Below are 144,179 nucleotides of genomic sequence, written 5' to 3' on the forward strand. Positions count from 1 at the left end.
GATGTCTTAATAGGTTGCAATGGTGACGGTTATGTCATAACGGTTGCCATGGTGATGATGATGTCATAATGGGTATATGGGCTCGGGACTATGGGATGGAGGATGTGTGATGGGTATATGGGCACTGGGCTATGGGATGGAGGATATGTATGATGGGTATATGGGCACGGGACTATAGGATGGAGGATATGTATGATGGGTATATGGGCATGGGACTATGGGATGGAGGATATGTATGACGGGTATATGGGCACTGGACTATGGGATGGAGGATATGTATGATGGGTATATGGGCATGGGACTATGAGATGAAGGATGTGTGATGGGTATATGGGCACTCGACTATGGGATGGCGAATATGTATGATGGGTATATGGGCACGGGACTATGGGATGGAGGATATGTATGATGGGTATATGGGCACTCGACTATGGGATGGAGGATATGTATGATGGGTATATGGGCACTCGACTATGGGATGACGAATATGTATGATGGGTATATGGGCATGGGACTATGGGATGGAGGATGTGTGATGGGTATATGGGCATGGGACTATGGGATGGAGGATGTGTGATGGGTATATGGGGACTCGACTATGGGATGGAGGATATGTATGATGGGTATATGGGCACGGGCCTATGGGATCGTGGATATGTATGATGGGTATATGGGCTCGGGACTATGGGATGGAGGATAATTATAATTTGCAATAACTAACCACAGTTAGTTACTATGCCCGGGCAGCGCCGGGCTCTTCAGCTAATATATATATATCTTATATGTTACATATATATGAGATCTATTATGTGTGTATATATATATATATACTGTATATATATGTGTGTCACTGGAAACAGCTCTCAAATGGAATGGGAGCAGCATGGGGAAGACCCATGGAAGCATCTCTGACTCCCAGGTTGCTGTTGGAAACAATGTTGTCAGAGTATTACGGCACTTTTTTGGACTGACAATAAATCGTACAAAACTGAAGACAAAAAGGATTTTACAGGAAAAAACGTTAGAAATCATTATTTTCTGTATAATGACTCATATATAAGGCAAGATTTAAAAAAGAGAAAAAAAAGGTCTTCTCCACCCCTTAATGGCCAGGCAGACTGTCACCATATTTCCCCATCACATATGACCACAGTAGATGACCTGGTAGAGGGGGAAATAAATCTACACCCACCGGTAGTCACCAATAAATGTAATTCTAACATCTTGCTACCTTATTTGGGCATGTGGTGTGTGTGACAGTCAGACAAATCCTGTTTAATTTATGAAGAAGGGACTCTACAACTCATAAAGCCTAAGCGGGCAATGTAGGACCTACCAAAAATTAGAAGAGGGACTACAGTACACCCTGTATTAGACATAAAGAAGGGCCTCAAACACATTCTTTTAAAATTTTTAGGTTGTGGGACTCCTAGACTGGTAAAGCCTATGTACTAAGTGCACGTGCTGCCAAAAATTAGAAAAAGGGACTGCAAAACACTCTTGAAGACAAAAATTTTGAATGAGTGCCGCATGACGACCTTCTAAAAATTTGAAGACAGTGACTCTCAATGACCTTCTAAAAATTTGGAACCAGGGCTGCATGATAACCCTACTCAGTCTCAAGCTGTCAAGAACTTACAAGTCAACACAAATCTAATAGTCCGACAATAGAATCATAGAATCATAGAATCATAGAATCGTAGAGTTGGAAGGGACCTCCTGGGCCATCTGGTCCAACCCCCTGCTCAAAGCAGGATTCGCTAAATCATCCCAGTCAGATGTCTGTCCAGCCTCTGTTTGAAGACTTCCATTGAAGGAGAACTCACCACTTCTCGTGGCAGCCTGTTCCACTCATTGATCACTCTAACTGTCAAAAAGTTTTTTCTAATATCTAATCTGTGTCTCCTCCCATTCAGTTTCATCCCATTGCTTCTAGTCTTTCCTTGTGCAAATGAGAATAAAGTTGATCCTTCTACAATGTGACAGCTCTTTAGATATTTGTAGACAGCTATTAAGTCTCCTCTCAGTCTTCTCTTTTGCAAACTAAACATTCCCAAATCCTGCAACCTTTCCTCATAAGACAGGGTTTGCAGACCGGTCACCATTCTGGTCGCTCTTTTCTGAACTTGCTCCAGTTTGTTGATGTCTTTTTTAAAATGTGGTGCCCAAAACTGGACACAATATTCCAGATGAGGTCTGACCAAAGAGGAGTAGAGGGAAATAATGACTTCACGTGATCTAGACTGTATGCTTCTGTTAATACATCCTAGAATTGCATTTGCCTTTTTTGCTGCTGCATCACACTGTTGACTCATATTCAGTCTGTGATCTATTAGTATACCCAAGTCTTTTTCACATGTGCTGTCACTTAGCCCTATTCCTCCCATTCTATAGATGCTTTTTCCATTTTTATTGCCCAGATGTAGTACTTTGCATTTCTCCCTGTTAAAAACCATTCTGTTAGTTGCTGCCCACTTCTCCAGTTTATTTAAATCTTTTTGAATCCTCTCTCTCTCTTCTCTAGTATTAGCTATCCCTCCTAGCTTTGTGTCATCAGCAAATTTAATCAGTTTACCCTCAATTCCTTCATCTAAATCGTTGATAAAGATGTTGAACAATACAGGGCCCAGGACAGAGCCCTGTGGTACCCCACTTGAGACATTCTTCCAACTGGATGTGCAGCCATTTACGACCACTCTTTGGGTCCGATCACTAAGCCAGTTATGAATCCACCTAACAGTTGCCTTGTCCATTCCATACTTAATCATTTTTTCAATAAGGATTGTATGAGAGACTTTGTCAAATGCTTTTCTGAAGTCAAGATATACTATATCTACAGCATTTCCTTGATCCAAACAATCAGTGATACCGTCATAGAAGGAAATTAAGTTAGTCTGACATGACTTATTAGTTACAAACCCATGCTGACTCTGTTTAATCACTTCATTCTTATCCAGGTATTGACATACATGTTGTTTAATAATTTGTTCAAAGATCTTTCCTGGTATAGAAGTCAGACTCACCGGCCTATAGTTACCTGGGTCCACCTTCTTCCCCTTTTTGAAGATAGGAACAACATTTGCTCTTCTCCAGTCTTCTGGCACTTCTCCTGTTCTCCAAGAATTTTCAAAGATTATAGAGAGGGGTTCAAAAATTTCTTCTGCTATCTCCTTCAGTACTCTGGGGTGTAATTCATCTGGACCTGGAGACTTGAATTCATTTAGGCTAGCTAAGTGTTTCCTCACTATCTTTCTGTTTATAGATATCCTGGATTCTTCTATTCCCTTAATAGGACAGTGAATAACAGTTGATGTTACATTTCCTTTCTGAGAGAAAACAGATGCAAAATAGGAATTTAAAAGTTCAGCCTTCTCAACATCCTGTCTTACCATTTCATCATTTTCATCCTGTAATAGTCCGAAAATAGTCCGAAAATGCGCTCCCCAAAACCCATAAAGGTATATTTCCCCCTCCTCTACTCTACGCCCTATCATCTCAGGCATAGGTGGTCTTAACGAGAATTTTAGTCAGAGGTTCGATGAGCACCACTTAATTGGCAGGACCCCTGGATATCTTAAAGATACCACTACAGTTCTGCTGTTCTTTCCCACATTTGAATGGAATGATAATTTCTGCTTTGTTACCAGTGATGTCACCAATTTATATTCTACCATCCCTCACCCTTTAGCCCTAATTGCGATTAAACACCACCTGGACGTGTACAGTGCATACTCTGTTCCACTAAAATCATTTATTTTGGCAGCTTTGAATTATTTTCTTCAGCACAATGTTTTCAGCTTCAATGACAAGTTTTATTTGCAGGTATTAGGTGCCCCGATGGTTCTAAATTCTCCCCCTCCGTAGCAATCCTTTACATGTCCTGGTGGGAAGAAAAATATATTTTTCCTGTCAGCAATACCTTTTTACCACATATAAAATGGTTTGTTGGATATGTGGACAATTTGTTGTTAGTTTGGGAAGGCTCCACTAATACATTTGAGGGATTCCTATCAATCATCAACATTAACAGAAATAAACACGTGCAATAGATCGCTCTTTTTGCATTGAAGAACTGAAGTAAATGAACTTTTTGATGATATTCTAATGTTGTGAGAAGCACCTGTACATGGAGGGGATAAAGATCAGTTTTTATTATCTGACGTCTGGAGTGCGGCCATCTCTTACCGTATATAACTATAAATAAATGTATCCATATCAGTCTCTATTCATATGTTACATTTATATGTAAAACAACAAGTGCATACATGTGTCATATATTATACAGACTGGAGCCAATCCATCAGCAGGATCTAGTGTAAGGCTATGTGCACACCTGCAGAAATGCTGTGGAAATGTCCGCAGATCCCGCCGCGGGTAAAACGCATGCGAATTCGCATGCTTTTTTCCCGCGGAAAACAAGCGTTTTGCATGCGGTTTTCGCTTGCAGAATGCTTGCGTATTCCAAGCGATTTTAAGCATCGCTTGGAAATGTGATTGACAGGTTGGTCACACACAAGCATAGTGCTTGACAAGTGCCTATGCAGCATCAATAGTAAAAGATAGGATGTAAAAATAATAAAAAAAAAAATATTGTTATTCTCACATTCCGACGACCCCCGATCTGCTCTGCGGCGCTCCCGCCATCTTCTGGTCCCAGTAATGCTTTGTGTGAAGGACCTGAGATGACGTCACGCTCGCGAGAGCACAATGTCGTCAGCGGTCATTCGCGCAAAGCATTACTGGGACCGGAAGATGCCGGGTGCGTGGTGAGAGGCGGGAAGGACTCCGGGGGCCGTCAGAGGGTAACTATATCACTATTTTTTATTCTTATTCTATTTTTTACAGGAATATGATACCCAGGGCATGGAGGAGAGTCTCCTCTCCTCCAGACTCTGGCTACCATCCACACATTGAGCGCTCAAGTGAGCGTTTCAATGCAGTCCTATGGGTGTGGCATCGCCGCGATTCTGCAAAAAAAATGAGCATGCTGCAGATTTTTCCGCTATGCGATTCCGCAGCGGAAAAATCTGCAGCATTAGCACAGTATTGCGGAATCCCATAGGATTGCATGGGATGGGTTTTTTTGCCTTTTCGGGGCAATTCCGCAGCAGAAAAACGCTGTAAAAACGCAACATGTGCACACACCCTAAAACTTGCTGACTTCTTCAGCCGCTATTCAGACTCCAGCATCTTGGATGCACAGTATGTGGCACTTAAAACAAGGGCGACTATTTCTGACCGGCTGAATAACTTTCCATGACCCTGATCCGATTCCCATGGAGTCCTGTGACTCTGATTATTCAGCTCTACAGTACATCATTACATATGAAGTTGGTTGCGCAGTGATTTTGGCCATAGTGCAGGTCGTGCAGCAGAATCATTGTAAGATGCTGCTACATGACATAACAGCAGAAATAAAGTGAGTAGGGTCACATTACGTCTCCTTATGTACCGCAATAAGCAGAGTAAAAAAACATCAAAACTTGTGACGTCACCGCAGAGGTCGTAATGTGACCCTACACCCCGGCATCATGCTACCATGTAGCAGCGGCACAGAATAGAGTTTGACAGCTTGACCTATGTTGTGACCAAACATCGTGTAGCCCCAGCATAGGTTGGATTGTGTAGGTTAATGTCACTGCCATGCCACGTCTGTCCTTAGCATGCCAACTCAGCTGCTGGCCCCTGATTGGCCAGCGTTGTGTAATACAGTGCAGGGACCCAGTGCATCTCTGCGCCGCAACACACTTCAGCTGATTGTGGGTCCTTCGGTGCACATCCAAGTGAAGTAAGCACTGGCGTCAGCAAGAGCCTAGTCACATTTTCTGACCCCACAAATGTTACTCCCCTGGGTAATGTAGGGGACACGTGATGACTATCACCATTGTGTATGGGTTGTGAGGTGTAGTGATCGGTGCTGTAATGCTACAGATAAAAGCACATGATCACTGGTCTGTCACCTCCAATGCTGGAATGAATGAGGTCAGTGCTGGGGCAGATTACTAACAGCTAATTCTGTGTATTGGGAGACAGAAGGCCGCACTGGACAACAGAGCCTGGTAGTGCTGGCTCTGGAGGTGAGGATTAAAAAAAAGCACTGGGAGTTCTCCAGTCTGGAGAGCAGCATGTGAAGGGGGTAGGAAATGAAGTGAAATCAAAGCAGAACGAAAGGTAAAGATTAAAAACAATTTATTGGGATGTCGTACAAAATTATCATAAAAAAAAATATTGGTTGACAACCTTTTGGAGATGGTAACGGGATCTTTCTGCTGCCGGATGGTAATGGCATGTTTCTGCTGCTGGATGGTAATGGCATGTCTCTGCTGCTGGATGGTAGTGGCATGTCTCTGCTGCTGGATGGTAGTGGCATGTCTCTGCTGCCGAATGGTAGTGGCATGTCTCTGCTGCCGGATGGTAGTGGCATGTCTCTGCTGCTGGATGGTAGCGGCATGTCTCTGCTGCTGGATGGTAGTGGCATGTCTCTGCTGCCGAATGGTAGTGGCATGTCTCTGCTGCTTATGGTAGCGGCATGTCTCAGCTGCCAAACGGTAGCTGCATGTCTCTGTTGCCAGATGGTAGCGGCATGTCTCTTCTGCCGGATGGTAGCGGCATGTCTCAGCTGCCACACGGTAGCTGCATGTCTCTGCTGCCGGATGGTAGCGGCATGTCTCTGCTGCCGGATGGTAGCGGCATGTCTCTGCTGCCGGATGGTAGCGGCATGTCTCTGCTGCCGGATGGTAGCGGCATGTCTCTGCTGCCGAATGGTAGCGGCATGTCTCTGCTGCCTGATGGTAGTTGCACATTTTTGCTAGCAAAAGGTAGCAGTATGGATCTGCTGACTGATAGAAGCGGCAAGTTTCTGCTGCCGGATGGTAGCGGCATGTTTCTGTTGCTGATTGGTAGTGGAATGTCTCTGCTACCGGATGCTTGTGGCATGTCTCTGCTGCTGGATGTTTGCGGCATGTCTCTGCTGCAGGATGGTAGCGGCATGTCTCTGCTGCCAGATGGTAGCGGCATGTCGCTGCTGTCGGATGGTAGTGGCACGTCTCTGGTGCTGGGTGGTAGTGGCTTGTCTCTGCTGCCGGATAGTAGTGGCGTGTCTCTGCTGCCGGACTGTAGCGGGATGTTTCTGCTGCCTGTTGGTACCGGCATGTTTTTGCTGCTAAAAGGTAGCAGTATGGATCTGCTGACGGATAGAAGTGGCAATTTTCTGCTGCCCGATGGTAGTGGCATGTTTCTGGTGACTGATGGTAGCTGCGTGTCTCTGCTGCCGGGTGGTAGTGGCATGTCTCTGCTGCCGGATGGTAGCGGCGTGTCTCTGCTGCCTAATGGTAGCGGCGTGTCTCTGCTGCTGGATGGTAGCGGGGTGTTTCTGCTGCCGGATGGTAGCGGCATGTTTTTGCTGCTGAAAGGTAGCAGTATGGATCTGCTGACGGATAGTAGAGGAAAATTTCTGCTGCTGGATGTTTGCGGCATGTCTCTGCTGCCGGATGGTAGCGGCGTGTCTCTGCTGCTGGATGGTAGCGGCATATTTTTGCTGCTAAAAGGTAGCAGTATTGATTTGCTGATGGATACAAGCGGCAGTTTTCTGCTGCCGGATGGTAGTGGCGTCTCCTTGCTACCTGACGGTAGTGGCATGTCTCTGCTGCCCGATGGTAGTAGCGTGTCTCTGCTACCAGATGGTAGTGTCATATCGCTGCTACCTGACGGTAGTGGTATGTCTCTGCTGCCGGATGGTAGCGGCGTTTTTCTGCTGCCGGATGGTAGTGGCGTGTCTCTGCTGCCGGATGGTAACGGCGTGTCTTTGCTGCCGGATCTTAGCGGCGTGTCTCTGCTGATGGATGGTAGCTGCATATTTTTGCTGCTGAACGGTAGCAGTATGGATCTGCTGATGGATAGAAGCGGCAATTTTCTGCTGCCGGATGTTAGTGGCGTGTCCTTGCTACCTGACAGTAGTGGCATGTCTCTGCTGCCCGATAGTAGTAGCGTGTCTCTGCTACCGGATGGTAGCGTCATATCGCTGCTACCTGACAGTAGTGGCGTGTCTCTGCTTCCTGACGGTAGTGGCATGTCTCTGCTACCTGACGGTAGTGGCATGTCTCTGCTGCCGGATGTCATGTTTCTATATAGAGTGGAGATATAACAAACAATAATGTTAAAGCGGTTTTCAGTCACAATGTATTGATGCGCTATCCTCAGGACCTATATTATTTCACAAAAGTGAGTACACCCCTAAGTCTAAATGGCCGAATTGTGCTCAATTAGGCATTTTCCCTCCCTGTTGTCATGTGGCCCATTAGTATTGCAAGGTTTCAGGTGTGAATGGGGCGCAGATGTGTTACATTTGGTGTTATCGCTCTCACACTCTCTTATTCTAGTCACTGGATGTTCCATATGTCACCTCATGACCAAGAAGTCACTTACTGGGCTGCTTGGCTGTAGGTTCAATAAAATCAGTGTTTTATCAGCAGGAGATTATCACTGGAGGACTAGTAATTCAGCTGCCATGTAGTCCTCCTCACTCATGAGCTTTGTGCAGCTTTGCACCCACCCCTGTTTGGCAGCTATCTGCCTATGCACAGCGCAGACAGAAAGCTGCCAATCAGTGTTGGGAATGGTTTAAACAGAGCTCAGCATTCAGAGAACTGCTAGATCTGCAGCAGAGAAAACAGGGATTTTTTTTTAAAACTGCAGCAAGCAGCCTGGTAAGTGACACATTGGAATCATTGCTTTTGGATGGGGAAGCAAAAATCTGGTGATAGATTCCCTTTAATGCCAGGGTCGCAAGACCAAAGATTCCCTCATCCGAGAGAATCGGGCTGATTATGCTGATCACAGTCTGATTAACCTCTGATCTAAATGTTGGCATAGTGTGTTCCCATTTTCGCATAAGAGAACAGGAGCTCACTGTGAGCAGAAGATGGAGGACAACATTTCTCAATCTCTCTGTTCTGTGAGTCCCCAGAAATCGGACTGCACTCAGCTGTCATCCGAGTGCAGTTCGGTGTTTTCCACACATCCATAGATTTGAATGGGTGAGTGGCATCTGGTATCAGAGTGAATCACAGCAAGCTGGGATTTTTTCACTCACAGATTCTGTCAGAGAAATGAAATCGGTGATCAGCACTGTCACTGTGAATAACATTGGTCTGAGTGCTATCCCATAAAATATCAGATAGAGCTCGTCCGATGTATACAGCGGTGCGAGCAAGCTCCAATGCTAAAGCTCTGTCTGTCAGAAGCTGCCAATAGAGGGCGTTTCTGTATGGGCATACCCAGAGATCTAGAAGATTAATAGCAGGAAAACACCACGTGCTCCATCTTGTCTATTATTTCCCTTTTTACATTTACAATATCACCCCCGTTTTCTCCACGTAACATTAAGAAAAGGGAATAAAAATAAAAAACCCACATATGTGATATCAACATGTTCAGAAAAGTCAGAGCTATGAAAATATAAAATTAATTGACCCAATCTGTAAAAAAAAAGTAAAAATGGCAAAATTGCATTTTTGATCGCTGCAACTCCACAAAAACTGCATTAAGAAGCGATGGAAGCGTCATAACTACCGCACAATGGTATCAATACAAAGATCAGATCACCGCACAGAACACACAAGCCCTCACACAGCTCCATCAGCCAGAAAATAACAATGGTGCGGGCATTCAGAAATGGCGACTCAAGCTTATGTTAGTTTTTTGCTCTTTTTGTCACCACTTAAATAAAGAAACACAAGTTTGATCTCGTTGTAATCGTACCGGCCTGATTGGTCCGGGCATTTGGCCGTGTATAAAGAGCGGACATCAGACCTCAGAAACTCATTATTATCTACGTGTACAGACAGCATTACCGACACTGTTCTGAATTTCAGGATTTTTCTTATTTCGGACTTACAGAAATTGTTCTCGGATTCTCGGTCGATAGTTTTCAGATACAAATAATCGTTAAATCCTGAATGGGAGAAATAGAGAGGTTTCCTTATAAATCACCGGATCTTCAGTAAGAGTGTCATCAGGAGTAAATATCGCCATAGCGATAAATATAAGGTTTTCTCATTAATGATGTATGGGGTATGAGAATTGGGAAGTAGAGGAAGCTTGTCATAAGAAATCAGAAAGTTCTAGAGAGAGGAAATGGGAACTAATAAGGACAGAACAAGAGTAGAAGACGCACATACTCACTCTCAGCTCCTACTATAACCCTCACCGGAGTTCTGGGCAGCAGCTGCTGATATATCCTTCATGATGTCATAATGTCCCAGCAGAGGTGGCCATTGCTGTGACCTCACAACATTCTAGAATGTTCTTAGAACAAGCCCTGCAGCCAATGAGCTCCAATATAATCCTGTGTAATAAAGTCTATGGAGGGTTAATAAATGTGTATAATCTGATACAGTGATAGGACCCCACACATCCATGACTTATGGATATGGGACGGACCCCCACTCCATGTTAAAACCACCATAACTACAGTAAACCTAGGCACTAGAATAAATACACAACACATTATTTTGGTTGTCAAAATGGCCACAGCTTTATTTAAATCACAGGATTAACACAATCACAGTAGGAGTCAGGTGAAGTGCTAGTACATTGGGATTGACAAGTACTGTGATATCCCAGCTGTCTGACATACAGAACCAGGCCAGACAGCCATAAAGGGGCAGCACACACTGGCTTGCCATTCAAGCAGAGCCAGTAAACTTTCAGGGCAGCAATGACCCTATTATCCTCACTCCTGTGCTTAACCACTGTGGCCGCCCCTGATTGACGTTACCATTACAACGTCCTTGAGGCTGGCCACCAAAGCCTAGCCTGTTCACCACCATGAGGTTTTACATCCTCTATTAGTTAAAATGAGTCCACCTTAACTTGCCTGCAACTTCCACCTGACTCCTAAACCGCAAAGCTGTGACGGGTTATAAATTCACATTTGACACCTTTTTTTTTATTTATTTTTTTTTTAATAAATCACTTTAGTAAACTTATAAGCTAGAAGTCCCTGCAAAAGCATTAAGGGGACTAGCTTGGCAAACCTCCGACTCACAAAGAGTCATCCTACAGCACTCAGGAGAGGAAAAACCCCCTGTGGAGGAAACCTCTAGGGAACCATGGCTGAAGGATGGCCCTTCCCTTGGGCTTAGAAGGTTAATGCTGTTAACTCTTTATAGCCATGATAAAATTGAGCCAGGAACAAGATATACATGGTAATTTCAAAAATACAATAAAGCATTCATCATACAAGCAATAATCAAAACGTTTTAGGACAATGATTGTAAACAGGGCGGGTGGGCGGGAAATGCTTCCTCCTGTTCATCCTGTCCAAGAAAGAGGGAAGAGACACAGATTTCCTGCTCTATATAAGCCCCACCCTCCTCACAGTAACTCACCAGGCACAGACATACTGTGCTTCTTACTCTGAAAGCAACATCACTCTAGCTTAAAAATCTACACTATACCAAAAAGCTGCAGGAGTAAAGGTCCACCCATCCCCAAGTCATGTCCTCCTCCGCCTATGGCTCCAGTGGTTTCTTGACTTATGGATATGGGACGGACCCCCACTCCATGTTAAAACCACCATAACTACAGTAAACCTAGGCACTAGAATAAATACACAACACATTATTTTGGTTGTCAAAATGGCCACAGCTTTATTTAAATCACAGGATTAACACAATCACAGTAGGAGTCAGGTGAAGTGCTAGTACATTGGGATTGACAAGTACTGTGATATCCCAGCTGTCTGACATACAGAACCAGGCCAGACAGCCATAAAGGGGCGGCACACACTGGCTTGCCATTCAAGCAGAGCCAGTAAACTTTCAGGGCACCAATGACCCTATTATCCTCACTCCTGTGCTTAACCACTGTGGCCGCCCCTGATTGATGTTACCATTACAACGTCCTTGAGGCTGGCCACCAAAGCCTAGCCTGTTCACCACCATGAGGTTTTACATCCTCTATTAGTTAAAATGAGTCCACCTTAACTTGCCTGCAACTTCCACCTGACTCCTAAACCGCCACCAGAGAGGCCATTTGACACCTTAAATGGACTCGCCCCCACCAACCATGCCTAATAAAGCCATCAACCATTTCTACATGCTATGGAAAGTCTGTGCACACAAGTAATAAAATTAAAATTCCAGAGCTCCGACAGATTAATTTTATCGATGCCATGCTACCAAGTTATAATCGATAATACGGTGACTACAGCAAAATAGCAGTTGTTAAACATCCTGCAATGAGGATCCCATAATGGGGAATGTGGAAAGTAAGCCATAATTAAGGTCATAGCCACAATCTGAATACCTGCATAATGACATCTGTCATGCCTCAAAAAACTATTATACCGCATGTATTGTAGCCAGCTCTAATAATTCACCAAATCACAGATTTTAGTTCTAGAAACCACCATTATTTACAGTAGCTGTGCAGTAAAATGTCTTAAACCCACTTACTATCACTACCCGAAAAGTGATGAACATATCAATAGAAAGATATTATAAATAGGGAGTAATTAAAACTATACACAATATAACATCAACATTATAACCGACCATAAAATAATATTCAGAATATCTGGAAGCAGCAATTTAAATAAACCTAAAGCAGAAAAAAAAAATCTACAAAGGCATTATTAATAACCCGGCCACGCCATTGTTAATTGTTTTTTATGCACTTGATAACATTTACTGTTGACCTCTCCAACTGGGTCAAAGGCATTGGGAATAGGCATATTGCCCTTTTTGTTAATGCACTTGATTACTTTACCCTTAGCGGCTCCCACTGGCTCAAGGGCACCGGGAGTAGGCATACTGCCCTTTGTGTTAATGCACTTGATGATACCCTTAGCCGCTCACACCAGCTCAAGGGCATCGGGAATAGGCATATCGCCCTTCATGTTAATGCACTTGATTACTTTACCCTTAGCGGCTCCCACTGGCTCAAGGGCACCGGGAGTAGGCATACTGCCCTTTGTGTTAATGCACTTGATGATGCCCTTAGCCGCTCACACCAGCTCAAGGGCATCGGGAATAGGCATATCGCCCTTCATGTTAATGCACTTGATTACTTTACCCTTAGTCACTCCCACTGACTCAAGGGCACACAGATCAGGTGCAGTGCTCTTCAGTTTTGTGCACTAGATAACTGCATTGTCCAGACGACAACCTTGTTCTCTTCACCCCTCCAGCCGCCGTCCCTGGCACAGAGGAGCCAATTTCTTCTGTAGGCATGCAAAATATGATTGCCCTGACCCTAGGGACATTACCCTAACAGGGTCCTATAAAATATAAATGCTTCTGGAGACCAGGAGGCCATACCTTGATGGTCACCCCTCCATACCAGGGGGCCATACCCGAGATGGTTACCCCCTCCACACCAGGGGGCCATACACGAGATGGTTACCCTCCACACCAGGGGGCCATACACGAGATGATTACCCCTCAAAACCAGGGTGCCATACCTGAATTGGTTATCCTTCCAAACCCAGGGGGGGGGGTCCGCGGCCAGTTTATTAACAAATAACAAACATTTACAATAAGTATTAAATACACAATCATATACGACATGAGGGGAGGGTTCTTGGAGCCCCAAAAATACTGGCTAAATATTTTGGCAAACACACAAGAACTTAAAAAATCCACGTTACCCACAGCCGTAAACCACCAGCTCGAGGGCACCAAACATCCCATTCCAGGAAGTCCAACCACCGAAAGCTCCCGGGTAACACCCCGTCCAGAGTTACCCGTCCAGAGCCGTAACCAAAAGCCAGATCCAGAATTTTAACTTCCAATTCCTTTTTGCTGATTCAGCATCAACTCCAAGAACCCCACCCAGAGGTCCATACTTAATATGGTTACCCCTACTGACCAATTTATAAATAGCTTCCAGGACCCACTAAAAGGAAAACAAATGTTTGTTTGTTTTTTTTGTTTTTTAAATTCATGTTCTTATTAAAATAAACATAAAATAAACTTTAAAGCATAAATCACATTAATACGCTGGGGGGAGTCCTTAAAGCTCCCAAATCTGGTGATTACCAAACATAAAATGTACCAACAATTACACCCAGCTGTTACCCCCACTAGATCGGGAGCACATAGCCACAAGGGTTCCAACGTTCACTTGAATTTCCTCCACCTTTCACCAGGTCCAGAACCATATTAACTTCCAAAAAGAGGAATCCATATCCCAATGAATCCCCCAGACCAATTTCTAACCAACTTCTAGGACCCCCCTAACCACCAGGCTCCAGGTAATCCACTCAGGCCTGTGCCATCTGCCATCTTAAGTAATATAAAATAAGCACTTGGTGGGTATACACTGATCCCCTTTTTTTTTTTTTTAAGTTATTATTCACACCTTTATTAAAACAAACATACCATAAAACATCAAAACATAAATAATATTAACACGCTGGTAGGAGTCCTTGAAGCTCCCAAAATCCAGTGATTACCAAACATAAAGTGAACATAAAATGTACCAACAATTACTCCCAGCCATTACCCCACCAGCTTGGGAGCACCATAACCACAAGGGTTCCGATGTTCACTTGAATTTCCTGGGGATCCGACAAACCCTTGCCGAAACTCCCCTCCACCTTTCACCAGATCCAGAACCATATTGAATTCCAAAAGGAGGAAACCATATCCCAATGGATCCCCCAGACCATATTTAGCCAACTTCAAGGACCCCTCCAACCGCACAAAATGTGGGATAAGTGAGGGTGAAAAACTCACAGGTTTACAACCAAGGTATACAACAGGTTAATAATGGAAAATATCCCATCGTAACGTCCAGAAATAGACAGAGATGGGCAATGCTGTGTTATATGAGAAGCCGCCTGCTCCTCTACAGAAGATACAGACTCTAATCACCAGCTGCGCATAAATGGGAAGAAATATGTAGGTCTAATATAAGCTGCCTGCAGCCATAGGTGTGTGAGCAGAAAACTGCAAGTTCTGTATCCCAGCCAGTCACTCTACTACATACAATTACAATAGACGAGAGACAGGGCTGAAAAACTGGGCCCATGATGTGTCCTCCAGAGCAATGTGCAGCCTCACACTAGGAGTGCCCCCTCACTGCCCGCCATGTGCTGAGTTATTAGTGCACACTCAAATGTGCCGAGTCACTCACCGATTATTTATTTTACACATGATAAAAACATAAACCATTCAGGCCTGTGCTATCCACCATCTTAGGTAATATAAAATAAGCTCTTGGTGGGTATACTCTGATCATGCAATATATGAGGGGGAGGACTAAAGGCAGCAATCGCTACAGAAATCAAGCGCTAAGCTGGAAGTCATGTCCAGGTTATATGTACAGCCAGGAAAATGACCTGGAGACACAGGATGTCTATACCCAGCATGATCCTTATACAGCACAGTGAGGAGTGATATCATGTATACAGACCTGTGGTACAGGTTAAGTATACAGCACAGGAATACAGCCTTTACACATACACCACATATAGTGAGTAACCTGGTTACACTGGATCTGTACACCCAGCATCACAGTATGTAACAGAGATGAGGCCACATACAGATCATCAGACTCCATAACTGGGAAGGGGGGATAATCAGCACACAGCAGGGTCAGTATACAGTGCACTGACATGAAGTGCAGCCTCTCATCATCATACATATACCATCCCCCGACTGCTCCTCTCACCATCATACATATACCATCCCCCGACTGCTCCTCTCACCAGTGTCTCTAATACATGTGACTGCCCAGCTCCACCATAGTAATGGCAGACACTCTATGTGTCCCTGCCCTGTCCTATCATACATAAACCCAGAACTCATGAAGACTGTGCATAATACAGCAGTAATGTGGTATATCTGAAATGTCTGTAGGGTGGTCACACAAAAACTGCCTCTGCAATAAGTGAGGGAACATGGCAGCTACATGAATTACTGAGGTAATCTTGATCCCAGATATGATGTAGGAGCTGATACTACCCTAGTACACACTACACAATGTCTGAGGTGAATGCAGAGTAGTATATCAAACATGTCTGCAGGGAGGTCACACGGAAGCTCAGTCTGTGAGGAAAATGTAGCATGCACATGAGGGACATGGCAGCTACATGAATTGCTGAGGTAATAGTGATCCCATACATAATGTAGGAGCTGATACTACACTAGTACATGATGTCTGAGGGGAATGTGCTCCTATCATCTGTCGTGTGAGGTGATAACCCCCCTCCTGTTCATCCTGTCCAAGAAAGAGGGAAGAGACACAGATTTCCTGCTCTATATAAGCCCCACCCTCCTCACAGTAACCCACCAGGCACAGACATACTGTGCTTCTTACTCTGAAAGCAACATCACTCTAGCTTAAAAATCTACACTATACCAAAAAGCTGCAGGAGTAAAGGTCCACCCATCCCCAAGTCATGTCCTCCTCCGCCTATGGCTCCAGTGGTTTCTTGACCACATATACACAGAGGCGTCTTACCATCCAATCTTTCTCCTATACATTATACATATATGCCATATGGACAGAAGTCTATGGAGGCAGAGTTTTACAACATCCCATTCTAAATCCATAGGCATTCATTTGGAGCTGGTCCCTTTCTTCAAGTTTGTGGAGGCGTCTGTGGGAATTTGTGCCCCTTCATTCAGTAGAGCATTAGTGACATCAGACGCTGATTCTGGATGGGTGATCCTGACTAGAGATGAGCGAACCTTTCACGGTTCGGTTCGGGACAATTCACTGAAAGTTCAGACGTTTGCCGTACGTGTTCAATGAACGTACCCGAACCCCATGAGATTCAATGGGAAGCCAAACCAAACGAATACACAACACCTTATACCACATGGATGACTATGGGATGTGTATTATATTTATTTATAAAAATGGGCTGTTCATTATACTTTATGTGTGAATATGAGAGTGCATTATACTTTATGGGTGATTATGGGGATTCATTATACTTTGTAGAGGACTATGGGGTGCATTATACTTTATTAATGACTATGAGCCGTGCATTGTACTTTATGGATGACTATCGGTTTTGCATTGAAGTTTGTGGTTGTCTATGAAGGTGAATTATACTTTATGGGTGATTATGTGCTATGCATTATACATTATGGGTGACTATAAGCTGCATTAACTTCATGGGTGTCTGTGTATTATACTTTATGGGTGACTATGGGCTTTTCATGTAATTTATGGATGACTATGGGCAGGGTGGATAAAAATCAATGTTTTTTTTAAAAAAAATCAAAAAAATCGGATTTTTTTGATTTAAATCGGATTTTTTTCAATAAACTGCTTTTTGAGGAAAATATTTTACCATCCAAAGGTTCTTCCATCATGAGATAAAGCTGAGTTGTTTAACTCAGTAGAATAAAGGCTGTATATGTGTAACATTCACAATGCCATGCTCTTCCAGAGGTTTCTGTAGGATTAGTGGGCAGTTTCTCTCCTATATTATCACAGACGCTCGCTTTACTTACGCAGCCTCTTCTTCACGGCAAAAATGTTACAACATGAACAGAGTTGAGAAAAAGACCTTAATCCTATTGTTCTACAAACCAATGAATACAGAATCAACCCCTTCAGTGCCAAGTCCAAGAAGTTAGACAATATGTTTCTGATTGTTTGGAGTGGAATAGATCTGCACAACATAAGAAGAATGTGAATCTAAGTGTGAGGAGGAGGAAGGGCAAGCAGACAAGAAAATGAAAGTGAAACTTTGAGCACAATACTGCAGCATAGCCACAGACAGACAAGTCTGGATCTGTTTGTGTGTACGATCTGAGGTTTATTACATTCTTTCCTTATAATGGCAGCAGGCCGTAAAAGAGACCCAGTTTGGGAATATTTTAATGAAGCTCCTTCGCCTATGGGTAAGGCAGGCATGCGTGCAAAATGCAAACGATGCAACAAAGAGATGCAAGGCCTGGTGGCGCGAATGAGGCAACATCATGAGAAGTGCGGTGATGAAGATAACCAAAGAAACACTTCTGAACAGGCAGGATCTTCAGGTTGGTAAACATTTTTATTGAATCCTATTTCTAAAGACTGAACTGTCATGTGTGAGAAAAATTATGTTTCTTATTATTACTGCATGTTACTGTCATTTGGTACAGTTATGAAGAAAAACAAATATTCCTTTTGGGGCAGGGGCAGTGATGTGTTGTGTACAATAAGCAGAAATTGTATAAACAATAAAATAACAGCATTGACTTTTTTTGTTTAGGGGAATTCATGGATTCTGGAAACTATCCACCTCCAAGATCACCATCATCCTGTTCTACAGTTTCAGAGTTATCCATCCAGGATAGTGCTTCATTAGCAGCAGCAGCATCATCATCAGACACCCACAGCCACATATCACCATCACCCAAAAGGAAGAAAAAACCTTTATCTCCTGGAACCACCATAGATAGGTTTGTGATAAGAACTAGCAGATTAGAAAAAGAGTTGATTGATGAAAAAATTGCCCAGTTTATTTATGCAACGAACTCTTCTTTCCGTCTGACTGAGAACCCACATTTCATTAATATGGTTGAGTCACTGAGACCAGGATACAGTCCACCCAGCAGAGCTGATGTTGCAGGGAAACTGCTGGATCAAGTGTATGACAGAGAAATGGAGCAATGTGCAACAGCTCTGGAGGGTAAAATTGTTAACCTAAGTATTGATGGGTGGAGTAATGTCCACAATGATCCTATTGTATGTGCTTGTATAACAACAGAAGAAGGTAAAGTCTTCCTTGCACAAACAACTGATACGTCAGGAAATGCACACACAGCAGAATACTTACAAGAAGTGGCAGTAAAAGCTATAACGACATGTGAACAAAAATTCAAATGTCTAGTACGCAGTTTGGTCACTGACAATGCTGCAAACGTATCCAAGATGAGAAGAGATTTAGAAGAGCAGGGAGGGAATACAAAGCTGCTAATAACATATGGTTGCAGTGCTCATTTGCTGCACCTCTTAGCCAAAGACTTAAGTGTTCCAGAAATAAAGGCTAATGTTGTTGAAATTGCTAAATACTTCCGTAATAATCATTTTGCTGCAGCAGCTCTGAAAAGGATGGGTGGAACCAAGCTAACGCTCCCACAAGATGTTAGATGGAACTCTGTGGTGGACTGTTTTGAGCAGTATATCAAAAACTGGCCTATTCTGATGACACTGTGAAGAAAATCGAGATAAAATGGATGGCACTGTCACTGCCAAAATCCTCAACATTAGGCTTAAGAGAAATGTTGAACATATGCTGAGTTTCCTGAAACCCATCTCTCAAGCTTTAAACAAAATACAGAAAAATAGCTGTTTTATTGCGGATGCTGTTGAAATTTGGAAGGAACTGAGTGAACACTTAAAAACAGAACTACACATGGACAGAATTAAATTACAAGCAGTAAACAAGCGAATGGGACAAGCACTGACTCCAGCTCATTTTTTGGCAAATATTGTCAATATCCAATATCAGGGTCAAAACCTAAGTGCTGAGGAAGAGGAGTTAGCTGTGACATGGGTATCCAGCAATCATCCATCTTTAATGCCAACTATAATAAACTTCAGAGCTAAGGGGGAACCATTCAAGAAATATATGTTTGCTGAAGATATTTTAAGGAAGGTCACACCAGTAAACTGGTGGAAGTCACTTAAGCGCTTGGATTTAGAGACTGTTCAAGTAATGATTTCACTTTTAACAGCAGTAGCTTCTTCTGCAGGCGTTGAAAGAATATTCTCTTCCTTTTGGACTCATTCATTCTAAATTGAGAAATCGGTTGGGACCCAATAAAGCAGGAAAGCTTGTTTTTCTTTTCCAGATTATGAATAGGAACAAAGAAGAAGATGATGATGAAGATGACGACAAGTGAGCTACAGAGGACAGCAGGGACAGTAGTATTTAAGTTTTTCATGTGTCGGCTGGACTGACAGTCTAAGTTTCTTAAAATATATATATATTTTGTTTAGCCAAATTAGTTAACAAACATGGATGTTTGTTTAAGCAAATAACTTATGCTGTAATGTTGTTATTGTTTCAGTTGAATAAATCTATTTAAATTGTTATTAAGGTCAGGATTATTTTTCTCCTTCCTAAGTACAACAGAACAGTGGTGTCCAAATATGAATGATTAACCCATTAAACTGGGGAGAAAAAAGTAATATAAAAAGCGATTCTAAAAATCTTCATCTACTTGCATGTTAAAGTAGCAAGAACTAGTTTAGGTAGAAACTTTGATTTAAATCACTGATTTAAATCAAGCCTTACTGACTAGTGATTTAAATCGTGATTTAAATCAGTTAGATTTAAATCAAATCCACCCTGACTATGGGCTATGAATTTTTCATGTTAATGCTTAAACTTGACCTAAAACTACATCAGACTTTCACTCCAGTCATATAAGTTGATAAATAAAACCAAATAAAAAAATGAGTAAAAAAATATTACATTTTGTCATTTTTAAATAAGGAAAATGATCAAACATCGATTGTCTGTGAGTGGCAAAAGTATGTAAACCTTTGTTTGACCCACGTGTGCTACATTAACTGCATCTAAATGTTTCCGGTAATTGTTTATTAGTCCTGTACTTCGGCTTAGAAGAATTTGTGTCATCGGCTGATCTGGTGCTGTTGATTCTCTAAGCCATTTGTCAGGGTGAACAACATGGACTAAGTGTTGGCGCTGCAGAGCATGACTTGCCAGAAGGCATGTGGATCAGAGAGGGTAGCGGGATGGAAAGACTGACAAGTGGAGTAGGAATCACCAGAAGACAGAGCCAGAAATGTAGATATACACAGGAACATTTGATGTATCATCAATCCAGGACTTGCAGCAGGCAAATTGCTAATGGCTGAGTTGTATGCTCTAAGAAGACAGGTGGTCAATAGTGATGAGTAAAAGTGTTCGCTACTTGAGTTTGCATCGGATGCTTGGGTACGCACTGAGTATCATGGTGCTCGAGTGACATGCTCGAGTTCCGTCCTGCGGCTGTTAGCCAAAACACATGCGGGGATTACCTGTGCATGGCAAAGGCTTTGGGTATTGATGTCAAACGTGGTTGCCGGATAACCTCAGTAATCCTTTACAGAGTTACACAAAGGGAACCAAGCTCAGACACCTGAACACGGACAGTTGAGGAGCATATAGTTCTTTTCTAGCTTCGAAACAGCTTCAACTCTCTGTCACAATCCATGTTGGAGTGTGGCAGATCTAGCACATATAACATTTTTGTTTCCTTCAAGCCTTTGGCTTAAGGTTAGTTTTGCCCCCAGTGGCCGCTGGCGTTACTACACTGTAGTCGCTTTAGTGTGGGTTTTGCCCCCGGTGGCCGCTGGGGTTACTACAACTGTGGTGGCTTTAGTGCTGGTGTTTCCCCCGGTGGCTGCTGGGCTTATTACACGTAAATTACCCAGCAGGTGTGATTTCTCTGGCTCCTACCTATAAAGGAGTGTTAGGTGTTCTGAATCATTGTTGGTGATAATGTTCATTCCCCAACCAACCTTGGTGGAGAGAGGAGCTATTAAGAGCAGTGCCTTGCAGCTCAGCCAGAGCTTTGGATTAGCAGCTATTCAGGTGGAAGCTGTATCCGGGTGCCTGTCATGAACTCATTTTCTGCTCCACCAGTTGAGAGTTCCCCTTCCGTTCTCCCTCTGGTGGTGACAGGAGGTAGTGTGGTTGCTTTAAGTAGTAGTGATCTGCCACCTGATGAGGAAGATAACGATTGGATCTCTGGAGTATCAGACTGGATATAAGACAGCCGACGCCCTTTCTGGGTGCTGGTGATTCAATCTGCTTCTCAGGTCCTGGACTTCAGCTCTCTTCCAGTCTTCTCAAGTTAAGTTTGTTTTTTGCTAATGTTCACACTTGCGCTTGTTGGCCAATTCAGTTTGTTGTGTAATCAGCCTGCCCCTGCTGGGGCTATGCTGAAATTCCACTCCTAATAATCAGTATTTGCCAATCTGCTTTTTGTCCCTTTTTAGATAGGCCTCTTTTTTGCTCTGTCTCAGAATATTTCAGAGTGTTGATATAGGTTTAGAAGTCTAGTGACTTCAGGATTAATTTTGCTATCAGAAGTGTTGGACAATATTTTTGTAGGTTGTTTTTGGCAGATTGCAGACAGTGTCTTTCCTTTTCTGTCCTTTTCATTTAACCGGGCCCATCGTTTGCTCAGCCTATTTTCCTGCCCTTGTTTGTATTTTCATCTCGTTTTACCGTCAATACATGTGGGGGGCTGTCTTTCCTTTGGGGTCTGCTCTGAGGCAGTTAGTTTTCCTCTTTTTCTGCTTTAGGCTTAAGTAGTTCTCCGGTTGTGACGAGGCGTCTAGGACCAACGTAGGAACACTCCACAACTGTCTAGTTGTGCGATTAAGATCAGGGATCTGCAATCTGCATAGTTACCAGCTTCTCTAGTTTTCTGAGAATTAGCTTGTTGTCTTGTTTTTCCTCCTCGGTTTCCCATTCATAACAGAATCACCAGCCATACCGCAGATTCTAGGGTACTCAAAAGCAGGAAAGAATTGTTAGAAAAAGAAAAAAAAAAGAAGAACATGTCAGAATTTTTTTTTTTTTAATGTATTTTTTCCTCTTTTTTTCTGGGGCCGTAGGAGGATTTTTTTCCTAATGGATATTAAGCAACTGTCTGATCGTGTGGAGCAGCTTGCTGCTGAAGTACAGGGAATTTCCACCTACCTTATTCAGTCACATGCTGCTGAACCCAAGATTCCTACGCTTGATGTGTTTTCTGGGGATCGGTCTAAATTTCTAAATTTTAAGAATAATTGTAAATTATTTCTTGCTTTGAAGCCTAACTCATCGGGGAGCTCTGTGCAGCTGGTTAAAATTGTCATCACCTTGCTGCGCGGCGATCCCCAGGATTGGGCTTTTTCTCTGACACCTGAAAATCCTATTCTGACTAATGTGGATGCATTTTTTCAGGCCTTGGGGTTGTTGTATGATGAACCTAATGCCGTTGATCAAGCTGAGAGAACCCTGTTGGCATTAAACCAGGGTCAGGATCCTGCAGAGTTGTACTGTCAAAAATTCCAAAAGTGGACAGTCCTTACTACATGGAATGATAGTGCATTGGCAGCTCTCTTTCGGAAAGGTTTGTTAGTGACCGTAAAAGATGTTATGGTGGGATTTCCTGTTCCCTCTGGTCTGGATGGCTCTATGTCATTAGCCATTCAAGTTGATCGGCGTTTACGTGAACGTAAAACTACACGGGAGGCGCTGCCACCTTTTGATCAAATGTCTGAACCTATGCAATGTGATGGGGTTTTGTCTAGGGCGCAACGTCGGGAGTTTAGAAGGCGTAATAAGCTGTGTTTTTTCTGTGGAGACGCCTCTCATACTATTTCTGTCTGCCCTAAACGAGAGAAACGTTTTGCACACACATTTGCTGTGGGCAGTATACAACCTAACTTCCTTTTGGCAATTACTCTGATCTGCTCCTTGTCCACATTTTCCACTAAGGCTTTTGTGGATTCAGGAGCAGCTCTGAATCTGATGAATTTGGACTTTGCTAAACGTTGTGGTTTGTCCATGATGCCTCTGCAGACGCCCATTCCTTTGAGGGGTATTGACAGTTTTGGACCCAGGTGATAATGCGAGTTGCCCCAGACCACCAAGAAAATTGTAAAATTTTTGGTGCTGCATAATTTGCATGATACTATTATTCTGGGGTTCCCCTGGTTGCAAACTCATAACCCAGTTTTGGATTGGAAATCTGTGTCTGTGGGGAGTTGGGGTTGTCAGTGTGTTCTTAGGGACGCTCCTGTTTTCTCCACCTCTCCTCAGTCTCATGATATTCATGATTATCTGGCTGATTTCTCTGATGTTTTTAGTGAGAGTAAGTCTGCGTCTTTGCCTCCTCATAGGAGTTATGACTGTGCAATTAAGTTGATGTCTGGGTGTAAATTTCCCAAGGGTCGGCTTTTCAACTTATCTGTACCCGAACATGATGCTATGAGATCCTATATTAAGGAGTCATTGGAGAAGGGTCATATTAGACCATCCTCGTCACCGTTAGGCGCTGTTTTGTTTGTGGCCGAGAAAGATGGTTCATTAAGACCGTGTATTGATTATCGTTCCCTTAACAAGATGACGGTTAAATATCAGTACCCATTACCTCTGATGTCTGATTTATTCTCCAGAGTTAAGAGTGCCTGCTGGTTTACTAAGCTTGACCTCAGGGGCGTATAATCTTATTCGCATCAAGCACGGGGATGAATGGAAGACAGCGTTTAGTACTCCAGAGGGACATTTTGAGTACCTGGTGATGCCTTTTGGGCTTTCCAATGCCCCTTCTGTCTTCCAATCCTTTATGAATGATATTTTCCGAGACTTTGTGGATGTTTTTGATCATCTATCTGGATGATATTTTGATCTTTTCTAGTGATTGGGATTCCCATGTGGAACATGTCCGTACTGTGTTCCGGATTTTGAGGGAGAATTCCCTGTTTGTTAAGGGATCGAAGTGCCTGTTTGGTGTACAGAGGATTTCATTTTTGGGATTTATCTTGTCTCCATCGACTATTGAAATGGACCTGGCCAAGGTACAGGCCATTTATGATTGGGTTCAGCCTACTTCTTTGAAGGCTCTCCAGAAGTTTTTGGGTTTTTCTAATTTCTATCGTAAATTTATTGGTAATTTTTCTAGTATTGTCAAACCACTGACTGATCTGACCACGAAGGGAGCTGATGTGCTGAATTGGTCTCCTGAGGCTGTCTCAGCATTTCAGGAGCTTAAGCGGAGATTTACTTCAGCTCCAGTTTTACGGCAACCTGATGTCTCACTTCCATTTCAAGTGGAGGTGGACGCTTCTGAGATTGGTGCAGGAGCTGTGTTGTCCCAAAAAGACCCTGTGACTTCTAATATGAATCCCTGTGCCTTCTTTTCTCAAAAGTTTTCCCCATCTGAACGCAACTATGACGTGGGGAATCGGGTATTGTTGGCCATAAAATGGGCATTTGAGGAGTGGAGACATTGGTTGGAGGGAGCTAGACATCAATTTGTGGTCCTCACCGATCCCAAGAATCTGATTTATCTGGAGTCAGCCAAGCGCTTGAATCCTAGACAGGCTAGATGGGCCTTGTTTTTCACGCGTTTTAATTTTGTGTTCTCTTTTCTTCCGGGCACTAAGAATGTTAAGGCAGACGCCCTTTCTTGGAATTTCTTTGCTGATTCTCTTAATGTGACCGAGCCTACCACTATCCTAGGTGAGGGGGTAGTTCTTTCTGCCATTTCGCCCGATTTGAGATGTGCCCTGGAGGAACTTCAGGAGGATAAACCTGAGCATTGCCCTATGGGAAGATTGTATGTTCCTGACCAGTGGAGAAAGAGAGTGATGTCTGAAGTCCATTGCTCCGCATTGGCTGGTCATCCGGGTATTTTTGGTACCAGAGATTTGGTGAGTCGGTCGTTTTGGTGGCCTGCCTTATCTCGTGATGTCAGGAATTTCGTACAGTCCTGTGGGACTTGTTCTCGGTCTAAACCCTGTTCTCGTTCTAGTGGGTTGCTGATGCCCCTGCCGGTGCCCAAGAGGCCATGGACCCATATCTCAATGGATTTTATTTCTGATCTTCCTGTCTCTCAGAGAATGACTGTTATCTGGGTGATTTGTGATGGATTTTCGAAGATGGTCCATCTTGTACCACTCCCAAAGTTGCCATCTTCCGCTGAGTTGGTGCCCTTGTTTTTACAACGGGTGGTTCGGTTACACGGGATTCCTGAGAACATTGTGTCCGATAGAGGGGTCCAGTTTGTTTCCATATTCTGGAAAGCCTTTTGTTCCAATCTGGGAATTCAGTTATCCTTCTCCTCCGCGTTTCATCCCCAGACCAATATGCAGACTGAGAGAACAAACCAGACCCTGGAGTCTTATTTAAGATGTTTTATATCTGCTGATCAAGATGATTGGGTCTCATTTTTGCCCTTGGCCGAATTTGCGCTGAACAATAGAGCTAGTTCTGCCACTCTGATGACACCCTTTTTCTGTAATTTTAGGTTTCATCCTCGATTCTCTTCAGGGCAAGTGGAATCTTCGTCCTGCCCTGGTGTGGACACTGTGGTTGTGAGAATGCAGCAGATATGGGACCAAGTGGTGAATAAATTGTCACTCTCTCAGGAAAAGGCCCAGCGTTTTTCCAACCGGCGTAGGACCATTGGTCCCCGGTTTAAAATGGGTGATATGGTTTGGCTGTCATCTAAGAATATTCCTATGAAGTTTGCATCTCCAAAATTTAAGCCAAGATTTATTGGACCTTATAAGATTTTGGAGATTCTTAATCCTGTTTCTTTTCGATTGGCTCTTCCAGTTACGTTCAAAATTCATAACGTATTTCACAAGTCACTGTTGAAGAGGTTTGTTGAGCCAGTAGTTCCTGTGGCGGCACCTCCTGATCCTGTATTGGTTAAAGGCAGTGTGGAATATGAGGTAGAGAAAATATTGGATTCTCGTTTGGTTAGACAGAGACTCCAGTATTTGGTCAAATGGAAGGGTTATGGCCAGTAGGATAATTCTTGGGTCTCTGCCTCTGATATTCATGCCAATAAATTGGATCGTGCTTTTCACCGGGCCCATCCTGATCGGCCTGGTGGCATGGATGAGGGCTCAGTGACCCCTCCTCAAGGGGTCAGTACATGTGGGGGGCTGTCTTTCCTTTGGGGTCTGCTCTGGGGCAGTTAGTTTTCCTCTTTTTCTGCTTTGGGCTTATGTAGTTCTCCGGTTGTGACGAGGCGTCTAGGACCAACGTAGGAACACTCCACGACTGCTGCTAGTTGTGCGGTTAAGATCAGGGATCTGCAATTTGCATAGTTACCAACTTCTCTGGTTTTCTGAGACTTAGCTTGTTGTCTTGTTTTTCCTCCTCGGTTTCCCATTCATAACTGGTGCCGTACTCTGTTGCTTGGAGCATTTGTAGTAGAGCAAAGCTAAGTTGTGTGTTTTCCCTATTTTGTAGTATTTCCCTTTTGTGTATTAGTACAGTGGTGGGACTAGTGTCTGCACCAACCAGCTCCCTAGAAAGGGATAGGTGCAGGGTGAGCTAGGGATTGAGGTATCCTGCTCGGCGACAGGTGAAGTCTGTATAGGGAGCGTTAGGAGTGTTCAGGGACACTGCCTCAGGGGCGTGCAGGAGGTGTCCACGTCTCCGTTCCCTATTACAGGGCTCACCGTTGTAACTGTTTCCCTGGTGTTCCCCTTGTTTGTCCTGTCGTTTTAGTACCGTCCTGCGGGTCGCGTCACATAAGACAAGTCACTCATGACACTCTTTTCCCATTGACTGCTTCATCTTATGGATACATGTCCTGACCTTTTTGCAGACAATTTGCTGGTTTAATTTACAATTCATTGTTCCATCAATAATGGAAAGCCATCCTGGCCCAGATTCAGCAAAACAACGCCAAACCACGCTACTGGCACCACTGTGTTTTGCATATTTTATTTTTCCCAATGTAAAACTTCTCATTGAAACCAAAACATTGTCATCCATCCACAAAAAATTGCTCAAATAGCTGTCTGGCTTATCCAGGTGATCTTTACTAAAGTTGAGATGAGCAGCTATGTCTTTCTCCTTGCAATCCTGCTGTGCATTGCATTGTAGCATAGTATTTAAGGTTGAAGGGAGTCTTTAAGTCCATCTAGTTCAACCCATAGCCTAATATGTTGATCCAGAGGAAGGCAACTAAAACTTGCGGCAAACACTAAGGCTAGTTTCACACTAGCATATGGCAGAGCTGCTGAGGGATGCGGACTTCCGTTAAGCTTCGCCCACTGCCACACCTCCTCCATTCAGCTCCAGCTACGTCGTCATGCGGCCTGCTTACCCTGTCTTTAGCATTGGGTATGCAGGCCATGCCGATGTATGTGGATGCCTCCGCATGCATCGTTTTGACGGTGCAGCGACCGCAACTAAATGCAACACGTTGCGTTCGGCGCAGGTCGCCACACCATCAAAACAATGCCTTCGGTGGCATCCGCATACATTGGCATGCCCTGGGTACCCAATGCTAAAGATTGGCAGACATAGGCAGAGATGAACGAAGAAGATGCGTCAGTGGGTGGAGCTTCTCGGAGGAAGTCCGCATCCCTCCGTAGCTCTGCCATACGCTAGTGTGAAATTAGCCTTAACTCCACATTGGGGAAAAAAATTCCTTCCCAACTCCACAAACAGCAATCAGACTAGATCCCTGGATCAACACCCTATTAAGGAATCTAGTATATATAACGTGTAACATTATACTATTCAAGAAAGGCATCCAGGCCTTTCTTAAATTTTAGTAGGGAATCACTCATTACAACATCATACGGCAGAGAGTTCCATAGTCTCACTGCTCTTACAGTAAAGAAACTGCATCTGTGATTATGCTTAAACCTTCTATTATGCTTAAACCTTCTTTCCTCCAGACGTAGAGGATGCCCCCTTGTCCCCGTCACAGGTCTAAGAATAAAAAGATCATTAGAAAGGTCTTTGTACTGTCCCCTCATGTATTTATACATTGTAATATGATCACCCCTAAGCCTTCGTTTTTCCCAATCGAAATAACCCCAAGTGTAATAACCTGTCTTGGTATTGCAGACCCCCCTGTTCCCTAATCACCTTAGTCGCTATTCTCTGCACCCGCGCCAGTTCAGCTATGTCTTTCTTATACACCAGAGACCAGAACTGTACACAGTATTCTAAGTGTGGTCGCACTAGTGACTTGTATAGAGGTAAAATTATGTTCTCCTCATGAGCATCTATGCCTCTATTAATGCATCCCATTATTTTATTTGCCTTTGCAGCAGCTGCCTGACACTGGCCACTAACTGCGAGTTTGTCGTCTACCCATACACCCAGGTCTTTTTCATTGACGGTTTTGCCCAGTGTTTTACAATTAAGCACATAATTATACATCTTGTTTCTTCTGCCCATGTGCATGACTGAATTCCCTGGCTCGGACTTCTGAGTCGGAGCTTCCTCTGCTCCCTCTGGTGGTTACTTGGAGTAGTGGAGCTGGCCAGGTTGATGGTAGTTCCCCACCTGACGATGATAATTGGGAACTTGGGATTTCTGGCTGGGAGCATATAATTGAGCAGACTGCCCTTGGTGGTTGCTGGTGATTTTTTTCTCCTTGTGCTTTTGGAGTTCCTCTGTCTCCTGCCTAATCTGCATGTTCAGTTAAGAGATTCTTTTGCTAATCCTTTGCATCTAGTTCTGTTGTACTTTTGTTTGCTTTCTGCCTTGCTGGTAGGGTTCAGCGTACTCCATGCTGGGGGCAGAGCTGGGCCCCACTCCATATGTTGCAGCTTGTGTCTCTTTGTTCAGTTCCCTGTTATATTGGTATCTCTTTGCTTTGCTCCCAGTTTACACCAGAGTGCTGATATTGTGGGGGTGAGGTCGTGCGGCCTCAGGTTTTTTGTATATCAGATGTTTTGGATTTTTTGCATGATTGCAGACAGTGTCTTTTCTGTCCTGTCCTATCTAGACAGCTTGGGCCCCACCATTTGCTCAGCCTATTTTTCTGTGTGTCTGTGCTTCATCTTGTCTCACCGACAATATGTTTGGGGGCTATCTATTCCTTTGGGGATCTGCTCTGGGACAGTTTAGATTTCACCTTTCTGGCTTTAGGTTTAGTTAGTTCTCCGGCTGTGATGAAGCGTCTAGGGCATTGTAGGAAAGCTCCACGGCTACTGCTAGTTGTGTTGATAGGATCAGGGGTCTGCAATCCGCTCAGTTACCAACCCCTCTGGTTTCCTGGTGGCTTAGCCTGTTCCTGCCATTCTCCTCGGTGACCCATTCGTAACACATGACCTTACGTTTATCCCCATTAAAGCTCATTTGCCATTTATCAGCCCAAACTTCTCATTTACATAAATCTTCCTGCAATATTAAGTTGACCTCTGTATTGATTACCCTTCAGAGTTTAGTGTCATCTGCAAATATTGAAATTGTACTCTATGCCCCCTACAAGGTAATTTAGAAATATGCTAAAAAGAAGCAGGCCCAATACTGACCCCTGTAGTACCCCACTGCTAACCGTGTGCCAGTCCGAGTGTGCTCCATTAATAACCACCCTTTGTTTCCTATCCCTGAGCCAGCTCTTAACCCACTTACACATATTTTCCCCTATCCCCATTGTTCTCATTTTATGTATCAACCTTTTGTGTGGCACCGTATCAAAAGCTTTTGAAAAGTCCTTGTACACCACGTCCACTGCATTTCCTTGCTCTATTCTGGAACTTAGTTCTTCAAAGAAACTCATCAGATTAGTCTGACAGGAACGGTCCCTCGTAAACCCATGTTGATATTGGGTCATGAGGTTATTCTTCTTCAGATACTCCAGTATAGTATCTCTTAGAAAACCCTCCAGGATTTTACCCGCAGTTGAAGTTAAGCTCACTGGCCTTTAATTTACAAGTTCAGTTTTTGTCTCCCTTTTGAATATTGGCACCACATTTGCTATACGCCAGTCCTGTGGTACAGACCCTATTATTATGGAATCATTAAAGATTAAAAATAATGGTCTATAACTGTACTTAATTCCTGCAGTACTCGGGGGTGTATCCCTTCCGGGCCCGGGGATTTGTCAATTTTAGTGACTTTTAGACTTCGCCGTGCTTCCTGCTGGGTTAAGCAGGTGACATTTAATTGAGATCTTTCTTATCATTGATCATGTTATCCGTCATGGGATTTTCTTGTGTAAATACTGTAGAAAAAACGTCATTTGGCATATTGGCTTTTTCCTCATCCTCATCCACCATTTCACCCAGACTATTTCTAAGGGGACCAACACTATCATTTTTTAGTTTCTTACTATTTATGTAGTTAAAGAATATTTTGGGATTATTTTTACATTCTCTGACAATGAGTCTCTCTGTCTCAATCTTTGCTGCATTGATTTGCTTTTTACAGAATTTATTTAATTTTCTGTATTTATTTAATGCCTGATCACTACCTACTTGCTTTAAGTTTCTAAATGCTTTCTTTTTGTCACTTATTGCGCCCCTTACAGCTCTATTTAGCCATAGTGGTTTCCTCCTATTTCTAGCATGTTTATTCCCATACGGTATATATTGTGCACAGGTCCTATTCAGGATGCTAATATACACTCACTGGCCACTTTATTAGGTACACCTGTCCAACTGTGTGTTAAGACTTAATTTCTAATTAGCCAATCACATGGCGGCAACTCAGTGCATTTAGGCATGTAGACATGGTCAAGACAATCTCCTGCAGTTCAAACCGAGCATCAGTATGGGGAAGAAAGGTGATTTGAGTGCCTTTGAACGTGGCAAGATTGTTGGTGCCAGAAGGGCTGGTCTGAGTATTTCAGAAACTGCTGATCTACTGGGATTTTCACGCACAACCATCTCTAGGGTTTACAGAGAATGGTCCGAAAAAGAAAAAAAATCCAGTGAGCGGCAGTTCTGTGGCCGGAAATGCCTTGTTGATGCCAGAGGTCAGAGGAGAATGGGCATACTGGTTCGAGCTGATAGAAAGGCAACAGTGACTCAAATTGCCACCCGTTACAACCAAGGTAGGCAGAAGAGCATCTCTGAACGCACAGTGCGTCGAACTTTGAGGCAGATGGGCTACAGCAGCAGAAGACCACACTGGGTACCACTCCTCTCAGCTAAGAACAGGCATCTGATGGCTACTTTCAGCAGGATAATGCGCCATGTCATAAAGCTCGAATCATCTCAGATTGGTTTCTTGAACATGACAATGAGTTCACTGTACTCAAATGGCCTCCTCAGTCACCAGATCTCAATCCAATAGAGCATCTTTGGGATGTGGTGGAACGGGAGATTCGCATCAGGGATGTGCAGCCGACAAATCTGCGCCAACTGTGTGATGCCATCATGTCAATATGGTCCAAAATCTCTGAGGAATGCTTCCAGCACCTTGTTGAATCTCTGCCACGAAGAATTGAGGCAGTTCTGAAGGCAAAAGGGGGTCCAACCCGTTACTAGCATGGTGTACCTAATAAAGTGGCCAGTGAGTGTACGTCTCCCATTTTCTTTGTGTATTTTTGTCTCAGGATATCGTCCCAGTTAATTGTACCAAGATCATCTCTCATCCGTTGGAAATTTGCTTTCCTGAAGTTTAGTGTCCTTGTAACCCCTCTACTACACATCTTATTAAAGGACACATGAAAACTTATTATTTTGTGATCACTATTGCCCAAGTGACCCCCAACACTTATATTTTATATGCGGTCTGGCCTGTTAGTTAATATCAGGTGTACCAGTGACCCTCCCTCTTGTTGGGTCCTGAACTAGTTGTGAAAGGTAATTGTCTCTCATAGTTGTCAAAAACCTGTTACCTTTGCCGGAACTGCAGGTTTCGGTTCCCAATGTATTTTAGGGTAGTTAAAGTCCCCCATAATAATGACTTCTCCTTGAGTCGCAGCTTCATATATTTGCTTAACGAGGATATTCTCTGTTGCTTTCATTATTTTTGGAGACTTATAACAAACCCCTATCAATAATTTATTATTTTCCCCCTTCCCTTATCTCCACTCACAGGGACTCTACATTCTCTACATTGTTGTTCAGTGTCTTGATAGTAATCATGATTATTAACAATAGCTAATGTGATAGAAGCCTTTCGTTGCTTAGAGGATACCATAGGTTCCTTCCTGACCTCGCTGACTATTATATGTCTTGCTCTGGGCGTGATCTTTGTGGGTAGATCTCTCTTGTGGTAATAACTTCTCAATTTTTACACAATCTGACTGTGGATTGCAGGAGTGTGAACTCTTTTCCAATAGTTTTGTAACCTTTTCAGCCTGATGTGCATCAACGTTTTTTCTTCTGAGGCTCCCAGAAATGTTTTTTGATCATTCCATGATACACGTCTACAAATATATATTAGACTTTGATAGACACATGTTCTTGAAATAAAACTGGTTCCACTCTCACACCTGATTGTCATTTCATTGGTTTAACAATACCAGAATGTAATTTTAGATTATATTTATCCACTAATCCTGAGAAGTAGCGCTGTCAATCTCTGACAGTGGGATTTAACTTGCGCAGACTGGATGTGCGTCACTAACGCCACCCATCGGCGACGGTCACATGTTCGTGGGGCACTGATGGATTGGTGTGACAGCCGAGGGTCTACAGAAGACCTCCGTCCTTGTCATTGCAGATCTCCTATGGATGCCTGCACGTGGCCGGCATTCATATTAGATGATTTCTGCTGAAATTCTGCTTAGTGAAGCACAAGTGATCGGAAGATCGCAACTTCAAGTCTCCTAAGGAGACGATGGAAGCAAGTAAAAATATATATATATACTGTATATGTTAATAAAATATAAACTTCAAGTTACCCCTCTTTTGCCCCAGTCAATATAAAATAATGGAAAAAAAATATACGTTTGATATCGTTGCGTTCAGAATGCCCGATTTATCAAAATATAAAGTAAATTAGTTCAATCAGTTAACGGTGTAACGAGAAAAAAAAAAAATCAAAACTCCATAATTATGTTTTTTTTGGTATCCGCAACATTGCAATAAAATGTGATCAAAACATTATCTCTACCCTAAAATGGTATCAATAAAAAAAGTCAGCATGGTGCACAAAAAATCCTGATGCTGAAAAATGGAGATGCTAGGGGTCTCTTAAAATGGCGTCATTTTTTTTGTTACAAACTTTGGAATTTTTTTTCACCACTTAAATTTAAAAGAACCTTTACATGTTTGATACCTCCGAACTCATAATGACCTGGCAGGTCAATTTTAGCTTTCAGTGAACATGGTAAATTTAAAAAAAAAAAATTTGCGGAATTGAACTTATTTTTGCAATTTTACCGCACTTGGAATTTTTTCCCATTTTCCAGTACTCTTTATGTTAAAATAAAAGGTGGTTTTCAAAAGTACAACTCGTCCTGCAAAAATTAAGCACTCACGTGGCCATATTGACGGAAAAATAAAAAAGTTATGGCTCTGGGACAAAAAAGGAGCAAAAAACGAAAAAGCAAACATGGAAAATCACAAGGTCGTGAAGGAATTAAAGGAAGTCTGTCAACCCATACTGACAGTATAAACTAAGCACATAGTCATGCACCTCTAGGCCCAGATTCATCAAAGCGATTTATGCCAGAATTTTGCCATAAAATGCTTTGAAAATTTTCAAACTTCTTGCAACTTTTTGCGTTTTCATGCTAATTTCACCCAGCACCACCAAAATAATGAGCAGACACCCAGCTCTAATTCATGACGAGTTGTGGTGTACCTTACGCCAGAAATATTACTTCTGTCCCTGACTGGATTAGGATTTGTGGCGTGGTGCACTGGGGGGCAGCATTTGGAACATTAAGGGCTCATACCCATTTACGAGTAAAAAAACGGTATAATTTGAGGACCAAAAAAAGGTCCGAGTGCTATGCAAGTATCATGCGAGTGTAATGCGATTTTCCATATGACATCCGTATTACATGCGTATGGAATCCGTATGCAATACGATTTTAACATGAGGTTTTACATAGACCAGTTCTCTCCATGTAAAAACTCATGTTAAAATAGCATTGCAAACTAAAACTGTACACATCGTTTTTAAAAGAAATTCTTCAAAACACACACACATATATTGTAACTCGGCGGGGTTACAAAGAGGACACCAGCGACCAAATCAGGGTGGTAGCCCAAAAGGGGTGGAGTCCCAAATTGGGGTGGTAACCCAAAAAGGGGTTGGAGTCCCAGAGGGGGGCGGTGACCCAAATCGGGGTGGTGGTCCAGAATGGGGCCGAGTTTGGAAAAATGGCAGCACTGTTTGGCTCAGTGGGTATGTCTGGGAAACCGCAGTGTTCGTGTATGTCGTTTCCAGAATGTGGGTTGTACTTTCCGGAGCATGACGGACCGCAAGTGTGTACCGTGATGCTGCATCGGGAAGGAATCTCGGGACGGTTGGACTCAGACTCAGGTGACTCTGGTAGGAACTCCTCTCACTTTCTGTCTGACTGAGAAAATGGCCCAGGTTCGCTGTAAACATGGGGTCACTGTGAACTATGTGCTAGACAGAGTGGTGTTTGAGAGGCCCGGAGGGAGTGAGTGCCAAGGTGGCGGGATACCACCAGACTTAGTGTATACCTTGGAGAGGGGCCGGGACTTTGTCATGTTTGAGGATGTGTGGCAGGAGGATGGAGACGTTTCTACTGTGGGGCTAGTAGACACTGAGACGCTGACGCCTCCTAAAGTGGACAGGTCAGATCTAGAAGTGACCGGAGGAAGGGGTACATCTGCCCAACTTATGGACCTGATGTCTCGTGACATGACGGATGGTGGGCTGGGAGATGAGACGACTGGACTAGACACACGGGTGGACGGTAACTGGAGGGTTTACTCGACTGACCCAGTGGTACCCTTTGACAATATAGTTAAAGAAGTAGTCGTGCGACACGTGCTGGCCAAAAGAGAACAAGATCACGAGATACAGTTGATAAGAAACAGTGTAGGAACATCTCGAGCAAGAAAAATTCCTGAGACAAATGGCCGAGCACAGGGTCGAGGAGCTCGAGAAAGAAGTCTTGGAGCTCAGAGGTCACCTGTCCACCTGGCAAATTGTGAATAAGAGCCTTAGGGAAGAGATGGAGGAACTCAGAGGAGTAGTAGAAGGTCTTCTGCGGGAGAGGAGCTTGGACGGAGGTGTGCAGTGGCCGGGTCCGAGTGATGACAAGACGGAACTGCCGGTACTCATCTTGGCAAAGTGTCGCGAAGAGATAAAATCTGAAGTTGGTGAGCAAAGCGCTGAAGAAGACAGTCACCTGGTCTGGTGAACTGTAGTGAGGGAAGTGTCCGTGGTAAATCCAGAGTCTTCTGTCCAGGAAGAGAGCAAGACCACAACCTTCAAATCTGTGATCGAGGTACCCGAAGACAGGCAAGAAGCCTGTGCGGAGGAAGGTGTACATGAGGCTTTCAAAGAGGCGGTCAAAGCGTGTGAGGTGCACTGGACACCTGAGACTCGGCAGTTGGTGATAATATCAGCCAGAGAAGATACATCAAACCGAGTAGCTGTCCTGAAAGAAATGCACTTACAATGGCTCCACGCCAAACAGCTGGTCAGATGGAGTAATACAAAAGCTGCTCGATGCCTAGAGTTAGCAAGGGAGGCTATGGATTGGCTGGGTTTGCAGAAAGATGTGGTTCCGGTACCCAAAGGTCTGATTGGGAGAATCATTTGGAGATCCGGGAAGGTAATGCAAGACCTTGTAAATATCTCCGGTGTGGTGAGGGTGAGGATCCCTCCTGATGATGAAGACCAGTTATCCAGTGAAGTGTATAGGATTCCCATCATGGTGGTTGGCTCTGTGGAAAGCCTCAGAGACTTTCGGATGCTCTTGGAGTATCGAGTGGGGTACCTACAAGAGATTGAGCTATTGAGGCTGGATCGTCGCCGAATCAATAATGAGATACGGAACACCAGGTGGCGGCCGCCTTCAACCCAAGATGTAAGGACCCGAAGGGTTCCTCCAAGTAGGGACATGACAAGTGGCCGAAGAATGTCAGCGAGTGGCAGTTCGACGGGCCGTGCGAGGCTGAGAGACATTAGTTCCTGTGAGAGGTTGAATGGGTCAGTCTCAGGCCAGACAGTAGGCCCGATTAAGATTGATGAACGTACCAACCGGGAGAGCCGGTCAGTGGGAGAAAGGTCAGGTGACAAAGCGCACTGTAGGAGGGTGGTGACTAAACAGTGTCTGAGGACACAGACAGACTGTGACTGGAGGGCCAAGGATCAAGGTCAATATGCTGACCGCTGGGGGCGGGGGAGGCCTAACGCAGAGATGAGGCCATATGACAGATGGAGACGGTTCTCTCGACCTGGGGGGCAAGATGTAGTGAGTGCCCGGTCTCGGGTCCCTGGGGTGATGCTGCGTGTTCAACCCCACAGGTTTTAACAAAGGGGGAGGTATGTGGTGTAATGATCACTCTGTCCGCAAGGGGGGCGCTGTGTGGATGTCCCAAGAGAGAGGATGAGTGGCAGAATATGGAAGGACCGTTATGTATCTCAAGGTGGGTGGCCTTGAGATGGAGACTGATGCGTGTGTTGAGAAGCAGTGATACGGCTGAGGTGCTGTGTCAATGTGTCAGGGAGAAGTCTCCAGGTAACTAGGGAGACGGGCGGACTAGTTACCTACAAACCCACCCAGAAGGTGTGTTTAGTACACTATAGTAAAAGACTGTGAGTGTGAGAAGGACCTGTGACGAGGTCATAGCCATGTGACCTGGTGGGCGTGGCTACGTACCATATATGGTGGCCAGGGTAGGTCACATGTGGTGAATGCAGGGACCTGGTTGGTCCAGAGCGGAAGGTCCCACTCGGAGAGGTGTCTCCTGGCTCACAGCATGTGAAGTGGCTGTGAGCAATGGCGATGTGTGCCTGAGAGTTCCCTGGAGGGAACAAACGTCTGCAGTATGGATGAAGCAGCCACGAGGTAAAAGCCTGTCAGGGTGAGAACTGTGAGGCTAGAAAGCCTGCGCAATGGACATTTGCATGACCTGTGTGAGTACAGGATAACCAGAGTGAAGCTCTGTAATGGACGCTAAGCTTTTGTATATTGCTGCTGTGGGTTTATGATGAAGGAATAAACCGCATGGACTATGTTATGGTTTATGAAAACCTGGTGCCGGATGTGTTTTATTCGCTGCCAAGCGAGTTATCCCCTAACTGAATGACAGCGCTACCTCACAATATACTGTGTATATATATATATATATATATATATATATATAATGGTGTAATGACCACTGTGTCCGCTAGGGGGCGCTGTGTTGGTGCCCCTGGACAGGCGTGTAAGCAGTTCCAGTGTACTAATAGGAGTAGGATGCTGAATGATCGTAATGTATCTCAAGGTGGGTGACCTTGGGATGAAGGCTTGATTATGTATTGTTCAGCAGAGGTACTGCTGAAGTTTTGGTATAATATGTCAGGGAGAAGCCTTCAGGTGGTTGGTGAGATGGGTGGGATCAATCACCTACAAATTCACCCAGGGGCATGTGTCTAGAACACCATAGTAAAGTGGATGTGTGTGAAGGACCTTCGATGAGGTCATAGCCATGTGATCCAGTTGGCGTGGCTACGGACCATATAAGGTGACCAGGGTAGGTCACATGAGTGAATTCTTGGATCCGGTTGGTCCGTATGGAAGGTCTAGTCTGGAAGATGTGGCTGCCTTCCTAACAGCACGTGTGGACGCTGTGTTTAATGGCTGCAAGTGTCTGACAGTTCCCTGGAGGGAATGAACATCTGGAGTATGAAGCAGCGGCCACGGGGTGAGATAACTGTGAGGCTAGAGAGCCTGTGTACCGGAGATAACATAACCTGTGTGACTACAGGGTTAACAGAGTGGAGCTCTGTCATGGACGCTATGCTGTTTGATATGAACTTTCTGTTGCAGAATCTGGTTTATGCTAACTAATAAACCGCATGGACTGTTATTGTTTTATGGAAAACCCGTGCCGGATCTGGTTATTTGGCTGCCTAGCGAGTATCCCCTACTTTAATGACAAGCGCTGCCTTACAATTGGTGGAGAATGCAAAGAGCAGTGTTGTAGCCTTGTTGCTAGGGGCAACGGACGAGGTCTGCAAGATTCGGTTGCTAAGGGCAACGGTTTCCAAAAGCACATGTTGCAGGGCTGGCATCGCTGAGCCAGGAGGGTGGACGGTCTTGAAAGCCGTGTGATATACTGACCAGGGTCAGTGGAAGAGACTTATAGGACACCTCTATGGTAGAGGGGTCCGAGAACCTACGTGGCCGGCAGGTGACGGTAGTGAAAGCCGTGTGATATGCTGACCGGGGTCAGAGAAAGAGACTGTGGATTGCTATAGGGTGCCTCTGTGGATAAGAGGTACCCGAGAACCTGTGTGGCCGACACAGGTAACAGATATCAGTCTGTGTTGTACTGACCGGGGTCAGTGAGGAAGACTGTGTACGTGGAGGGTTCAGTGTGCAAAGGTCCTGGAGGGTTAGTGTTGGGAGGTTCTGGGAGAAGAATCGGATCCCTGGAACACGTGCTGTGACCTTGGACCTGGTGAGGCGTGAGTGTTGGGCAGCCTCGTGATGAGACAGATGTCCTGAAGAGCACCCGCTGAGCCCCTGGACCTGTCAGCTTGCGGTGGCTCAGTGGGGTCAAGAAGGGGACAAGCAGCTTGCTGTAACTCGGGGGGGTTATGAAGGTGACACCAGCAGCTGTGTGTGAGTGGCAGCCAGAGGGTCGGTGATCGGTTACAGCAGGAGCTGTGGTGGTGCCAGCAAGAAATTGTGTGGTATCGTACTTAAAGGGCCAGTACAGGCCCAAGAGACAAACTGTTTTGTGTGAACTGTGGTCTAAGGAGACCTATAGAAAGGACATGGGGAAATCCTGAAAGGGGGCGGTGTCCCAAATCGGGGTGGTAACCCAAAAAGTGTTGAAGTCCCAGAGGGGGTGGTGACCCAAATCGGGGTGGTAACCCAAAAAGAGGTGGAGTCCCAGAGGGGGGCAGTGACTCAAATTGAGGTGGTAACCCAAAAAGAGGTGGAGTCCCAGAGGGGGGCGGTGACCCAAATCGGGGTGGTCCAGAAAAGGGCAGCACTCGGTACCTCAGTGGACAAGTCTGGGGAACCGCAGTGTGTGTGTACGACTTTTTCAGAATGTGGGACATTCTTTCCGGGTAATGACGTTCCGCAGGTGTGTACTGTGATGCTGCATCGGGAAGGAGTCTCTGGATGGTTGGACTCAAAGAGTCAGGTGACTCTGACAGGAACTCCTCTCACTTTCTGTCTGACCGAGAAAAAGGTCCAGGTGCGCTGCAAACATGGGCTTACTGTGAACTATGCGGTAGACAGAGTAATGTTTGAGGGGTCCAAAAGCATTGGGTTCCAAGGTGGCGGGATACCACCTGACTTAGGCTAGTTTCATATTTGCGTGTCAGGGCGCAGCGACGGCCTGCGCACGGTCGCCGCTAAGCCCCGCCCCCTGCCGCACCTCCTCCGGTAGCTCCACCAACTGGCGCAAGACGCTGCATGCGTCCTGCGTCCCCTATCTTTATCACTGGGGACGCAGGTCGTGCGCAGTATGCGTTTGGCGGCGCATGCGTCCTTTTGACGGTGCGCCGACCAGCGCCCCAAATGCAACCTGTTGCAATTTGGTTGCGCAAGGATGCATGCGCCGCCAAACGCATACTGCGCACGGCCTGCATCTCCAGTGATAAAGATAGGGAATGCATGCAGCGTCTTGCGCCGGTAGGCGGAGCTACCGGAGGAGGCGTGGCAGGGGCGGGACTGCGCCCTGACACGCAAATGTGAAACTAGCCTTAGTGTGTGCCTTTGAGAGTGGCTGGGACTTTGTTTTGTTTGATGATGTATGGCCGGATGATGGAGACTTTTCTACTGTGGGGCCAGCAGACACTGAGATGGTGAGGCCTCCTAAAGTGAACAGGTCAGAAGTAGAAGTTACAGGAAGAAGGGGTGCGTCTGCCCAACTGACGGACCTGATGTCTCGTGACAGGACTGACATTGACCTGACTGAAGAGACAGCTGGAGTAGAAACACTGTTAGACAGTAACGGGAGGGTTCACTCGGCTGACGGGACTGACCCAGTGGTACCCTTTGAAAATATAATTAAAGAAGTAGTGGTGCGACACGTGCTGGCCAAAAGAGAGCAAGATCATGATATACAGCTGATAAAAGAGACAGTGGAAGAACATGTCAAACGAGAAAGAGTCCTGAGACAAATGGCCGAGCACCGGGTCGAGGAGCTTGAGAAAGAAGTATTGGAGCTCAAAGAAACCGTAAGAGGTCTTCTGCGGGAGAAGTTGGACAAAGACTTACAGCGGCCGAGCACGAGTGATAACAAGACGGGACTGCCAGTACTCATCTTGGCAAAGGGTCTTGAAGAGGCCAAATCTCATGAAGATTTGGAGCCAGTAGCTGAAGAAGACAGTCACCCAGTCGGGACAACTGTAGTGAGGTAAGTGTCCGTGGTAAACCCAGAGCTTTGTGTCCAGGAAAAGAGCAAGACCACGACCTTCAAGTCTGTGATTGACGTGCCCGAAGACATGCAAGAAGCCTGTGCTGGGGAAGGTGTGCATGAGGCTTTTAAGGAGGCGGTCAAGGCGTGTAAGGTGCACTGAGCACCTGAGACTCGGCAGTTGGTGATAATATCAGCCAGGGAAGACACAGCAAACCGGGTAGCTGTCCTGAAAGAGATGCATTTGCAATGTCTCCACGCCAAACAATTGTTTAGGCGGAGTAATATGAAAGCTGCTCGATGCCTAGAGTTAGCAAGGGAGGCTATGGATCGGCTGGGTTTGCAGAAAGATGTAAATCCGGTACCCAAAAGTCTGATTGGGAGAATCATTGGAAGACTCGGGAAGGTAATGCAAGACCTTTTAAATATCTCCGGTGTAGTGAGGGTGAGGATCCCTCCAGATGATGAAGACCAGGTATCCAGTAAAGAGGCCATGGTTCCCATCATGGTGGTTGGCTCCATGGAAAGCCTGAGAAACTTTCGGATGCCCTTGGAGTATCGAGTGGTGTACCTGCAAAAGATGGAACAGTTGAGACTGGACTGACTGCGGATCAATAAAGAGGTACGGAACACCAGGTGGCGGCCGCCTTCAACCCAAGATGTAAGGACCCGAAGGCTTCCTCCAAGAAGTGACATGGCAGGTGGCCGAAAACTAACAGCAAGGCAAGGACATCAGAAGTCTGCGAGTGGCAGTGCGACGGGCAGTACAAGGCTGAGAGACCTTAGCCCCTGTGAGACACTGAATGAGTCTAACTCAGTCATGACAGTAGGCTCAACTAAGACGTATAACCGCGCCAACCAGGAGACCCGGTCAGGGAATGGAACAGATAGAGAAAGGATGGAGACTAAACAGTGTCTGATTACGCAGACAGTGACTGGAAGGCCAAAGACCAAGGCCGATATTCTGATAGCTGGGGGGTGGGGGAGGCCTAACATAGGGATGAGGCCGTATGACAGACGGAGACTGTTCTCTCGACCTGTTGGGCAAGGTGTAATGAGTGCCCGGTCTCAAGATCCTGGGGTAATGTTGTGTGTTCAACCCCACAAGTTTGAACAGAGGGGAGAGGTATGTGGTGTAGTGACCACTGTGTCCACTAGGGGGGTGCTGTGTGGGTGTCCCAGGACAGTCATATAAGCATTTCCAGTGTGCTAATAGGAGTAGGATACTGAATGATCGCAATTTATCTCAAGGTGGGTGTCCTTGGGATGAAGGCATGATTTATTTAATGATCAGCAGAGGTACTGTTGAGGTTTTGGTACAGTGTGTGAGGGAGAAGCCTTCAGGTGGTTGGTGAAACGGGTGGGATCAATCACCTACAAATTCACCCAGGTGCATGTGTCTAGAACGCCATAGTAAAGTGGATGTGTGTGAAGGACCTGTGATGAGGTCATAGCCATGTGATCCGATGGGTGTGGCTACGGACCATATAAGGTGACCAGGGTTGGTCACATGAGTGAATGCTTGGACCCGGTTGGTCCGTATGGAAGGTCTCGTCTGGAAGATGTGGCTGCCTTCCTAACAGCACGTGTGGACGCTGTGTTTAATGGCTGCAAGTGTCTGACAGTTCCATGGAGGGAAAGAACATCTGGTGTATGAAGCAGCTATGAGGTAACCCGGCCACGGGGTGAGATAACTGTGAGGCTATAGACCCTGTGTACCGGAGATAGCATAACCTGTGTGACTACAGGGTTAACATAGTGGAGCTCTGTCATGGACGCTATGCTACTTGATATGAACTTTCTGTTGCAGAATCTGGTTTATGCTAACTTACTAACTTATAAACCGCATGGACTGTTATTGTTTTATGGAAAACCCGTGCCGTATCTGGTTATTTGGCTGCCTAGCGAGTATCCCTTATCTTAATGAGAAGCGCTACCTTACTATATATATATATATATATATATATATATATATATATATATATATATATATACATGCAGTATTTGGACACACCTTCTCATTCAAAGAGTTTTCTTTATTTTCATGACTATGAAAATTGTAGATTCACTCTGAAGGCATCAAAACTATGAATTAGAATTATATAATTAACAAAAAAGTGTAAAACAACTGAAAATATGTCTTATATTCTAGGTTCTTCAAAGTAGCCACCTTTTGCTTTGATTACTGCTTTCCACACTCTTGGCATTCTCTTGATGAGCTTCAAGAGGTAGGCACCGGAAATGGTTTTCACATCACAGGTGTGCCCTGTCAGGTTTAATAAGTGGGATTTCTTGCCTTTTAAATGGGGTTGGGACCATCAGTTGTGTTGTGCAGAAGTCTGGTGGATACACAGCTGATAGTCCTACTGAATAGACTGTTAGAATTTGTATTATGGCAAGATAAAAGCAGCTAAGTAAAGAAAAATGAGTGGCCATCATTACTTTAAGAAATGAAGGTCAGTCAGTCCGAAAAATTGGGAAAACTTATTTTTTTAAATTCATTTATTAAACCATAAACCGGGTATACAACATACATACTTGTACATGTTGTGAAATATACTGTAGTACAAAATATATATATGTTTCACATGACATTAAATGCAAGGCAAAATGTGCATACCAGTTGTATACAAGATAAAACAAAACATAGTGTCAGTTAAATCGCATTGATCTTATGTTAAATTGGGAAAACTTTGAAAGTGTCCCCAAGTGCAGTGGCAAAAACCATCAAGCGCTACAAAGAAACTGGCTCACATGAGGACTGCCCTAGGAAAGAAAGACCAAGAGTCACCTCTGCTGCAGAAGATAAGTTCATCCGAGTCACCAGCCTCAGAAATCGCAGGTTAACAGCAGCTCAGATCAGAGTCCAGGTCAATGCCACACAGAGTTCCAGCAGCAGACACATCTCAACAAGTGCTAAGCTTCTCTGGGAACTCCTTCAAGACTGTTGGAAGACCATTTCCGGTGACTACCTTGAAGTTCATCAAGAGAATGCCAAGAGTGTGCAAAGCAGTAATCAAAGCAAAAGGTGGCTACTTTGAAGAACCTAGAATATGACATATTTTCAGTTGTTTCACACTTTTTTGCTATTTACAGTATATAAATCCACATGTGTTAATTCATAGTTTTGATGCCTTCAGAGTGAATCTACAATTTTCATAGTCATAAAAATAAAGAAAACTCTTTGAATGAGAAGGTGTGTCCAAACTTTTGGTCTGTACTGTATATATCATATATATATTATATGTTACATATATATAATACCTATTATGTATATATATTATATATATATGTGTGTCACTGACATGTGTATATATACAGTATACATTATGTATGTTCTCCATGTGCATATATCTAGTGTTTTGTGATCTATCAGTGTGATTTGACAAAAGCCGACAAATGAATTATCACCTAATCTACTTTGTATCTGTCTATGAAATATAAAGATATGTATATGTGTATATATATATATGTGTCTCACTGATATATATATATATAATATACACAGTATATATATTCACCTATTCTATGTGTATACATGTGTTATATCTTTTGTATTCTAACATGTCAGTGTGATTTTACTGTATAGCCGCATATGGATTACTGGCTTTTCTCCAATCTATCTAATATAAATACATATATATGTGTTTGTGTCACTGACATGTATATATCTATGTATTCTATGTGTATATATCTATTCTCTTTATTCATTTCTGAGCTATCAGTGTGATTATACAGTAGCCGCATATGAATTGCCAGCTTTTCAAAGGACACCGGTGCATATAAATCGGACAGCACTCGCATGGTCCGAGTGCTGTCCGATTTTATTCTCGCACCCATTGACTTGTATTGGCGATTTTCAGCCGAAAATCACAGCAAGTCGCAGCATGCTGCGATTTTTTTTCTCAGTTCAATTTCGGATGGGAAAAAAAATCACAAGTGAGATGTCACCTATTGAATAACATTCGATTTTTAATCGGATTGCACTCGTACGTTTTTCTCTCCAGTGAGTATGAGCCCTAAAGGTGTAATTTTTATAGGAGCCATTTCCCTACATGTCTGAGTGCTTAGTTTGTACTTTCACATCCACAGGATATTGCATGCAATGCTGCTGTCTGTCAGTCCACAGTCTAGTGCAAACATGGATGCCTGCAGTTTAGCCCACAAATATTATAAAGAAGTCAATACTAGTGATAAGTGAGCAGTAAAATGCTCAAGCGCTCGGTACTCTAATCGAGCAACTCTGATGCCCGGACTGGCTCGACTCAAGTATGAGTATAATGGAAGTCAATGAGAAACTCAAGCATTTTTCCAGAAGACCCTACCCGGAGGGGTGGTGGTGGGGGAAAGGGTAAGGAAAATCACTAAAATGTATGGAAACAGCTCTCAAATGGAATGGGAGCAGCATGGGGAAGACCCATGGAAGCATCTCTGACTCCCAGGTCGCTGCTGGGTACAATGTTGTCAGAGTACTATTACAGCACTTTTTTGGACTGACAATAAATCGTACAAAACGGAAGAGAAAATGGATTTTACAGGAAAAAATGTCAGAAAACATTTCTTGTATAATGACTCATATATAAGGCAGAATTTTAAAAAGAGAAAAAAAAATGGCCTTCTCCACCCCTTAATGGCCAGGCAGACTCTCACCATATTTCCCCATCACATATGACCACAGTAGATGACCTGGTAGAGGGGGAAATAAATCTACACCCACCGGTAGTCACCAATAAATGTAATTCTAACATCTTGCTACCTTATTTGGGCATGTGGTGTGTGTGATAGTCAGACAAATCCTGTTTAATTTATGAAGAAGGGACTCTAAAACTCAGAAAGCCTATGCGGGCAATGTAGGACCTACCAAAAATTAGAAGAGGGACTACAGTACACCCTGTATTAGACATGAAGGAGGCCCTCAAACATATTCTTTTAAAATTTTTACGTTGTGGGACTCCTAGACTGGTAAAGCCTATGTACTAAGTGCACGTGCTGCCAAAAATTAGAAAAAGGGACTGCAAAACACTCTTGAAGACAAAAATTTTGAATGAGTGCCGCATGACGACCTTCTAAATATTTGAAGACAGTGACTCACAGTGACCTTCTAAAAATTTGGAGTCAGGGCTGCATGATAACCCTACTCAGTCTCAAGCTGTCAAGAACTTACAAGTCAACGCAAATCTAATAGTCCGACAATAGTCCGAAAATGCGCTCCCCAAAACCCATAAAGGTATATTTCCCCCTCCTCTACTCTATGCCCTATCATCTCAGGCATAGGTGGTCTTAACGAGAATTTAAGCCAGAGGTTCGATGAGCACCACTTAATTGGCAGGACCCCTGGATATCTTAAAGATACCACTACAGTTCTGCTGTTCTTTCCCACATTTGAATGGAATGATAATTTGTGCTTTGTTGCCAGTGATGTCACCAATTTATATTTTACCATCCCTCACCCTTTGGCCCTAATTGCGATTAAACACCACATGAACGTGTACAGTGCATACTCTGTTCCCCTAAAATCATTTATTTTGGCAGCTTTGAATTATTTTCTTCAGCACAATGTTTTCAGCTTCAATGACAAGTTTTATTTGCAGGTATTAGGTGCCCCGATGGTTCTAAATTCTCCCCCTCCGTAGCAATCCTTTACATGTCCTGGTGGGAAGAAAAATATATTTTTACTGTCAGCAATACCTTTTTACCACATTTAAAATGGTTTGTTGGATATGTGGACAATTTGTTGTTAGTTTGGGAAGGCTCCTCTAATACATTTGAGGGATTCCTATCAATCATCAACATTAACAGAAATAAACACGTGCAATAGATCGCTCTTTTTGCATTGAAGAACTGAAGTAAATGAACTTTTTGATGATATTCTAATTTTGTGAGAAGCACCTGTACATGGAGGGGATAAAGATCAGTTTTTATTATCTGACGTCTGGAGTGCGGCCATCTCTTACCGTATATAACTATAAATAAATGTATCCATATCAGTCTCTATTCATATGTTACATTTATATGTAAAACAACAAGTGCATACATGTGTCATATATTATACAGACTGGAGCCAATCCATCAGCAGGATCTAGTGTAAGGCTATGTGCACGCGTGCGGAAATGCTGTGGAAATGTCCGCAGCATTTCTGCAACTCCCGCCGCGGGTAAAACGCATGCGAATTCGCAAGCATTTTTCCCGCGGAAAACAAGCGTTTTGCATGCGGTTTTCGCTTGCAGAATGCTTGCGTATTCCAAGCGATTTTAAGCATCGCTTGGAAATGTGATTGACAGGTTGGTCACACACAAGCATAGTGCTTGACAAGTGCGACCAACTTTTTAGTATTGATGCTGCCTATGCAGCATCAATAGTAAAAGATAGGATGTAAAAATAATTAAAAAAAATTGTTATTCTCAACTTCCGACGACCCCCGATCTGCTCTGCGGCGCTCCCGCCATCTTCTGGTCCCAGTAATGCTTTGCGCGAAGGACCTGAGATGACGTCACGCTCGCGAGAGCACAATGTCGTCAGCGGTCATTCGCGCAAAGCATTACTGGGACCGGAAGATGCCGGGTGCGTGGTGAGAGGCGGGAAGGACTCCGGGGGCCGTCAGAGGGTAACTATATCACTATTTTTTTTCTTATTCTATTTTTTACAGGAATATGGTTCCCAGGGCAGGGTGGAGAGTCTCCTCTCCTCCAGACCCTGGCTACCATCCGCACATTGAGCCCTCATTTTACGCATGGTGGGTATTACCACATGCGTAAAGTGAGCATTTCAATGCAATCCTATGGGTGTGGCATCGCCGCGATTCCGCTAAAAGGATGAGCATGCTGCGGATTTTTCCGCTATGAGATTCCGCAGTGGAAAAATCCACAGCATTAGCACAGTATTGCGGAATCCCATAGGATGGCATGGGATCATTTTTTTGCCTTTTCGTGGCAATTCCGCAGCGGAAAAACGCTGCAAAAAAAACGCAACATGTGCACACACCCTAAATATTGCAGACTTCTTCGGCTGCTATTCAGACCCCAGCATCTTGGATTCACAGAATGTGGCACTTAATACAAGGGCGACTATTTCTGACCGGCTGAATAACTTTCCATGACCCTGATTCGATTCCCATGGAGTCCTGTGACTCTGATTATTCTGCTCTACATTACACCATTACATATGATGTTGGTTGCACAGTGATTTTGGCCATGGTGCAGGTCGTGCAGCAGAATCATTGTAAGATGCTGCTACATGACATAACAGCAGAAATAAAGTGAGTAGGGTCACATTACGTCTCCTTATGTACCGCAATAAGCAGAGTAAAAAAAAAAATCAAAACTTGTGACGTCACCGCAGAGGTCGTAATGTGACCCTACTCCCCGGCATCATGCTACCATGTAGCAGCGGCACAGAATAGAGTTTGACAGCTTGACCTATGTTGTGACCAAACATCGTGTAGCCCCAGCATAGGTTGGATTGTGTAGGTTAATGTCACTGCCATGCCACGTCTGTCCTTGGCATGCCAACTCAGCTGCTGGCCTCTGATTGGCCAGCGTTGTGTAATACAGTGCAGGGACCCAGCGCGTCTCTCCGCCGCAACACACTTCAGCTGATTGTGGGTCCTTAGGTGCACATCCAAGTGAAGTAGCACTGGCGTCAGCAAGAGCCTAGTCACATTTTCTGCCCCCGCAAATGTTACTCCCCTGGGTAATGTAGGGGACACGTGATGACTATCACCATTGTGTATGGGTTGTGAGGTGTAGTGATCGGTGCTGTAATGCTACAGATAAAAGCACATGATCACTGGTCAGTCACCTCCAATGCTGGAAGGAATGAGATCAGTGCTGGGGCAGATTACTAACAGCTAATTCTGTGTATTGGGAGACAGAAGGCCGCACTGGACAACAGAGCCTGGTAGTGCTAGCTCTGGAGGTGAGGATTAAAAAAAACACTGGGAGTTCTCCAGTCTGGAGAGCAGCATGTGAAGGGGGTAGGAAATGAAGTGAAATCAAAGCAGAACGAAAGGTAAAGATTAAAAACAATTTATTGGGATGTCGTACAAAATTATCATAAAAAAAAAAATTGGTTGACAACCTTTTGGAGATGGTAATGGCATGTTTCTGCTACCGGATGGTAATGGCATGTATGCTGCTGGGTAGTAGCGGCATGTCTCTGCTGCCGGATGGTAGCTGCATGTCTCTGCTCCTGGATGGTAGAGTCATATCTCTGCTGCCGAATGGTGCTGCATGCCTCTGCTGCCGGATAGTAGCTGCATGTCTCTGCTGCTTATGGTAGCGGCATGTCTCAACTGCCGGATGGTAGCTGCATGTCTCTGCTGCCTGACGGTAGCGGCGTGTCTCTTCTGCCGGATGGTAGTGGCATGTCTCTGCTACTTATGGTAGCGGCATGTCTCAGCTGCCAGACGGTAGCTGCATGTATCTGCTGCCGGATGGTAGTGGCTTGTTTTTGCTTCTGAAAGGTAGCAATATGGATCTGCTGACGGATAGTTGCGGCATGTATCTGCTGTCGGATTGTATCAGCACGTCTCTGTTGCTAAATGGTACTGGCTTGTTTCTGTTGCCGGATGGTAGAGGCACGTTTCTGCTGATGGATGGTGGCGGCATGTCTTTTCTACTGGATGGTAGTGGCGTGTCTCTGCTGCCGATTGCTAGCGGCATGTCTTTGTTGCCTGATGGTAGTTGCATGTCTCTGGTGCCCATTGGTCGTTGCACTTTTTTGCTAGCAAAAGGTAGCAGTATGGATCTGCTGACTGATAGAAGTGGCAAGTTTCTGCTGCCGGATGGTAACGGCATGTTTCTGTTGCTGATTGGTAGTGGAATGTCTCTGCTGCTGGATGTTTGCGGCATGTCTCTGCTGCCGGATGTTTGCGGCATGTCTCTGCTGCCGGACGGTAGCGGCATGTCTCTGCTGCCGGATGGTAGCGGCATGTCGATGCTGCCGGACGGTAGTGGCACGTCTCTGGTGCCTTGTGGTAGCAGCGTGTCTCTGCTGCCGGATAGTAGTGGTGTGTCAATGCTGCCGGATGGTAGCGGCGTGTCTCTGCTACCGGACTGTAGCGGGATGTTTCTGCTGCCTGATGGTACCGGCATGTTTTTGCTGCTGAAAGGTAGCAGTATGGATCTGCTGATGGATAGAAGCGGCAATTTTCTGCTGCCCGATGGTAGTGGCATGTTTCTGGTGACTGATGGTAGCTGCGTGTCTCTGCTGCCGGGTGGTATCGGCATGTCTCTGCTGCCGGATGGTAGTGGCATGTCTCTTCTGCCAGATGGTAGCGGCGTGTCTCTGCTGCCAGATGGTAGCGGCATGTCTCTGCTGCCAAATGGTAGCGGGGTGTTTCTGCTGCCGGATGGTAGTGGCGTGTCTCTGCTGCCGGATGGTAGCGGCGTGTCTCTGCTGCCAGATGGTAGCGGCGTGTCTCTGTTGCCGGATGGTAGCGGCATGTTTCTGTCGCCGATTGGTAGCGGCATGTTTCTGTTGCCGATTGGTAGCGGCGTGTCTCTGCTGCCGGATGGTAGCGGCGTGTCTCTGCTGCCGGATGGTAGCGGCGTGTCTCTGCTGCCGGATGGTAGCGGCGTGTCTCTGCTGCCGGATGGTAGCGGCGTGTCTCTGCTGCTGGATGGTAGCGGCGTGTCTCTGCTGCCGGATGGTAGCGGCATGTCTCTGCTGCTGGATGGTAGCGGCGTGTTTTTGCTGTCGGATGGTTTTAGCTTGTCTCTGCTGCCGGATGGTAGCGGCGTGTCTGTGCTGCTGGATCTTAGCGGCGTGTGTCTGCTGATGGATGGTAGCGGCGTGTCTCTGCTGCTGGATGGTAGCGGCATATTTTTGCTGCTAAAAGGTAGCAGTATGGATCTGCTGATGGATAGAAGCGGCAATTTTCTGCTGCCGGATGGTAGTGGCGTGTCCTTGCTACCTGACAGTAGTGGCATGTCTCTGCTGCCCGATGGTAGTAGTGTGTCTCTCCTACCGATTGGTAGCGTCATATCGCTGCTACCTGATGGTAGTGGCATGTCTCTGCTGCCGGATGGTAGCGGCGTGTTTTTGCTGCCGGATGCTAGGGGCATGTCTCTGCTGCCGGATGGTAGCGGCGTGTCTCTGCTGCTGGATCTTAGCAGCGTGTCTCTGCTAATGTATGGTAGCGGCGTGTCTCTGCTGCCGGATGGTAGCGGCATATTTTTGCTGCTAAAAGGTAGCAGTATGGATCTGCTGATGGATAGAAGCGGCAATTTTCTGCTGCCGGATGTTAGTGGCGTGTCCTTGCTACCTGACAGTAGTGGCATGTCTCTGCTGCCCGATGGTAATAGCGTGTCTCTGCTTCCAGATGGTAGCGTCATATCGCTGCTACCTGACAGTAGTGGCGTGTCTCTGCTTCCTGACGGTAGTGGCATGTCTCTGCTACCTGACGGTAGTGGCATGTCTCTGCTGCTGGATGTCATGTTTCTATATAGAGCGGAGATATAACAAACAATAATGTTAAAGCGCTTTTCAGTCACAATATATTGATGCGCTATCCTTATGATCTATATTATATCACAAAAGTGAGTACACCCCTAAGTCTAAATGGCCAAATTGTGCTCAATTAGGCATTTTCCCTCCCTGTTGTCATGTGGCCCATTAGTATTGCAAGGTTTCAGGTGTGAATGGGGCGCAGATGTGTTACATTTGGTGTTATCGCTCTCACACTCTCACTCTGGTCACTGGATGTTCCATATATCACCTCATGACCAAGATGTCACTTACTGGGCTGCTTGCGGAAGGTTCAATAAAATCAGTGTTTTATCAGCAGGAGATTATCACTGGAGGACTAGTAATTCAGCTGCCATGTAGTCCTCCTCACTCATGAGCTTTGTGTAGCTTTGCACCCACCCCTGTTTGGCAGCTATCTGCCTATGCACAGCACAGACAGAAAGCTGCCAATCAGTGTTGGGAATGGTTTATACAGAGCTCAGCATTCAGAGAACTGCTAGATCTGCAGCAGAGAAAACAGGGATTTTTTTTATACTGCAGCAAGCAGCCTGGATTCCAAGTGACACATTGGAATCATTGCTTTTTGATGGGGAAGCAAAAATCTGGTGATAGATTCCCTTTAATGCCAGGGTCGCAAGACCAAAGATTCCCTCATCCGAGAGAATCGGGCTGATTATGCTGATCACAGTCTGATTAACCTCTGATCTAAATGTTGGCATAGTGTGTTCCCACTTTCGCATAAGAAAACAGGAGCTCACTGTGAGCAGAAGATGGAGGACAACATTTCTCAATCTCTCTGTTCTGTGAGTCCTCAGAAATCGGACTGCACTCAGCTGTCATCCGAGTGCAGTTCGATTTTTTCCACACACTCATAGATTTGAATGGGTCAGTGGCATCTGGTATCAGAGTGAATCACAGCAAGCTGGGATTTTTTCACTCACAGATTCTGGCAGAGGAAAGAAATCGGTGATCAGCACTGTCTCTGTGAATAACATTGGTCTGAGTGCTATCCCATAAAATATCAGATAGAGCTCGTCCGATGTATACGGCGGTGCGAGCAAGCTCCAATGCTAAAGCTCTGTCTGTCAGAAGCTGCCAATAGAGGGCGTTTCTGTATGGGCATACCCAGAGATCTAGAAGATTCATAGCAGGAAAACACCACGTGCTCCATCTTGTCTATTATTTCCCTTTTTACATTTACACTATCACCCCCGTTTTTTCCACGTAATATTAAGAAAAGGGAATAAAAATAAAAAACCCACATATGTGATATCAACATGTTCAGAAAAGTCAGAGCTATGAAAATATAAAATTAATTGACCCAATCTGTAAAAAAATAAATCAAAAAAATAAATCAAAATGGCAAAATTGCATTTTTGATCGCTGCAACTCCACAAAAAATGCATTAAGAAGCGATGGAAGCGTCATAACTACCACACAATGGTATCAATACAAAGATCAGATCACCGCACAGAACACACAAGCCCTCACACAGCTCCATCAGCCAGAAAATAACAATGGTGCGGGCATTCAGGAATGGCGACTCAAGCTTATGTTAGTTTTTTGCTCTTTTTGTCACCACTTAAATAAAGAAATACAAGTTTGATCTCGTTGTAATCGCACCGGCCTGATTGGTCCGGGCATTTGGCCGTGTATAAAGAGCGGACATCAGACCTCAGAAACTCATTATTATCTACGTATACAGACAGCATTACCGGCACTGCTCTGAATTTCAGGAGTTTTCTTATTTCGGACTTACAGAAATTGTTCTCGGATTCTCGGTCGTTAGTTGTCAGATACAAATAATCGTTAAATCCTGAATGGGAGAAATAGAGAGGTTTCCTTATAAATCACCGGCTCTTCAGTAAGAGTGTCATCAGGAGTAAATATCGCCATAGCCATAAATATAAGGTTTTCTCATTAATGATGTATGGGGTGTGAGAATTGGGAAGTAGAGGAAGCTTGTCATAAGAAATCAGAAAGTTCTAGAGAGAGGAAATGGGAACTAATAAGGACAGAACAAGAGTAGAAGACGTGCATACTCACTCTCAGCTCCTACTATAACCCTCACTGGAGTTCTGGGCAGCAGCTGCTTATATATCCTTCATGATGTCATAATGTCCCAGCAGAGGTGGCCATTGCTGTGACCTCACAATGTTCTAGAATGTTCTTAGAACAAGCCCTGCAGCCAATGAGCTCCAATATAATCCTGTGTAATAAAGTCTATGGAGGGTTAATAAATGTGTGTAATCTGATACAGTGATAGGACCCCACACATCCATGACCACATATACACAGAGGCGTCTTACCATCCAATCTTTCTCCTATACATTATACATATATGCCATATGGACAGAAGTCTATGGAGGCAGAGTTTTACAACATCCCATTCTAAATCCATAGGCATTCATTGGGAGCTGGTCCCTTTCTTCAAGTTTGTGGAGGCGTCTGTGGGAATTTGTGCCCCTTCATTCAGTAGAGCATTAGTGACATCAGACGCTGATTCTGGATGGGTGATCCTGACTAGAGATGAGCGAACCTTTCACGGTTCGGTTCGGGACAATTCGCCGAATGTTCAGGCGTTTGCCGTACGTGTTCAATGAACGTACCCGAACCCCATGAGATTCAATGGGAAGCCAAACCAAACGAATACACAACACCTTATACCACATGGATGACTATGGGATGTGTGTTATTTTTTATTTATAAAAATGGGCTGTTCATTATACTTTATGTGTGAATATGAGGGTGCATTATACTTTATGGGTGATTATGGGGATTCATTATACTTTGTAGAGGACTATGGGGTGCATTATACTTTATTAATGACTATGAGCTGTGCATTGTACTTTATGGATGACTATCGGTTTTGCATTAAAGTTTGTGGTTGACTATGAGGGTGAATTATACTTTATGGGTGATTATGTGCTATGCATTATACATTATGGGTGACTATAAGCTGCATTAACTTCATGGGTGTCTGTGTTTTATGCTTTATGGATGACTATGGGCTATGAATTTTTCATGTTAATGCTTAAATTTGACCTAAAACTACATCAGACTTTCACTCCAGTCATATACAGTTGTGGCCAAAAGTATTGACACCCCTGCAATTCTGTCAGATAATACTCAGTTTCACCCTGGAAATGATTGCAAACACAAATTCTTTGGTATTATCTTCATTTAATTTGCCTTAAATGAAAAAACACAAAAGAGAATGAAGCAAAAAGCAAAACATTGATCATTTCACACAAAACTCCAAAAATGGGCCATACAAAAGTATTTGCACCCTCAGCCTAATACTTGGTTGCACAACCTTTAGCCAAAATAACTGCGACCAACCGCTTCCGGTAACCATCAATGAGTTTCTTACAATGCTCTGCTGGAATTTTAGACCATTCTTCTTTGGCAAACTGCTCCAGGTCCCTGATATTTGAAGGGTGCCTTCTCCAAACTGCCATTTTTAAATCTCTCCATAGGTGTTCTATGGGACTCAGGTCTGGACTCATTGCTGGCCACCTTAGAAGTCTCCAGTGCTTTCTCTCAAACCATTTTCTAGTGCTTTTTGAAATGTGTTTTGGGTCATTGTCCTGCTGGAAGACCCATGACCTCTGAGGGAGACCCAGCTTTCTCACACTGGGCCCTACATTATGCTGCAAAATTTGTTGGTAGTCTTCAGACTTCATAATGCCATGCACACGGTCAAGCAGTCCAGTGCCAGAGGCAGCAAAGCAACCCCAAAACATCAGGGAACCTCCGCCATGTTTGACTGTAGGGACCGTGTTCTTTTCTTTGAATGCCTCTTTTTTTCTCCTGTAAACTCTATGTTGATGCCTTTGCCCAAAAAGCTCTACTTTTGTCTCATCTGACCAGAGAACATTCTTCCAAAACGTTTTAGGCTTTGTCAGGTAAGTTTTGGCAAACTCCAGCCTGGCTTTTTTATGTCTCAGGGTAAGAAGTGGTCTTCCTGGGTCTCCTACCATACAGTCCCTTTTCATTCAGACGCCGACGGATAGTACGGGTTGACACTGTTGTAACCTCGGACTGCAGGCCAGCTTGAACTAATTTGGATGTTAGTCAAGGTTCTTTATCCAACATCCGCACAATCTTGCGTTGAAATCTCTTGTCAATTTTTCTTTTCCGTCCACATCTAGGGAGGTTAGCCACAGTGCCATGGGCTTTAAACTTCTTGATGACACTGCGCACGGTAGACACAGGAACATTCAGGTCTTTGGACATGGACTTGTAGCCTTGAGATTGCTCATGCTGCCTCACAATTTGGTTTCTCAATTCCTCAGACAGTTCTTTGGTCTTCTTTCTTTTCTCCATGCTCAATGTGGTACACACAAGGACACAGGACAGAGGTTGAGTCAACTTTAATCCATGTCAACTGGCTGCAAGTGTGATTTAGTTATTGCCAACACCTGTTATGTGCCACAGGTAAGTTACAGGTGCTGTTAATTACACAAATTAGAGAAGCATCACATGATTTTTCAAACAGTGCCAATACTTTTGTCCACCCTCTTTTTTATGTTTGGTGTGGAATTATATCCAATTTGGCTTTAGGACAATTCTCTTTGTGTTTTTTTAATTTAAGACAAATTAAATTTAGATAATACCAAAGAATTTGTGTTTGCTATCATTTTCAGATAGAAACTGAGTATTATCTGAAAGAATTGCAGGGGTGTCAATACTTTTGGCCAGAACTGTAAGTTGATAAATAAAACCAAATAAAAAAATAAGTAAAAAAATATTACATTTTGTCGTTTTTAAATAAGGAAAATGATCAAACATCAATTGTCTGTGAGTGGCAAAAGTATGTAAACCTTTGTTTGACCCACATGTGCTACATTAACTGCATCTAAATGTTTTCGGTAATTGTTTATTAGTCCTGTACTTCGGCTTAGAAGAATTTGTGTCATGGGCTCATCTGGTGCTGTTGATTCTCTAAGCCATTTGTCAGGGTGAACAACATGGACTAAGTGTTGGCGCTGCAGAGCATGACTTACCAGAAGGCATGTGGATCAGAGAGGGCAGCGGGATGGAAAGACTGACAAGTGGAGTAGGAATCACCAGAAGACAGAGCCAGAAATGTAGATATACACAGGAACATTTGATGTATCATCAATCCAGGACTTGCAGCAGGCAAATTGCTAATGGCTGAGTTGTATGCTCTAAGAAAACAGGTGGTCAATAGTGATGACCGAAAGTGTTCGCTACTTGAGTTTGCATCGGATGCTTGGGTAAGCACTGAGTATCATGGTGCTCGAGTGACATGCTCGAGTTCCGTCCTGCGGCTGTTAGCCATAACACATGCGGGGATTGCCTGTGTATGGCAAAGGCCAAAGACCTTGGGTAGTGATGTCAAACGTGGTTGCCGCATAACCTCAGTAATCCTTTGCAGAGTTACACAAAGGGAACCAAGCTCAGACACCTGAACACGGACAGTTGAGGAGCATATAGTTCTTTTCTAGCTTCAAAACAGCTCCAACTCTCTATCACAATCCATGTTGGATTGTGGCATATCTAGCACATATAACATTTTTGGTTCCTTCAAGCCTTTGACTTAAGGTTAGTTTTGCCCCTGGTCGCCGCTGGCGATACTACACTGTAGTCGCTTTAGTGTGGGTTTTGCCCCCGGTGGCCGCTGGGGTTACTACAACTGTGGTGGCTTTAGTGCTGGTGTTGCCCCCGGTGGCTGCTGGGGTTATTACACGTAAATTTCCCAGCAGGTGTGATTTCTCTGGCTCCTACCTATAAAGGAGTGTTAGGTGTTCTGAATCACTGTTGGTGATAATGTTCATTCCCCAACCAACCTTGGTGGAGAGAGGAGCTATTAAGAGCAGTGCCTTGCAGCTCAGCCAGAGCTTTGGATTAGCAGCTATTCAGGTGGAATGTTGTGAGTTCATTTTCCCCTTCGTCACTGAGGTCTGGTGAACTCCCTATTCTGGTAAAGGAAGGTAATGAGCCTGATTATCATGCACCTTAGCCTAATGATGATGACTGGCTGAGTGGAGTCACGGACTGGATATAAGGCTGCCGACGCCCTTCTGCCCTGCGGGTGATTTCTCTGTGGACTTCTAGGAAACCAGTCTGATTCCTGCTCCTCTAAAGCTAAGTTTTCTGCTTTGCCTTTTAGCATTTGTGTTTTGTTTTTGTTTGCCTTGCTTTTCTGGATTCTGCCATTCCCTGCTGGGGTGAGCTGATTCTCCTTTTGCCGGTTGCTCTGTCTTCAGAATATTCCTGAGTACTGACATAGTCTTTTGAAGCCTAGCGTCTTCAGGGCCTTTTTCACTGTCAGTCTGTTGGCTCTTATTTTCATAGGGTTTTTCACGGATTGCAGACAGCATCCTTCCTGTCCTTTCCTATCTAGTTAGCTTGGGCCCCGTCTTTGCTCAGTCTATCTTTCTGTCTGTGTTGTGTTCTTTCTTCTTGCTTCACCGTCATTATATGTGGGGGGCTGCCTTTTGCTTTGGGGTCTGCTCTGGGGCAGTTTAGATTTCCCTTTCTGTCTTTAGGCTATTTAATTCTCCAGCTGTGATCGAGGGGTCTAGGGCATCGTAGGAACCCCCCACGGCTACTGCTAGTTGTGTTGATAGGTTCAGGGGTCTGCAATCCGATAGCTGCCAACTTCTCTGGTTTTCTGGACTTAGCTAGCATTTCTGTTTTTGCCTCCTACGGTGACTCAATCATAACAGTGGAAGCTGTATCCGGGTGCTGTACTCTGTTGCTTGGAGCAATTGCAGCAGAGCAAAGCTAAGTTGTGTGTTTTCCCTATTTTGTTGTGTTTCCCTTGTGTGTATTAGTACAGTGGTTGGACTAGTGTCTACACCAACCAGCTCCATAGAAAGGGATAGGTGCAGGGCGAGCTAGGGATTGAGGTATCCTACTCGGCGACAGGTGAAGAGTCTGTATAGGGAACGTTAGGAGTGTTCAGGGACACTGCCTCAGGGGAGTGCAGAAGGTGTCCACGTCCCCGTTCCCTATTGCATGGCCCACCGTTGTAACTGTTTCCCTGGTGTTCCCCTTGTTTGTCCTGTCGTTTTATTACCGTCCTGCGGGTCGCGTCACATAGGACAAGTGTGAGGTTCGGAGCCATGTTTCTGTTCTGCTTGACTTTGCCCTTAATTTTGCCCTTATCAAAGATGGAGTGAGTAGCTTCACAAGGGGCCATCTTGTTCCTGTTTGACTTTTCCTGTTTCCTGCCTGCTGTGTACTAAAGGGACTCTGCACATTATACCTGTGCTTGTGTATCTGGATATTCACCTGTTGCCAAGCTTGGAGAACTTGCATTGTGCCTGCTTCTTCTAAACCTCGGGATTCCCCGTTTGTTACTTACCTGCCGTCCTGCCTGACCGCCTCTCCTGTCCGGATCTGCTCTTCTTCTGTCATCTCTGCGGCCTGCTCTCCGCTTGGAGCCCGGTCCAGTCTCAGGACCTTAGGACTGTGTGCGCCTGGACCTCAGACTCTCGCCAGTTGGTTCGTTCAGACTTTACCTGTTGCCAGAACTTATATCTACGTACCGTGCAATACTGAAGCCTGTTTACTGTAATACCCTGAACTACATCTGCATAGTACTGAGACCTGTTGCTACAATACAATACTGAACCTTTGAACATATACTGTGTTTGTCTTCTCTGACCCATGCCACCGAGTTCCATAGAACCTATAGTACTAATTTGACAGGATACACAAGCGATCAAATATGGAGCTTGCTGGGTCAGATTCTGTGGAGGTACTCCTTAAAAAGATATGTACATTTATCTCAGGACTTCAAGGGGAGCTTCAGGCTACCAAAACAAAATCGTCAGCACTAGAGACTCAAGCTAACCATAATGCTACTATAGCCGATACATCCATTCAGGCGTTAGCTACTCGTCTCTCAAAGCTGGAGACTACAGTTTCAGCCCCAGCTGCAACCCCATCTTCGATTCCAGCTTTCCCTAAACTCCCGCCATTCAGGTTCGGTGGCGAAAGAGAAAAATTCCGAGGGTTCCTAAATCAGTGTCAGCTGTATTTTGCTGCGCATGCGGCTCAGTTTCCAACAGGGCGAGACAAGGTGTTGACTATGGTAATGCTGTTAACCAACAAGGCTCTTGCTTGGGCAAATCCCCTGATTGAAACTAATGATGTCTGTTTGAATTCCTTAAATGATTTTATTTCCGCAATGTGTCAGATGTTCGATGACCCTAACCGAAGTGCCACAGCAGAAACCGCATTGCTAGCCCTCCATCAGGGAAAGCGTCCTGTTATGGAATTTCGAAGGTGGGTGTTGGACACTACGTGGTGCGACTCAGCAAAATACGCAGTGTTTAGGAGGGGTTTATCTGCCACAATTAAAGACGAACTGGCTAGAAGCGAGTCACCCGCTGCCCTGGGAGACTTCATAAATCATTGCATTCGGATTGATATCCGTCTTGCAGAACGCCGGCAAGAGAGATGGGCAGATGCTAACTGCAGTAATTTTGTAACCCTGCCGTCTCCATCCAGGGAAGCCCAGAGCAAGTCCTTCCTCCCAGTAGAGTCAGAATCTATGCAGGTCGATGCAGTCCGGAGACGTCCTCCTGACCCACGCAAGGAGCACCGCTTTAGAGAAAACTTGTGCTTTTACTGCGGAAAATCAGGTCACTATATTTCGAATTGTCCCGGTAAGAATCGCAAGACCACGGCTGCGGTAATCGAATGTGACTTTTCGGACGTATCTTCAGTAGTTTCCCACTCAAATCCTCCTAGGTAAGAAATAGTCGACTGGAATCACGACTTCTCCGACTGTACTTCAGAAATATCCTCACTGGTGAATGCAGCCATCTCTTCAGTGAGTTCCACTACTTCGACCTTGGACGGCTCAAGGAAGGACTCACACTGTTATTTCCCCATCAAGATATGGACCCAGTCCCAATGGATTGCTAGTTTCGCTATGGTGGACTCGGGCCAGCGGCAATTTTATGGACATTACATTCGCTAAAGAACACAGTATATGTTCACAAAAGAGGATCTCTCCGGTATTGATGGAAACTGTGGATGGTTCCCCACTGGTGTCCGGGCCCGTAGATCTTGAAACAACATCACTGAAAGTCCGTATGGGGGCGGATCACTCAGAAAGACTGTCCTTCTTGTTAATTTCCTCCCCTCATTTTCCCATAATCCTAGGACTACCATGGCTACGACTGCAAAACCCTACTATCAATTGGGAGACGAAGGAAATACAGTTTCCTAGAAGACAGATATCATCTAAGGAACCAGCTTTAGTTGGGTCAGCATGCTCCGTTGACTTAAATCTACCAATAGAGTATCAGGATTTCATCAATGTATTTGACAAGAAAAATGCAGACAAATTGCCTCCACATCGGCCGTACGATTGCCCCGTGGAACTGCTACCTGGTGCCGCGATTCCGTTCGGTAACATTTACCCTTTGGCTGGGCCAGAATTAAAAGCCCTCAAGGAGTACATCGATAAAAACCTAGCCAAGGGATTTATTCGACCATCTTCCTCCCCGGCGGGTGCCCCGATCTTCTTCGTGAAAAAGGATGGCTCACTCCGCCCATGTATTGATTACCTAGAGCTCAACAAAATTACGATCAGGAACTCCTATCCACTTCCATTAATTCCCGAATTACTGGAAAGGGTGCGACACTCTAAAATCTTCACGAAATTAGATCTCCGTGGAGCATACAATCTAGTACGGATCCGTCCCGGTGACGAGTGGAAGACAGCCTTCCGGTCACGCTATGGACATTTTGAGTACCACGTCATGTCTTTTGGTCTCCGTAATGCGCCGGCTACGTTTCAACACTTGGTGAATGACATTTTCAGAGACATACTCAATATTTTTGTTGTTGTTTATTTGGATGACATTTTAATCTTTTCCAGTAACATCCAGCAGCATCAGCAGCACGTGAGAGTTGTCTTGGATCGCCTACGGCAGAATCACTTGTATATTAAGCTAGAGAAATGCGAGTTCCACAAAACGGAAATCCAATTCTTGGGGTATGTTATCTCTCCTCAGGGTGTCAGCATGGATGCCAGTAAAACTCAAGCCATCCAGGAGTGGCCAATTCCCAAGTCTGTGAAGGAAGTACAACGATTTATTGGATTTGCCAATTTTTACAGACGATTCATTAAAAATTTTTCAGAGATCGTCATACCCATCACCCAATTGACCCGGAGGAAGATACCATTTGTCTGGTCACCGCAAGCGCAGACGGCATTTTCCAAATTGAAAGCTAAATTTACATCAGCACCAATCCTCGTACACCCGGATCCGGATCGAGCTTTCATAATGGAAGTAGACGCTTCCGACAGTGCGATAGGGGCCATTCTCTCGCAAAGAACAGGTGAGAAAGATCTTTTACATCCTTGTGCCTTTCTTTCGCAGAAATTATCGCCCGCAGAGAAGAATTATGATGTCGGAAATAAAGAGCTATTGGCCATTATAACCACATTCAAGGAATGGAGGCATCTACTGCAAGGAGCATCTCACCAGATTGTCGCACTTACGGACCATCGGAACCTCGAATTCATGAGATCGGCAAGGTGTCTAAAGCCCAGACAGGCCAGATGGACTTTATTCCTTAATCAGTTTGACTTCATTGTTTCCTACAGGCCAGGCTCTCGTAATGGGAAGGCCGATGCATTATCTAGGATTCACTCAGGTAACGTAACTCTAGTTTCCAGGACGTCCACCTGACAGCACCATGGAGGACGTCCTCCTCCTCCTTACAGGGACAGGAAAGCACACGAGAGGTTAAAAGGCCCCGTACCACCCCTTTCCCTCAGTGTCTTTCCTGTCCCTGCATGGAGGGACATACGAGAGGAGCAGGAAGATTACCTGAGGGCGCAGGGGGATCGGGCGGCCGGTCCAATCCTTCCCCCTGTCAGGATGCCCAGGGCCGACACTTCCAGGTGGGGAGTCCCTCTGCCCCAAAGCCAGGAGCAGGACGCGCTCCTGGAGGAAGCCGCTCCTCCCGGTGGGAGGCTCTCGGCTCCAGGCCGCGCGGCAGTCGCCCGGGTCCCCGCAGGCAGCGCCGGTGCGACATACAGACCGCGCGGCGGTTGCGGCTGGAAACGCTGCCCCACACGCAGCCGGCGGTGTGGGCGCCGGCGAGAGAGATCCCGGGGCAGCTGGAATCGGGTCCCCGCAATGGGCGCCGCCATTGCAGGACGCTCGGGGGGCGGGGCTTCAAAACAGGAAGCGGAAGTGGCCGGCGCGTGGCGATGACGTCACACGCCGATTTGAAAACAGCGCGCCAGCAGCCTGGGCACGCCAGCAGCTCGCCGCACGCCAGCAGCCCACCGCATCAGCAGCTCTCACCGCACGCCAGCAGCTCACCGCAGACCAGGAGTTCACCGCACACTAGCAGCTCACAGCAGGCAACAGCTGCTTCACTGGTATGGACCCAGAGGCGCCAGCCGACAGAGGGGTAAGTGCGCCTGGCGCAATCCAACCCCCACACGGCCTTCCCCGCAGCCCAGGACAACTGACCCGACTATCCCTGTTCTGTATCCTACAGGAGAAGGGTACCCCAGCCCCCCCGACAGAGGTTAAGGACTCGGTAAAGGCCACATCTAAGTCTGTCAGATGCCCGGTTTGCAGGGTAAAGCTGCCAGACAACTATACCAAAATTCTCTGCGGACCCTGCACTTCAAGGGTTGTAAGAGACGAGCAGCCGTCCCTCCTGGCCGAGATGCGATCCTTGATTCGGGAGGAAGTACAGGCCTCCAGATCCAGTCTCTCACGGCAGTCCCCTAGTCCAGGGCCAAGCCGGAAGCGGCCGAGGTGGGAGACGGAGCTAGCCTCGGAGACAAGTTCGCCTGAAGGGTCAGACCCCCGGGACTCGAATCCCGAGGAGGGGGAGATCCCGACTGACAGGAGGGACCAAGGCAGGAAATACCTGTTTAAGTTAGAGGACACCGAGGACTTGGTGCAGGCGGTAAGGAACACCATGCAGATAGAGGATGTTCCAAAACCGCAGTCCCGACAGGACCTGATGTTTGGGGGACTGGTCGCTCGGAAACAAACTGTGTTCCCCGTAAGCGAACACATTAAGACAATGGTCCTAGAAGAATGGAAAGAGGCAGAACGGCGACTTGTACTGTCTCGGGACTTTAAGAGCCGACTGCCCTTTGACCCAGAGGAAACACGATGGTGGGAGGAAATCCCTAAAATCGATGTTCCTGTAGCTAGGGTGACCAAAAAACCGCCATCCCCTTCGAGGACTCATCAAGTCTCAGAGACCCGATGGACCGGAAGGCGGATATTCTGTTAAAGAGAACATGGGAATCGGCAGCCGCCCTTACTAAGGTTAACATAGCAGCCACCTCAGTGGCCAGGTCCATGTTCCTATGGGTGGGGCAGTTGGAAGAGCATTTATCCAACAAGACCCCTAGATCTGAGATCCTAGCTTCTCTCCCTCTGATGAAATCAGCCACTGCGTTCCTTTCAGATACATCGGCCGAATCAGTAAGATTCGCAACCAGAAACAGCTCCCTTTCCAACGCAGCTAGGCGAGCGGTTTGGCTGAAGTCTTGGTCTGGGGATAACGCTTCAAAGGCAAAGCTTTGCTCCATCCCCTTTTCAGGCTCAAGGGTGTTCGGGCCAGCTCTAGATAGCATCCTAGAGCAGGTGTCTGACAAAAACAAGGGGTTTCCAGAAGAAAAACCCAAGCGTCCCCAGTCCTTTCGTAGAGGGTCCTTTTTCAGGAGACAGACCGATTTTAGGAGCCAGGGTAGATCCAACAGGGGCTCCTTTAGAAACACTCAGAGCCAAGGGGGGAGAAGCAAGGCCCCTCTTTTCGTGTCATCCTCCAGGTCTAGAAGGCAATGACGCCATAGGTGTCGCAGCAAGGTGGCGCCAGGTAACCCAGAACCGGTGGGTCCTCAGAACCATCAAAGAAGGGTACAGCATAGAATGTTATTCCCCTACCCCTGACAGATACATCACCCCCACCATAGTCCCGGAAGACTCTACCATGTGGGCAGACCTACAGGACCTGCTCCGGTCAGAGGTCATAGTGCCAGTTCCCTATTCTCCATTACAAAACCATCTGGTGAGGCCAGAACAATTATAAACTTAAAACCCCTAAATGCCTGGGTGGTATACAAAAGGTTTCGAATGGAATCAATACGCTCAGTGATTCAACTTATAGACAGGGATGCTGTCATGTGTACTCTGGACCTGAAGAGTGCATACTATCAGGTCCCCATCCATCCCGCATCTCAAAGCCTATTAAGATTCGCGATCAGTCTACCATCCCGGACCTGCCACTTCCAGTTCCAGTGCCTTCCGTTCGGGCTGGCTTCGGCCCCCCGAATATTTACAAAGCTGGTAGCGGAGGTGGTAGCCTACCTGAGAAAGCAGGGAGTCATTATAATACCCTATCTAGACGACTTTCTCCTAGTCGCAGGATCAGAAGAAAGGCTCATCCAGGACAGAAGCCGAACGATCAGAACACTGGAGTATCTCGGCTGGCTGATCAACGACCAGAAGTCAGACCTAAAACCAGAAAGCAGGAAGATCTTCCTGGGAGTCCTTCTGGATTCAAGAGACAGAATATCCCGGCTACCGAGAAAAAAGCAGCATACAATTCAAGACAGAGTCAAGGGACTACTGAGACACCGCTCCTCCATAAGAGGTGCAATGGAAGTTCTGGGTCTGATGACGGCTTGCATTCCATGCGTCAGATGGGCCCAGTCCCATTCGAGGCCCCTGCAAAAGGAAATCCTCGCAGGATGGAACAGGCATCAGGATTCTCTCGACGGGCCCATATCCTTACCAGACATGGTAAGAAGATCCCTGCGGTGGTGGATACAGCCCCAGATCTTACAGGTGGGCGTGCTATGGACAACCTCGCCGTACGTGGTAATCACCACAGACGCCAGTCCGTGGAGATGGGGAGCCCACGTAGAAGGGAGAATTTTTCAAGGAAGATGGCCGGTCAGCATCAGAAGCAGATCCTCCAACTTCAGGGAACTCTATGCGGTCTGGGAAGCCCTGCGTCAGAACCGGTCGGTAGTGAGAAATCGACATGTCCGGATATTGTCCGACAACACAACGGCAGTCTCATTCCTGAAACACCAGGGAGGTCCGAGACATCGACCACTCCAGGCACTCGCAGGTCGAATATTCGCCTGGGCAGAAGAGGTGGTCCTCTCCATAACGGCAATCCACCTAGAGGGTTCTCAGAACGTAGTAGCAGACTATCTAAGCAGACAGCGGGTCAGCCCGACAGAGTGGGAGCTAAACGAAGAAATCTTCCATCAGCTTTGTCAGCGTTGGGGAACCCCCAGTATAGACCTGTTTGCAAACCGGAAGAACTCAAAGGTCGCCAGATTCTACTCCTTGAACCCAGCAGATCACCCGGACGGAGTAGATGCCCTGAGCCAGACCTGGACGGAACCCCTCTTGTATGCATTCCCGCCACTGGCGCTGATACCGGCGGTACTCAGGAAGATCTGCGAGGACCGCGCGTCGGTGATATTAATAGTGCCATACTGGCCAAAGAGAAGCTGGTTTCCGCTGCTAGGAGCCATGGCAGTAGGAAACCCAGTCGAGCTACCCCTGAAGGGAGATGTTATCCACCAGGGGCCGATTCGCCATCCAGACCCAGCAAGGCTACGCCTCTCGGCATGGATCCTGAAAGGGACATCCTGAGAGCAAAGGGCTTATCCGAGCAGGTCATATCCACTCTACTGGCCAGCAGGAAACCGGTAACATCCGCAATCTACAGAAAAATATGGAAGAGATTCTGCCTGGAAGGTGGCAGGTCCGACCTCTCGGCAGGTACCCCTGACCTCCCTAGTGTCCTAGACTTTCTGCAGTCGGGATATAATAAGGGGCTTAAACCCAGCACGTTAAAGGTCCAGATCTCGGCTTTGAGCGCCTTCTTCGACTACCCTTTAGCCTCCCATCCTTGGGTGGTAAGATTCATAAAGGCCACGCAGCGTCTTCGCCCCACAATTAGGCAGCTCACCCCGCCCTGGGACCTCGGCCTGGTACTCAGATCTTTATGTAGGGACCCCTACATGCCTAGTGATAGAATGTCCATTTCGACTCTCTCTCGAAAGACGGCTTTCCTCGTAGCCATCACCACGGCCAAAAGAATAGGGGAGATCCAGGCCCTGTCCACCAAGGATCCATATCTCCAGATCAGAGACGATCATATAACCTTAAGAATAGATCCGGCTTTTATCCCCAAGGTAGCCTCTTACCAGAATATAAATCAGGAGATAGTGCTACCATCCTTCTGCAGCAATCCCAGCAATGAGAAAAAACAGCGTCTCCACTCCCTAGACGTAAGACGGGCAGTTATAAGCTATCTAGAGGCCACCAATGACTGGCGTATTGACTCAAACTTGTTCATCCTCTTCGGGGGTAAAAATAGGGGGAGAAAAGCCTCTAAGGCATCCATCGCAAGATGGATCACATCAGTAATTTCAGACGCCTACCAGTCGGAAGGCGCCAACCCACCAGATACCTTAAGGGCCCACTCTACTAGGGCAGTTTCAGCCTCCTGGGCCGAGCGCGCAGGCGCCTCAGTCGAGCAGATTTGAAGAGCGGCAACCTGGGCCAGCCTGAATACATTTTGCAAGCACTACAAACTTGACGTGCTATCAGGCCAACATACCGCATTTGGGAGAAAAGTTCTCCAGGCAGTGATCCCACCCTGAGGAGGTGGTTTGGTACTCTCCATGGTGCTGTCAGGTGGACGTCCTGGAAAATAGGTATTAGACCTACCGGTAATGATGTTTCCAGGAGTCCATCCTGACAGCACGGGTAGTTCCCTCCCTGTTATGTTATGTTTTGCTAAGTTATGTCATATGATGTAATATGATGATACCATTAAAAGAGTTATAGCATTATCCACGCTGTGGTTCTTGTTAAGTCACTGAGGGAAAGGGGTGGGACGGGGCCTTTTAACCTCTCGTGTGCTTTCCTGTCCCTGTAAGGAGGAGGAGGACGTCCTCCATGGTGCTGTCAGGATGGACTCCTGGAAACATCATTACCGGTAGGTCTAATACCTATTATCACCTCCGAGGACCATACTCTCAGAAACAAACTTCATAGGGGTGTTACACAATCAAGATCTATTAACAAGTATTAAGGAAGCCTACACTGGAGACCCACTACTGATCCGACCCCCCAATCAGGTAAACCTAACCTTGAAAAACAGACTTTGGTTTCAGGGACAACGCCTGTATATTCCGGAAACGGTCAGACTAAGTGTACTAAAATTAATGCATGACTCAAAGATCGCCGGTCATAGAGGAGTCCAGAAGACCCAGGAATTCTTGTCTCGCTTCTTTTGGTGGCCGACCTACCGGAGAGACGTTCAGCATTACGTCTCATCATGTGAGGTATGTGCAAGATCAAAGGTTCCCCGCTCCTCACCTACGGGATTGCTACAACCCCTCCCTATTCCATCTCGCCCTTGGGGGTCTATTTCAATGGATTTTATTGTAGAGTTGCCTACTTCTAAGGGGAAAAACACTATCCTAGTAGTGATCGATCGTTTGACCAAGGCTGCCCATTTCATTCCCTGTATCGGTCTTCCGACAGCCAAACAGACAGCGGACCTCATCGTACAAAATGTTTTTCGGCTACATGGAGTTCCTGACGAAGTGATATCAGATCGAGGGGTCCAATTTACCTCAAGATTTTGGTGAAGCTTCTGTGCCGCCCTGGACATCAAGGTAAATCTATCATCTGCTTTCTATCCGCAGTCTAACGGACAAACGGAACGGACTAATCAAACCTTGGAGCAGTACTTGCGTTGCTACGTATGCCACTTACAAGATGATTGGGTAAACTTACTCCCGATGGCCGAATTCACGTATAACAACTCGCAGAGTGCCTCCACCAAGCAGTCTCCTTTCTTTGCTAATAAGGGGTATCATCCCAGCATTCTCCCTCGACTCCCGATAGACACGTCCGTACCCGCAGCAGCTGACCGAATTACGTATTTACAACAGAATTTAGAGTCTTTGAAACAAACGCTGGCTGCAGCTCAGGAGAGATACAAGAAGGCTGCAGACAGGTTCCGTAAACCAGCACCAACATACAAGGTAGGAGACATGGTCTGGCTTTCGACAAGAAATTTAAAATTAAGGATTCCGACATCTAAGTTGGGACAGAAATATGTTGGCCCATACATAATCAACAACATAGTAAGTCCCGTAGCCTGCCGTCTTAAATTGCCTACATCTTTGAAAATACACCCTGTTTTTCATGTCTCCCTGCTTAAACCAGTAGTACCGAATCCCTTTCCCGGATGTACACCCGTTCCACCTGGTCCGGTTCTCATTGACGGGCAAGAAGAATTTATTGTGGAAGGGATCATCGACTCTCGGATCCATAGGAGGAAACTTCAATACTTGGTGAAATGGCAGGGTTACCCATCGGAGGAGAATTCCTGGGAACCTCAGGAGAACATTCGAACTCCCTGTCTGAGCCAACAGTTCCATAGCCGATACCCCAGTAAACCAGATCTAAGGTCGTCCGGAGGACATCCTTGAAGGAGGGAATGGTGTGAGGTTCTGAGCCATGTTTCTGTTCTGCTTGACTTTGCCCTTATCAAAGAGGGAGCGAGTAGCTTCACAAGGGGCCATCTTGTTCCTGTTTGACTTTTCCTGTTTCCTGCCTGCTGTGTACTAAAGGGACTCTGCACATTATACCTGTGCTTGTGTATCTGGATATTCACCTGCTGCCAAGCTTGGAGAACTTGCATTGTGCCTGCTTCTTCTAAACCTCGGGATTCCCCGTTTGTTACTTACCTGCCGTCCTGCCTGACCGCCTCTCCTGTCCGGATCTGCTCTGCTTCTGTCATCTCTGCGGCCTGCTCTCTGCTTGGAGCCCGGTCCAGTCTCAGGACCTTAGGACTGTGTGCGCCTGGACCTCAGACTCTCGCCAGTTGGTTCGTACAGACTTTACCTGTTGCCAGAACTTATATCTACGTACCGTGCAATACTGAAGCCTGTTTACTGTAATACCCTGAACTACATCTGCATAGTACTGAGACCTGTTGCTACAATACAATACTGAACCTTTGAACATATACTGTGTTTATCTTCTCTGACCCATGCCACCGAGTTCCATAGAACCTATAGTACTAATTTGACAACAAGTCACTCCGTGACACTCTCTTTTCCCATTGACTGCTTCATCTTATGGACACATGTCGTGACCTTTTTGCAGACAATTTGCTGGTTTAATTTACAATTTATTGTTCCATCAATAATGGAAAGCCAACCTGGCCCAGATTCAGCAAAACAACGCCAAACCACGCTACTGGCACCACCGTGTTCTGCATATTTTATTTTTCCCAATGTAAAACTTCTCAATGAAACCAAAACGCTGTCACCCATCCACAAAAAATTGCTCAAATAGCCGTCTGGCTTATCTAGGTGATCTTTAGTAAAGTGGAGATGAGCAGCAATGTCTTTCTCCTTGCAATCCTGCCGTGCATTGCATAGTAACATAGTATTTAAGGTTGAAGGGAGACTTTAAGTCCATCTAGTTCAACCCATAGCCTAGCATGTTGATCCAGAGGAAGGCAAATAAAACTTGCAGCAAACGCTAAGGCTCGTTTCACACTAGCATATGGCAGAGCTGCTGAGAGATGAGGACTTCCGTTAAGCTCCGCCCACTGCCACACCTCCTCCATTCAGCTCCACTTACGTCATCATGCGGCCTGCTTACCCTGTCTTTAGCATTGGGTATGCAGGCCATGCCGATGTATGTGGATGCCTCCGCATGCATCGTTTTGACGGTGCAGCGACCGCAACTAAATGCAACACGTTGCGTTCAGCGCAGGTCGCCACACAGTCAAAACAATGCATTCGGTGGCATCCGCATACATTGGCATGCCCTGGGTACCCAGTGCTAAAGATAGGCAGACATAGGCAGAGATGAACGAAGAAGATGCAGCAGTGGGTGGAGCTTCTCGGAGGAAGTCCGCATCCCTCCGTAGCTCTGCCATACGCTAGTGTGAAATTAGCCTTAACTCCACACTGGGGAAAAAAATTCCTTCCCAACTCCACAAACGGCAATCAGACTAAATCCCTAGATCAACACCTTATTAAGGAATCTAGTATATATAACCTGGAACATTATACTATTCAAGAAAGGCATCCAGGCCTTTCTTAAATTTTAGTAGGGAATCACTCATTACAACATTATACAGCAGAGAGTTCCATAGTCTCACTGCTCTTACAGTAAAGAAGCTGCGTCTGTGATTATGCTTAAACCTTCTTTCCTCCAGACGTAGAGGATGTCCCCTTGTCCCTGTCACAGGTCTAAGAATAAAAAAGTTCATTAGAAAGGTCTTTGTACTGTCCCCTCATATATTTATACATTGTAATAAGATCACTCCTAAAACTTCATTTTTCCCAATCGAAATAACCCCAAGTGTAGAAACCTGTCTTGGTATTGCAGACCCCCGTATTCCCTAATAACCTTAGTCGCTCTTCTCTGCACCCGCTCCAATTCAGCTATGTCTTTCTTATACACCGGAGACTAGAACTGTACACAGTATTCTAAGTGTGGTCGCACTAGTGACTTGTATAGAGGTAAAATTATGTTCTCCTCATGAGCATCTATGCCTCTTTTAATGCATCCCATTATTTTATTTGCCTTTTCAGCAGCTGCCTGACACTGGCCACTAAATGTGAGTTTGTCATCTACCCATACACCCAGGTCTTTTTCATTGACGGTTATGCCCAGTGTTTTACAATTAAGCACATAATTATACATCTTGTTTCTTCTACCCAAGTGCATGACTGTTGTGAATTCCCTGGCTCGGACTTCTGAGCCGGAGCTTCCTCTGCTCCCTCTGGTGGTTACTGGGAGTAGTGGAGCTGGTCAGGTTGATGGTAGTTCCCCACCTGACAATGATAATTGGGAACCTGGGATTTCTGGCTGGGAGCATATAATTGAGCAGACTGCCCTTGGTGGTTTTTTTCCTTGTGCTTTTGGAGTTCCTCTGTCTCCTGCCTAATCTGCATGTTCAGTTAAGTGATTCTTTTGCTAATCCTTTGCATCTAGTTCGGTTGTACTTTTGTTTGCTTTCTGCCTTGCTGGTAGGGTTCAGCGTACTCCATGCTGGGGGCAGCGCTGGGCCCCACTCCATATGTTGCAGCTTGTGTCTGTTTGTTCAGTCCCCTGTTATATTGGTATCTCTTTGCTTTGCTCCCAGTTTACACCAGAGTGCTGATTCTGTGGGGGTGAGGTCGTGCGGCCTCAGGTTTTTTGTATATCAGATGTTTTGGATTTTTCAGGGGTTTTTGCATGATTGAAGACAGTGTCGTTTCTGTCCTGTCCTATCTAGACAGCTTGGGCCCCACCGTTTGCTCAGCCTATTTTTCTGTGTGTCTGTGCTTCATCTTGTCTCACCAACAATATGTTTGGGGGCTATCTATTCCTTTGGGGATCTGCTCCGGGACAGTTTAGTTTTCACCTTTCTGGCTTTAGGTTTAGTTAGTTCTCCGGCTATGACAAAGCATCTAGGGCATTGTAGGAAAGCTCCACGGCTACTGCTAGTTGTGTTGATAGGATCAGGGGTCTGCAATCCGCTCAGTTACCAACCCCTCTGATTTCCTGGTGGCTTAGCCTGTTCCTGCCATTCTCCTCGGTGACCCATTCGTAACACATGACCTTACATTTATCCCCATTATCAGCCCAAACTTCTCATTTACATAAATCTTCCTGCAATATTAAATTGACCTTCTCTGTATTGATTACCCTGCAGAGTTTCGTGTCATCTGCAAATATTGAAATTCTACTCTATGCCCCCTACAAGGTAATTTATAAATATGCTAAAAAGAAGCAGGCCCAATACTGACCCCTGTGGTACCCCACTGCTAACCGTGTCCCAGTCTGAGTGTGCTCCATTAATAACCACCCTTTGTTTCCTATCCCTGAGCCAGCTCTTAACCCACTTACACATATTTTCCCCTATCCCCATTGTTCTCATTTTATGTATCAACCTTTTGTGTGGCACCGTATCAAAAGCTTTTGAAAAGTCCTTGTACACCACGTCCACTGCATTCCCTTGCTTTATTCTGGAACTTAGTTCTTCAAAGAAACTCATCAGATTAGTCTGACAGGAACGGTCCCTCGTAAACCCATGTTGATATTGGGTCATGAGGTTATTCTTCAGATACTCCAGTATAGTATCTCTTAGAAAACCCTCCAGGATTTTACCCGCAGTTGAAGTTAAGCTCACTGGCCTTTAATTTACAAGTTCAGTTTTTGTCTCCCGTTTGAATATTGGCACCACATTTGCTATACGCCAGTCCTGTGGTACAGACCCTGTTATTATGGAATCATTAAAGATTAAAAATAATGGTCTATAACTGTACTTAATTCCAGCAGTACTCGGGGGTGTATCCCATCCGGGCCCGGGGATTTGTCAATTTTAGTGACTTTTAGACGCTGCTATGCTTCCTGCTGGGTTAAGCAGGTGACATTTAATTGAGATTTTTGTTATCCTTGATCATGTTATCCGTCATTGGATTTTCTTGTGTAAATACTGTAGAAAAAAGTCGTTTGGCATATTAACTTTTTCCTCATCCTCAACCACCATTTCACCCAGACTATTTCTAAGGGGACCAACACTATCATTTTTTAGGTTCTTTCTATTTATGTAGTTAAAGAATATTTTGGGATTATTTTTACATTCTCAGACAATGAGTCTCTGTGCCTCAATCTTTGCTGCCTTGATTTGCTTTTTACAGAATTTATTTAATTTTCTGTATTTATTTAATGCCTCATCACTACCTACTTGCTTTAATTCTCTGAATGCTTTCTTTTTGTCACTTATTGCGCCCCTTACAGCTCTATTTAGCCATAGTGGTTTCCTCCTATTTCTAGCATGTTTATTCCCATACGGTATACAGTCATATGTAAAAGTTTGGGCACCCCTATTAATGTTAACCTTTTTTCTTTATAACAATTTTGGTTTTTGCAACAGCTATTTCAGTTTCATATATCTAATAACTGATGGACTCAGTTATATTTCTGGATTCAAATGAGGTTTATTGTACTAACAGAAAATGTGCAATCTGCATTTAAGCAAAATTTGACCGGTGCAAAAGTATGGGCACCTCAACATAAAAGTGACATTAATATTTCGTAGATCCTCCTTTTGCAAAAATAACAGCCTCTAGTCGCTTCCTGTAGCTATTAATGAGTTTCTGGATCCTGGATTATGGTATTTGTGACCATTCCTGTTTACAAAACAATTCCAGTTCAGTTAAGTTTGATGGTCGCCGAGCATGGACAGCCCGCTTCAAATCATCCCACAGATGTTAAATGATATTCAGGTCTGGGGACTGGGATGGCCTTTCCAGAACATTGTAATTGTTCCTCTGCATGAATGCCTGAGTAGATTTGGAGTGGTGTTTTGGATCATTGTCTTGCTGAAATATCCATCCCCTGCGTAACTTCAACTTCGTCACTGTTTCTTGCACATTATTGTCAAGAAACTGCTGATACTGAGTTGAATCCATGCGACCCTCAACTTTATCAAGATTCCCGATGCCGGCATTGGCCACACAGCCCCAAAGCATGATGGAACCTCCACCAAATTTTACTGTGGGTAGCAAGTGTTTTTCTTGGAATTGCTGTGTTTTTTAGCCTCCATGCATAACGCCTTTTTGTATGACCAAACAACTCAATCTTTGTTTCATCAGTCCACAGGACCTTCTTCCAAAATGTAACTGGCTTGTCCAAATGTGCTTTTGCATACCTCAGGCGACTCTGTTTGTGGCGTGCTTGCAGAAACGGCTTCTTTCGCATCACTCTCCCATACAGCTTCTCCTTGTGCAAAGTGCTCTGTATTGTTGACCGATGCACAGTGACACCATCTGCAGCAAGATGATGCTGCAGGTCTTTGGAGGTGGTCCGTGGATTGTCCTTGACTGTTCTCACCATTCTTCTTCTCTGCCTTTCTGATATTTTTCTTGGCCTGCCACTTCTGGGCTTAACAAGAACTGTACCTATGTTCTTCCATTTCCTTACTATGTTCCTCATAGTGGAAACTGACAGGTTAAATCTCTGAGACAACTTTTTTATCCTTCCCCTGAAAAACTATGTTGAATAATCTTTGTTTTCAGATCATTTGAGAGTTGTTTTGAGGAGCCCATGATGCCACTCTTCATAGGAGAATCAAATAGGAGAACTACTTGCAAGTGGCCACCTTAAATACCTTTTCTCATGATTTGATACACCTGGCTATGAAGTCCAAAGCTCAATGAGATTACAAAACCAATTTAGTGCTTCACGAAGTCAGTAAAAAGTAGTTAGGAGTGTTCAAATCAAGAAAATGATAAGGGTGCCCATACTTTTGCACCGGTCAAATTTTGTTTAAATGCAGATTGCACATTTTCTGTTAGTACAATAAACCTCATTTGAATCCAGAAATGTAACTGAATCCATCAGTTATTAGATATATGAAACTGAAATAGCTGTTGCAAAAAACAAAATTGTTATAAAGAAAAAAGGTTAACATTAATAGGGGTGCCCAAACATTAACATATGACTGTATATTGATCATCTCTCATCCGTTGCAAATTTGCCTTCCTGAAGTTTAGTGTCCTTGTAACCCCTCTACAACACATCTTATTAAAGAACACATGAAAACTTATTATTTTGTGATCACTATTACCCAAGTTACCCCCAACACTAATATTTGATATGCGGTCTGGCCTGTTAGTTAATATCAGGTGTAGCAGTGACCCTCCCTCTTGTTGGGTCCTGCACTAGTTGTGAAAGGTAATTGTCTTTCATAGTTGTCAAAAACCTATTACCTTTGCTGGAACTGCAGGTTTCGGTTCCCAATTTATTTCAGGGTAGTTGAAGTCCCCCATAATAATGCCTTCTCCTTGTGTCGCAGCTTCATCTATTTGCTTTACGAGGATATTCTCCGTTGCTTTCCTTATTTTTGGAGACTTATAACAAACCCCTATCAATAATTTATTATTTTCACTCTCACCCATGACAGCACCACGGAGAGGGGGTCCGCCCATCAAGGACAGGAACCTACAGATAAAAAGGCGGCACCTCTCCTCCGCCCCCCCAGTTGGGTTCCTGTCCTTGACGGGTGACCCGTGTATCCTGCAGCAGCGGCGGCAGCAGCTCACCTGAGGAAAGGACCAGGGCCGTCCCGTTCGCTGTTCTGGCAGCGGGGAGGCCCCTGCAGCGGCGGGGTCGGTGCCTGAAGCCACCACCGCTGTAGCCGAGGGGCTGTACAGGGTGAGCGGGCGGGGAAGGACCGAGACGCTGCTCCGGAAAGGAGAATGGGGCTGGGGGACGCCGGCACACGCGGGGGCAGCTCAGCGGTACATAGGTGTACCAAGATGGCGCTGCCCCGGAAATGAAACGACGACTTCCGGGTACCCGCGGTCGGCGCATGCGCAGTGCGCGCTCCCCGGGGCTCAGCGGTGCAGGCTGGGAGAAGGAAGGTGACGTCATGGCGGGAGATTTAAAAGAAGAACGCAGGAGCTGCTCCTTGCTGGAAGCCTCCTGTAAACCTGGAGGACAGCGACCAGGACCAGCCAATGCAGCAGCTGCTGCAGCACAGGCAACACCACCATCGCCGGCAAAAAGAAAAGGACGGGCGCGAGAATCGGTCCAGTAGCCACTTCACGCAGCGGAGGAAGTTGACTGCGAGGAGCAAGTTACCTTCCTTGGATCAGCCCGTGAGGGATCCGAATCCACCTCCCGAATCGGTACCTGCATCCGCGTACAACAGGGTAAGTGATCTATGTGAATGTCCCCCATTATAATAGAATTCTTTCCCTTAGGGAAAGAAGAAAGAAAAAACAAAGAACAGGGAATGCCCCACCTATAGCAGACCGCTACCACCAGCTTGGGATGAAAAGCTCTGCGATTCCTGCATACAGGAAGTTCTTTGTGATGAAACCCCGGATTACACCTCGGATCTAAGAGCGGTAATCCGTTCGGAGTTTCAAAGTGCCCTTTCATCCCTAAAACACAAAGGAAGGGGAAGGAAAAGGGACACAATAGTAGCCTCCCAGTCAGAGGCCTCGACGTCAGGGGAAGTTACATCACATACCTCAGGCACTGACGCGTCATTCTCAGATGAGGAAACAGAAGGGCGTCATTGCTTTCCCCTGGACGAGGTAGACATGCTAGTAAAGGCGGTAAGGTCTACCATGGGGGTAGCAGACCCTCGGCCAGATAGATCAGTCCAGGACATAATGTTCCGGGGACTAGGCCAAAAGAGACGCAGAGTGTTTCCGCTGAACGAGAATGTACAGGGCCTGATAAAAAAAGAATGGGAGAGACCAGATAGGAAGAACTCCACGGTTCCCTCTTTTAAAAGAAAATACCCATTCGATGAGGAAGCGTCCACGTCTTGGGACAAAGCCCCAGAGTTAGACGTGGCGGTCGCCAAAGCCTCCAAAAAATTTGCACTCCCCTTCGAGGATATGGGTACTTTAAGAGACCCATTAGGCAAAAAAGCTGAATCTTTCCTCAAGGGCACTTGGGAATCAGCAAGAGGAAATCTTAGGCCAGCAATAATGTCAACTTGTACCTCCAGAGCCCTCATGGTGCGGGTAGACCGATTAGAGAAACAGCTAAGGTAAGGTACACCCAGGGAGAAGATCCTGGAATCCATTCCAGTGATAAGGGGAGCAGCGGCCTTCTTAGCCGACTCATCGGCTGATTCAGTAAGGCTGTCGTCTAAAGCGGCAGCCCTGTCAAACGCAGCCCGAAGAACACTGTGGCTTAAATGTTGGCCTGGGGACCTACAAACTAAGATGAAACTATGTGCCATCCCTTGTGAAGGAAAATTCCTACTCAGTGAGACATTGGATATCCTCCAAAAGGCGTGGGATAAAAAGAAGGGATTCCCAAATTTAGGTCCTACAGGTTTTAAAAGGTCCTTTCGGAACAAAAAGTTTTTTCAAAGGAGACCCCCGAGAGAACAGAAATGGGACGACAGAAGTAGAGACAGGGGGTTCTTCTTTGGTAACTCATCCCGGGACAAAAAGCCCTCCAAGTGACTGTTTGGCCAGGGTGGGAAGGAGGCTAAGCTTTTTTCTCCCAGCCTGAAGGAAAATATCGAACAATCCGTGGTTACTAAATCTGATAGGATCAGAGTTAAGAATAGACTTTGTCTCTCTCCCACCTCAAAAATATATAGTGACCCCACTAAGATCATCAGCGTCAGAACAAGAAGCTCTCGAAAAAGAGGTCCTAAGCCTATTGAACAAGAGAGCCCTCCAGGAGGTTCCCCCACGGGAGAAAGGCAGAGGGTTCTATTCACCTCTTTCTAGTAACCAAACCGGACGGTACCTTCCGGACCATTATAAATCTAAAGAGGCTAAACGATTATGTCAAAAACGAGAAATTCAAAATGGAGTCGCTCAAGTCGACCATCAAAATTCTCTTTCCACATTGCTTCATGGTAGTATTAGATCTCAGCGACGGGTACTATCACGTCACCATCCACAAAGACTCCCGAGAATACCTCAGACTGGCGGTCTCCATAGGAGGCAAAGTAAGGGAGTTTCAGTACAGGGCCTTGCCATTTGGGATTTCGATAGCCCCGCGAATCTTCACGAAATGGGTGGTAGAGATGGCTGTCATGATCCCAGTGCAGGTTTTAGAGCTGCACACCGGGGGTTAATGTCTGGAGCTCTATGCAGGTTTTGACCTGCACACTTGGGGTTAATGATTGTGGCTTCTTTCTGGTTCTGGGAGAGCTTCATAAACCCCTGGGTAGCTTAAATCCCTGCCAGTTATACTTTCGCCTTTGGCCTAGTGTGCTGACCCCCGTGTGCCTGGTTGTTGCTATAGCTTGTTTATATGGTTCTGACCCGATTCTGTTTCCTGTTGTGAGTTTGCCTGTTGATTTTGTACTGCGTTATTATCTGTGTATGACTCATTGCCTGTGACCTGACTACTCTCTGCTCGCCCCTCTTGTACCTTGCAGCTATCTCTGTGTGTGACTCATTGGCTACGTCCTGACTATTCTCCCTGTCTATGCCCCTTGGTAACTTTGTCTCGCAGTTACTCTGCTAGGAATTGTCTTGCAGCTCCTAGCTCTGTGGAGTTTAAGCCACGCCTCTAGCAGTCACGTGCTTCAGGTCCTGCGGGTCTGAAGTACACATCTATTCGGTTGCTGCCCGCTCCACAGGTAGCTTTGAGCACTGTTCGCTTTACTCAGGACACGCGCACTGGCTCAGTGAGCAAGTTCAGTGCGGTGTCTCTGACAATGGCCTAATGTATGCCTTCCCGCTGCCCATTCTCATCCCGGCAGTAATAAGGAAAGTCAGAGAAGACAGGGCACGAATGATATTGATAGCCCCGTTTTGGCCAAAAAGAACTTGGTTTTCCTGGCTGAGAATACTGTCAATAACCGACCCCTGGGTTCTACCAGATCTCCCCGACCTTCTGTCCCAAGTTCCCGTGTTACACCCTCAGGCAGTGAACCTGCATTTAACAGCATGGAATTTGAAAGGACACTGCTGAGGGGGAAAGGGTTCTCAGAAAACCTGGTTTCCATGCTAAGAAAGAGTAGGAAACTGATCATAACCAGGGCCTATGGTAGAACTTGGAGGAAATTTCTATCCAGCCCCGGGGTAAGGGTTCAGGATGGAGTACAAATTGACAAAATTCTCGAATTCTTGCAAAAGGGGTTAGAACAGGGGCTGGCGACTAATACGTTGAAGGTACAGGTAGCGGCTCTAGGTGCCCTTTATAACCAGGATGTGGCGGGCAACCCTTGGGTAGCACGGTTTATGAGGGCCGCAGCCAGATCTAGACCAATAACCACCCAGAAGATACCATCATGGGATCTAAATCTAGAGTTGTCTGCCCTAACAGGGCCCCCATTCGAGCCCATCCGGTCAGCACCCCTGAAAACCTTATCATTAAAGACTATACTCTTAGTGGCCCTAACATCCGCTCACAGAGTGAGCGATATTCAAGCCTTGTCAGCGATACCCCCGTTCACTAAAATCCTGGACGATAGAGTCATATTAAAACCTGTATATACAGCCAATGGATAGAATAATTAAAATATACCTTTTATTAGATTAATATAAAATAAAGTGCAAGGTGCTCAAATACATCAAACATAGCAAAGAAGAACACATGAATGGAACAAGCTAGTATTGCCCATCGTTACTAAGCATCCCAGAATATCCAAATGTTCATTGGGTGCTTAGAATCAATCGAATATGGCCAATCTCAACCAAAGGCATGGAGTACATAATTCTCAAAATAATCTCTATGCTTCACATATCATAACATTAGCCATCTCTTATTGAAAACAGATGTCATACCATCAATCTATTCCCAAATTAGGTATAACTGTATCCCTCTCCTAATTAGGAGTACCATATAATACAAGGCATAATACTGCTATACAACATAAATAAGAACCACACAGCCTCATTTACCACACACGCTATGGGTTCTTATAGCACACAAGTAATGTATCAGATAGAGATATATCATGTGTCATAATAAAGATATACTCCCGCGTACCCTCTATATATCCTGGCAGCGGATCTGAATCCACCTGGTATGCATAAATATCCTGGATAGACCGTCTCTTAAAAGAGAGACCAATATCAAGACACCAAAATATTAAGTAAAACACGGAACAATCTCACCCAAATAGCAGGGGCATTCTCTGATTGCCATCCCCGTGACTGGTGAGTGCGATACCCCTATCTCCCGACGCGTTTCGTCTAGTCTCATCAGGGGAGTCAACTGGGGTTCATCTGAATGGTGTATCACGCATAGCCGTTCTATATTTCATCCGACATCATGTGTACATACACTCATGCATACTTCCTTTTAAATGTTAGCGCCATGGCGTCTCGGGAGGCCGACACTTCCGGTCCCTGATCCACCTCACATCCTGTATTCGGGTCGCGCGCATCAGCAGCGTGCTCGCTCTGTAGAGCGCGTCACACTCTGATAGCGCTCGCACCGACTGGGCATGCGCACATAGCGCTGCCCTCTCCAAAGGGAAGGTGATATTCTATATATTACAATGGCGCTAGTTACTTACGGCATAAGGCAGCCCCCGTTGTACTACATATGCGCCTACCATCCATATACCAGCAAAATATAATCTCATGCTGATTATAGGAATCCCTTTAGAGTTTTTATCCTTAGGGATATTCATATTAAAACCTGACCCAGCATACCTACCTAAGGTGTCAACACACTTCCATAGGTCACAAGAAGTAGTCCTTCCATCCTTCTGCCCAAACCCTAGGAATAGGGGAGAGGAAAAATTTCACACCCTAGATGTGAAGAGGTGCCTAGTTCAGTACTTAGAGGCCACCAAGGGATGTAGGAAGGAAGGGTCTCTCTTTGTGTGTTTCCAGCGACCTCGGAAGGGGCTCAAGGCATCCAAGAGTACCTTAGCAAGGTGGATAAGGGATGCGATTGCCCTGGCGTACTCATTCAGTGGGAATACCATCCCGGAGGGTTTAAAAACCCACTCTACAAGAGCAATGGCGACCTCATGGGCAGAAAGATCAGAGGTATCAATAGAGCAGATCTGTAAGGCGGCCACCTGGTCAACACCTTCTACCTTTTTCAGGCACTATCGCTTAGATCTAGCCTATACGTCTGACCTGACCTTCGGGAGAAGGGTCCTTCAGGCGGTGGTTCCTCCCTAAGCTACCAATCTCTGATATTCTCTCCGTGGTGCTGTCATGGGTGAGAGAGAATAGCTTAGTTACTCACCGATAACGGTGTTTCTCGGAACCCATGAAAGCACCCGCTTATTCCCCCCCTTCACGTGTGCGGTGAGCACGAGTTAATATGTATAGAGTGGTTTGTTAGACATGGTGCTTCTCTATAATATGCGGTATTATAATGTTATGTACACTCACTGGCCACTTTATTAGGTACACCATGCTAGTAAGGGGTTGGACCCCCTTTTGCCTTCAGAACTGCCTCAATTCTTCGTGGCAGAGATTCAACAAGGTGCTGGAAGCATTCCTCAGAGATTTTGGACCATATTGACATGATGGCATCACACAGTTGGCGCAGATTTGTCGGCTGCACATCCCTGATGCGAATCTCCCGTTCCACCACATCCCAAAGATGCTCTACTGGATTGAGATCTGGTGACTGAGGAGGCCATTTGAGTACAGTAAACTCATTGTCATGTTCAAGAAACCAATCTGAGATGATTCGAGCTTTATGACATGGCGCATTATCCTGCTGAAAGTAGCCATCAGATGTTGGGTACATTGTGGTCATAAAGGGATGGACATGGTCAGCAACAATACTCAGGTAGGCTGTGGCGTTGCAACGATGCTCAATTGGTACCAAGGGGCCCAAAGAGTGCCCAGAAAAAATTCCCCACACCATGACACCACCACCACCAGCCTGAACCGTTGATACAAGGCAGGATGGATCCATGCTTTCATGTTGTTTACGCCAAATTCTGACCCTACCATCCGAATGTCGCAGCAGAAATCGAGACTCATCAGACCAGGCAACGTTTTTCCAATCTTCTACTGTCCAATTTCGATGAGCTTGTGCAAATTGTAGCCTCAGTTTCCTGTTCTTAGCTGAGAGGAGTGGTACCCAGTGTGGTCTTCTGCTGCTGTAGCCCATCTGCCTCAAAGTTCGACGCACTGTGCGTTCAGAGATGCTCTTCTGCCTACCTTGGTTGTAACGGGTGGCAATTTGAGTCACTGTTGCCTTTCTATCAGCTCGAACCAGTCTGCCCATTCTCCTCTGACCTCTGGCATCAACATGGCATTTCCGGCCACAGAACTGCCGCTCACTGGATTTTTTTTCTTTTTTGGACCATTCTCTGTAAACCCTAGAGATGGTTGTGCGTGAAAATCCCAGTAGATCAGCAGTTTCTGAAATTCTCAGACCAGCCCTTCTGGCACCAACAATCATGCCACGTTCAAAGGCACTCAAATCACCTTTCTTCCCCATACTGATGCTCGGTTTGAACTGCAGGAGATTGTCTTGACCATGTCTACATGCCTAAATGCACTGAGTTGCCGCCATGTGATTGGCTGATTAGAAATTAAGTCTTAACACACAGTTGGACAGGTGTACCTAATAAAGTGGCCAGTGAGTGTATATACTTTTATTGTAACCAACTGGGGGCGGAGGAGAGGTGCCGCCTTTTTATCTGTAGGTTCCTGTCCTTGATGGGCGGACCCCCTCTCCGTGGTGCTGTCATGGGTTCCGAGAAACACCGTTATCGGTGAGTAACTAAGCTATTCCCCCTCCCCTTATCTCCACTCACAGGGACTCTACATTCTCTACATTGTTGTTCAGTGTTTTGATAGTAATCATGATTATTAACAATAGCTAATGTGATAGAAGCCTTTCGTTGCTTAGAGGATAACATAGGTTCCTTCGTGACCTCGCTGACTATTATATGTCTTGCTCTGGGCGTGATCTTTGTGGGTAGACCTCTCTTTTGGTAATAATGGTCTTAAATCTTCTCAATTTTTACACAATCTGACTGTGGATTGCAGGAGTGTGGACTCTTTTCCGATAGTTTGGTAGCCTTTTCAGCCTGATGTGCATCAACGTTTTTTCCTCTGAGGTTCCCAGAAATGTTTTTTGATCATTCCATGATACACGTCTACAAATATGTATTAGACTTTGATAGCCACATGTTCTTGAAATAAAACTGGTTCCACGCTCACACCTGATTGTCTTTTCATTGGTATAACAATACCAGAATGTAATTTTACATTATATTTATCCACTTATCCTGAGAAGTTGCGCTGTCAATCTCTGACAGCGGGATTTAACTTGCGCAGACCGGATGTGCGTCACTAACGCCACCCATCGGCGACGGTCACATGATCGTGGGGCACTGATGGATTGGTATGACAGCCGAGGGTCTACAGAAGACCTCCGTCCTTGTCATTGCAGATCTCCTATGGATGCCTGCACGTGGCCGGCATTCATATTAGATGATTTCTGCTGAAATCCTGCTTAGTGAAGCACAAGTGATCGGAAGATCGCAACTTCAAGTCTCCTAAGGAGACGATGGAAGCAAGTAAAAAGTAAAAATATATATATACTGTATATGTTAATAAAATATAAACTTCAAGTTACCCCTCTTTTGCCCCAGTCAATATAAAATAATGAAAAAAATATATACGTTTGGTATCGTTGCTTTCAGAAATGCCCGATTTATCAAAATATAAAGTAATTTAGTTCAATCAGTTAACGGTGTAACGAGAAAAAAAAATCACAACTCCATAATTATGTTTTTTTTGGTATCCGCAGCATTGCAATAAAATGTGATCAAAACATCATCTCTACCCTAAAATGGTATCAATAAAAAAAGTCAGCATGGTGCACAAAAAATCCAGATCCCGAAAAATGGAGATGCTAGGGGTCTCTTAAAATGGCGTCATTTTTTTTGTTACAAACTTTGGAATTTTTTATCACCACTTAAATTAAAAAGAACCTTTACATGTTTGATACCTCCGAACTCATAATGACCTGGCAGTTCAATTTTAGCATTTAGTGAACATGGTAAATTTAAAAAAAAGCAAAATTTGTGGAATTGAACTTATTTTTGCAATTTTGCCGCACTTGGAATTTTTTCCCATTTTCCAGTACTCTATATGTTAAAATAAACAGTGGTTTTCAAAAGTACAACTCGTCCTGCAAAAATTAAGCACTCACGTGGCCATATTGATGGAAAAATAAAAAAGTTATGGCTCTGGGACAAAAAAGGAGCAAAAAACGAAAAAGCAAACATGGAAAATCACAAGGTCGTGAAGGAATTAAAGGGAGTCTGTCAACCTATACTGACAGTATTAACTAAGCACATAGTCATGCACCTCTAGGCCCAGATTCATCAAAGCGATTTATGCCAGAAGTTTGCCATAAAATGCTTTGAAAATTTTCAAAATTCTTGCAACTTTTTGCGTTTTCATGCTAATTTCACCCAGCACCACCAAAATAATGAGCAGACACCCAGCTCTAATTCATGACGAGTTGTGGTGTACCTTACACCAGAAATATTACTTCTGTCCCTGACTGGATTAGGATTTGTGGCGTGGTGCACAGGGGCACACACCTCTTTTCAGACGTGTCTGAGGCAGTGAATGTTGGCAGCATTTGGAACATTAAGTGCTCATACCCATTTACGAGTAAAAAAAACGGTACAATTTCAGGACCAAAAAAAGGTCCGAGTGTCATGCGAGTGTAATGCCTTTTCCGTGCGATTTTTCCGTATGACATCCATATGACAATGCAATGCAATTTTAACATGAGGTTTTACATAGAGCAGTTCTCTCCATGTAAAAAAAATTCATGTTAAAATAGCAATGTAAACTGTACACATCATTTAAAAAAAAAAAAAATTGTTCACACACACACACATATATATATATATATATATATATGTATATATGTAATATATATATAGTGGTGTAGTGACCACTGTGTCCGCTAGGGGGCGCTGTGTGGGTGTCCCAGGACATAAGCATTTCCAGTGTGCTAATAGGAGTAGGATTCTGAATAATCGTAATGTAACTCAAGGTGGGTGGCCTTGGGGTGAAGGCTTGATTATTTATTGATCAGCAGAGGTACTGCTGAGGTTTTGGTACAATGTGTCAGAGAGAAGCCTTCAGGTGGTTGGTGAGATAGATGGGCTCAATCACCTACAAATCCACCCAGGGGCGTGTGTGTAGAACGCCATAGTAAAGTGGATGTGTGTGAAGGACCTGCGATGAGGTCATAGCCAGAGGCGTATCTAGGCTTCCTGGCACCCGGGGCAAGAATTTGGTTCGGCGCCCTCCTCCCCCAAGTACATATGCAACTTGCACAGTTAGTCATGTACCCACGAGCTGCTCTCCCTAATGCTCTCAATGTTCAGTAAAAAACTGAAAGCAGGAAGAGAAGCTCGTTGTCACAGGACCATAACTATGAAAATCGCATATGAGTGAAGTGTCCATGTGATGACTACTCGAACCTGCAGAGCTGAATCCTGACATTGCAGCTTCTGAATTCTCACAACGAATGCACTGCACACTTTTAGGATTCTCCCTTGCCGATATACAGTCATGTCAGCACAAGTATGTGATTTATATACTTCTGGCTACATTCCGACTAGACGTGCCTGGCCTCGCTCCGTTCATTTTCATTGAGTGAGGCCACACATGTCTAGTCAGCATGTGACCGTATGTATGTAAATTACCGGCACGAGAGAATCCTGACAGTGTGCAGTGAGCACTGTGAGAATTCAGAAGTCTGCAGTCACATAGAATGACTGCAGACTCCGTACAAACCTGGACAACCCCTTTAATGCTCCTAACAAATAAAAACATGAGAATTAGTCAGTGTCACAAATAACATTTACATCCAGGTACCTTATAGATGACGTCGTCTCTGCAGTCGTTCTCCTTTTCTTCTTCTTGTCCAGGCCCCATGATGAGTTTTCTCATCACCAGCCGTCTCAGTAGACTTCCATCTTCTCCGGTCTTCTGCAGCAAATCTCCACACGATGCCCTTAAAGATAGAAGTCTCATTATAATGCTCCTAAATACAAATATCTGCAATATACTGTCACCTCACACTATTCCCCTCCCTCCTCATACTGTCTCCTCATATATTTACCCCCTCACTCTCTATACTGTCTGCTCACACATATCCCCGACTCCCCATACTGTGTCCACATACATTCACCCGTTCGCACCCCTTACTGTCTGCACCCATCCCCCATACTGTTTCCTCATACTCTTCATTTTGTGTCCTCAAATCTCCCCACACACATTAAATACCATCCCCACTCCAAATCCCCCACACACATTAAGTACCCCCCCATCCCCACTCCCAAATCCCCCCACACATTATGTACCCCACTCCAAATCTCCCCACACATTATGTACCCCCACTCCAAATCCCCCCACACATTAACCCCCATCCCCACTCATTAACCCCTCCACACATTAACCCCCATCTCCACTCATTAATCCCCCCACTCAGTAACCCCCATCCAACCCCCATCTCCACTAGTTAACTCCCACACTCATTAACCCCATCTCCACTCATTAACCCCCAATCATTAACCCCCATCTCCACTCATTAACCCCCCACATTAACCCCCATCACCACATCAATCCCATCTCCACACATTAACCCCCATCCCCACATTAATCCCATCTCCACACATTAACCCCCATCCCCACATTAACCCCCATCTCCACTCATTAGCCCCCATACATTAACCCCCATCCCCACATTAACCCCATCTCCACCCATTAACCCCCATCTCCACTCATTAACCCCCATACATTAACCCCCATCCCCACATTAACCCCCATCTCCACCCATTAACCCCCATCTCCACTCATTAACCCCCATCCCCACATTAACCCCCATCTCCATCCATTAACCCCCATCTCCACTCATTAACCCCCTGGCCCCATCCCCACATTAACCCCCATCTCCATCCATTAACCCCCATCTCCACTCATTAACCCCCTGGCCCCATCCCCACATTAACCCCCATCTCCACTCATGAACACCCCCCCATCTCCTATCTTCGGTGGTTCTTCAGCTCCACAGAGGAGCACACTTACCACCAGCGTTCGCTCTGGGCGCCAGGGAGTGACGTCAGCAGCGTGATCACATGACCTGATCACTCTGCTGACGTCGCTCTGACCCGGCGGTCAGAGCTTCAATTGTACTGGCGTCTGTATAGACGCCAGTACAATTGCTGCCTGGGAGTCGGCGCGGCCTCCTTCTCTGCGTCGGCTGTCAGCTTGACAGCCGACACAGAGAACCGCCGACTCTCAGGATGGGGGGCGGCAGAACGCAGCCGCCGGGCGGGAGACACTGCCGACCGCTGCAAGGCGGCCGGGCGGCCCGACTGCGCCCCCCTGCTGCCTGCGCCCGGGGCAACTGCCCCGGCTGCCCCCCCCTGGATACGCCACTGGTCATAGCCATGTGATCCAGTAGGCGTGGCTACGGACTATATAAGGTGACCAGGGTAGGTCACATGAGTGAATGCTTGGACCCGGTTGGTACGTATGGAAGGTCTCGTCTGGAAGATGTGGCTGCCTTCCTAACAGCACGTGTGGGCGCTGTGTTTAATGGCTACAAGTGTCTGACAGTTCCCTGGAGACAATGAACGTCTGAAGTATGAAGCAGCTATGAGGTAACCTGGCCACGGGGTGAGATAACTGTGTGACTAGAGAGCCTGTGTACTGTAGATAACATAACCTGTGTGACTACAGGGTTAACAGAGTGGAGCTCTGTCATGGGCGCTATGCTGTTTGATATGAACTTTCTGTTGCAGAATCTGGTTTATGCTAACTAATAAACAGCATGGAATGTTATTGTTTTATGGAAAACCTGTGCTGAATCTGGTTATTTGGCTCCTAGCGAGTATCCCCTACCTTAATGACAAGCGCTACCTTACAATATATATAATGTACAGTATTTGGACACACCTCAAAGAGTTTTCTTTATTTTCATGACTATGAAAATTGTAGATTCACTCTGAAGGCATCAAAACTATGAATTAACACATGTGGAATTATATAATTAACAAAAAAGTGTAAAACAACTGAAAATATGTCTTATATTCTAGGTTCTTCAAAGTATCTACCTTTTGCTTTGATTACTGCTTTGCACACTCTTGGCATTCTCTTGATGAGCTTCAGTCAGTGGAAAAGTGGAAAAGACTTATAGGATACCTGTGCAGTAGAGGGGTCCGAAAACCTGCGTGGCCTGCAGGTGACGGTTGTGAAAGCCGTATTGTACTGACCGGGGTCAGTGAGAAAGAGACTGGTGATTGCTAGGGTGCAGAAAAGAGGTACCTGAGGACCTGTGTGGCCGACACAGGTAACAGACAGGTGTTCGTGTTGTACTGAAATGGGTCAATGGGAAAGACTGTGTACCTGGAGGGTTCAGTGAGCAAACGTCCTGGAGGGTCAGTGTTGGGAGGTTCTGGGAGAAGAATCGGATCCTTGGAGCATGTGGTATGACCTTGGACCTGGTGAGGCTTGAGTGTTGGGCAGTCTCAGGCGGAGACGGATGTCCTGAAGAGCACCCGCTGAGCCCCTGGACTTGGTGAGGCCGGTGTGTTGGGAAACCCTGGGAGGAGGGTCGGCTCCCTGAATAGCACCCAGGGCATCCTGTGTGTTGGACGGTCTCAGGTGGAGATGGAACGTCCTGAATAGCACACAGAAAGGACACATGAGTTTTGTGTGGTGTGTTTTTTTTTTTTTTCTTTTCTCAACTCAGCCTGCAGTGGCTCAGTGGGAGTCAAGAAGGTGACAAGCAGCTTCCTGTAACTCGGCGGGGTTACGAAGGGGACAAGCGGCTTCCGGTAACTCGGCAGGGTTATGAACTAGACAAGCGGCTTCCGGTAACTCGGCGTTACGAAGGGGACAAGCGGCTTCCTGTAACTCAGCGGGGTTACGAAGGTGACACCAGCAGCTGTGTGTGAACTGCAGCCGGTGGTGTCGAAGATCGGTGACAGCAGGAGATGTGGTGGTGCCAACAAGGACTTGTGTGGTATTGTAAGAGACATAAACTGTGTGGTGTGAACTGTGGTCTGAGACCGGTATAATGGACATGGGGAAATCCCGAAAGGGGGCGGTGGCCCAAATCGGGGTGGTAGCCCAAAAGGGGGTGGAGTCCCAAATTGGGGTGGTAACCCAAAAAGAGGTGGAGTCCCAGAGGGGGCGGTGACCCAAATTGGGGTGGTAGCCCAAAAAGGGGTGGAGTCCCAGAAGGGGGCGGCGACCTAAATTGGGGTGGTCCAGAAAGGGGCCGGTGTGTCAAAAGAGGAGATTGCAGCACTGGTTGCCTCAGTGGGTATGACTGGGGAACCGCAGTGTGTGTGTATGTCTTTTGAGGAGTGTGGCATGTATTTTCCAGATAATAACGGGCCACATGTGTTTACCGTGATGCTGCATCGGGAAGGAGCCTCTGGTAGACTGGTCTCAGGGAGTCAGGTGACTCTGACAGGAAGTCCTCTCATTTTATCTCTGGCCGAGAAAAACGTCAGGGTTCGCTGTAAACTTGGGGTCATGGAGAACTATGCCATAGACAGAGTAATGTTTGAGGGGACCAAAGGAGGTGCGTGCCAAGGGGGCGGGATACCACGGGACTTAGTCTATGCCTTGGAGAGGGGCCGGTACTTTGTGTTGTTTGATGACGTATGGTCGGACAATGGAGACGTTCCGACTGTGGGGCCAGCAGACACTGAGACGGTGACGCCTTCTAAAGTGGACAGGTCGGAGGTAGAACTGACCGGAAGAAGTACATCTGCCCAAAGTACGGACCTGACGTCTCATGACATGACGGATGATGGGCTGGGAGATGAGACGACTGGACTAGACACATTGGTGGACGGTAACTGGAGGGTTCACTCGACTGGTGGGACTGACCCAGTGGTACCCTTTGTCAATATAATTAAAGAGGTAGTGGTGCTACACATGCTGGCCAAAAGAGAACAGGATCATGAGATACAGCTGATAAAGGAGACAGTGGAAGAACATCTCGAACGAGAAAGAGTCCTGAGACAAATGGCCGAGCACAGGGTGGAAGGGCTTGAGAAAGAAGTCTTGGAGCTCAGAGGTCACCTGTCAACGTGGCAACGTGTGAACTAGACCTTTAGGGAAGAGATGGAAGAACTCAGAGGAGTACTAAAAGGTCTTCTGCGGGGGAAGAGCTTGGATGGAGATGTACAGCGGCCGGGTCCGACTGGTGGTGGAACAGAGCTGCCGATGCTTGTATTGGCAGAGGGTCATGAAGAGATGAGATCTCGTGAAGTTGGTGAGCTAAGAACTGAAGAAGACAGTCACCCGGTCGGGTCAACTGTAGTGAGGGAAGTGTCCGTGGTAAAGCCAGAGCCTCCTGGCCAGGAAGAGAGCAAGGCCACGACCTTCAAGTTTGTGATTGATGTACCAGAAGACATGCAAGAAGCCTGTGCTGAGGAAGGTGTGCATGAGGCTTTCAAAGAGGCTGTCAAAGCGTGTAAGGTGCACTGGGCTCCTGAGACTCGGCAGTTGGTGATATCAGCCAGAGAAGACACAGCAAAGTGGATAGCTGTCCTGAAAAACATGCATCTGCAATGTCTTCACACCAATCAGCTGGTTAGGTGGAGTAATATGAAAGCTGCTCGACGCCTAGAGTTAGCAAGGGAGGCTATGAATCGGCTGGGTTTGCGGAAAGATGTAATTCCGGTACCCAAAGGTCTGATTGGGAGAATCATTGGAAGATTCGGGAAGGTAATGCAAGACCTTGTAAATGTCTCTGTTGTGGTGAGGGTGAGGATCCCTCCTGATGATGAAGACCAGGTATCCAGTGAAGTGGGTAGGATTCCCATCATGGTGGTTGGCTCCGTGGAAAGCCTGAGAAACTTTCGGATGCTCTTGGAGTATCGAGTGGGGTACCTGCAAGAGATTGAGCAGTTGAGGCTGGATCGTCGGCGAATCAATAAAGAGGTACGGAACACCAGGTGTCGGCCGCCTTCAACCCAAGATGTAAGGACCCGAAAGGTTCCTCCAAGAAGTGACATGGCAGATCGCCGAAGAATGTCAACAAGTGGTAGTTCGACTGGCAGGACGAAGTTGAAAGACCGTAGTTCCTGTGAGACGCTGAGTCAGGCTTAACTAAGACTTATGACTAGAGTTGAGCGACTTTGGTCGGATAGGGTTTCATGAAACAAAATTTGTTTCAGATGAAACTGGTCCGACTAGGGCAAAAAAAGTCGGAGTTTCGTCCGAAACTGACCCCAATGCAAGTGAATGGGAAATAAAAGTCGGCATTGAGCGGATGACATTCATTTACTCAATGCCGACTTTTATTCCCCATTGACTTGCACTGGGGTCGGGTTTCGGACGAAACTCTGACTTTTTTTGCCCTAGTCGGACCAGAGGGGGGAGATATGTGGTGTAGTGACCACTGTGTCTGCTAGGGGGCACTGTGTGGATCTCCTAGGAGAGAGGATGAATGGCAGAGTTCTGAATGACCATTATGTTTCTCAAGGTGGGTGGCCTTGAGATGGAGACTTATGTGTGTGTTGATCAGCAGTGATATTGCTGAGGTGTTTTTTCAATGTGTCAGGGAGAAGTCTCCAGGTAGCTGGGGAGACGGGCGTGCCCAGTTACCTACAAACCCACCCAGGGGGTGTGTTTAAGAACGCTATTGCAAAGAGTGTGTGAATGGTTCAAGTACCTGTGGTGAGGTCATAGCCATGTGACCCGGTGGGCGTGGCTACGGACCATATAAGGTGGTCAGGGTAGGTCACATGAGGTGAATGCTGGGACCTGGTTGGTCCGTTTTGGAAGGCCCTGTCTGGGAGAGATGGGGGCTGTCTTCCTGACAGCAAGGAACGCTGTATTGAATGGCTGCACGTGCCTGATGATTCCCTGGAGGGAATGGACGTCTGCAGCGTGATGAAGGAACTATGAGGAAACCCTGACGTGGGTGAGATAACTGAGGCTGAAGAGCCTGTGTATGCATAATCTGTGTGACCACAGGGATTACAGAGCTGAACTCTGTCATAGAAGCTATGCTGATGTGAGGAAGTTTATGTTGCTGCTGTGGGTTTATGATGCTAAATAAACCGCATGAACTATGATAGTTTATGGAAAACCCGTGCTGGATCTGGTTTTGTGGCGGCTAAGCGAGTATCCCCTACTTGAATAACAGCGTTACCTTACAATATATACATTTTTATATATATATATATGTGTGTGTCACTGACATGTGTATATATACAGTATATGTAGGTTCTCCATGTGCATATATCTACTTTAGTGTTTTGTGATCTGTCAGTGTGATTTGACAAAAGCCGACAAATGAATTATCACCTAATTTACTATGTCTATGAAATATAAAGATATGTGTGTGTATATATATATATATATATATATATATATGTGTGTGTGTGTCTCACTGATATATATATATATATATATATATATATATTATACACAGTATATATATTCACCTATTCTATGTGTATACATGTGTTATATCTTTTGTATTCTAACATGTGATTTTACTGTATAGCCGCATATGAATTACCGTCTTTTCTCTTATCTATCTAATATAAATACATATATATGTGTTTGTGTCACTGACATGTATATATCTATGTATTCTATGTGTATATATCTATTCTCTTTATTCATTTCTGAGCTATCAGTGTGATTATACAGTAGCCGCATATGAATTGCCATCTTTTCAAAGGACACCGATGCGTATAAATCGGACAGCACTCGCATGGTCCGAGTGCTGTCCGATTTATTCTCGCACCCATTGACTTGTATTGGTGATTTTCAGCCGAAAATCGCAGCAAGTCGCAGCATGCTGTGATTTTTTTCTCAGTCCAATTTCGGATGGGAAAAAAAATCACAACTGAGATGTCACCTATTGAATAACATTCGATTTTTAATCGGATTGCACTCGTCCGTTTTTCTCTCCAGTGAGTATGAGCCCTAAAGGTGTAATTTTTATAGGAGCCATTTCCCCTACATGTCTGAGTGCTTAGTTTGTACTTTCACATCCACAGGATATTGCATGCAATGCTGCTGTCTGTCAGTCCACAGTCTAGTACAAACATGGATGCCTCCAGTTTAGCCCACAAATATTATAAAGAAGTCAATACTAGTGATAAGTGAGCAGTAAAATGCTCAAGCGCTCGGTACTCTAATCCAGTGGTCCCCAACCTTTTTTGCACCAGGGACCGGTTTCAAGCAAGACCATTCTTCCATGGACCAGCAGGGCGGGGATGGAGGTGTGGCAGGGGCGGGGCTTTGGTCATAAGGGTGCGGGGCTATGGACACTGTTGTAGTTTAGCAGTGCATACTTATAATTAAATAACATTTATAATGTGACTCAACTCACCATAGGTTTTGAATGAGTGCTCCATCACCCCCTTCTCCCCATCATTGCCTTCACCCCATCACTCCCTTCTCCCCATCATTGCCTTCACCCCATCACTCCCTTCTCCCCATCATTGCCTTCACCCCATCACTTCCTTCTCCCCATCATTGCCTTCACCCCATCACTCCCCTCTCCCCATCATTGCCTTCACCCCATCACTGCTGTCTCTCCATCATTGCCTTCACCTCATCACTGCTGTCTCTCCATCATTGCCTTCACCCCATCACTCCCCTCATGGCCTTCTCCTCATGTCCCCATCTCCTCCAGGGCCAGGCTACACAAACACAGACCAACACACACACACACACCTCCTCCAGGGCCAGGCTACACAAACACAGACCAACACACACACACCCATCTCCTCCAGGGCCAGGCTACACATACACACACACACACACACACACACACCCATCTCCTCCAGGGCCAGGCTACACACACACACACACACACACCCCCATCTCCTCCAGGGCCAGGCTTCACAAACACAGACCAACACACACACACACACACCTCCTCCAGGGCCAGGCTACACAAACACAGACCAACACACACACACACACACACACCCATCTCCTCCAGGGCCAGGCTACACACACACACACACACACACACCCATCTCCTCCAGGGCCAGGCTACACACACACACACACACCCATCTCCTCCAGGGCCAGGCTACACACACACACACACAGACATACATGTACACACACAGACAGACATACATACACACACACACACCACCTCTCTCCTCTCACCTGTCGCAGCATCGCCCGCGCTTCCTCGCTCTGACACAGCAGCGGCGCGCTCCTCTCTGTGTCAGTCAGAGACAGGAAGCGCGGGCGGCGGGCAGGAAGCTGGACGGGTCCTTGCAGCTCCGCTCCTGCTATTCCCTCTTGCAGGCAGCGGAGCTGCTTGGATCGCTCCCTGGCCACCGCTAAGAACTGCTGCGCGCCGCCCCAGCCCCCGCTACACCACTGACCGCCCCTGGCTCCCCTTGTGTCCGCGGACCGGCAAGGGCACTGCAGCGGCCCGGTGCTGGGCCGCGGACCGGCGGTTGGGGACCCCTGCTCTAATCGAGCAACTCTGATGCCCGGACTGGCTCGACTCAAGTATGAGTATAATGGAAGTCAATGAGAAACTCAAGCATTTTTCCAGAAGACCCTACCCGGAGGGGTGGTGGTGGGGGAAAGGGAAAGGAAAATCACTAAAATGTATGGAAACAGCTCTCAAATAGAATGGGAACAGCATGGGGAAGACCCATGGAAGCATCTCTGACTCTCAGGTCGCTGCTGGGAACAATGTTGTCAGATTATTACGGCACTTTTTCGTACTGACAATAAATCGTACCAAACCGAAGAGAAAATGGATTTTAAAGGAAAAAATGTCAGAAAACATTATGTCCTGTATAATGACTCATATATAAGGCAAAATTTAAAAAAGAAAAAAAAGGCCTTCTCCACCCAGGCAGACTCTCAACCATATTTCCCCATCACATATGACCACAGTAGATGACCTGGTAGAGGGGGAAATAAAACTGTCATGATCCAGCGTGGATCTGACAGTTTAAATGGATAAGTGAACTATTTTTTTTCTTTGGCTAGGTGCCAAAGTGATGTGATTACCCCCGGTGGCCATTAGAATTATTACACGTGTTGTTTCATTCTAAGTTGCCCGGTGGTGGTGAGTGGTAGTGCACTTTAGTTTCTTTGGTTTAATGTGCACTTAATTACAAATCAGGTGTTAGGCTCTATAAAAGGGAGCCAGGTGGGTTCAATCACTGTTGGTGATATTGATTGTGTGTTAGTCATTCACAAGGAAGCCTGGGTGAGGAAGGAGCTAAACATGAGTCCTGCGCAGCCCAGCCAGAGGGGACGATTGGCAGCTATGTGGTCTGCAAGAAGGACTGGCATGGCGTGGTGGAGTCACAGTTTATGGTGTTGGCAGGATGTGCTTGCATGGCTTGGTGGAGTGACGACTATGGAGAGAGTTGCACTCAGCATGCGGGACTTGGTTGCTGAGAGCTGGACTCAAGCATGCTGGACTTTTGGGCAGGAGCTGAACTCATCTTTGGGACTCTGTTACTGGACAGCTACAACTGGTGGTGGACTCTGCTCCAAGGCTGCACTATGGTGAAGGATCCAGTTATGGTGATGGATCCGGGTGGAGGAGAAGATGCACACAGGTGGTGGGCTCTGTTGCTAGGAGTGTACGCAACAGAGCAAAGCTAAGTGGTGTTTTCCCTGTTTTGTCATCTTTCCTCATGTGTGTTTTAGTGCAGTAGTGGGATTAGTTTCCGCATTGACCAATTCCCTAGTGAGGGTTTAGGTCAGGACGAGCTAGGGTTTTTTTAGGTTCCTGTTGCGTGCCCGGTGCGAACCGACATAGGGAACGTTAGGAGTGCAGGGACACTGGCTCAGGGGAGCTCAGGAGGTCTCCACTTCCCTATTCCGTATCGCAGGGCCCACCATTGTTAATGTTTCCCAGGTTTCCCTTATTGTTTAAATTCGCCTTACTGGAGGCGGGGTTTCCAAACTTGTATATACGTGTAACCCCCGCCAGTTGGAGGCGGTGTATTCAGCTGCACGTGTTTATTATTTAAATTTGCCCCACTGGAGGCGGTGTATCCAGGGTCACGTGCGTCGCATGGGTTCGCCTTGCGGTACTCGCTGCGTCCAGACACATGTGACCGTGACAGTATATATGTAGTATGTATGTTGTATGAATGTAGTATATATGAAGTATGTATGTAGTATGTATGTAGTATATATGTAGTATGTATGTATGTATGTATGTTGTATGTATGTATGTATGTTGTATGAATGTAGTATATATGAAGTATGTAGTATGTATGTATGTTGTATGAATGTAATATGTATGTAGTATGTATATATATATATTTTTTTACTTACATTCATCACATTAGCCGGATGATGGGACTACTACTGTCCCATCATTAGCTAATGTGTCAATCACTGTCATTGTAGCAGGCATCGCCCGATGGGACTTGTAGTCCCATCGGACGATGCCTGCACACACACAAGACCCCCAGCAGGCCTGCACAGACCACTGGCAGCTGGCACAGACCCCCGACAGCCGGCACAGGCCCCCGGCAGGCCCGTACAGACCACCGGCAGCCGGCACAAACCCCCGACAGCCGGCACAGACCCCTAGCAGGCCCGTACAGACCACTGGCAGCTGGCACAGACCCCCGACAGCCGGCACAGGCCCCCGGCAGGCCCGTACAGACCACCGGCAGCCGGCACAGACCCCCGACAGCCGGCACAGGCCCCCGGCAGGCCCGTACAGACCACCGGCAGCCGGCACAAACCCCCGACAGCCGGCACAGGCCCCCGGCAGGCCTGTACAGACCCCCGAGAGGCCAGCACAGACCCCGTCCAAACACACAGACACGCACAGTGTCCACCCACGCACCGCCCACACTCTTCCCCCCCTCCCGAACAGGATGTGTAAGGAAAGAGAGAGTTTTTTCAATTCCGATATTTCTGTCCCATTGACTTGAATGGGACTTCCGGTATCGGCAATACCCGATACTTCTTTGTGTATCGGCCGATCCAATCCGATCCGATATTTCTCTATATCGGATGGTATCGCTCAACACTAGTCAGGAGACAGTTGGGTTTGCACACATTCATGAAAAACCTGTTCCTAATGCAGATTTTGAGGGTTTTTTTGTAGATGGCTCCAGATACCACCAGGATGGATGATTACACACTGGATATGCAGTAGTATCCTCACATGAGGTAATCTGAGCTGAACCACTCCCTCCTCAAATGTCGGCGCAGGAGGCAGAGTTGAAGGCACTCACTGAGGCGTGTAGAGCTGCTGCAGGTAAAGTCGCTAATATTTACACTGATTTGAATTATGCATGGGGAATAGCCCATGATTATGGCCCTATCTGCAGAAGCAGAGCGTTCCTTACATCAGCCGGTAAGCCCATTAAAAATGCAGAGCTGGTGAAACAATTGATGGAGGCATTGATGTTACCAGTCCAGGTTGGCATTGTTAAGGTAAAAGCACACACAAAAGGTGACTCCGTGGAGGTAGAGGGCAGCAGAAGGGCGGATGAGGCTGCTAAAGTAGCATCAAGGCGGCCTAGAGATCAGTGGACGGTGGCGGGGAGTCAGCGTATTCCAGCCACACTGATCCTAGATGTCCTGAAATCTCTCCAGCAACAGGCTGCCCAAACAGAGAAGGTACACCGGGGGAGACTGGGAGCTGAGCTGAACTCAAATGGAGTATGGGAGAATAAGTATAAGTTGTGCCTACCAAAGTCCCTGTTCCCGATTATGGCGCAAGCAACACATGGCCCCACTCGCCTCCATTTTGTACATCAAAAAGTCACATGTGTGCCATGGTGGATGCCTTCTGGATCGCTCCTGGTTTCAGTTACGCATCTGCGAAACTTGTACAATCATGCCTCATCTGTGCACAGCACAACCCAGGTAAAACAGTAAAAGTCCCTAAGAAAGCGACACCTAGGCCTCTCTACCCATTTCAGAGACTGCAGATTACATACAGCTACCAAAGGTAGGAGTGTATGCAAATATCCTAGTATGTGTAGATCTCTTCTCTGGTTGGCCGGAAGCCTATCCGGTAAAATGTGTGTGGCGCCCCTGAGGCTCCGCCGCCACAGAGGTACTGCACCTTCTCCTAAGGTGTAGTGCCCCACCATCCGAGTAAGTTGGGAACTCCTTTCCACGCTCCAACACTCGCACCCCACACAACAGGGTAGTTCTGCACAACCACATAGCGGCTCCGTGCTTAGAGAGTAGCAGAGCACCTTTGGTGGTTCCCTGCTTGGAACACTGGATGTGCTGGGAGGTGGGTGGAGTTAAGATACATAAAAGAGTGGGAAAGTGTAGGATGACATGTCAGTCTGACAGAAGGTCAGTTGGGTAGGAAGTTACTCAGACAGGAGTAAGGATCCCTGGAAGAAGGGATGGAGGAAGGAGTGCTGCAGCTGTCTCAGTGATCTGAGCCAGCTGGCACGGGAAAGGAAAAAAAGGAGAAAGACGTAGAACTGCAACCTAAGCTTCCATAAGAGAGAGAAAGACAAGCACGGAACGAAGGAGTAGAGAGAACAGAGAGGACGTGGGTTAGAAGAGGAACCCTGCCTATAGGTTCTCAGCGCAAGGCCGGGGCCCAGTCCCTGAGGTTGTATGGACACTTATGGTTCTGCAGCAGACACCGGTGGAGTAGTTGGCTGTAAATGCACTACTCCCATCTAAGACTTGGGGCACAACAGCATCTGTATAGAGAGCCGGGACTCAGGAGAAGGGAGTCCCCGAAGCAGGCTACAGGTGTCTGCCGTACAAGTAGAGTTCTTGGGAACATCAGTCAGGAGGAACTCCAGTGTAACTCAGTACTAGGAGATCTTCACGCCTTAAGGCGCTATAGAGGAGTCGTTCAGAAAGGTACATGTAGGCGGAGTGTTGGAGAGGAGAGTTCCATCTTGCCCGGAGGTTGGTTGAGTCTCTGACCCGGAGGACACGGCCCGGAGGCAGGCACCCTTATGTACAGCAGACTGTGAGTAAAGCTTTGGTACTACAAGCCCCAGTGTCCTCCATTCATTATTGCGTCAACACACTCAGCACCGCTACATCTGGGTACCAGCTCCCACACCGCCTACGCCTCTCCTCAGCCATTTCAACTACACTGCCCTGGGGCTACAGCTTCACCTGTGGGGAGCTACACCATCTAGGCGGCAACACACCACCGGCCCCAGAGGATCTGCATGCAGCGTTGGCCGCACATCTCACTTGCTGAACACTACAGGTGGCGTCACGAACTATTTCATTAACTACAAACCACCATTGATTTGGGCGCCCAGGGCCACGGACCGGGTCACCGCCGCTGTGACACATCCCCCTGACACCGGCCCGGTACCGAGTACCCCGCTACCCTGGGAGGGTGACCCAACATGGCGTCACGAACAGGATGACGAGACCCGATGCCATCGGGTTCTGTGCGCCTAAGATTTGTTGGACTTTACACTTTTGAAAATGTGCAGAAGACCTAATTTAATAGACTGTAAAATGGACATTAGAAATGGCCGCTGGCGCGGAGAAGAAGGGCGTGAAGAGATGGGAGGTCCTAGGAAAAGACCGCTAAGAGTCTTGGGCCTCCCCTGCCTGAATTACTGTGTGACAGCAACATGGCCCTCCCCCCGAGGGGTTCGCATACTGGCTTGGTATGGAGGCGCTGGAAGAAGACGCCGCCCCCGGAAGGAGGGGCAGAAGAAGCCAGTGGCGGGAAAGGGGCCGAGGCAGGAAGAAGAACGCCATTTTGGAGAGAGAGGGAAGGAGGCCTGCGGAGCGTGGGGAATCGAATCTCCCTGGCGCCATGGCTGAAGGCTCCGACCCGATCTCCGAGATGAACCGCCAGCAGCTGGAAGATGACATCGCCCAGCTGACGTGCCGTCTGCGACTGAGGCAGGAGGCCTTATGGAGGCTGAGCAGGCCGCACGCCAAGGAGGGGCCTACACCACCGGCACCTCTAGACCCGGTACCTTCACCAACGGTACCTGCCACCGCTGCACCGGACTGTCCTCAGGCAGCGCCGAATTACACCTCCACGCTGTCCATACAGCTGGTTGCAGCCTGCCCGGAAGAGTTACCGGAGGACCCGGGAGCTGAGACCGTGCTCCTGCCCGGACCTGTCACGGCTGCGCAGGTCCCTACCGAAGCCCCCACGGACCTGGAGCCGCCACCGGCTTCACCATCGCCGGCACCCAGACCAACCGTTCCAGTGGATACCCCTACAGCTGCCCACCGTCTCAGGCCTGCACCGGAGCAGAGGCCGCACCGCCAGGAAGCCCCAGGTGCGTCAGATGTCCCTCCACCTGGGAAGGCCCTGGGGTGTACCACGGTTGCAGCGGCTGGCCAGGTCATGCTAGATCTGGTCTGGGACCGGGATGACTGTCCCCAGGAGGAAATACCAGAACCCCTGATGGTGGCGCCGCGGTGTAAGACCAGCTTGGAGCGGTCCCGGGAGGAGCGGGAGGAAGAAGAGAACTGGGCAAAATGTCAGGCTAACATGCGGCAGCTGGCAGCTGAATATCGGGAGAGGGAACAGAGAAGGATGTCTGTGCTGGGCCCTGATCTAGACCGCAAAGAGAAAACCCGTGCTGGTCACTTTTGTCCCCGGGATTCAGCAGGATGGGGTCAGGTTCTCAACGGGAATCATGAGCGGGGGTTTGGATTTATCTCTGAACCCAAACGGATCTCCGACCTGTTCCTTCAGTTGGAGAGATGTAGAGTCCCATCTGAGCAAGTGACACCCGGCCCGGAATCTGCACCCAGGGGATTACGTGACTTTTACCCGGCATGAGGGACTCAGGGGGTGGTATGCCCTGAATATAGGCCGTATCCCGGAGGAGTTCATTTAGAGATACAAGCCGAAGCAACCTGCTGCTCCTCCACCCACAGTTGTCACCCAGACTGTACGAGTACCTGCTCCCAAGAAACCAGCTGCATCTGCATCAGTTCCAGCCCGGCAGCAAAGAGTCACCAATTTCACCCCTTGGGAGGAAGAGTACCTGCAGATTGACAACGCGTTATTCACCCCAGGAGGGGATCAGCATTAAGAATCTACAAATCTCGTTACCCAGAAGGGTTTGTTTGCACTGTTGTGCCTTTTTGTTTATCATGTTTTTCTGGTAGCACTTTTGTTGCCTAGTTTTTGATTGGCAGCGTTTTCCACTTTGAACTTCTGTGATCATGAACTTGGAGTGTATCACAAACTTTATTGTAAATAGTTTGCGCCTCTTTAGGTGCTCTCTCTTGGTTTTACATAAGGACACTTTGAAAAGATGATGTCTACCTCATTTGGAGCGTGACTCCAATCAAAGGACACTGCAAGAGATCCCGGCTGGGAGCGGTGTCCAGCGTTTACAATATGTTTTACTGTGAAGTATCTGATAATGTGTTTTATACGAGTATTAGTAACTGAGAAATGGCTTTTATAGAGAGTTGAATAAAGTATTAAAGAATTGGAAAATGTGAGTGCAGAGTTGAAAAGGAAAGTAGAAAATACGCAAAAGGAAGAGTATTGAAGTAACAAAGAGTAATAGATGACAGCACTTTGAATTAAGAAAAAAAAAATTTGCACTTTTTGACTTAGAAATTTTAGCTAGATAGTTAGGAATTGTTGGTAACGTTCAAGAATGAGTACCTCCTATATTAGGAAGTTTAGTATAAGAAATGTTGTTTGGCATTGAAAATTTTGTATGTTCCTGTGCTGTCAACTTTGTTTACCTTGCAGCCCGTGGACGTGCTGTGTTTAATGGGGGGTATGTGGCGCCCCTGAGGCTCAGTCGCCACAGAGGTACTGCACCTTCTCCTATGGTGTAGTGCCCCACCATCCGGGTAAGTTGGGAACTCCTTTCCACACTCCAACACTCGCACCCCACACAACAGGGTAGTTCTGCACAACCACATAGCGGCTCCGTGCTTAGAGAGTAGCAGAGCACCTTTGGTGGTTCCCTGCTTGGAACACTGGATGTGCTGGGAGGTGGGTGGAGTTAAGATACATAAAAGAGTGGGAAAGTGTAGGATGACATGTCAGTCTGACAGAAGGTCAGTTGGGTAGGAAGTCACTCAGACAGGAGTGAGGATCCCTGGAAGAAGGGCTGGAGGAAGGAGTGCTGCAGCTGTCTCAGTGACCTGAGCCAGCTGGCACGGGAAAGGAAAAAAAGGAGAAAGACGTAGAACTGCAACCTAAGCTTCCATAAGAGAGAGAAAGACAAGCACGGAATGAAGGAGTAGAGAGAACAGAGAGGACGTGGGTTAGAAGAGGAACCCTGCCTATAGGTTCTCAGCGCAAGGCCGGGGCCCGGTCCCCGAGGTTGTATGGACACTTATGGTTCTGCAGCAGACACCGGTGGAGTAGTTGGCTGTAAATGCACTACTCCCATCTAAGACTTGGGGCACAACAGCATCTGTATAGAGAGCCGGGACTCAGGAGAAGGGAGTCCCCGAAGCAGGCTACAGCTGTCTGCCGTACAAGTAGAGTTCTTGGGAACATCAGTCAGGAGGAACTCCAGTGTAACTCAGTACTAGGAGATTTTCACACTTTAAGGCGCTATAGAGGAGTCGTTCAGAAAGGTACATGTTGGCGGAGTGTTGGAGAGGAGAGTTTCATCTTGCCCGGAGGTTGGTTGAGTCTCTGACCGACCTGGAGGACACGGCCCAGAGGCAGGCACCCTTGTGTACTGCAGACTGTGAGTAAAGCTTTGGAACTACAAGCCCCAGTGTCCTCCATTCATTATTGCGTCAACACACTCAGCCGCTACATCTGGGTACCAGCTTCCACACCGCCTACGCCTCTCCTCAGCCATTTCAACTACACTGCACTGGGGCTACAGCTTCACCTGTGGTGAGTTACACCATCTAGGCTGCAACACACCACCGGCCCCAGAGGATCTGCATGCAGCGTCGGCCGCACATCTCACTTGCCGAACACCACAGGTGGCGTCACGAACTATTTCATTAACTACAAACCACCATTGATTTGGGTGCCCAGGGCCACGGACCGGGTCACCGCCGCTGTGACACATCCCCCTGACACCGGCCCGGTACCGAGTACCCCGCTGCCCTGGGAGGGCGACCCATGTGCAAATGCTAAAGTGACTGCAGACAAACTGATGAAAGGACTGATCTGCAGGTATGGTGTCCCGGAAACCATAGAAAGCGATAGGGGCACACACTTCACGGGAGAAATAATGAGGGAAGTCATGCAGACCCTGGATGTACAGCAAACATTTCATACACCATATAGGCCACAAAGTAGTGGGAAAGTGGAAAGACTAAATGGGACACTTAAACTGAAAATTCAAAAGGCCATGGCAGACACAGGAAAGAGCTGGGTAGGGTGCTTGCCTCTTGCACTCTTTTCAGTCAGACACAATCCAAATAGAAACACAGGCTTGTCTCCTTTTGAAGTCCTGTTTGGTAGTGCACCAAAGACTGGTCTGTACTTCCCACAGGTGCTACAAATGCAACACGGTTCTATGACAGCCTATGTCCAGGCCTTGCAGGAAAGACTTAATGTAGTGCATAAACATGTGTTCTCATCCATTCCAGATCCTAATGCCAGTGCAGATGTGCATCAGCTGAATCCAGGTGATTGGGTGGTTATACGCAGACACGTGAGAAGGAGCCTGGACCCACGATTTGACGGCCCCTTCCAAGTCAAGCTGACCACATCCACCTCAGTAACACTTGAGGGAAAGCCCACCTGGATCCATGCCAGTCACTGCAAGAAGGTCCTGTCAACAGTAGAATGCCTGTTCTCCTCATCACCTTGCTGGCAGTGACAGAGTTACTGCGCACTGCAGAGACACAGGATAAACACTTAAATGCTGACTGGGACAACAAACTTATTCGGCATCATGCTCTACTTATAAAGGACATGTAGGACAGAAACCAAAAGACTGTTGTATCTGTACACACAGCCCAGTATCTGCGAGGACTATGCCGTACTTAACCTTACCTCTGGAGCCGTGGGAGGTATTAACCCCACACTGCATACATAATGAGACTTGGACTCAATCTAGGTTTTGGGGGAAAGATGTGCCCCGTGATATATCTGCCTCATTGGCTATAATCGGATGGGCCGCTAATTCCTGGTTTCATTTATAACGCTGCCTAAGGTACAAATGTGGTGGCGGGAATATGATTCAGATGTCGGAAATATGATCGCCAGGAGGAGGACTGAAATCCCTCATTCAGACCCCATTCCCAATGATGGACTGTGGTTCAGTCTTCAACACACTGGAGCAAACACCGGTGGTGAGTACAATAATTGCTTCCGCATATACACTCATGATCAAACACAGGTTAATGAGACGGTGTACCCGGATGGTGTTGAAGGCTGTAGAGCATCTACGGGTAAAATAATAAGGAAAGAAAGGGGTAAATGTACATCTGGTGTAAGTGGAAAACAAATGAATAATACTTGGTGTGTCCATAAGCCTATGTCAGGACTTTTGAGTTTATACCAATGTATACAGACCCCGGGTCACGTTTGTGTTCTCCCTGAAGGAGTATTCTTGGTTTGCGGACATCGTGCCTACAGGTGGGTGAGCCCAGACATAAAAGGGGTTTGCACTCTTGCCAAACTGACACCAGCCACTTTCATAGTTCCTCATAGTAAAATAGACACCGCAGCAGTTCCAATTCATACTTTGTATAGAAGGGCTGCAGACAATAAGCCCCGGCCAAATGGTAAGCCGCATCTAGTAGAAATGGGGATAACAAATAAAATATTCAGTAGTATGCTAATATACCCCTTCATAACACAAATGTAGGATAAATTAGTTGAAGCTACCGACTACCTGGACGATCAGATTTTCCAGATTCTTGAAGTTCTTAATGAAACTAATACAATACAGAGACAATTAATCATAGTTACTAACCAACATACTATAGTACTAGATTACCTGACATCAAAAGAAGGAGGAATGTCAGATAATTGGTCCCATCTGTTGTAATTATATCGACCCTGCTGGCAATCTCCAGATCAGGGTCAGTATAGACAAAATAGGTGAACTTAGAGACCAATGGTTAACACAACACAGTGCAAACTGAGACTCCTAGTGGGGAAACACATTCTCTTTTCTAAATCCAGCAAATTGGTTTAATGGCCTTGCAGGATGGAATTTTGGCATTATACAAACTTGTATGCAAATTTTGTTGTTTTGTTTATTGCTTTATGTAGCCATAAAAGCGCTAATATATGTATTACTTAAGCTATTGAATAATGTATGCATAAAAAAAGAATTTAAGGCTGAACCTTCTCTAGTCTATCATAGACCCCAGGTAGCCATTGCTGATGGGGAAAGTGAGTGTCCACACTGAGGGTGGATGGGCGAAGCAGGTAGGAAGCCCCCTTATGGGTACTAGACCCATGAGACAGTAACTCCTTTGTGGACATCAACTGAGCCTGTGGCAAAGGTTATACCATTTACAAAAGGGGGAAATTGATATAGAAGAGTTAATGGTTTGCTTTTATATCCCTTTAAATGCTTTTAATTCTCCATTTGCCTTTTGCCTTTCATTCATTCTTATGACGCTGCAGTTTTGCCTGTCTCCTCTTAAAGGAGAAAATGCTTCTTATCATATATGTTCTCAAAAGTCAGCCACAGCGTGTTCTGGGTACATTGTAAACATGATATGACCCTGAAGGTGATGGTGGGGGCCACATGAGCTCCATCGAATTACATATTGTTGCAAATGGTATAAAAGATTGCGTTTATTTCATTACGTCAGATAAAGTGATTTGACCACGGCTTGTGTGTTGAGTCTCTTGTCTTCAAGCGCTTGTCATCAGAAGGGCGAAAAACCTCATAATTCGGACTCACTGGTGACCTGGCATAGCTGACGCTTAGTCAGAACAAAAAGCAGCTACGACACCACACATAGTCCTGTGGCCCAATTGTCCATCAAAAAGGTTCTTACAGAGTCTCTGTAGGCACATAAACTTGAAAAGGTTGCATATTTACAGTTTACCATTCACATTAACTTATTTATATATGAAACCTTATGGGTGGTATACCTTGGGAACTACGGACAGACCTACGTAGCACTGGTGTTGTTGGGGACCTTACTGGATGCCTTGTGTTAACTACTACTGGTGTAGTGTGTGTTGTACTGGCTACACCTCTGGTGGTTCTGTGTAGCACAGGAATACTAGAATTCCTAGGACCACTTCTACTCACTGTGGGCATGATAGATTCACCACTGGCAGGGTGAGAATTCTCTTGTTCCACTGCTGGTGTAGCATCCACTGCTTGTACTTGCTGGTTTTCAGGGTGGTCTTGAGTCACTTCTTCTTGCACTACCAGTTGGGGAAAGGTCAAAACTGGCACCACTATGGCTTGATTCGCTCTAGTCCAATTTGCAGGGAATTCTCTGAGTACAGTGCTGACCTTTTCTTCTTTTTCTATGAGTTGAAGGTTGTTTTGTTCTCCCATCTTTTCCTTTAGTTGGTCAGGGCACAGTTTCAGATGATCCCTCGACACTGCTGATGAGGTTTCTCCTCCATCCTTACTGATAAGGCACACTTTGGTGTTGTCACAGTTTGATGGTAGGACGGTGTAGGGTCCAGCTTCCCACTGGTCATCCAATTTATGCATCCTTCTTTTCCTCTTTAGGACTTGTTCTCCTGGTGACAAGGGAACTGCAAGTGCATGTTGATTATAGTTCTTCTCCTGCTTTTGTCTCGCCTGAGCTAGACTCTTTTCTACGCACTCTTGCACTTTACGGTACTGCTGCTGCCACTCTGTATCCCAGTCAGCATCTGGTGATGTCACCTCAGGTGTAAGGACTCCCATATCCAAATCAATAGGCAACTTGCCAGGCCTCGCTCTCCTTAGGTATGCTGGAGTGCAGTTGGTGGAATTCACAGGAATGTGATTGTAGAGGTCTACCAGATCTGGCAACTTTTCTGGCCACAGATTCCTCTCTTCTAAAGGCAAGGTCTTCAGTAGATCAATCACTACCTGATTCATATTTTCACACATGCCATTGGTCTGTGGATGGTACGGTGTTGTCCTGATCTTCTTGCAACCGTACAAATTACAGAATTCCTGGAACACTACTGTCTCAAAGGCTGGACCTTGATCTGTAAGCACTCGCTGTCAGAGACACCGCACTACACTTGCTCATAGAGCCAGTGCGCGTGTCCTGAGTACAGAAGCAGTGCTAAACGAGGTACAGGAGGAATAAACAGACGGGAGGTCAGACAAAGCCAAAGGTCATACACAGGATCACAGTACAGTACCAGGGATGAGACAGAGCGGATAATCAGGGCCAAGCAGAGATCAAAACCAAACAGACATAGGAGGTACCAGGCAGAATCCAAAGCGATATCCAGAGAACAGACCGAGTCATACACAGAGAATCAAGTAACCAGAACACAGCACAAACACACTCAGGGGTCACCACACAAATGCCAAGGGCAAGAGTATAACTGACAGGGATGGGAGCGTCCTGAGGCTATAAGAAGCCTCCCCCAGAACCAGGGAGAGGCCACAATCATAGCCCCAGGTGTGCAGGTAAGCCTGCATCGGGTTCACAACCTTTAACCCCAGAAATGCCAGTCATCAGCACTGGTTCCAAACATTAACCCCACGTGTGCGAGTCAAACCCGCACTGAGATCATGACAGTACCCCCCTCTCAACGGGGGGACTCTGGACCCCCAGGCTTGCCCGGGTACTTAGCATGGAAAGCCCGTACCAGGCGATCAGCATGCATCAACCGGGCCGGTACCCAGGACCTGTCCTCCGGTCCATACCCCTTCCAATGAACCAGGTACTGTACCGACCGCCGTACCAACCTGGAATCTACGATATGACCAACCTCGTACTCCACCTGCCCCTTGACCAAAACAGGAGAAGCAGCAGACTCGGAGTCTCCCCGGACTGCTTCAAAAGGTTTCAGTAGAGATTTGTGGAAGACGTTAGGGATCTTGAAAGAGGGTGGAAGGCACAGCCTATACGCCACTGGATTGATTTTTTCCACAATCTTGTACGGGCCAATGAATTTGGGTCCTAACTTGGCTGACGGAATCGTTAACTTAATATTTCACGTGGAGAGCCAAACTTTCTCTCCCACCCGAAACATGGGACCAGGTGTTCGTTTCCTGTCCGCGAAATACTTATACCTGCCTTGAGACCTGGATATACGCCGCTGGACTTCTGCCCATGTATTTTTTAACCACTGAACAGAGTCCTCAGCCCCGGGGCACCCCGAATCCAGACGAGAAAACTCACCGAAATGAGGACTGAACCCATAGTTAATCAAGAAAGGGGACCTACCAGTGGATTGACTCACCCGACTATTGAAGGCAAATTCAGCTAACGGCAGTGCATCGCACCAGTCACTCTGTCTAGCAGAGGTTAGACACCTGAGGATCTGTTCCAGGGACTGGTTAGTGCGCTCCGTCTGCCCATTGCTCTCAGGATGGTATGCAGACGAAAAGGACAGAGACATACCTAATTTTTTGCAGAAAGCACGCCAAAACTTAGCCACAAACTGCACATCACGATCAGACACCACATTCAGGGGTACCCCATGCAACCGGATCACATGCTGCACAAACAACCTGGACAACATCTCAGCTGACGGTAGTGCGGACAGGGGTACGAAATGAGCCTGCTTAGAAAACCTGTCCACCACTACCCATACCACTGTATTACCCTTAGATGGAGATTGGTAACAAAAATCCATGGATAAGTGAGTCCATGGCCTTTCGGGCACTGCCAAGGGTATCAGCTCCCCTGCCGGACGGCTATGAGAGCTTTTAGAACGAGCGCAGACCCCACAACCAGCAATGAATTTTTTTATGTCCGAACCAAGGGTAGGCCACCAAAAGATCCTAGCCACCGCCAGACGTGTGGCTGAAATACCAGGGTGAGCACTCAGCTTGGATTCATGGAACTCCTGCAAGAGTTTCAGGTGAAGTTGCTCTGGGACAAACAACTTCCCCTCCGGCTTGGCCGCCGAGGCCTGCGACTGGGCCCCCTGAATCTCCCGTTCCAATTCAGATGAGACCTCTGCTATCACAACCCCAGGGTGAAGAATGGAGGACGGTGGCTCAGGGGGCGACACCGGCTGAAAACTGCGTGATAAGGCGTCAGCCTTGACATTCTTAGACCCTGGACGAAATGTAATTGTAAACTGAAAAAGGGAAAAAAAAAGTGACCAACGGGCTTGTCTGGGCGTTAGTCTTTTAGCAGACTCAATGTACGACAAATTTTTGTGATCCGTGATCACTGTAACCGGGTGACTGGCCCCCTCCAAAAAGTGCCTCCATTCTTCAAACGCCAATTTGACCGCAAGAAGCTCTCTATTGCCTACGTCAGGAGCAGAGGAAGACAGAAAGCCCATGCTTGCGGAGCCCCCCGAAGTAGGGAAATAATGACCCCCACCCTCTGGAACTCATCCCTGGAGGAGCGGGGCCTTAGAAAAAAAAAAAAGCTTGCATCCTTCTCTGAAAGACCTGAACTCCTTTTTATCCCCTGAGAAAAGGTCTGGTAATTTGACCGGAGATTCGGGGGACGCTAATGACACATCCCTACCCCCAGAACCAGAAGCCCCTGCATCGACAGCCCCCTGCACAGTAACCACCAACTGTTGCTGGGTATGGGCCATCGTGCGTTGTTCCACATTGAGCTTATGGAACATTTGGGTCAGGTGCTTGACCTGATCAGCCAAGACTTGTATGGGATCCATGAGGATAACACACACTTTTTTTTTTCTTCTTCAGAAAAAAAAACCAAAAAACTGAAAGGGTCAGTTATAATGTCAGAGACACCGCACTACACTTGCTCATAGAGCCAGTGCGCGTGTCCTGAGTACAGAAGCAGTGCTAAACGAGGTACAGGAGGAATAAACAGACGGGAGGTCAGACAAAGCCAAAGGTCATACACAGGATCACAGTACAGTACCAGGGATGAGACAGAGCGGATAATCAGGGCCAAGCAGAGATCAAAACCAAACAGACAGTTTTTGTTACTGACAGTAAGCAGCTTAGCAACTGTGGCATACCGAGGTATTGTGGCCTCCTCTTCCCCACAATTCAAGAGGCGTACAGGTACTTTCCCTTTGCGGACATCAACTACCCCTCTGGCTGTTAGGTGTCAGAGACACCACACTGAACTTGCTCACTGAGCCAGTGCGCGTGCCCTGAGTAAAGCGAAAGCGTGCTCAAAGCTACCTGTGGAGCGGGCAGCAACCGAATAGATGCGTACTTCAGAGCCACAGGACCTGAAGCACGTGACTGCTAGAGGCGTGGCCTAAACTTCACAGAGCTAGGAGCTGCAAGACAATTCCTAGCAGAGTAACTGCGAGACAAAGTTACCAAGGGGCATAGACAGGGAGAATAGTCAGGACATAGCCAATGAGTCACACACAGAGATAGCTGCAAGGTACCAGAGGGGCGAGCAGAGAGTAGTCAGGTAACAGGCAATGAGTCATACACAGATAGCTGCAAGGTACAAGAGGGGCGAGCAGAGAGTAGTCAGGTCACAGGCAATGAGTCATACACAGATAATAACTGTCAGAGACACCGCACTACACTTGCTCATAGAGCCAGTGCGCGTGTCCTGAGTACAGAAGCAGTGCTAAACGAGGTACAGGAGGAATAAACAGACGGGAGGTCAGACAAAGCCAAAGGTCATACACAGGATCACAGTACAGTACCAGGGATGAGACAGAGCGGATAATCAGGGCCAAGCAGAGATCAAAACCAAACAGACATAGGAGGTACCAGGCAGAATCCAAAGCGATATCCAGAGAACAGACCGAGTCATACACAGAGAATCAAGTAACCAGAACACAGCACAAACACACTCAGGGGTCACCACACAAATGCCAAGGGCAAGAGTATAACTGACAGGGATGGGAGCGTCCTGAGGCTATAAGAAGCCTCCCCCAGAACCAGGGAGAGGCCACAATCATAGCCCCAGGTGTGCAGGTAAGCCTGCATCGGGATCACAACCTTTAACCCCAGAAATGCCAGTCATCAGCACTGGTTCCAAACATTAACCCCACGTGTGCGAGTCAAACCCGCACTGAGATCATGACAATAACGCAGTACAAAAACAACAGGCAAACTCACAACGGGAAACAGAATCAGGTCAGAACCATATAAACAAGCTATAGCAACAAACGGGCACACGGGGGTCAGCACACTAGGCCAAAGGCAAAAGTATAACTGGCAGGGATTGAAGCTACCCAGAGGTTTATGAAGCTCTCCCAGAACCAGAAAGAGGCCGCAATCATTAACCCCAAGTGTGCAGGTCAAAACCTGCACAGAGCTCCAGACATTAACCCCCGGTGTGTAGCTCAAAAACCTGCACTGGGACCATGACAGTACCCCCCTCTCAACGGGGGGCCTCTGGACCCCCAGGCTTCCCCGGGTACTTGGCATGGAACGCCTGAACCAGGCGATCTGCATGTACCGAACGAGCAGGGACCCATGAGCGCTCTTCTGGTCCATATCCCTTCCAGTGGACCAGGTACTGCAAAGAGCGGCGCACCCGCCGAGAGTCCACAATATGTCCGACCTCATACTCCAATTGACCCTCCACCAACACTGGAGGAACAACAGTCTCAGAGTTCTCTTTGACAGGTCCTGCTGGTTTCAACAGAGACTTATGGAACACATTAGATATTTTTAAGGAGGCGGGGAGACGCAACCTATATGCCACAGGGTTGACTATCTCCATAATCTCGTACGGACCAATGAACTTTGGTCCCAACTTAACTGATGGTACCTTTAAGTTAATGTTACGCGTGGAGAGCCAAACCTTCTCTCCCACCTGAAACATGTCTCCCGAGGCTCTCTTTTTGTCCGCAACATATTTGTATCTCCCCTGGGCCCGAGAGATATTACGCCGGACTTCAGCCCTGAAATTTTTTAACCGTTGAACGGACCCCTCTGCTCCTGGACAACCGGAATCCACCTGAGAAAACTCCCCAAAATGCAGATTAAAGCCGTAGTTAATCAGGAATGGGGACATGTTGGTGGACTGACTCACCCGGTTGTTAAAAGTGAATTCAGCCAACGGTAACGCATCACACCAATCCTCCTGTCTGGCGGAGGTCAGACACCTGAGAATTTGTTCCAGGGATTGATTGGTGCGTTCCGTCTGACCATTGCTCTCCGGGTGATACGCCGACGAGAAGGAGAGTGAGATGCCCAATTTCATACAGAACGCCCTCCAAAATTTGGCCACAAACTGCACACCTCTGTCAGACACAACATTCAGGGGTACCCCATGCAATCGGACCACATGCTGCACAAACAACCTTGACAATGTTTCTGCTAAAGGTAATGCTCCAAGGGAATGAAATGGGCCTGTTTAGAAAACCTGTCCACCACCACCCAGATCACGGTATTGCCCCTGGAAGGTGGAAGACCGGTAATAAAATCCATGGAAAGATGAGTCCATGGCCTATCAGGAACCGGTAAAGGTATGAGTTCCCCAGCCGGTCGGTTATGCGAGCTTTTGGAACGGGCACACATGCCACAAGCAGAAACAAATTCCTTGACATCGGACCTTAATGAAGGCCACCAAAAACCCCTGGTTACTGCCTGTCTAGTGGCCGTGATATCTGGATGAGCACTCAGCCTAGAATCATGAAACTCCTGCAGAAGTCTAGGCCGCAATGAATCTGGAACAAACAGTTTATCGCTTGGCCTGGTTGCCAGAGCTAGGGCCTGAGCCCTTAGGATTTCTTGTTCCAACTCAGTTGAGACCCCCGCCACTACCACCCCTGGGGGAAGAATGGAGGACGGCGGCTCAGGGGGAGACACTGGATCAAAACTTCTGGACAGGGCATCCGCTTTAACATTTTTGGATCCCGGTCGAAAAGTAATTGAGAACTGAAATTGTGAAAAAAAAGTGACCAACGGGCCTGTCTAGGAGTAAACCTCTTAGCAGATTCAAGTTATGCCAAATTTTTGTGATCCGTGACAACCGTGATAGGGTGAGCCGCCCCTTCCAAAAAGTGCCTCCATTCCTCAAATGCCAGCTTGACCGCAAGAAGTTCTCTATTGCCTACATCATAGTTTTTCTCAGCTGAAGAGAACTTCTTGGAGAAGAAAGCACAGGGTTTGAGATTGGTAAGGGTGGCCGGACCCTGGGACAGCACAGCCCCCACCCCCACTTCAGAAGCATCCACCTCCACAATGAATGGTTTGGACGGGTCAGGTTGCACCAACACCGGGGCAGACATAAAACATTTCTTAATTGCTGAGAAGGATTCCTTAGCGAGTACAGACCAATTTTTTACATCAGCTCCCTTCTGGGTAAGATCTGTGAGTGGTTTAACCACTTGTGAGAAACCTTTAATGAATCTCCGGTAATATTTCGCAAATCCTAAGAAGCGCTGGAGCCCCTTGAGATCTCGAGGCTGAACCCAGTCAGCGATCGCCAGCACCTTCTTAGGATCCATACGAAACCCCTCACAGGACACAATCAACCCCAAAAAAGACAGCTCCTGTACAAAAAATGAACATTTTTCCAATTTGGCGAACAATTGGTTCTCCCTGAGTCTCTGGAGAACAGTCTTTAGATGTTGCAAGTGAGATTGACTGTCCGGGGAATACACCAAAATATCATCCAAATAAATAATAACAAAACGGCCTATCAGATCAGAAAACACAACATTGATGAAATTTTGGAAAATAGCGGGTGCATTAGTTAACCCAAATGGCATTACCAGGTTCTCGAAGAGTCCTTCTGATGTGAGGAATGCCGTTTTCCACTCGTCCCCTTCCCGAACCCTTATCAGATTGTAGGCCCCCCGCAGATCCAACTTGGAGAACCATTGGGCCCCAGCTAACTGGTTACATAAGTCTGCGATGAGGGGAAGCGGGTAAGAGTTCCTAACCGTTATCTTGTTCAGTTCCCGAAAGTCGAGGCACGGCCGCAAACCACCATCTTTTTTCTTCACAAAGAAGAACCCTGCTGCCACAGGTGACACAGAAGGCCTGATATGCCCTTTGCGGAGACTCTCAGCTATGTACTCCTTCATGGCTTGGCGCTCAGGCCCAGACAAATTGAACAATTGAGCCTTAGGTAACTTGGCTCCGGGTACTAAATCAATGGCACAATCATAGGCTCTATGTGGTGGCAGCGCCTCAGCCTCACTTTCGGAAAAAACGTCTTCGAAATCTTTCAGGTACTCTGGAATACCTTCCAGATCGACAGACGACACAGACACTGATTTAACAGCGTTAACAAGATGTCCCTGGTTACCACATTTACTATTGCATCCCCATTGAGTGATTTCCCCTGTAACCGACTCAATGGTGGGATTATGGTATTGAAGCCAAGGCATCCCCAGTACCAGTCCTGCAGGCAAGTTATCTACCACCAGACAACTTAGTTTCTCCACATGAGTGGAACCCACTTTTAGAGAAAAAAGTTCAGACCTGCAACAGATACCGTCTTGGGTAAGAGGAGATGAATCAATTGCCACAAGTTTAACAGGATCGTGAAGCCTGACTGTCCCTATCTTATAAAGAGTCATAACCTTGGTATCAATCAGGTTCACAGCCGAACCGCAGTCAATAAAAGCAGTAGTCTGAACAGGACCATAACCAAGTTCCAGTTCCACCTGCAGCACCATTTTTGCACATGAGGAAAATTGTACCTGAAGGTCTGGGTAGCCTCCTCGATTACTACCCAGACCTAGTCGTTTCCCGCCATCTTGGAGGATGACGGACAGGAGGGGCAGTCCTTCTTCCAATGTCCAGATTTCCCACAATAGAAGCACAACTGCTTTTCCCGGCGGCGTCTTCTTTCCTTTCCCTCACAGGTGACAGCGTTCACCTCCATAGCCATAGGAAGAGTCTGGGTCTCATCTCCACTGAAGAATAAGGGCATTTCCCGTTGCATAATGCCTCTAGCCCGCAGCCTGCGATCCATGCGAACCGCTTGGACCATGGCATCCTCCAGGGAGTCAGGCGGAGGATGAAGTGCCAAAGCATCCTTCAGACGTTCACACAGGCCTGTGGAACAGCCCCCGCAGGGCGGCGTCATTCCAGGAAATCTCCGCTGCCCAACGTCTGAATTCAGTACACAACCATTCGGCCGAGTGCTCCCCCTGACAGACACTCATCACTTTGTCCTCAGCCAACCGCACTCTATCAGGGTCATCATAAATAAGCCCTAAGGCTTCAAAAAATGCATCCACAGACATTCTCTCAGGGGCAGAAGAGGAAAGCGAGAATGCCCAGGCTTGTGGAGACCCCCTAAGCAGGGACATCACCACCCCCACCCTCTGTTTCTCATCCCCAGAGGAGCGGGGTCTCAAAGAAAAAAAAAGCTTACAGCCCTCCTTAAATGCCCTGAAATCATCCTTGTTACCAGAAAACATATCTGGTAATTTAACCGGGGATTCAGGTGGGACTAAAATGACATCTCTATTCCCCACCTGCTGGAAGCCGGCGGAAAGTACCCCCCTGAACTGAGTCCTCAACCCGCCGTTGGGACTGGGCCAGAGCTTGGTGTTCCAAACTAAGCTTCTGCAGTGACTGAACCAAGCTTTTCACCTGCTCAGATAAAGCACACATTGGGTCCATGCTGCAGAAGTGAGGAGAGAAAAAAAAATTGTAGGCCAGTTATAATGTCAGAGACACCGCACTGAACTTGCTCACTGAGCCAGTGCGCGTGCCCTGAGTAAAGCGAAAGCGTGCTCAAAGCTACCTGTGGAGCGGGCAGCAACCGAATAGATGCGTACTTCAGAGCCGCAGGACCTGAAGCACGTGACTGCTAGAGGCGTGGCCTAAACTCCACAGAGCTAGGAGCTGCAAGACAATTCCTAGCAGAGTAACTGCGAGACAAAGTTACCAAGGGGCATAGACAGGGAGAATAGTCAGGATGTAGCCAATGAGTCACACACAGAGATAGCTGCAAGGTACCAGAGGGGCGAGCAGAGAGTAGTCAGGTCACAGGCAATGAGTCATACACAGATAGCTGCAAGGTACAAGAGGGGCGAGCAGAGAGTAGTCAGGTCACAGGCAATGAGTCATACACAGATAATAACGCAGTACAAAAACAACAGGCAAACTCACAACGGGAAACAGAATCGGGTCAGAACCATATAAACAAGCTATAGCAACAAACAGGCACACGGGGGTCAGCACACTAGGCCAAAGGCAAAAGTATAACTGGCAGGGATTGAAGCTACCCAGAGGTTTATGAAGCTCTCCCAGAACCAGAAAGAGGCCGCAATTATTAACCCCAAGTGTGCAGGTCAAAACCTGCACAGAGCTCCAGACATTAACCCCCCGGTGTGTAGCTCAAAAACCTGCACTGGGACCATGACATTAGGACAGTGGGCCTGCTATCAGAGTACACTGGCTCTACCAAGGCTTGGTAATCTTTTCCTCTGAGGCCTATGGCTGCCCGACACCAAATTAACATTTCACATTTGGGGGGTATCACAATGGGGAAAGAATCACTCACTCTGACGCTGCCAATTTCTCCGCCAGACAGTTCTACCTGCAGTCTTTGCATCAGGGCCTTGATCTCCTTCTACAGGACTCGTTGTTCACTGGAACCAGCAGTCTCAGCCACCTTTTGCAACAAAGCAATAACCTCGGCAAGACAATTTTCAATCACATTAGTACCTAAGGTCATCATTGGGTTACATTCTCGTCGATCAATGTCTACAACTACCAGACCTTGAGATTTTAACTCTACTCACCCCACTTTAATGGTAATCTCTTTACATCCTACTTGCGGCAAAGACTGACCATTGCTGGCAACTACTGTGAGTTCATCACTTGGGCCGCGAGTAAGTTCAGAGTCAGCCCAATACCGCTTGTAAAGGATATATGGCATAGTTGTCACCTGAGAGCCAGTGTCCAGCAAAGCGTTCATGGGGATGCAGTCAATCACCACTGGGAGGACCGGTCGCCCTCCAACATACTTGGCTCGCCAGTTCTTTGGGCCTTGTGGTCCTACTCCTGGGGGTTTGCCCTCTGCCCCAGGGTGGCAGAATCTTGTGATGTGGCCTGCCTTGCAGCAGCGACGACAGATGGGACGTCAATTCTGGTCATAGCGATCGTTGTCTCTCCCTCGGCGTGGCGGGATCCTCTTCTTCCGTAGCCACGGGACATCCTCTGGACTGGAGGCCTGCTGGATCTTCTCCTTTGAGGACATCTGCATGGACTGCACAGTTTTGGCAAGCGCAGCCACATTTTTGGTCAGCTCTTGGACCTGAAGGCGCAGTTCTGTAGATGAATCATTATCCAGAGTCTGTGCATCAGCCCCCACAGGGCTGGGAGGGAAAGGTGCTGCTTCTTGGTGGTATGTGATAGCTGGGCGCCTAGGGGGCACTGGACGGCTGACATTTGGTTCATGCAGCACCCGAATAGCCCTGTCTTTGAAGTCTGCAAAGTCTAGGTCAGGGTTTTGTAGGGCTATGATGCGCAGCTGTGCTCTGTGGGTAATGGATAGGAGTCCCTCAATAAATTGCTCCTTTAACAGTCTGTCTCCATCTTTCACACTATCTGGGTCAATCTGCTTTATGGCTCGCAGCGCCTCCTGCAGGTTAAGAGAATAGTCCCGTATACTGTCCTGCACTCTCTGCTTACACCCAAAGAATCTCATTTTTATTTCAGCTGCAGTGCGAGTGTCAAAGGTGCTTCTTAGCTTAGCCAGAATCTTTTTAATAGTCTCTTTATCAGTGTCCTGCCAGGCTTTTACTTCCCTTTGTGCTGCACCAGTTAGCTGCCCAATAAGGATGTTCACTTTCTGGCTTTCAGACAGAGGATACTCAAACAAACTGCACAGTATCTCTTTAAATTCACTCAGGGTATGTGACTCCCCTGAGTACTGCGGTAACCAGGCCGCTCCCGGTATATAGGGCATGGACAGCGGCATTATAGGGACTGCTGCGGTGGGCACTGATTCTTGCGGTGTTCTGGAGGCAGCGCTGGCTGCTGGATTCTACGGTGCCATTGGAGCCGCAGCTGCGCTGGTCCCCGCATCTTGCGGCGCTGTGGGTAGTGCGGTGGCATCCACCGCTGCATCTGCTCTTGCCTCAGACGTTCTCCTCCCCCCCTAGTTAACCAGGCACTGGGTTGCACTGGCTTACCGGTTGCCGCTTTGCAGGCTGGATGATCGGGGGGACGCCTTGACTGCTTCTCACTTCCCGCACGCTGGCCTCTTCCTGCGCAGCACTTCACTTTTTCGCGCTTTTCGGCTGACTCTGCCCACGACGGCCCGTCCCTTTGACTTCCCGTGTGCGCCAAGCGGCGGACTAATGGCGGCAACTGCGCAGATAGTCTATGGCACACAACACAGTCTCTGGCACACAGGACCCGGGGACACCGGGCTCCGTAAATCCTGTTCATGACCCCAAAATGGATCGCCCGCCAGGGCAGTGGGGTACTCGGTACCGGGCCGGTACCTCAGAGGGAAGTGTCACAGGAGCAGTGACCCGGTCCTGGCCCTGGGCGTCCATGTAAAAGGGGTTGAGCGTGGCTGATTAACCCCTTAATGTCCAATGACGGACACAGTCCGTCATCAGACATTTCCCCTGCTTTGATGAGCGCTCCGGCACTGAGCCCGCATCAAAGCCGGGACATGTCAGCTGTTATGAACAGCTGACATGTGCCCGCAATAGGCGCCAGCGGAATCGCCGTTCCCCCTATTAACTAGTTAAATCCGGCTGTCAAAGCTGACAGCGGGAATTTAAATAGCTTTTCCAGCCGCCGGGACGGAAATGACGTCATCGCCGACCCCTGTTGCGTGATCGGAGGTCAGCGTCATGTTGCCTGGACAACCAGAGGTCTCTATGAGACCTCTATGGTTCCAGGCATATGGCTTTCAGCGCCACCCAGTGGTCGGCGCTGAAAGCACAGCAGTAAATCTGCTACATATGGGCGATCTGCTCATCGCCCATATGTAGCAGAGCCGATCGGGTTGTGCATGCTTCTAGCCTCCTATGGAGGCTATTGAAGCATGCCAAAAGTAAAAAAAAAAAAATATTTAAAAATAAAAAAAATTAAAAAAACCTAAAAGTTCAAGTCACCCCCCTTTCGCCCCAATCAAAATAAAACAGTACAAAAAAAATCCCACATACACATATTAGGTATCGCCGCATTCAGAATCACCCAATCTATCAATAAAAAAAAGCATTAACCCGATCGCTAAACGGCGTAGCGAGAAAACAATTAAAAACGCCAGAATTACATTTTTTTGGTTGCCAAGACATTGCATTAAAATGCAATAACGGGTGATCAAAAGAACGGATCTGCACAAAAGTGGTATCATTAAAAACGTCAGCCCGGCACGGCAAAAATAAGCCCTCACCCGAAAATGAAAATGGAGACGCTACGGGTCTCGGAAAATTGCGCAATTTTTTTTTTTTTTTAGCAAACTTTGGAATATTTTTTCACCACTTAGATAAAAGAGGACATAGACATGTTTGGTGTCTATGAACTCGTAATGACCTGGAGAATCATAATAGCAGGTCAGATTTAGCATCTAGGGAACCTAGCAAAAAAGCCAAGCAAAAAACTAGTGTGGGATTGCACTTTTTTTGCAATTTCACCGCACTTGGAATTTTTTTTACCGTTTTCGAGTACACGACATGGTAAAACCAATGGTGTCATTTAAAAGTGCAACTCGTCCCGCAAAAAATAAGCCCTCACATGGCCATATAGACGGAAAAATAAAAAAGTTATGGCTCTGGAAAGAAGGGGAGGGAAAAATGAAAATGCAAAACCAAAAATACCCCTGGTCGTTAAGGGGTTAAAGTTTATAAGTGGATGATACGTGACGCCACTTGTGGTGCTCGGCAATGAAGGGATTAAGCCGATGCTGCAGGCGAATCCTCTGGGACAGATGGTATAAGGCAGCAAGATGTAATAGCTCCCCTCAGGTAGAGCTGTAGTCCCAGGGCAGTGATAATAGGTGTTGAGGAAGAGGGTGCAGTGTCTGGCACAGAGATGTAGCATTGCTGGAGGGTTTGCAGGAAGAATGCAATGACACAACAGGGTGCAGTTTCCGATACCTTTACTGTGCTTTGTAAGTGCAGTCCAGGGTCCAGATTACAGATGGAAAAGAGGCTGGCCAGCTTGGAAGCAACTTAGGAATCTCTCTATGCAGATGGGTTGTGTAGTCTCCTTTATAGCACTTTCTGAGGTACTTGCAGTACTGTGTTACACTGAAGTTCCACTTGCTTGTTCTCTTTTAGAACTCCCTCGTATGGCAGACAGCTGTAGCCTCCTTCTGGCTCACAGGTTGCTGTTGTGCCTCTGAGTCTTATGTGGGAACAGAGCATTTACAGCTTCCTATTCCTCCAGTTTCTGCTGCAGGAGCATCAGTATCCATACAACCTTGGAGACCGGACTCCAGACCATGCGCTACAGCTAGAAGTGAGCCTGAACTCTGCTCAATCCTCCAGCTCGTCTCCTCACGTCCACACGTTTCCCTCCTCACACTAACTAATTTCCCCTTCCTGGCCCCCAGAGAGCAGCTCCTCCCCCAGTTTTGGTTCAGAGCTCCCTCTGCTGGCCTGGAGTGGGAACTGTGCTGTTTGTTGTGTTTAACTGACTGAGAGACCCTTTATTGCTTCCAAGCATGACATCACACTCCCTAAGAGGAAGGTAATGCCACTGTGGCGACCATACTCCTGGGGGCGCCACAGATGCCAACTTATTCACTGCCGCGGCTCCCATCACTCACTTCATGCTTCGGTTGCTGACACCTGGGATGCACACACTGCGTGCATATTCGTGGGCATTGTGCATAGGGTGCCTGCGGTCCTGTCGTCTTTAAGGGACAACGCGCACCGTCCTAAAATTTCTCCAGCTAAGTGTCTCATTATTTAAGACACCTCCATCTTAAAGGAGGTGCCTGTGCAATGATGTAAGTTTGTTCCTAAACACTCTTATTAATTCCTAGGTCCAAGTGCTCGTATTGCTGTACATCTGCCTGTCTACTAGCCTTGTGGGTCACCCTCCCAGGGCTGTGTGGTACTCGGTCCCGTACCGGTCTCTCAGAGGGGAATGTCACAGCAGCGGTGACCCAGTCCATGGCCCTAGGCACCCATGTAAAAGGGGTTGAGTTGGGAATAAAGTTTATAAGTGATTTGTGACGCCACCTGTGGTGGCCAGCAAGGGAGGTGTTAAGCCGACGCTGCAGGCAGATCCTCTGGGACAGATGGTGGGGTGCAGCAGTGGTGTTATAGCCTTCCACAGGCAGGGCTGTAGTCCCCGGGCAGTATAGCGGAATGTTTAGGAAGAGGGTGCAGTGTTTGGCACAGAGATGTAACAGGGCGCAGTTTCTTTACCTTTACTTGGCAAACGCAGTCCAGGGTCCTGGTTACAGATGGCACAGGAGCAGTCTAGCTTAGAAGCAACTCAGGGTTCTCTCTATCAGATGGGTTGTGTAGTCTCCTTCCTAGCGCTGGCTTGAGGCACATCCAGTACTGTGTTACACTGAAGTTCCTCCTTCTTATCTTCTCTTAGAACTACCTCGTATGGCAGACAGCTGTAGCCCTCTATCTCTCTTGGCTCACCCTTCGCTGTTGTGCCTCCGAGTCTTAGTTGGGAATATAGCATTTACAGCTTCCTATTCCTCTGGTTTCTGTTGCAGGACCTTCAGTATCCATACAACCGTGGAGACCAGGCTCCAGATCATGCGCTCTCACTGGGAGGGAGCTCTCTATCCTCAGCTCAACCTCCAGCTTCTTTCCACACATCTACACTCGTTGCCCTCCTCACACTAACTGACTCACTCCTTCCTGGCCCCCAGAGACAGCTCCTCCCCTCAGTTCTGGGTTCAGAGCTCCCTCTGCTGACCTGGAGTGAGAACTGTGTTGCATGACATGGTTAACTGCCAGAGAGACCCTTCATTGCTTCCAAGCCTGACATCACCCTCCCTGGAGGAAGGCAAGGCCACTGTGGCGACCATACTCCTGGGGGTGCCACATTCCCCCCTAGTGAAAGTCAGTACTCCTGGACTGATAAAAGAAAAGCATGAAAAACATATAAACATGTAAACAATATGAAGGTTACAAGATTTAAGAAAAATGAAAAATTTACAAAAACCAAAAGCTCCAAAAATAGTCCTATGATGATAAGTCCAAGCATCAATGTCATGGTCCATTCCTGGGCAAATGGTGAACTATTTACAAGGTTGGTGACCACACAAGTCCTGTGGTCCAATGTCCATAGAACAAAACTGGAGAATTCAAAGGAAAGCTCTTACAGATTATCTGTAGACACAATCTTGAGAACAGTTACATATATACATTTCAACATTTACATTGACCTATCTATACACGATATCTGAGGGGCAGTATATCTTGTGTAGAACGGGTAGACCTGCGTAACTCTGGTGTGGGTAAACTAGGTAGTATTCTACTATGGACTCTTAGTCCCACCATGTGTATGACAGATTCACCACTGGCAGGGCGAGGGTTCTCTGGCTCCACTGCTGGTATGGCATCTCCTACATGAACTTCTTGATTTTCAGAGTTCTCATGAGTCACTTCTTCTTGTACTACCAGTTGGGGAAATGTCAACACTGGCACCACTATGGCATCATTCTCTTTAGTCCAATTTGCAGGGAATTCTCCAAGTATAGTGCTGACCTTTTCTTCTTCCATGGGTTGTATGTTATTTTGTTATTCCATTCTTTCTCTTAACTGGTCAGGGCATAATTTCAAATGATCCCTTGATATTGCTGCTGAGGTTTCTCCTCCATCTTTACTAATAAGGCACACCTTCGTATTGTCAAAATTTGAGGGTAGAATGGTGTAGGGTTCAGCTTCCCATTGGTCATCTAATTTATGCAGCCTTCTTTTCCTCTTGAGGACTTGTTCTCCTGGCGACAAGGGGACTGCAGGTGCATGCTGATTGTAGTGCCTTTCTTGTTTTTGTCTTGCCTGAGCTAGACTCTTCTCCACACACTCTTGTACTCTACGGTACTGTTGCTGCCTCTCTGTGTCCCAGTCATCATCTGGTGACGTCACCTCAGGTGTAAGGACTCCCATATCCAAATCAATAGGCAGCTTACCAGGCCTCGCTCTCATTAGGTAAGCTGGAGTGCAGTTGGTGGAATTCACAGGAATGTGGTTGTAGAGGTCTACCAGATCTGGCAACTTTTCTGGCCACAGATTCCTCTCTTCCAAAGGCAAGGTCTTCAGTAGGTCGTTCACCACCTGGCTCATCCTTTCACACATGCATTGGTCAGTGGATGGTATGGTGTTGTCCTGATCTTCTTGCAACCGTACAAGTTACAGAATTCCTGGAACACTTCCGCCTCAAAGGCTGGACCTTGATCTGTAAGCACTTGCTCAGGATATCCGTGTGGTCTACAGAAGTGCTGTTGAAAGGCTCTGGCTGCTGTCCTGGCTGTTTGATCTTTGACAGGCACAACTACAACTAATTGTGAGTAGTGGTCCACGATGGTTAGAGCTTAGATGTAACCTGACCAGCTGGGGACCAGCTTCACATGGTCCAGGGCAACCAACTCGAGTGGCTGCTTGGTCACTATTGGCTGCAGAGGAGCTCTCTGGCTGTTTCGATCCTTTCTGCGCAGGTTACATTGTCCACACTCTCGGCACCACTTTTCAGTGGCTTTCCTCATACTAGCCCAGTAGAATCTCTCCCGGAGCAATGCTTCCAACTTCTTCCATCCAAAGTGTCCAGCTCCATTATAGTATGCTTATGTGGCGCCCCTGAGGCTCGGTCGCCACAGAGGTACTGCACCTTCTCCTAAGGTGTAGTGCCCCACCATCCGGGTAAGGTGGGAACTCTTGCCACACTCCAACACCTGCATCCCACACACAGGATAGTTCAGTAGGGCCACATTGCAGCTTCAGGCTGGGGGTAGCAGAGCACCCTTCGTGGAACCCTGCTTCGTAACACGAGATGTGCTGGGAGGTGGGTGGAGCTAGTATAAAAGAAGGGGAGAATGTAGGATTTGAAGTCACTCTCCCAGGAGAGTGAGGAGAGAGCAGGCTGACAGAAGGTCAGCCTGACGGGAGTGAGGCGGAGGAAGACAGTCAGTCAGGAGAGGCTGAAGACTGGTCTTAGTGGAAGATCTCCCGTAGAAAGGAATAGAAGAAGGAGTGCTGCAGCTGCCTCAGTGACCCGAGCCAGCTGGCACGGAAAGGAAAGTAAGGAGAAGAGACGTAGACCTTAAACTGCAGTTTCCATAAGAAAGAAGGATAAGCACGGAACGAAGGAGAAGAGAACAGAGAGGAGTTGTGGGTTGAGAGAGTACCCTGCCTATAGGTTCTCAGCGCAAGGCCGGGGCCCGGTCCCCGAGGTTGTATGGACGCTTATGGTTCTGCAGCAGACACCGGTGGAGTAGTTGGCTGTAAATGCCCTACTCCCATCAAAGACTTGGGGCACAACAGCAACTGAATAGAGAGCCGGGATCCAGGAGGTCCCCGAAGCAGGCTACAACTGTCTGTCATACAAGTAGAGACTAGGAACACCTAGAGAGAGGCATTCCAGAGTAACTAAGTACTGGAGTGCTTCACCCTAAAGGCGCATTGGAGGAGTCGTTCAGAAAGGTACATGTTGGCGGAGTGTTGGTGGAGAGGATCCTATCTTGCCCGGAGGTTGGTCGAGTCTCTATCCCGGAGGACACGGCGTGGAGGCAGGTGCAGGGGTGCACTACGAACTAAGAGTAAAGCCCTGGAACTACAACCTCTGGTGTCCTCCATTGATTCTGCGCCGACATACTCAGCCCTGCTACATCTGGGCACCAGCGGCTACACTGCCCTGGTACTCCAGCTCCACCTGTGGGGAGCTTTACCATCTATGCTGCACACACCATCAGTCCCAGCGGATCTGCACGCAGCGTTGGCTTAACATCTTACTTGCCAAACACCACGGGTGGCGTCATGAACTATCCATATAAACTATAACACAAACCACCATTGTATTGGGCGCCCAGGGCCACGGACCGGGTCACCGCTGCTGTGACACATCCCCCTGACACCGGCCCGGTACCGAGTACCCCACAGCCCTGGGAGGGTGACCCACTTCCAAGACCATTGATGCTTCTCTCTTTGGGACTACTACCTGCCAGACCAGCTCATGAGTGCGGGCATTGATACTCCTCCGACACAGCTTTCCTTCATAAATGAACAGCCGACCTCTTTCCTTCCACAACTGCTGGGTTTCTTCAGGAGCATCTGATTCTTCTGGGCGTGAGTCAGCTTGTGACAGTAGCTCCTTCACCAGGCGGACTGCTGGGTCACTATCCTGGGTTTCTGCCCAGTCATGATGGGGCAATGGATTTAGGTTGGCCTCTTTCAAGCCAGACCTTCTGTTTCTCACTCCTTGAGCACGTTGGGCCGCAATTGGCTGGTGGAAGGGAGGTAACTCTATCTCTTCAAGAGCCTCAGGGTCTTCTCCTGCATCTGGCAGATTAGGCATTCTGGACAGCGCATCAGCATTGGCATTCTTGTGCCCCGCTCGGTACTTGATGGTAAATTCATAGTTAGACAGCCGAGCCATCCATCGCTGCTCCAGTGCACCTAGTTTTGCAGTTTCCAAGTGAGTCAACGGGTTGTTGTCCGTGAAGATGGTAAACTTGGCTGAAGCTAGGTAATGCTTGAATCTTTCAGTCACAGCCCAAACTATGGCGATGAACTCCAGCTTGAAGGAACTGTAGTTGTCAGAGTTCCTTTCAGTGGGATGAAGCTTCCTGCTGGCGTAGGAGATCACTCTTTCTTTGCCATTCTGTACCTGTGACATCACTGCTCCCAGTCCCACGTTGCTGGCATCAGTATACAACACAAAGGGCTTGTCATAATCTGGGTAGGCCAGAACTTCATCTCCTGTGAGAGCCATCTTTAGTCGGGTGAAGGACCTCTCCAACTCTTCAGTCCATTCAAATGTGGAATTCTTCTGTTTGGCTTTCTTGGACTGCCCCACCAGAAGATTTTGCATAGGGGTGGCTATTTCAGTGAAGCCTTTGATGAACCTTCGGTAGTAGCCTACCAACCCAAGGAATTGGCGTACTTCATGGAGGTTGCTGGGCTTCGGCCAGTCCCCAATGACTGTGACTTTGTCAGGATCTGGTGCCACACCTTATGCACTCACCACATGACCGAGGTACTGTACCTTGGGCTTCAGGAGGTGGCATTTGGAAGGCTTCACCTTCAGGCCAAAGTTGGACAGTGCTTCAAACACCTCAGCCAGGTGTTCCAGATGGTCTTCATAAGTCTTGGAAAAAACAATGATATCATCAAGGTACAACAGGACTGTCTCAAAGTTCATGTGTCCCAGGCAGCACTCCATCAGCCGTTGAAATGTTCCTGGGGCGGTGCAGAGCCCGAATGGCATATAGTTTAACTCACAGAGACCCATTGGGGAGGTAAATGCTGTTTTCTCCTTGTCTGCCTCTGCCACGGGAACCTGCCAATACCCACTAGTGAGATCTAAGGTGGAAAAGTAGTTAGCAGTTTTAAGTGCAGCTAATGATTCCTCAATCCTAGGTAATGGGTAGGCATCTATTTGTGTAATGCTGTTAATTTTCCTGTAATCAACACACATTCTCATGGTACCATCCTTATTCTTTACAAAAACTATGGGAGCTGCCCAGGGGCTACAACTGTCTCTGATAACCCCAGCTTCCTTCATCTCTCTCAACATACAGTACCTTTAGCACATCGGTATTGTGTTGGGGGTATAGACCGGTACCTTTCTTTTATGGGTTGATGATCTCCAGTGGGGATAGGATGTTGAACCCCTTTTGCCTTCCCAAAATCTAGAGGGTGTTAACTGAATACCCGCTCATACTCCTGGGTCACCCTGTAAACCCCATTTTTCTGGTATGAAGGTGTGGTGTCAGTTCCCACCTGCAGTTGCTGGCACCACTCCTCTAGCTGCTTTACAGAGCCATTGTCCTCCACCTGGTTGGATGAGACCAAGAGCTCTGCTGCCTGCATTGCATTATTACTGACAGTGAGCAGCTTAGCAACTTTGGCGTACCGAGGTATTGTGGCCTCTTCCTCCCCACAATTCAAAAGGCAGACAGGTACTCTCCCTTTTCGTACATCAACTACCCCTCTGGCTGTCAGGACAGTGGGCCTGCTATCAGAGTATACTGGTTCTACCAATGCCTGGTAACCCTTCCCTCTGAGGCCTTTAGCTGCCCGACACCATTTCACATCTGGGGGGTATTGCAATGGGAAAAGCATCACTCACTCTGACGCTGCCAATTTCTCCGCCAGAGAGTTCTACCTGCTGTCTTTGCATAAGGGCCTTGATCTCCTTCTGCAGGCCTCGTTGTTCACTGGAACCAGCAGTCTCAGCCACCTGTTGCAACAAAGCAATAACCTCGGAAAGACAATTTTCAATTACATTTGTACCAAGAGTCATCATGAGATTACATTCTCGTCGATCAATATCCACAACTCTCAGACCCTGAGATTTCAACTCCACCCTCCCCACTTTAACAGTAATTTCTTTACATCCCACTTGTAAAGACTGACCATTACTGGCAACTACTGTTAGTTCATCACTGGGGCCACGGGTGAGTTCAGAGTCAGCCCAATACCGCTTGTAGAGGATATAGGGCATAGTGGTCACCTGGGAGCCAGTGTCCAGCAAAGCATTCATGGGGATGCCGTCAATCACCACAGGGAGGATCGGTCTCCCTCCAGCATACTTGGCTCTCCAGTTCCTTGGGCCTTGTGGTCCTACTCCTGGGGGTTGGCCCTCTGCCCCAGGGGTTACTCATTTAAAGGACAGAATCTTGCAAGATGGCCGGTCTTGTGGCAGCGACGACAGATGGGACGTCCGTCCTGGTCATAGCGGTCATTGTTTTTCCCTCGGAGTGGCGGGGTTCTCCTCTTCCGGAGCCACGGGACATCCTCTGGACTGGAAGCAAGCTGGATCTTCTCCTTGGAGGACACCTGCAGGGACTGCACAGTTTTAGTAAGTGCAGCCATACCTTTGGTCAGCTCCTGGACCTGAAGACGCAGCTCTTCAGTTGGATCTTTATCCAGAGTCTGTGCATCAGCCTCCACAGGGATGGAAGAGAAAGATGATGCTTCTTGATGGTAGGTGATCGCTGGGCGCCTAGGGGGCACTGGACGGCTGACAGTTGATTCCTGCAGTACCCGAATAGCCCTGTCCTTGATATCAGCAAAATCCAGGTCAGGGTCTTGTAGGGTTATGATGCGCAGCTGTGCTCTGTGGGTACTGGATAGGAGTCCTTCAATGAACTGCTCCTTTAACAGTTTGTCTTCCTCTTTCACACTGTCAGGATCAATTTGCTTGACGGCTCGCAGCGCCTCCTGCAGGTTAAGAGCATAGTCCCTTATACTGTCCTGCACCTTCTGTTTACATCCGAAGAACCTCATCTTGATTTCAGCGGCAGTGCGGGTGTCAAAGGTGCTTTTTAGCTTGGCCAAAATCTTTTTAACAGTCTCTTTATCAGTGTCCTGCCAGGCTTTTACTTCTCTCTGTGCTGCACCTGTTAGCTGCCCAATAAGGATGTTCACCTTCTGGCATTCAGATAGAGGATTCACCTCAAACAAACTGCACAGTCTCTCTTTAAATTCACTCAGGGTATGAGACTCACCCGAGTACTGCGGTAGCCAAGCCGCTCCTGGTATGTAGGGCATGGACATCGGCATTATGGGGACCGCTGCGGTGGGCGCTACTTCTCGCGGTGCTGAGAGGTTTGCGGGAGCACCCGCTGCTGCATTGGCGTTGTCCTCAGACATTTTCTCTCCCCCCTGGTTAACGTGAGCCAGGCCGCGGCGTTACGCTTGCTTACCGGATGCCGCTCCTCGGCTGGATCAGGGGGCGCCGGAACTGTAGGCCACAGCTTTTCACTTCCTGCGCGCTCTTCTCTATTCGCGCTTCTCAGCTGGCTCTGCCCACGAAGGCCTGCCCCCTTTTCTTCCCGCGCACGCCAATCAGCTGGATAATGGCGGCAATGGCGCCAATTTCGTGCACAGTCTATAGCACACAACAGTCTCTGGCACACAGGACCCGGGGATACCGGGCTCCGTAGTGCTGTTCGTGATGCCAAAATGGGTCGCCCTCCCAGGGCTGTGGGGTACTCGGTAGCGGGCCGGTCTCTCAAAGGGGAATGTCACAGCAGCGGTGACCCGGTCCGTGGCCCTAGGCGCCCATGTAAAAGGGGTTGAGTTGGGAATAAAGTTTATAAGTGATTCGTGACGCCACCTGTGGTGGTCGGCAAGGGAGGTGTTAAGCCGACGCTGCAGACACATCCTCTGGGACAGATGGTGGGGTGCAGCAGTGGTGTTATAGCCCTCCACAGGCAGGGCTGTAGTCCCAGGGCAGTGTAGCGGAATGTTTAGGAACAGTTTTGGCACAGAGATGTAGCAGTGCTGAGGATGTTGCAGGAAGGAGGCAAGGACACAACAGGGTGCAGTTTCTTTACCTTTACTCGGCAAATGCCGTCCAGGGTCCTGGTTACAGATGGCACAGGAGCAGGCTAGCCTGGAAGCAACTCAGGGTTCTCTCTATCAGATGGGTTGTGTAGTCTCCTTCCTAGCGCTGGCTTGAGGCACATCCAGTACTGTGTTACACTGAAGTTCCTCCTTCTTATCTTCTCTTAGAACTACCTCGTATGGCAGACAGCTGTAGCCCTCTATCTCTCTTGGCTCACCCTTCGCTGTTGTGCCTCCGAGTCTTAGTTGGGAATAGAGCATTTACAGCTTCCTATTCCTCTGGTTTCTGTTGCAGGACCTTCAGTATCCATACAACCGTGGAGACCAGGCTCCAGATCATGCGCTCTCACTGGGAGGGAGCTCTCTATCCTCAGCTCAACCTCCAGCTTCTTTCCACACATCTACACTCGTTGCCCTCCTCACACTAACTGACTCACTCCTTCCTGGCCCCCAGAGACAGCTCCTCCCCTCAGTTCTGGGTTCAGAGCTCCCTCTGCTGACCTGGAGTGGGAACTGTGTTGCATGACATGGTTAACTGCCAGAGAGACCCTTCATTGCCTCCAAGCCTGACATCACCCTCCCTGGAGGAAGGCAAGGCCACTGTGCGACTATACTGCTGGGGGCGCCACACTTGCCCGTCTTCCTGTCTTTCAGCCGGTCCAGCTTGCACCCGCCAGTGCTCATCTATGTCAGCCATTTCAACTGCACTTGCGAGCACTGATCTCTAGGTAAGCCAGACCAGCTGCACTTCTGAGTGCTCATCTCTACATCAGCTGGTCCAGCTGCACTTGCTAGGCTCATCTAAACATCATCCAGTCCAGCTGCACTTGCCAGTACGCATCTCTATGTTAGTGTGGCGCCCCTGAGACTCAGTCGCCACAGAGGTACTGCACCTTCTCCTAAGGTGTAGTGCCCCACCATCCAGGTAAGGTGGGAACTCCTGACCACGCTCCAACACTCGCATCCAACACAACAGAGTAGTTCAGCAAAACCACATTGCGGCTCCTTGCTTAGAGGGTAGCCGAGCACCTTTGGTATTTCCCTGCTTGGGACACTAAACGTGCTGGGAGGTGGGTGGAGTTGAGAATATATAAAAGAGCGGGGGAGGTTTAGGATTACGAGTTCAGTCAGACGGGGAGTCTGAGGAAGGAAGCCACTCGGAGAGGAGTGGGGATCCCTGGAAGAGGGACGGAGGAAGGAGTGCTGCAGCTGCCTCAGAGATCTGAGCCAGCTGGCACGGGAAAGGAAAGAAGGAGAAAGACATTGAACTGAAACCTGAACTTCCATAAGAAAGAGAGATTAGTACGGAACGAAGAAGTAAAAGAGAACAGAGAGGACATGGGTTAGAGCAAGAACCCTGCCTAGAAGTTCTAAGCGCAAGGCCGGGGCCCGATCCCCGAGGTTGTATGGACACTTATGGTTCTGCAGCAGACACCGGTGGAGTAGTGGGCTGTAAATGCACTACTTCCATCTAAGACTTGGGGCACAACAGCAACTTTGATAGTGAGCCGGGACTCAGGAGAAGGGAGTCCCCGAAGCAGGCTACAGCTGTCTGCCATACAAGTAGAGTTCTTGGGAACATCTGTCAGGAGGAACTCCAGTGTAACTCAGTACTAGGAGATTTTCACACTTAAAGGCGCTATAGAGACGTTCAGAAAGGCACATGTTGGTGGAGTGTTGGAAGGGAGAGTCCTATCTTGCCTGGAGGTTGACTGGGTCCCTGACCTGGAGGACACGGCATGGAAGCGGACACTACAGACTGTGAGTAAAGCTTTGGAACTACATGCCCTGGTGTCCTCCATTCATTCTTGCACTAACACACTCAGCACCGCTACATCTGGGTACCAGCCTCTACACCGCCTGCGCCTCTCCTCTTCCCATACATCTACACTGCCCTGGGGCTACAGCTCCACCTGTGGGGAGCTTCACCATCTTGGCTGCAACACACCACCAGCCCCAGAGGATCTGCAAGCAGCGTCGGCCTAACACCTCACTTGCCGAGCACCACAGGTGGCGTCACGAACTATTCATTCAAACCATTACATTCCCCCATTACTTGGGCGCCCAGGGCCACGGTCCGGGTCACCGCTGCTGTGATACATCCCACTGATACCGGCCCGGTACCGAGTACCCCACAGCCCTGGGAGGGCGACCCATTAGCTGGTCCAAGTGCACTTACTATTGCTGATCTCTAGGTCAGCTGGTCCAGCCGCACTTACTAGTGGTCATCTGTACATCAGCCGGTCCTGTTTGCATCTGTGGCTCAACGTGTTCTTACAGTGCCCGCCTGCAATACTGGATTTACCTTCGGGCCTTCCCAGCTACCTGTCCCTAGGGCGTCAGCTGCCATTTCCCCAAGGTCAGTTTTGGAGTAGCACCTGGTTACATATACCCTGCTTAAACTACTTGCTAGGATGAGTTGGTGGAAGAACTTCAATATAGCTGATAAGCTAAAACATGTTGCTAGAGGAAATCCTTGAGCCTCCCAACCGTCCCAGATCTAGCGAGACAATCCCGATTTTGACAGCCTACCCCGCTGTCCCAACCTGGATATTACTTTCTCACACTGCACTGAGCCGCCAAGCCCCCCCATGCACCGACCCCATCCATTCCTCGTCCTCCCAGAGAGACTCACCGCAGCCCCTCACTGCTAATAAATCCCACCAATGATGTCACTGGGTTGCTATGTGCGCACAGGACCTGTGATGTGGTCACAGGAGGGGAGGAATCAGGGGTCTCATGATCAGGGGCCTCAGTGTATGCAGGACTCTGCTGTGCTGATTGTCATGGTGCTGGATGAGGGGAAGTTTATGTGTGGCGTCAGGAGGGGTTTATAGGGTGGATGTAGCAGATCTGTGTGTACAAGGTGTACGGAGAGGAGCAGTGTGTGTACGAGGTGTACAGAGCGGAGCCGCGTGTGTATGGGGTGTGCAGAGTGGAGCCGTGTGTGTGTACTTGGTCTACGGAGCAGAGCCGTGTATGTACAAGGTGTACGGAGCGGAGCCGTGTGTGTGTACTTGGTGTACGGAGCGGAGCCGTGTGTGTACGAAGTGTACGGAGCGGAGCCACGTGTGTATGGGGTGTGCGGAGCAAAGCCGCATGTGTACAAGGTGTACGGAGCTGAGCCATGTGTGTACTTGGTGTACGGAGTGGAGCCGTGTGTGTACGAGGTGTACGGAAGATAGCCCTGTGTGTATGAACTGTACGAAGCCGTGTGAGTGTGTATGGGGTGTACGGAACGAAGCTGTGTGTGTACGGGGTGCACAAGACGGAGCCCAGTATGTACGAAGTGTATACAGCTGAGCCGTGTGTGTACGGAGCAGAGCCATGTGTATATGAGGTTTACGGAGTGGAGCCATGTGTGTACTGAGTGGAGCCGTGTGTGTGCGCGAGGTGTACGGAGCGGAGCCGTGTGTGTACGAGGCATACAAAGCGGATCAGTGTGTGTATGAGGTGTGCGGAGCTGTGTGTGTACAAGGTGTATGGTGGAAACCGTTCATACCTCCCAACCGTCCCGGATCCAGCGGGACAGTCCCGATTTTGAGAGTTGCCCCACAGTCCCGGTCAGGAGCTTATTTTTCCTGCGGACACAGGAGTACACGGCAGAGCCCCGAGAAGCACTTTAGAACTCACATGTGACGTTCCACCGGAAGTGATGGGCTGGAAGCTGACCAGAAATTAGGTAATTTTGGGAGGAGATTGTGATGGAACCATGGAGGCACTGCAGGGAATGCTTTAGATTCATCACTGTGTCCTCCTCCAACAGAGCGGACAGTGGGATCGCCTTGGAATCGGGGATGCCGGCCATGTGAGCAGATCATGATATGTCCTGCATCGGGGAGGCTCTGGTGAGCACTACAATGGGAGCCGGGCTGCTATAGTATTCTTTCTCTGTTCTTTCCCCTCTTTCTTTCTCTCTGTTCTTTCTTTTGCTTTCTGCTCTTTCGTTCCCCTCTTTCTCTCTCTGTTCTTTCTTTCCCATTTATTTTTCTCTGTCTGTTCTTTCTTTCCCTCTTTCTTTCTCTCTCTGTTCTTTCTTTCCCCTCTTTCTTTCTCGCTCTGTTCTTTCTTTCCCCTCTTTCTTTCTCTCTCTGTTCTTCCTTTCTTTCTGTTCTTTCTTTCCCATTTCTTTCTTTTTCTCTGTCTGTTCTTTCTTTCCCCTCTTTCTTTCTCTCTGTTTTTTCTCTCTCTGTTCTTTCTTTCCCCTCTTTCGTTCTCGCTCTGTTCTTTCTTTCCCCTCTTTCTTTCTCTCTCTGTTCTACCTTTCTTTCTCTCTCTGTTCTCTTTCCTTCTCTGTTCTTTCTTTCTCTGTTCGTTCTTTCTCTCTCTGTTCTTTCTGTCTCTCTCTGTTCTTTCTTTCCCCTCTTTCTCTCTTTCTTCGTTCTCTCTCTTTTCTTTCTTTCCCCTCTTTCTTTCTCTATATCTGTTCTTCCTTTCTCTCTCTCTGGTCTTTCCTTCTCTCTCTCTGTTCTTTCTTTCCCCTCTTTATTTTTCTCTCTCTGTTATTTCTCTTTCTTTCCTCTTTCTTACTCTCTCTCTGTTCTTTCCCCTCTTTCTTTCTCTATCTCTGTTCTTCTTTTCTCTCTCTTTCCTTTCTCTCTCTGTTCTTTCTTTCTTTCTCTGTTCATTCTTTCTTTCCCCTTTCTTTTTCTCTGTTATTTATTTCTTTGTTTCTTTCTCTGTCTGTTCTTTATTTCCTCTTTCTTTCTCTCTCTCTCTGTTATCTTTCGCTTTCTGTTTCTTTCTTTCTTTCTTTCCACTCTTTCTTTCTCTCTGTTCTCTGTTCTGTTTCTTTCTCTCTTTCTCTCTGTTCTTCCTTTCTCACTCTCTCTGTTCTTTCTTTCTTCTTTCTTTCTCTCTCTCTCTCTTCTTTCTTTCTTCCTTTCTCTCTGTTTTCTTTTTTCTCTCTCTTTATCCTTTCTCATCTTTCTTTCTGTTTTTCTTTTTCTTTCTTTCTGTCCCCTTTCTTTCTCTCTCTGCTCTTCCTTTCTCTCTCTCTCTCTGTTCTTTCTTTTTTCTCTGTTTTCTTTCTTTCTGTTTTTTTTTCTTTCTTTCTCTTCTTTCTCTGTTTGCTTTCTTTCTCCTTTATTTCTGTTCTTTCTTTCGCTCTGTTCTTTCTTTCCCCTTTCTTTCTCTCTCACTGCTCTTCCTCTCTCTCTCTCTCTGTTCTTTCTTTCTTTTTTCTTTCTCTCTGTTCTTTCTTTTCCTCAGTACCAGCCACTGTGCCCAGAGTAGCAGCCACTGTGCCCTCAGTACCAGTGTGATCAGCAGTGCTAAATGGGTGTGGTCGGGCGTGGACATGGGTGTGACTAGTTGTGAAATGGGTGTGGTCTGGGGCATGGCCTAAAATTTGCACCGGCGCGCTGTGTGCAGTGCAGCCTTTGTCCGTTTCCTTCTTCAAAAGTTGGGAGGTATGCTATCTGTGTTTTTGTGATGTTAGATCAGTGGCCCATAATAATTTAACCCTGTCAATGACACCCTTCAGTGCCCAGTTTGATGCCCATTATTGTGCCTGTTGTATCATTTTTGTAGCTGTAAATGTATTCACATCAGGGCTTCTCGCATTGTATTTTATTATTGGGATTTTTACTTTTGTTGTGAAACCTACAAAAAAAACAGAAAACAATTGCAAATAAGAAAGTAACTTCAGCATCGTTTTGTTTAGCTTTTTAATGTCAATAAAGTTAATGAGGAAAAAAACCCGCTTGTGACGTACTGGACGTATTATTTCATTAACAGGAAGTAGATGTAAATACTTATGTCCCCCCAAAAAATTGAGAAAAGTATTCAAGGTGTGAGACCTTTATCGGCTAATTCTCTGGTTAGCCAATAAAGGTATCACACCTTGAATACTTTTCTCAATTTTTGGGGGGGACATAAGTATTTACAACTATTTTTCTGGCTAAGGCCTCTTTCACACATCAGGTTTTCGCCGTCAGGCGTGATCCGGCGCTTTTGACAGAAACCGGATCCGGCGAAATGCAATGCCGGATCCGGTTTCCCCCCCATTGACTTGCATTTGCGCCGGATCGCGCCGGATGGCCATGCGTTTCATCCGGTTTTCGCCGGATCCGGCAATGTGTCGCGATCCGGCGTCTGGAAAAAACGGCTAGTGTAACGTTTTTTGTCTCCGGATCCGGCGCGTCCGGCTTTTTCACACAATGAAACCCTATGAGCGCCGCAATGCGCCTGATCCGGCGAAAGCCGGATCCGGTGACCGGATCCGGTTTTTTTGGTCTGAGCATGCTCAGTAGCTCTGCCCACAAGACATATATAAAAGCAAGACAGTGGGACCCACAGCCACACCCAACATGCCACCCAAGAAAGCAACCAAGCGCAGCAGGAGAAGGCAGGAGACCACTGCAGCACCATCAGCACCACCACCACCCCAAATGGAGCAGCAAATGGAACATGCTGAGGAGGGGAGTCCAGCAGCAGATGAGAGACGGTAATTATCAAATCCCCCATTCCTCCAAACTAGGGCCATGGAATATCAAGATATTCATTGGCCCTTTGTTTCTCTTTATTCAACAGCCGCCCAAGAGATGCAGCAGCAGCAGCAGCAGAAATGGCATCACTGGCAGCAGCAACAGCAGCAGCAATAACAACAGCCATGGAGTCTGGCCATCAACAGGACAGCACATCTTCTTCTGGGAGCCCTCCCTCGCATCGTCAGCGTTTGATGGTGTTTTTATTTCCAAAATCCATCATCTCTGTAATATATGTCTATTCATTGCCTTTTATTTCAAAACAGGAATCACAAGATGAAGAGGAGCTCCCAGAAGAAGAAGGAAGGGGTGGACAGACACCTGGAGTGGGCTCACAATTGGTAAGTTTTTTGCATCAAACGCAGAAACACAACATCACACTACACACAACACATAGAAAACAATGTTCTGCAGACCACACACAGCAAACAAATGCCTACATCCAAAGACATAACATTTTTTGTTTTCTTCTCTAGTCTTCCCAATCTGGTGCTCGGCCAAGAGGTCCTCGCAGTGCCTCCCAGGGTCGTCGGCGACAGCAACGCGGCGGTCACCAGCGTGTAAGTATAAATATTTTTGCTTTGATTTTTTGCACTTTTTATTTCATTTCTTTTGTGGAGCCTAATTATGTTATTTTTGTCTTTTTCTTTAACAGCCTTCACAGCGTGCTCCCGACTCTGACGGTGAGGATGGAGGACTCGATGTGGACCACCTCATCGATCTCGTCAGAGAAAGGGAGCCGCTCTGGAATATGGCTGACCGCCGCCACGCTGACCTTATCGTTACCCGACGACTCTGGGAGGAAATCTGTTCGCTCCTTGTGGGCCGCTGGGAGGACCTCGATGTTCGGGCCCAGATTAAAGAGCGTAAGTATATACAGTACCGGTTGCTTGATGTAAACCAGTGTTTCCCGAACTCCAGTCCTCGTGGTCCCCACGGATCATGTGTTCAGGATTTCTATTTACTATGGAAATCCTGAAAACATGACCCCTGGAGTTTGTGAAACACTGATGTTGTATACTAACCACTCCTTTCTCGTTTCAGGGAACAGAATTGTGAATCGGTGGCGGTCTGTGAGGGATCGTTTCAAGAAGGAGTTCAATAAAGAGATGCGGGCCCCGAGTGGATCTGGAGGACGCAGGAGCAAGTACAAGTACGCAGAAGCCCTGTCGTTCCTCCGGGAAACAATGGTCACTAGAAGGTAAATATTACACACCACATGTGAAAAAAAATGTTAGATGTAACTTTTTTTTTTCAGCCAGGGCCATACCATGTCAGTATTTTAATTGTTTTTTTTTCTCTTTATTCCACAGCACGGTGAGCAGCACTCGGGAGCCTGCACGATTGGACCCTTCTGAGGCGATCCCTGAGGAGACCGGCACCGAGGGACACTTCGACCGCCCCGGTACATCTGCACCTTCCCAGCCTTCCCACACATTCGACCCATCTGTCCCATCCACCAGCACAGGAGCATCGTGGCCGCCTACATTACATGAAGCTGCTGGTGAGGAGATCGCTTTCCCTTTACCCCACCCTTCTGCCCCTGCCACCTCTAGTACACCTGCGGGTACTGGGCGACAGCGGCAGAGGGGTCAGGAAAAGAGTTATGCGCAAGAGTTCTTGCATCTGAATGCATCTTTCCAGAACTGTCTAAAAGTCTTGTCAGAGCAAATCTCCGCAGGCTTTCAGCAGATCAACTCCAGCATTCTGGAGGTGAAGACACTTCTGCAAACCATGCATTCAGAAGCAAGATCTTCGCCAAACCACACCTTTTTCAGGTCTGTTGTGGAGCGCATGGCAACACTATCTCCTACCCAGCAGATGCATGTAATGCATTCGTGCCACGGTGCTCTACAGCAGGTTACCTCCCAACCTCCACCTCCCACCACTGTAGTTCCTCCACCTGCACCCCCTCCAGCCACTTTCCATCCTCCCCCTCCTATTACATCTGCACCCCCTCCAGCCACTTTCCATCCTCCCCCTCCTATTACATCTGCACCCCCTCCAGCCACTTTCCATCCTCCCCCTCCTATTACATCTGCACCCCCTCCAGCCACTTTCCATCCTCCCCCTCCTATTACATACCAGCAACCTCACCAGTACCAGCAACCTCCCCAGTACCAGACATCTCCCCACTTCCAACAACCTGCCCCGTACCAAACTCCTTCCCCGTACCAAACTCCTTCCCCGTACCAAACTCCTTCCCCATACAACTTTCCATCAACATCATCTGCTCCTACAGTCCCTGCCCAACCCTCCACTCCACCGCCCACCACCTCTTCTGCCTCCCACATGTCCACCCATTCTGTAGCTTTTTCCACACCTTCACCTCTAACTGTTCCTTCCCCACCACGATCCCAGTCCTCTCTCCACACACCCAGTGTCGAAGTGTCCCGCAGCCCCTCCAGCAGTATTTCCACCCCACACTACACAGATTTGTAATGTGTGTTTTTTAATAAAAATGCCCATTGGGTTTAAAATCTTTATTAAAAAAGTTTTTTGCACTTTAAAAACATTTTACAAAAAAAAAAAAATTTTAAATAAAACTTAAATTATCGTTTCACAATGGTTGTCTGTCATTTCCTTCTGCGGCGAACTATGTTTAAAAAAAAGGTTAAATACAGGGTATTTCAAAGGTAAAAAGGTATTCAAAACCAGGTATATAACTGTGGGTAAATTTTAGCTTTTTGCCACAGTTGTGTTCCTGGTTGTGTTTGAAGCAAAGTATTTCACCTAAAAAGTTGTGGTTATTGTTGGTGATTTCCTAACAATGTACACAACTTTTGTTAAAAGGTGAAATACTTTGCATAAAACACAACCAGGTACACACCTGTGGCCTAAAGCTAAAAATAGTAAGACCATGACAAGATAGCCAACTTTGGTTGGCAAAGGTATATACTGTTGGTCCAGAAGGTACACAAGTTTAGGGCACAAATCTTTCACACTCTGTCATCCTGCCAGTGTACTCTGCCTTGAGGTGACATAAAGTATAGTGCAAAATTGTCCCTCATTACTGAAACCGTCACAGAACTTCTAGTGGTAATATTTCCAATGACAACATCCATCTTCGCCAGTAACTTGCTCTTCTCTCCAACCTGCACTTTCTTCTCTACAACCTGTCAAAGAAGGGCTGTAGGAACATGCTATATATAGTTTTCCAGTAGCCAATCACGTTCGGAAGGCCACAAGGGTCAATGTTAAAAACCGGATCTGGTGTAATCCGTCGAAAAACGGATAGAAAAACGGATGAACCGGATGAGACGGATCCGGTTTTGTCTGTCAAGAACAAGACGGATCCGGCAGAAAACCGGATCCGGCACATCAGGTTTTACAAAACATTTGCCGGATCCGGCATTCCGGCACGACGCCGGATCGCGCCTGACGCCGAAAACCTGATGTGTGAAAGTAGCCTAACACGGTACCACAATATTATTTTGTATTGTACATCGTATTACCAGGAAGTAAAGTGTCGCCGCGGCCATATTGGAAACTGGCAAGTTCTGTGCTGGTCCCCAAAGTGTTATCTCAAAAACGTTTTACATAGCAACTTCAGGCTCCAGCTGAGGAACTATAACGCCCAGGAGTCAGAATCCTGAATCATGAAGAAACCACCCTTAGCAACGCACTGCTAGCCACTGTCAAACTCCTAGTGCTGCCCCACCTGCAGAACTACATTTCCCAGCATGCCGTGACTGGCTGATAGATTGCAGGCATGCTGGGAGATGTAGTTTATGCTGCATTGCCCGACAGGCCCGCCTCTTCCTGACTGCAGACGTGTCTCTAACAAGCGGCAGTAAGTAATTCAGAGCATCGCTCACTGCCCAGTGCGGCGGCCATGGCTACTGACAGGCTGGTGCAGGAGCTACAGGCCAGGGTGCGGGAACTAGAAGAGGAGCTGAGCAGGGTCCGGAGCAGACATGGAGCCCACAGAGCTAAGATTGTGCAGATGAGTGCGGAGGTGGTGGACTCCAACCCGTACAGGTACATGTGCTACTGCCAGACGGCCGGGTGACACTGCTGCACATATTGGGGGCAGAGACTGCTGCTCTGCCTGTTACCAGAGACCACCATTAGATGTGATGTCATACTATGACATCACCGTCCTGTCATGTGACCTCGCTGTAGCTCAGGGTAGGGCTGTACACCGGCTTGTGTGATGGAAATATCCTTGTGGCATAATGCGACTGTTCCTGGTCTCCGGTCGCTCCGGGCTTTGTCACCGTAGACCACAATGTCGGTTGCCTGTGATTTGCTTTCATCCTGCCGCAATTTGTGTTTTTCCAGCAATATTTCAGCTTGGAAATCGTCACAGAAATGTGGTTTGTGCAGTTGATGTCACACAAGCAAAGTCCCCGTGCAGCCCGAGCCTTAGGGTCTGTGCACACGGTGCGGTTTCTACTGTGGATCCGCAGCAGAACTGCAGGTGACGTACAGTACCATTATAGCCTATGTAAAAAAAAAAAACCCACTGTGCACATGCTGCGGATTTTTCCATGGAAAAAAAGTATGTGACTTCTTTTGTGCGGTTTTGCTGCAGTTTTCCACCTGCCCATTCTACAAATCCGCAGGTGGAAAACCGCGTAAAAACGGCAGTAAAACCGCAAAAAAAAAAAAAAAAAGAAATCCGCAGGAAAAATGCAAGGTCATTTGACCTGTGGATTTAGTAAAATCTGCGGGAGGATCCGCAGCGTGTGCACATAGCCTTAGGGTCATCATCCACCGCACAATCCCTTATTAATGGCCCCAGAGTGGAGCTAAAATAAAATGTATTCCCTGCCTCCCGGACTAGCCCTGATCGTACCAGTCACCTGACATAAACAATGAGAGCACCGCTGCAGCCAATGATCGGCTGCAGCCTTCACCGTTTTGTCCACGCAGAAGAGCAGTATTCAGTGGACAGTGGTCTGGGAGGTGAGGATAGAGGGGTTTATTTTACTTTTCCTGACATTTTTTGGGGGGGAATTGTCTTTTCAGTATACATGATAAAAATGACCTCGCCACATGATTCTCCTCCTCAGTACAATTGTTGTGATATCGAACATGTCCAGTTGTTTTTATTATTTTAGTGTTGGGAAAAAAAAATCGGAGGTTTGCAAAAAAACAAAACATTTTTGATTTGTCGCCGTTTTCCAAGACCCATAACGTTTTATTTTTTTTGTTCAATGGAGCCGTGTGATGGCTTTGTTTTTTGTGGGGGGAGACAATGTTTTTATTCAGACTATCTTGGGATAGATGTGACACTTTTCTATGGAATTGCAGCAACTAATAATAATTTTTATTTCTATAGCGCCGACATATTCCGCAGCACTTTATATTTCAGAGGAGACTTGTACAGACAATAGACATTACAGCATAACAATAATCACATAGATCATAACAGATACCAAGAGGAGTGAGGGCCCTGCTCGCAAGCTTACAGTCTATGAGGAAAGAGGTAGACACGAAAGGTGGGTGGTAACAATTGCACTGATTGTATGGACCAGCCATAATGTTAAGTGTGTAACAGTACAGACACAGAGGGCTAATGGATGCATAAAGCATGTGGGAACATGATGCGGGGAACCTGGTTATGGTGAAAACTTTTGACTGTGCCACCCAGGGATAGAGTAGGTTAATGTGTTGAGGCGATAGGCCAGTCTGAATAAATGAGTTTTCAGGGCACGCTTAAAATTGTGGGGATTGGGGACTAATCGTATTAACCTGGGAAGTGCATTCCAAAGAATTGGCGCAGCACGTGTATAGTCTTGGAGACGGGAGCGGGTGGTTCTGATTATTGAGAAAATACAAAAACTACTACTTTTGTTGTTCTTAATTTTTTTTTTTTTCCCCATTTCCAGTGTTTACCGATCGGGTTAATTATTTCATGTTTTGATATATCTGACTTACTCTGTCGCCTCATTGGGGGACACAGAACCATGGGTGTTGTGCTGCTGTCCACTAGGAGGCGACACTATGCATAATCTGAAAAAGATTAACTATGGCTCCTCCTCTGCAGTATACACCCCTGGTCGGCGTTAGCCTTCTCCAGTTTTTGCTTGGTGTCTCAAGGAGGCACACCTAAAGATTTTTTTCTTTTTTCTTCCAGATGACAGATGAAGAAAAGTGGGTCTCCTGTGAGACTCCCGACATGGCTCCTTCCTCGGCCCCCTATTATGGGGGGCCCAGTTGAAGTTGAGATGGCGGTTCCCCATGTCACTCCTTCCCCAGTCCTGTGGGTGCTGGCTCGAAGTCGAGACCCCCCCCTCCTTCCCCAATTCCTTTTGGTCTTGGGTTGAGGTCGAGGCAAGGAAGAAGCCCTCTGATGGCAACAGCAGCACCCTCCCTAATCCCCCTCTGGGGGAATTAGGTGGAGACACCACAGGTAGGGTCTGCACCACGGCAATCGGCACGATATCCAGGGACCCCAGCCAGCTGCGGGCCTCTGTCGGGGCCGGGGGGAGAGTGATGCAGACACAGGGCTCCCTGCGCCCCTGTCTCTGCAGCAGCATCACGTCTAGCACCTCAGAAGGACCCATCACAGGGCCCCTCTTCAGACTGCGGCCCCACCGCTAGCCTGCCTTTCAATCCGGGGGGGTCCTTTTAAAAATAGGCCCCCCCCTCCCGGACTACCGCGCCGGCCTGGAGCCCTTCTGGGCATCTGTTTCTAATTTAGGCCGTGGCTTCGGCCTAGTTGAAGCCGCCGCCTCCTCTCTGCCCCCCGGCCCACCCCCCGGATGACAAATATGACACTCCACAGTGTCATAGAAGCGCGTCTCTACATACTATGCGCGCCCTTTCTCAGCTCTCCGCCCCTTTCTCCCTCCTCACTCTCCCGGTGGCCATTTCTGACGCAGGCAAAGGGAGGAAACGCCAGCTAGTCTTTGGGGGGCTCAGGACGATGGATCTTCGGCGCTGGACCTAGGAGCACACTGGTGGGGTAAGATCACAGCTCGGGCTCTTGTGCTCGACTGTGAATCCGGATCCCTGTAAGGCTCTCCTATAAGTTTCCCCTGCACATCCACCCCTGTACGGCTCTCATATCCATCCCTTCCGCTCTCTGAGCACTATGCCAGGCTCAAGGTACAAGAGAACCGGGCAGGACTGCTTTTATGCATTCTGCACAGCCTGCAAGATCACTCTCCCCAGTGGCAGCACGTACCCGCACTGTCGGGACTGTATCTAGAATACTGGGTCAGAACCCCAAGAGGCTCCTACCAATGCTTCAGTGACTGCTACCACGCTGGAATGGGCTACCCAGATGTCACAGTCTATGACGCAGTCCATAGATAACCTAACCTCCACATTGCTCCAGGCTCTGCAGGGTCATGTCCCGGCTATGTCCGTTACTCAGCAAAGGGACAGCTCCACTCAGGGACAGACAGTTTCTGGCTCTCCCAGACGTAAGCGAGCCCACACATCCCGTTCCTCTGCGTCATCCCATAGCACACGGTTATCCACTTCCAGGGAGAGACACCGTAGCTCCAGGTCACCTAGACCATCCCCTACCAGAGACAGACAACGCAGATCTCCGCAGCGAACCCCGCCTACGGAGGACCTCCGCCCCAGCTCACCCAGCAGGGAACGCCTCAGCGATACCCAGGTTTCGGAAGGCATCTGTGACTCCTAATGAGACAACGAGACGGAGAAGTCCCTAGTCCCTTGCCCCCCTAGCAATACAGCGCTAGTTGAAGACATAATTTCTTCTATCCATCGGGTGCTGGACATTTCTGATCCAACCCCGGAAGCCCCAGAACACAAGATTTGCTTTGAAGGTGTTCTGAAACCACCTAAAGTTTTCTCTAACCACCCGGAATTTTAGACGATCCTTACTAAGCAGTTTTCGCAGCCTGAGAAGAAATTCACCAATCGCAAATATTTGGAGGCTAGGTACGCCTTCCCAGAAAAGGACACCAAGCAGTGGACAGATCCACCCGAAGTGGACCTGCCAGTCTCTAGACTAGCAGCACAGACCCTACTTTCACTGCCAGATAGCTCAACCCTCAGGGACGCAGCAGACCGGCAGGTAGAACGCATGGCTCGTTCAGTTTTCGAAGCGGCAGGAGCCTGCCTGACCCCCGCATTCGCTTCAGTTTGGGCGGCCAAAGCTATTCTAGCTTGGGCCAAAACATTGCAAGAGGGTCTCCAAGTTTCAAATCCCGGGCTCTCGGACCAAGCGGTTCAGATAGCAGTGGTAGCAGATTACATGCTTCATGCAGCCCTGGACTCCGCAAGGGGTGTGTAGCGGGGATAGCAGCTAACGCCATCACAATTCGGCGTATCCTCTGGCTGCGGGAATGGAAAGCGGATGCGGCATCCAAAGAAGTCCCTCACACATCTCCCGTACCTTAGTGGACGGCTTTTCGGTGAAAAGTTGGACACGATATCCAACGCCACTGGGGGTAAGAGTACCTCTCTCCCTCAGCTGTAACCTAAACACACGTTTAAACGGCGTAACCAAACACGATTCTGA

The sequence above is a fragment of the Dendrobates tinctorius genome, unplaced genomic scaffold, assembly GCF_039654945.1.
Source record: "Dendrobates tinctorius isolate UK_male_01 unplaced genomic scaffold, ASM3965494v1 ptg000162l, whole genome shotgun sequence".
Lineage (NCBI taxonomy): Eukaryota > Metazoa > Chordata > Amphibia > Anura > Dendrobatidae > Dendrobates > Dendrobates tinctorius.